Source organism: Indicator indicator, chromosome 7 (genome assembly GCF_027791375.1).
Source record: "Indicator indicator isolate 239-I01 chromosome 7, UM_Iind_1.1, whole genome shotgun sequence".
Lineage (NCBI taxonomy): Eukaryota > Metazoa > Chordata > Aves > Piciformes > Indicatoridae > Indicator > Indicator indicator.
The window spans coordinates 24134098-24252091 of NC_072016.1; the positions used below are offsets into that span (position 1 = coordinate 24134098).

At 39.3% G+C, this 117994-nt stretch overlaps 5 protein-coding genes across 5 annotated transcripts in view; 3 read left to right on the top strand and 2 right to left on the bottom strand.

Annotated features, from left to right (window-relative positions):
* LOC128968292 (DPY30 domain-containing protein 1-like) overlaps window positions 1-945 on the bottom strand; it is a 4599-nt gene extending 3654 nt beyond the window's left edge. Inside the window, exons 1-2 of the mRNA XM_054382703.1 lie at window positions 799-945; window positions 583-702 (exon numbers count right to left, since the gene is read on the bottom strand). Coding sequence (XP_054238678.1) covers window positions 583-702; window positions 799-945 — 267 coding nt within the window. The remainder of the gene's footprint in view (window positions 1-582; window positions 703-798) is intronic.
* Window positions 946-3305: 2360 nt separating this feature from the next.
* On the top strand, window positions 3306-6829 carry EXOSC3 (exosome component 3). The gene is made up of 4 exons (XM_054382482.1): window positions 3306-3581; window positions 3668-3817; window positions 4629-4780; window positions 6559-6829. The coding sequence occupies exons 1-4, from the start codon at window positions 3306-3308 to the stop codon at window positions 6758-6760; spliced, it is 780 nt and encodes a 259-aa protein (XP_054238457.1). The 3' UTR covers window positions 6761-6829.
* An 11855-nt stretch (window positions 6830-18684) lies between these two features.
* PRXL2A (peroxiredoxin like 2A) lies at window positions 18685-25207 on the top strand. The gene is made up of 5 exons (XM_054382396.1): window positions 18685-18868; window positions 19225-19316; window positions 23322-23462; window positions 24479-24643; window positions 24781-25207. The coding sequence occupies exons 1-5, from the start codon at window positions 18691-18693 to the stop codon at window positions 24877-24879; spliced, it is 675 nt and encodes a 224-aa protein (XP_054238371.1). The 5' UTR covers window positions 18685-18690; the 3' UTR covers window positions 24880-25207.
* Window positions 25208-31753: 6546 nt separating this feature from the next.
* TSPAN14 (tetraspanin 14) lies at window positions 31754-64174 on the top strand. Its single transcript, XM_054382281.1, has 9 exons — window positions 31754-31793; window positions 41700-41797; window positions 49186-49236; window positions 55195-55341; window positions 56227-56397; window positions 59704-59829; window positions 61715-61759; window positions 62245-62364; window positions 64103-64174. The coding sequence occupies exons 2-9, from the start codon at window positions 41717-41719 to the stop codon at window positions 64172-64174; spliced, it is 813 nt and encodes a 270-aa protein (XP_054238256.1). The 5' UTR covers window positions 31754-31793; window positions 41700-41716.
* Window positions 64175-70038: 5864 nt separating this feature from the next.
* LOC128968029 (rap1 GTPase-GDP dissociation stimulator 1-like) lies at window positions 70039-92552 on the bottom strand. Its single transcript, XM_054382350.1, has 12 exons — window positions 92441-92552; window positions 91463-91585; window positions 91174-91299; window positions 88820-88948; window positions 87768-87893; window positions 87015-87158; window positions 83230-83364; window positions 79851-79976; window positions 73534-73673; window positions 72512-72638; window positions 71420-71548; window positions 70039-70172 (listed from the first exon to the last, which is right to left on the bottom strand). The coding sequence occupies exons 3-12, from the start codon at window positions 91292-91294 to the stop codon at window positions 70039-70041; spliced, it is 1311 nt and encodes a 436-aa protein (XP_054238325.1). The 5' UTR covers window positions 91295-91299; window positions 91463-91585; window positions 92441-92552.
* Window positions 92553-117994: the final 25442 nt, after the last annotated feature.

Consider the following 117994-nt stretch of genomic DNA (forward strand, 5'->3'; position numbering starts at 1 on the left):
CTATTTCTCATACTTACATTCCATATAGTATGGGATTCAAATTGCTTTATGCCAACAGAATGTTCAGGTAGCAAAGCAAAGACTGTATGTACAGCTGTAATAAGCAACCCTCCTTCACTGATTCCCAAACAATTTCAGTATTCTGTAACTATGTATACGTTCTCATTACCTTTTTTCTTGTTACTGATATTACATTGAACTTGTTATTACTCCTAGGCCTCCTAAAAAGCCTGTCAAAAAGTGTTGCAGTTAACCTCTAGCTTTATTTGTATCAGCTCTTGTTCATAATTAACTACAGAAGCTAATCTGCTTAAGTTGGTTCTCACGTAAGTCTTAAATTGGTTGCTTTTTAGCCTAGGCTCTTCCATTTTTTTAATAGGATTTTACTACATAGGATGTAAGTGCTAGCTTCCCATGTGCTAGCTAATAATTTCAGTTATTATTTAGAAAATTAAGATTAAAATACTTAAAATGCAGAAGTATACAGAAATATATCAGAAGTATACAGCCAGCTACAAGATGCCACAGTACCATATATTATTTATAATTATCTATTATTAAGTATCATTAAGCATTATTAACCTGATATTGTTCTTCAAGTTTCTGCTGGATTAAGAGAGCTTCTTTATTTTTTCTCAACTTCTCAAGTTCCAGCAGGGCCACCTCCCGTTCTTGTTCCAGATCAACCCTCTCCAATATTCTCTATTTCAGGGGCAACATAGCATCAATTAAAAAAAAAAAAAAAAGTAATAGCATCAATTATATTGTCATGAATTTTTCTGCCCAGAAAGGATCCACCTTTTTTTCTTCATCTAAGATTCTTCTGTAGTTGTAAATCCAATGTGCCAGATACTCTATTGGATCTGCTGGCCGATGCTCTACAACCTCTGCCAGTCCCTTTTTCAAGCAGCTTCCCAGGCATCTCTTCAGATACTGAGACTCCATTCACATCTACTAACAACAGGCAAACATTAGCATCAATGTTTGATGAATTAAACTGCCTTAGACACCAAATACTGAATATTACATTACTCATTTTATGAACCTAGCAATTAATAGAAGATAGTTAATTGCATTAAATATTGGTTTAGTCGTTACAAGCTCCACTTACAGATCAGTTATACAAAGCACTGCAGACCAAAAAATATGCTCAAAATCTCCCATACTGTTTAATTCAGAAACTGCTTGGAAATACACTGGTAATTCTAGGTCATCATGATAGCAAAAAAAAAAAAATTAAAAAAAATTCAAAGCCATAGCAGGGCATAGAAAACTTCTGTGCAGATATATGAAGAACAGCAAAGTAGTTCTGTAAATGATTAATGATAGATTTTAGTTTGAACTAATAAAGCTATCTTTATAGTACGTATGCAAGACCAGGGCCTGAAGCAATCACGCTACACAGTTATGAAAGGTACAAATCTCTGCACACACAAGGTAAATACATAACACATCGGAAACTGCACTTCTGCAATGCTGACACGCCCTTCGGTGCTGCTAACAGAATTCAATCCGTCCTGCGAGGCCCTGGCCCAGCGGAGGCAGCGTATCCCTCTCAAGCAACGGCGCCCATTAGGCACCAGTTCCTCTCCGGAGACCATACAGCTTAGCGACGCAAGACCCACCAGCAGCGGAGAAACATAGAACAACTCCCACTCTTCGCTCTCACGCACGGTTCAGAGGGGGCGGGTCCGTAGCTAGCACTCTATTGATAGACCTCAGCTGTCCCGACCAATTTCACCAGGAGCCCCCACCCACGTTCTACGTTGCCGGAGTCCATTTAAGTGCAGCTTGGGGCCTTTACTGCTTTTTTAATCTACGCGCTAAGTGGGTTTGTTCCTTAGCTGTGGTCCTGTCATGCAGTTCGAATGGTGGGCCTGGTACATTACTTTACTTCGCCCAGTGCCCCACGTCCTATCGCTAGAGCTCGGCGCTGTCACGACCTTACCTCTGGTGCCGTGGGCCTGTGCTATCGCCGCCCTCACTTCTCTCCGCTTTGTCTTTCGCCAGAGAGCAGACCCGCTCCTGATGCTCGTTGGCTACTAGACCCCCAAACTCAGCCCCGGGACAGCAGTCCACAGGCACACACCCAGCTCGCTCCAATCAACCGTCTCTCTGTCCGAGGGGGTGCCGGGCACCTCTCCACCCGCTCCAACGCCGTGGTGGCCACCACGCTGCAGAGAAGCTACGGCGAAGCCCGTGCTGCTGCGTTACGCGCTGGGTTGCTAAAGCAACACCGGCCGCCAGCGCACGGAGTGTAAGGTAACGCCCGGGGCAGCTTCCCTCACAGAAGCCCAGAGCGGTGAACCACTGACGAGCGACATAGCCGAAATGAAGCATCCGTCACCGCTCCTTGGGGTCGCAGTGAGGGTCTTCTGAAGGACAAACCCATTTTAAACGCGTTTAATGCCAATTCTCCGTGAAGAGTTTCCTCTCGTAAAAGAAGGGGTTTCCACAGGGAAGCACCTTCAGTCGGTTCTGAACACAATCAGCTGGCAACACACAAGTCGTTCCTGCTTGATGTGGAGACTCAATCAGTCTTTCTCTCTCTGTGTATGTTTATATGCGTATGTATATATATGTATATGTACACAAAGGAAGACTAGAAAGCAATTTAGGGAAGAAACTATTCTTGAAAATTTCGTGTAGGGAACCTGAGGTAATGCTCAGTGAGCCTTTTGTAGCCAAGTACAAAGTATGTTTTAGATAAAGCAGTGATTTCCCATGCTTGAAGTTCGGCTTTCAGCGTGGAAGCAAAATAATCTTTCCTCTTCACTGACAAACTTCTTGGCTGACATTCATCTCAAATCTGACCAGCTGTTTGCTTTACCGGCAACTTCAAATCAGCTATTGAAACCCCCTATTGAATAATTGCAGCTGAAGTGATGGATTCAGCATCTTTAATAATTCTGAAACTTAATTGCATTATCTTTGTCCTTCCCTAGCAGAAGTGAAAGGCTGGAGAATGAACTCTTTCCAGAAGTGAAGACTGCATCGAGTAATGAAGCATACCCCCGATAAAACTGAGTTTTGAAAGGTAAGAAGATGGCTTCGGTATTTCATACGTAACGCGGAGCAGGTAGAAAGCGCACGCCGGGCCGGGAATTAATAGTCGGGCCAGATGATGTCGCCGGCACTCTGCTAACACGTTTTATGGGGCGGCCAAGGCGCAGACGCCTTTACCCTCGGCTGGTGGCCAGTCCACGCTCGGGTTGCGGTTGCGTTTTTCGCCGCGGCCGGCAGAGGCGCCTCGGCGCTCCTTGCGCCTGCGCGGCGCCCGGCGACGGCTGTGTGGCCGCGCGGCAATGGCGGCGGAGCCTGGAATGGCCGCCGAGGCCTGCGTGGGACAAGTGGTTCTGCCCGGGGACGTGCTGCTTCTCCCCGCCCACCCCGACGAGGACGGGGAGCGGCTGCGGCTGGGTGCCGGCGCGGCCCCGCGGGGCCGTCTGCTATGCGGGCCGGGCCTGCGGCGGTGCGGGGCCGGGCTGCTGGTGACTAAATGCGGCCTGCTGCGGCACCGGCAGGCGGGAGGCGGCGCTGCTGCGGGCGGTGTTTACTGGGTGGACTCGCAGCAGAAACGGGTAGGGACCGGGGATGCACCGGGGGAGAAGGAGGTCCCCGTCTTGTCCGCACTTGCTTGACCCCTGTCAAATACCCCCATTTGCAGTATGTTCCGGTCAAGGGCGACCATGTAATAGGAATAGTGACGGCCAAAGCGGGGGACCTGTTTAAGCTGGACGTCGGGGGGAGCGAGCAGGCGTCGCTGTCCTACTTGGCTTTTGAAGGCGCCACGAAGAGGAACAGGCCGAATGTGCAGGTTAATGCTCTCGTTTATTGGCGCTAACGCTTTAGCGATGTCGTTAGGTGGTGTTTTTATGCTTTCTTTTTAATAGTAAAAGTATTTTTATAAGCCACATATAAAAAGAGGAGTGCAGGTTTATTTGTGCTGATTTTGCCTTGGCTCTTCTCAGAGGTTTTTTGCACGATTTGACTGTGAGCACTCAGACGTTTTTGAAGAGAATATGTAACTAGGGAGATTTGCTATCTGTCATATAATAGGCATTTTTAGTCCTTACATTTGAACTGTCCCGTAATGCTATCTGTAAGTAAATGCAATTCATTAGTAAGGTGGATCCAAGGGGCACTCTGAAGCCTGTTTTTTAAGACGGGCTTTTACATCACTTTGTATTCTTTTTTTCTGTGGCACTTGAACGCCACAGTTTCTGCATTTAACTGTGAAATACATCACTGAAATGTAAAAATGGACTGTCAAAAAATGAGTTAGTGTCGTTTGGTTTTTCGTTGTTCTGATAAAGGATTACAAGGGTAGCTTGCTTAGACTTTTAATACCCTTATAGTCTGAAGAAAGAGGAATTCGTGTTTGGCACTTCTTTTAAAAAATAGGATCACTCTATGAAATATAACTCTAAGTTTTATCTTTCAAATTCCAGTAGTGATACAAGGTAATTGTTCCTATCTTTAGTAGGAGAGGAGAAAAAGCAAATTCCTATTCTACAAACATTTCAAAACTATTTTGTGTCCTCAAGAGAGAATCTTCTTCAGCCAAGTACTACTTAGAAATGTACAATATGATTTACTATTTTTCTTTTTGACAATTCTTTGTTTAGGTGGGAGATCTTATTTATGGGCAGTTCCTTGTAGCAAATAAAGACATGGAACCAGAGATGGTCTGTATAGATAGCAGTGGAAGATCAACTGGGATGGGAATAATTGGACAAGATGGTTTCCTCTTTAAAGTTTCCTTAGGTCTAATAAGAAAGTAAGTACTAAGAAAAGTAAGTAGACACTCTAACATGTAATATGGTGTGTAGGATTTGCACAACAATTTCCTCTAAGCAATTTGGGAATTTGTGTAATTGTTTTACTGTATTTATAGAATAATAGAATCTGGAATGGTTTAGTTTGGAAAAGACTTCTAAGATCATTGAGGCCAGCCATGGACCTAACACCACTATGGCCTTTAAATCACGTCCTGAAGTGCCATGTCTACACATTTTTTTTAACACCTCCTGGGACAGTGACTCCAGCTCCCTGGGCTACCTCTTCCAATGCCTGACCATCCTTTCAGTAAAGAAATTTTTCCTAATACCCACGCTAAATCTGCCCAAGCTCAATTTAAAGCCATTTCCTCTCATTCTATCACTTGACACTAGGCAAAAGAGGCAGACCTTCCACCTCATACAAGCTCCTTTTAGGTAGTTGTGAAGAGCGGTGAGGTCTCCTCTCAGCCTCCTCCAGACTAAACAATCCCAGTTGTACTAGTTTTGCTGAATAGATGATGGATATTGACCTAGAAGGAACATCTGCTTTCCCTTTTAAGAGATGTAGATGTTGTTCTGTGATCGCCAAGGCAGTATGGAAAATAAAACTAAGTATCAGGGGCAATCAGACATTTAAGCTAGGGTTTCAGGTATATACCTGGTATCTCGGAGTTTAAAAATTGGAAATGTTTACTGTCACTGTTCTGCTTAATTTGACATTGAGCTATGCTTATTTAGCTACCAACTAATTAAAGAGGTCTTTCCACATCAATACACATTATCCTTCCTTGGAAGTCAGATAATAAATTTTGTTGAAATAAGGATACAGATAAAATATGTGTGGGATTTTATTTTAAAATTGAGATTAATCCAGGAACCATTTCATAAGCTTTTAAATAGATTGTGAACTTTGGAGTTAATACTGATGTAAATACAAGATTTTTGTGACTATCAAAGAATAGAAGATTATATGGACAAATGATAGTCAGGCTTTGTTTTTGCTTTTGGGAGGGTTTGATGTTTGTTTTTCTTTGGAAAAGCAATTTAGAGATGCAAAGAAGCTGTTTCATACCTATGATTTTTAAGTAATGATTTGTCTGGTGTACATGTCTCATCAAAAGTCAGCGTGGACTGATCCAAGCATTTCTGCAGCCGTTTTGCTTGGGTTTTTTTAAATTTTGTATGTATGCAAAAACAGTATATTACAAATAAACTCCTAAATCCTGATATGTTTGTTTCCCATTTGAGAAAGCCTATGGAAGCTTAATTTTAATTCTAGATGTATTACAATACACTTTACACATTTTTTTGTCTCCTGTCACTTTATAAAAACGTAATACTCTGTATACTGCTGTTACTGTCTCCTGAAGGAGAAGGAAGGCTGTGTTTTGAAAAATACTCATTTGTGTCAAATTTATACATTGCAGCACTTTAGAACTACACTGACTGACATTTCTAGAATTTATTAAGTCAGGGAATTGTTACAAAAGTATCAATTAACTTTAAATTTGTCAGGTGTTACTTCTGAATCTAATCAGAAAACTAAATTCACAACTACTCCCATTTTTAGGTGCATATTTTTTTTTTGTGAGAGGAGAAGTAATAGTCTGATACTGCATTGCTATTTTGGATGTACATGCAATTTAATAATCTTACCTCTGGGTGTTGCTTTAATAATTTCCATTACACCATTACTGCAGTTTAGTTATTGGTTGTAATGGGATGTCTATCAAATGTGAGTATTTCTTCCTCTGACTTTTTAAAATCTTGTTTACAGACTCTTGGCTCCCAAATGTGAAATAATTCAAGAGTTGTCACAATTGTACCCATTTGAGCTGGTGCTGGGAATGAATGGAAGAATATGGGTAAAAGCAAAAACAGTTCAACAGACTTTAATTATAGTAAATATTTTGGAGGCCTGTGAGTATATGACTGCGGAACAGAGAAAACAAGCGCTTGCCAGATTGTCGGGGAGATAGAGAAAACCTTGAAGATTTGTTTGAGATGACCATAAAGTGTTTTGGCTATTTTTGTTATCAGATTTGTATTAAAAGCCATTTTTTAAATTAAGTACTAGACTTTCATTGTTCTTCAGTTTCCTTCTTTATCCCCTCAGCTTCTTTTTGTCTTATTTAGGAACTCTGGTTTTACTCCTGTGATAATGAAACTCTGTTTATGAATTTTGACTGATGTGGAAATGGTCTTTAAAAACTTCCATTAGCTGGAATATTTGAGGTGTAACTACTCAAGTCTTCCATAAGAAAAACAGTCAATTTGTAAACTGTATTTTATTTTTTAGTTATTAATATTAAAATTTTATGTGTTTACTTGGGGAAACTATCATACAGGTTATTTGTTCTGGTCAGGTGCTTTATCTATGTAGTGACAAGAAGTGATTATTAAACACTTTACAAAATTTGGTAATAGAAATGCAGGTGGAGAATACCAGAAAATAATTACAGGGTGTAGCATAAAATAATCATACGGTGGTTAAGGCAGGGCATCAGATAAGACTCAATATATGGTCACAGTGACCTTACCTCTTCCCTAAAAAATAACAGTATTAAAGAAAGTGATTAGGATATAAAGCTTTCAGAATGTTCATACTTAGGTTATGACTCACTGGAGGTAAAAAAATATACTTAACAGCAATAGTTCAATTCAGAGCCACTTCTCCTAAGTCCTCTTCAATATGCTTAACTAGGGCTTCCTCTGAATCAAACTAATACAATTCAAATGATAGCCATATGAGTCTAATGGCTACAATTCAGAATTCTTTATGGGTTTCACTAGCCTCCCTATTTAGCATTTGGAGTATTGCTCATCTGGCTTGGTGTAGATCTTTAGTCATCTTTTTATCTGTCTTCTCCCAGCTGAAGTGACTTTCATTCACATCCCATAAATCCCTTAGGCCTATAATCTGTAAATTACAAGTATTTTACTACTACAGTATTTTTTCAACTTTAGTTAGCTAGAGCCCCATCAGGTTGTCTGTTAGTAGAACATAGTTGGCATATGCAGGAAAGAACTTGCCAAATCATCTCAGGGTGCTGACTTTTTCTGTGAATGTTTGGATCATAATGGTAAAACCACAGGAATGGGGAGCAACATGGATCAATTCTTCAAGAGTTGTGGCTTGAAGTGCAATTAGCCTTACCACCACTCCCCTTTTTACCTGTTTAAGCAATCTTCATTCCTTCCCCAAAGTCTCAGTTTTAAGCGTAACCTACAAGATACATGAACAATTCCTAATCCTAAAATGCTGCTTTGGTAGTTCACTGTAACTGCTGACTTTGAAAATTTTCAGTGCATTGTCATACTGCCCATTATTCTGTCCCACTGTCACATGATTATCACTCAAATATAACCTTAGTTAAATCAAGAGCAGGAAACAATATAGTAAAATCATCTGTTTATAATTTACCAAAATGTCGTATCCATGAAGTGCTTGAGTTTTACCTCCTACAGAATAATTTTAAGCATGTACTGTGTTTGACAATTTATGCAGTGGCAAAAAGGCAGGAGATGCAAGCAAAATGAGTGGGGGAAAATACTTGAAAACAAATATGTTTTAACAGGTTACTGGAAGAAGGCAATATTGTTGTTTTGGTGGTTGTTTGTTGGGTTTTGTGTGGTTTTTTTTTTTTTTTTACTTAGAAAAATGTCTACATTCCTTAAATTAATTTCTGGCTTTGACAAACTTTATCTAATGAACCAGATATTCAGGCAACGTTTATGTGATGACTTTGAAGTTTTAATTTTGTCTCTGTGATGTAACCAGATGTTGCCAGAAACAGTGACAAAGAAAGTAACTTGGTTCTAGGAAGAAAGACTTGATCCTGAGTTAATTATGTATTCTGCTGGAAGTGTCACAGTGTCTTTCATATTCCCATTGAAGGCACATAAACACATCTCAGGAAATGGAAACTGCAGAAGTGATGCAGTGGACTTGAAATGTACCTTGCTTAGTAGAATGTCTTTCTGTTGCCTGTTTCTGCATGATACATGTCCTTGTCAGTTTAAGTCATTTAGAGTCCTTCATTTCAGATATTGGTGATTCTCCACTAGGCGTTTCGATACATTGCTTTTCTGTCAAGTTGTGAAAATTAAGAAGAAAGGATTTTAGATTTCAACATGGACACAGTCTGTATCACCATAGATGAGTGCAGCCCCTTAAAAAGGATGTTCATGAATTAAAGGGAAAGCATACACTGAAAATACAAAATGTGTAGTTTGTGAACCTTTCTACGTTGATTTGTTGTACAATGATCAAGAATAAGTGCTGAAACAAATGCAGTGTTGAAATAAGCATGATAGTAAAACGCTTTTATTTTGTTGCAGTAGAAGAAAGTTGCATAGGCAAGTAATTCAATGTAGTAAGAGGATTAAGATCTTAACTCTAAGGCTATAGTTAGAAGTTTACTGTGACCAACTACTCATTACCACCATACCACCAGAAGTTACAACTGTTTGCTGGCATATGTATTTGATTCCTAGCCAATTTCTATCAAAATGACCAGAACTAGCACTTTTAATAACAGGACTATTTTGTTTTTCTCATGCAGATAAATACTTGTAGCAGAAGAGGTTATGGAATTTTAAATACTAAAGGCAACTTAAATATGAAGAGCAGCTCATGTGCTACTGGGGAAACTTAACATTGTTAGAGAAAGACCAGTTTTCTTCCTTAGCACTTGAACAAGTAATTCTGAGTAATAGCAAAATTATCTACCTAATCAACAGGTGATTTTAAACCTTACAAATTAGTCACCTCCAAGTTTTACATACTTAAATACACCAGTTTTTCTAGCTACATAGAAACAATTTGGTGAGAATATATTACTTGACTATAGAAGCCAGCTGTCTTAAGGACAATGTAGCACACTTTATCAGTAACTTAAGCACCATTGTCTGTACTACTGTCTTGCGTAGATTGCAAGATGCGTAACTAGTACTGAAGTCGACAGGAATGAATTAGTGTGCTGGTTTTGCCCCAACAACTTGGATTAGCCTCGAAGCACACTAGGTGTCTGGGTTGTAGTAGGAACTATGTAGTAGTTGTGGGCAGTTAATCAGAACTGCTGCAAAATGACTTTGATGCTCCGATCTTGCAGAAGTGCAGTCACTGCCTTTTTGTTGCTGTCCATCTGGGTATTATAGGATGTTCAAGTCCGTGAAGCAAGCCTGAAGCTTGCTTGGTATTCTAGTGGCTTGAATAGTTGTTAAAAATAACTCCTTTTATCCATAGGCCTTAGTGTCCCACCTGATGTGAGAAAAGCTAAAACTTAGATACAATAACGGTATAGGTAGTACTGCAATAAATATGATGAAGGTTATGGAGATTCACTTTTATTACACTTACCTAATGTAAAGGTAGTAAAGACCGAAGGACAGTCAGAAGGACTAATGACCTCATCCACTCTTTACAAAAAGGCTTTGGCTATCTGTTGCATGGTTGGCTTTTCTGTGATTCAGTGTTTATTAGGCTATTGCCAAAACAGATTTGTACCGAGCATCTGTATACCCTTTAAAAAGCTTTACTAATTCTTTCTTCCTGTTCTTGTGGTGGTGGTTACCAATCTCTTGGTGTTGCACTGCGAACTGCTCTTGTGGGTGAAACTGATTTTGAAAGACCTGTAGGTCCTTTGGCTTCACATCAGTGGCCACCACACCATAATCTTAAAATAAATCTAGGATCTCGTGTCCAGGCAATCTATAGACAGACTGGTGCTTTTATTTCCAGAGAAGCAGGATGAGGTTGAAAACGCTACTACATGAGTACATAGAGCTGTACAGCCTCCAAATGAGATGGCTTTTTCCTGGTCTAGCTGAAACCTGTGTCAGGCTGCATCTGGGTGGATGTGCCTTTAGAAGCACATGAGTGAAAAGTTCAAACTACTTTTGTGTAGCTGCATCCAGTCTTATTTGCTCAATATTGATAATCCTAATTAATCTGGAAATCTTTCTACAGACACAGGGCCTGTGCCTTACCCACCATTGTCTTGTTTCTTTGTTGCTTTTTGGATCTCCTGTTTAAAGTCACTTTTCTAATGGCACCTTTTGTCTAAAGCTGATTTAGAGAAGCATGATCCAACAAGAAGTAGAAATAACTAACTTCTGAAATAACACACAGCTTTGTCATTCTGTATGTGAATTGAAAGTTTCGTAATGCAAGATCATGTTTTAGCATAGATACTGATACACTGCATGCTGGGTGACTTCTGCACAGGCATGCTACAGTTGTTTAATTAACTGGCACACAGGCAGTTTGCAGACTCTTAAACTGCCACAAAACTGAATTATGAAAGCAGGAAGAGAAGGGCTCAATGTCTTTTTTAAGAGCACTATTAAAAACCCAAGAACTAGATGAAGTGTCAGTGCCTGTTGCTCTGAAATATTCCTGTGCGTGTGTTAAGGACTTTGTAACAGAAAAAATGTGTGAGTAACATCTGAATAGGTGTATAGGAAGGGTAAATTATAGATCAATCATAATATGCTTTTATCAAGAGGGAAAACCATAAACCCAAAAAAGTTGAATTCTTGTTCAGCTTTACTGCCAAAATCTCAATACCTTTCTACAGCAATGATGGCAAAGGAGGTTTGATAAGGACAAAGTAGTTGTTGCAAATCCACTTACACAACACAGTAGCTTTTTATGGAAAGCAAGCCTTTCTGCAGATTTAGGCAGAGAAGGTTAAATTCCAGTGTTTCCATGACACCACTTTCAAATTCTGCATCTACTAACGCTGTCCATGCATTTAAGGGGTTTCACTGCTTTGTAAAGTAGGAAGATACTCTTGTGTGGAATACAGATATGGAGACCAATTTTGTTCTGTTATTTTGCTTTGTACAGTAGGGACATTTCTGTGATTAACTGTTTATTGTTCTTGCCTGATGTTGCCTCATCGTGGACTCCTATCTGAGCAAAGAATAAATAAAAAGATGGTTTTGTCTTATGATAGGTGGGTTTCCCCCCCACTCAGGAATCTGGCTACCTGTGAATCATGAAGGCCAGATGCCCGATTGTTAGAAGAATGTGCAGAAGTATTATTAAGAAAAAAAGTTTGGGATTTTGTTTTGTGTGCTTGCCACGGCAACAAAAATAATGAAATTGCAATTCTACTATTGCCAAATGTTGACAGCTGCAGCCACAACCATTCTGAAATTCAGAAGTAAGGAATGTTGATACCCTGCAGAAATTAGAGTTTTCATTATATGGTGATGGCTGACCCAATCTGTCAGTCATTTTTCTGAAGATTGCTGTGGCACAGCAATCTTTAGACACACACACACACACACACATATATATATATTCTAATGCTGATTGCATTTCAGAAACAGTGAGAAAGTCACTTCAGCGAATTGTTTGGTGTTGACTAAGAGCCTTCCCACACTAGTTAAAAAGTAGAAATGATACATGGCTTCATCTGTTTCCAAGAAAAAAAAGCAGCCTCAAACCCTACAGGTCCTGCCACATTCCCCAGCTCTTTCAGGTAGTCCAGTAATGCTGTTTCTGCCATAAAGTTTCCTTATCTTGTTTTTGCTTTGCTAGTAAGCCTGAGTGACTTTGGTGCTTTTTACAATCCTTCTCATTTCTAAAAGCATGTGTATTGATTAAAGCAAAGCTACCTCAAATTGGAGCAAAAAGCCACAAAATCTTTTCCCAACAACTGCCTAAACCCACGCCATTCTAACATTTACTGAGCAACACAACGCAACAGGGCTGTGTCTTGCCCAAACACTGTCCTGCATTCAAAAGGAGCTCTACTGGTGTGTTCAGGTGGTGTTTTCTAGTACCTCCCAGCATACACGGCATGTTGCCTCCAGTTTGATGTGTGCTAGGTCAGAACTTCCATGCTGCTGTCACTTCCAATTAGCAGAGACCTTCTTTTGTGGTGAGATTCCTTAAAGAACGCCAAACAAATTCTGCACTAAACAGCAACTGCAAATATGGGGTAAACGGAGCAGGTCTGACCAGAATGGCTGGCGAGTCCCAGTTATGAGACAGGTAAGAAAAGGCCATTTGATCTAGGTAAGTTTGGGACACGCTGAAAAACAGTGGCTCTTAGTAATTTGGAATGTAGAATCTTGGAACCGTCTAAGGTTATCTTCATTCTCCTGAGCTGCCGTTGTGTTACTGACCAGCCTGTTGTCGTTGCTGCTACCTTTTGTTTGGGTTTTGGTTATCTGAAGTGCCCGGTCAACAAGAAATCGCAGGAAATACACCGAAGGCTGCAAGGGTGAGTGTTCCCGAGAGCGCGTTCCTTAAATGATGTTGTGGCATGTTATTGGCTGTTTAAGCAAGTATAATCTTGAATGTAATATATACGTAAGCTCTTTAAGAGCCCCATTAGCCAGACTACTTGAATGCTAAACTCATTACATTCTCAGACTTCAAGTCTTTATGTTGCGTTGTTTTTTTGTTTACCTTAAATATACGCAAGCGCTGTATCTTGCCATACTTTTTGTTTCTTCCTTTTCTTAGCCAGAGGCTAGAAAAATCCTACTATGAGGAAAATGGGTCCCGGGAGTGAACAAGAGGGTTTTGTGCACTCCAGTTCTTAGCAGCTGCAATAAACAGCCTCAGCTAAACCGTTCTGCGCTGGGCGGCTAGACACGGTTTCTGCGCGGAGAGTGCCGGGGGCGGTGCCTGAGCACGGCACGTGGCCTGCGGCGGTTGCAGGGTCTACAGCGGCAGAGCGCCGGCGTGAGTGAGGGGGCTTGGGTCGGCGGGGCGGGTAGTGTGGGGGAGGCTGCCCCCGCAACGACGTCGGGCCTGGGGCACTGCCGCGGGCTGCTGCCCCGGTGGTCGGCTCTTCTAGCCGTACCTGCTCGTCTCCCGTGTGCGCGGTGGCCCTGCTAATGCAGCGGCGAAGAGGCGGCAGCGATTATTAACTTCGACACCTGAGGGTCCGGGGTGCCCGTATCTTCTGGTAGCGCAGGACGGTGTGAGGGGCGCCAACTGCCGTTCCCTCATCCCTCTGGACAACCGTGGTAGCCTTTTGTCCTGCACTCGCTATCAGGCCTCTGCTGCTTTTCCCGACGGACTGAGATGTGAAACCCTGCTTGTGTCTGTCCTTTGACTGATCCTTGCGTTCTTACATTACTTAACCTTGGTTTAAGTAGGTACAGAATCTACAGCAGTTATGGCTGATTTGGAGCTGGAGGAACCACTTACTGCAGTGTTCTTGGTGAATGCTAATTTACATTATTAGTGGGCCTGTTGATACTCCTTCCCCCAGGTTTGCAGACTACCACAGCGTGCAGCTTTGCCGCTTTTGATCCCCAGTAGACTAGCAATGAGTTCAGCCTGTATTATCATCCCAGTAGTACTTTATGCAGATCTGTGTTCCAAGAACATTCTCCCATCTCCGTGGTGTCACCGTTTTGCTGATGAAGCAGAGATTTGAATTTTCCCATACATGGTATCTAGCTGCCTGTTCCATCTGGAAATACCTAGAAAGTTGGAAGATTGATGCCAGGGCTCTTTGCTCTCCCTTGCTGAAGAGTGTTGATATGCTTAATTTTTTTAAAGCAGTATGAGAATGGGAGAGATTATTTGGTCTAACAGCTAACTTACTTTCAAAGGAAGGAGTATGGTTTGCTTACTTGACACAGCATCTTCTCAGTGCAATGTTCTACTGAATTTGGTAATGAAAAATGCACAGACTGGGAAGAAACCTAAAATGGTGTCTGTTACTCTTTGCACGTGTAATGGTTTGTTACAGGATCTTTACAATGGTGAAAAGAAAAAAATATCCCTGCATAGTGAAAATTACATATATTCATGCCATCAGAAATATTAGGAGGCTTCTTTGTGCATTGATTTTGGCATTTAATGGACAGTTCAAGTCAGAAGGGCCCTCTGGAGTTTATCCAGTCAAATTCCACTAAAAACAGATCTTATTTTGAGGCCAAATCAGGATGCTGTGTTTTGTAAACCTTAATGGTATTTAAAAACTCATGAAATCTTGATGAGCATGTTATCATGTAATTGTGAATTGTAAATTTAGGGGTTAGATTACAAAGATACTTGTAATCATATGACTCATTTTTGAGGGAATGTCTCATAAAAAATAATCAGTTCAACTTGTTTGGGATATGCAAGTTGTGACACAGCACTGAAAGATTTTTAGACTCAATGTGGAGTGTCTTGGGGTATTTGGGAGTGGAAAAGAAGAGAAGAATATGTTATGGTCAAAGCCATTTGAAACTAGGGTATAAGTGCTAGTGCAGTCCAGCTTGTCAGTGGAGGCGCAATGAGTGTTTCCACTTTTGATCAGCTTTGTAAGTAAATCCATGTGCTACCCTGAGTTTTATTGTCAACTTGAAAACAGACTTTACAGGTCTTTTTTTACGCAGCTGCAATGGGTCCTGTTTACACTGCTAAAATAAATGTTTTGAGGATAGCTATCCTTTTAATGACAATTTTTTCTCCAGTTGTGGGTGGGAGGGAAATGAGACATCTAGAAAACCATGTTTTAACTGGTCTTATCGACACAAATTGAAGACCATCAGCTTGCGCTTAAACCAGGATTATGACTAAACTGATTTCAATTCTGGTTAGCCAAACGCTGACAGATTATACAATATTTTGTTTTCTTGGAGATCTCTTGTGGCCAGCACAAAAACACACAAAAAGACAGTTTCCCTTTTTTCCTTTTGCCTCTGCTCTCTGTAAAGAGAAGTGCTTGTTCCATTCTGAAGATTTCAGCAGCACCGAGAGCTTGACGATCTCATAGTTCCAGTGAAAATGATGCTCTTCAGCAAAAGGATGTTGCCACTAAAGCAGATAACAGAGCATAGAAGCAGAGGTTGATTAATCAGTACTGCCTCTACATTGAAACTTTTTTCCTTAACATTGTGCGTCGTGATGGCTTTTTAATTGTTTCCAGCGTTGTTTGTATTGTTTTGATATGCAGAGTGTGTGTGTGGGGGGGGTTAGAAGTAAAATGAGCTGAAGCATAGGGAAAAATACTGTAAAAATGCACAGATCTTGAGCTTCAGTGCTGGGTTCCCAGCTTCAGAAAAGATTTCTGTAATTCCCATTCCTTCTACTCACCCACCCACCCACCCCACAACGAGGGTAACCATGTGTTCATGTTAAAAAAAAATAGTGAATGATTAAGATATCTTTAAACCAATCCTGTGGTGGATCGGACAACTGTTCTTTCGTAACCGCCCCAGGGTGACTGTGGCACTTACTGCTTAAAAGACGCTGAGAGCCAAGTCCTGGAGCAAAGGCTCCAGAGCTGGACTTGTGCCTAGTCCTGCCCACTGTGTGCTCTGTGGCAGTGCAGTTGGACAGCCCTCGTGCCTGCACTCGCATTTGCGGTGAGCTGGTGGTGGCTGATGCTCGAGCAGGCAGCATGGGTTCTGGTGAGTGCATGCACCTAAATGTTAAAGGTTTACAGACTGCTCTGCTGTAGTTTCTTCTGGATTATGGTTTATAGGATTATCTTCTTATTGTGGATTGTCATTAGGTGTTTTAAAAATCTTTTGATCATGGGGCAGTAGTGTTTGTATTATATGGAGCATGGAGGTCTTATTTTGAGATTGAGATTTCCTTAATAAACTGCAGCTAAACAGAAATGAAGCCGCTAGTTGCAGATGTTCAGCTGTTTCCTATTTAATCTCTTCCCTTGGGGTTCAGTGACATAGATCTGTCAGGGTTCCTCAGCCTGTCTTGTTAGTAAATGTTTTGATAATCCTGGCTGCTGTTTCCCATACATATTTTTCAGAGTTGCTCACAATGGTGTTTGGTTAGCAGCAGAGGAATTTCAGTATCAGTATATAGATTTGCTTTTTCCATTCTCCTATTTACTGAAATAGTAAAAAAACCTTGCATATTTGAATATTTTTTTTTTTTTGTGACTGAGTGGAGACCAAAGAGTTCAACTAAACTAAATAGGTGTGTTGACTAAGTTTAATGATCTCCTCTCTATCAATTACAAAGGAGTGAAAGCTGCCTTTTAACAATGCTAATATTGCTAACAACAATAATAACGCTAATAAAAATAAAAAGTTGTGAGAACTACACATTGACCAATGGCTACAATGTGTACAATGTTTTTGTACACAAGGGATTAATACTTGGGTTTTACCCGCTTCTCTTATAACTTAAAAATTACTTGCTAATCAGTTACTGACTAGAAAAGATTCAAATCCAAAAATAGTTGGATAATCACGCTCTGGATGGGAACAGGGCTATAGCATTTTGGATATGCCACAGAGATTTCAAGCCTTAACACAAGGATATTGCTGTGCTATATTTTGAGGTATGTTTTGGTAATTCTAAAGGCTGGGGTCAGGATGGGCTCTGATATGAGTCAGGCAGATATCAAAAAATGTCATTACAGTATGACTTTGAAAAATATATGTAGAGAATGCAGATACGGTCAAGGAAGGTTTCCTTTGTTCAGAAATAAGTGGTGAAATGCAGATAAGAGAACAGATTCTACCCTATTATGTTTCTGTAAACTGGCCTTGTTTCCTGCATGGGATCATGAATTAAATTTCTAGATACTGTGATACTGTCTTCCTTGAAACAAGGTATTCTGTTAAAAGAACAAGGCTGTCATTTTTTTTCAGAATGTTTTCTAGATATTTCTACAGGCAGACAGTTGATTGTGTTTGTTTGTCAGTGGTATTCTGGAGATAGTTTTAAGGATGCAAAGGGATTTTTCTCCCATAAAGTGCTGGGCACAAATTGAGGAGCTACTCTGAGTCCTTAATTTATGATTTCTGTCAAAAGCTGGCAATGGGGGTAAAGATTATGCATGTCTCTGCTTTATTGCCAGTCGCAGCTCAAAACAATAATATTTTCCTATGTTTATGAGGGGGGAGGGGGGGGGATGCTTCTATACAGAAGTATCTTTAGATGGCAATATTTGCCAAAACAGTCTTTCAGGGAATAATGTTTTGTGGTTGGCTCTGGAAAATACTTGATTCTCCATATTGTGTAATACTAAAGTTGGGTGACTGCAAACCTACAGCCCTTTGTAACAAATAGCTGTTGTGATGTAAGCATACAGCGACTTCTCACGCTGCCAAAACTCCAGTGACCCTTGTCTTGGTAACAAGAAGGAGTGTTTGCACTTTAAGACTTGAGCATCCATATGTTATGGCTTCCATTGCAACGTTCTAACTGAAGGGTGTGAGATTAAGTTGTTTGTTCCTGATGTTATTTCAGGTTTAGCAAGAATAGAAATTGGTTAGCATATAGAAGGTGCTGTCCAGGGCATGTTTGTGTAGTGTTCAATCACTGTGTCTAATAAAATGGTTGCAAGTCTGTGTATTTCTGTCTGACTGATGAGCTCTGATTTCGGCTTGGTGCCTGTTTTGGTTCTAGTGTGGAACTGTAAGGAATAGGAAAGGTGACCAGCTATGGCAAACCAGATAGGGATTTTTGGTATTTTAAAAAGTCTTCTGTTGTATATTTGTGAACTTCACTGTGTAATATAGATCAGGGTGGGGAAAATTACCTACACATACTTCTTTTTTTGCAAGAAACCACTCTCTTACTGTAGTAAGTTATTGGCCAATGTAGAGGTCATCTTGTGGGAGGGTCTTTACTGCACACATATACTTCTATAATCTTTCTCCCTATTGCATCTGAGCACTTTATTCTTGAATGCTTTTGTCTATCTGGTAGCAGGAAAACAGTTTTGTTTGTTAACAGTTTTGATACGGGTCAAGCATGGAACTGTGATGTTATCTAGATCTCCAAAAAATCAGTTCAGTGCATTAATAAATACACAGGTCATTTCCAGTCAGAAAAACCCAAACCAACCAACAACAAACACAACAAAAAAACCCATGAGCTTTTAGTTGTTTTAATCCAGTTTCTCCTTGTCTGGCATCATAGCTGTCCAGGGTTGGAGCTGCTTTCTTCTTTCTCTTTGCAGAAATGTCCTTCCTGCCTGACTTGGGGATCTTCACCATGGGCATGTGGTCTGTTGGTCTTGGAGCCGTTGGTGCAGCTGTGACAGGCATTGTCCTTGCTAACACTGACTTATTTTTGTCCAAACCAGAAAAAGCTACACTGGAGTTTTTAGAGGAAATAGAGCTGAAAACTTTGGGATCAGGTAAGATTACAGATGTTCCAGCCCACATTCTTCAATAATTGAGCTTTTAGAAGAACCTTTGAAAGGACAGAGTTCGAAGTTTTTTTTTTAGTCTTTCCTAGTTATAACACATAGCTTGTTGAGTCCTTGATGGCCTTCTGATGAAGGAAAAGGAAACAGAAATGCTATTTCTGGATGAAACATGACATACTTCTAAAAATCAGTAAAGCAATAATTGCCTGTTATGCATAAAGATTTTTTTCTGATAGAACTGTATTTGAATGTGGAATTCTCTGCTTTGTGTTGGTCCTTAAAGCATTAATTACTACAAAAAATGACTGATACTATTGTTGATGCTGTTTCTCCTGTATAAACAGAACAAAGAACATTCAAAGCAGGTGAGCTATGGAAGAAGAATGGTGCAGTGATCATGGCTGTGCGAAGACCTGGATGATTTTTGTGCAGAGAGGTACTTCTGGGCTTGGGGATTAATTAGGAAGAGCTGAGTTCTACATGCATAGGCTCCCTTTAAATGTAAAGAGGGGGGTGAATAGTACAGTCATCATATAATATTGGCAGTATCTGAAAGGTCTTGTTTCCTAGCCCACGCTAGTTGCCAGCTAACAACATACTTAGTTCTCTTGGGAACTGGTTTGTATAGTCTAGGTCCTGAACATTTTCCTTCTGAAAGTGATAGTTACATCGTTGTTACATCTGCCAGGGACCTAGCTCATCGTAATTAGAAAGGGAGATTACACAAAATATAATTGGAGATAGTTGTATTCCATATGCCCTCAATAAATCTTTGAGAAACTGTTAGTCTCTGGTTAAAAGCAGCCCAAGACTGAACTGACAGAAAGCCATCCGATAAAGCTCATCAGCAAAAAAGAGATGTGCGTGAAGGGGAGTCCCTTACTATTGTGGATACTAAACAGGAAGGTAAGGAGTCTGAAGCAAAGGGGATTTGGTTCCATAATGAGGTGGGTTGGGAAACAAAATATGATCCTTGTCATTAGACTCCTTGGTTGGAGGTGGGAGTAGACACTTAAAATAGAATTTGAATGTACCGTGTGCCTGGGAACGCCTTGGCCATTATTTTTCTCTTAGCTATGGGGAAAAATAGCTATTATGTTGTTACTCACTACCATATAATGTGGAGTAATTAATATTGCAACCACTTACTTAAGGGATCTACTCCCATCAGTAGTAACTGCTTAAGTATGTATAGAATTCATGGAAGGTTAATGATGAAAGTACTTCAATTTCTGAACACGTGTAGCATAGGCAGGAGAGTGTACTGCATGCCTGACTCTGTGCATTTCACATACAGTCAGACAGGAATTTGTTAATGACTTTTATTTTTTTAGGCTAACTTCCTAAGTAGACGTAAACTTCCCAGTTCAAAGAATTGTGATGTTCTTTTTCAAGAAAAAAATGTAGAGAGAAATGTAATATTCTAATTATTTTTGGTTGAAAACTTGAGCGTTTTAACAGAGGCAGCCATACTAACTGATCAGCTAATCAGGACAAAGAATTATTTTGTATTTTAACAGTGAAGGTATTTGAAAAAAATTAACTGTCTCAACCAATGTTATTTTTGATTGTCAAAGCATTTTTGTGAGCTGGCTCTTGCCTTTTTCCTAAGAACAGTTCAGTTGTCCTTTTCTTTGTGTCCACTACTGTTTCCCTGTAGTAAGAAAGCTGCTTCTTTCCCTACTGCCACTGACTTTGAGCTGGTGGAATGATTCAGTACAGGTGACTTGCCATATCTGTTAACCTGCAGGCAGTATCTTTTTATTTTTTTGCCAAAGACAAAATACACCTGGTGCCCACTATTGTGGTGGGTTGAAAATTACTCCCCAGCATTAAATTTACCAGACCAGCTCAACTGAAAGCAAATGAAAGCGGTATTTACAAGCAAAACTACAATCTACAATGGAATGCAATGAATATGTACAAATATACAATATTTACAGGTATTTACAAACAGCACAGGAACCCCCCTGGCCAAAGGCCAGGGGAGGCTAATAGCTTCTCCCTCCCTGCCCCTGCCTCACCCCCTTGTACACAAAAGGGACAAGAGAAAGGAGCAGAGAGATATTTTGTTAGACTTAGCCAAAACAATGCAACCAAGGTCAAGCAGAAGACAGTTAGTATCTCCCAGCCTGAGGAAGTGAGAAGAGAGAGAAATTATTTTGCATGCTAGTTTAAGTCCTTTATCTCTTCCAGTGGGATTGTTTAGAACTATCATTATTTTCCTTTTTACACCCAGTAGTGATTTATTTACATTTTACTCCTTTCTGTTCAAGATCTGTGAAAAATTTTTAAAGGCATAGCCTAAAACTACCACAACTCTTACACCTTGCAAAGGATGTTGAACTTGGTCCTCATTGACAGCACCAAGAAGATTGATGGCATTGAATGGCAGCCATTATAAATCAGATGACCAACCTGGTATCAGTGGTGAGGACATAACTGCTGTTACCCATTGCAAAGGATATCACAAATCCTACTGGAATGATGCCTTTGGATCCTTGAAAATTGAGGCCTGTAGACTTAAGAAATACGGAGTCTTTTATCTTCATTTTCTACATCCTAAATCATCAGATTCCTTATTTAACAGGACTGCACTTGTACATCTCATAGTCTGGAGCAGGCCAGTCACTGCGGGGAAGTGCCGTGGGCTTGCTAAATATTGTAGATACCAACATGTGTCTAAAGTAGAAGAAGAGCCATAGTTGAACTGTCCGAGGAGCAAACTGAGATAGGAATCGTTCTTTTGAGTTGTCCCTGCCTTGGAGAAGTATTCTGCTAGGGTGAACTTTTCTGCTTTTTACACAAATAAGAAAACAGTTTCACAGACTAGACAAAATGTTTGTAGCCCCATGGTAAGGCTGTACAGCTGTTATGTGCTACAGTTTGCCCACAAACATAGACTTCTTTGCTTTCTCTTATTTGTCTCGTATTTAAATAGCAATAATGAAAAACTTGGTCTGGTCCCAAGGTGCTGCTTGATGTCTAATCTCTTGAGAATTTTAAAACTTAGGTATGCTTTTAAAACGTTCCTGCTCTTTCCCCTCTCAAAAAACAAGCAAGAAGATATAAAATGAACACCACCAAACTACTGAAGTGCATTTCTCCAAAAGGCTAATCAGTTTCATGGCCTCGCTGGCTCTCCATACAGTGATTTCTGTCTTTACGGGTCACCCCACTGCACCAGCCTTAGAATGCCAGTTCTCAGACGCATTACATTGCAAGCCAAATCTTTTTTGTTTTGTATTGTTGGTTGTGAGAGTTTTTATCTATATAAAAACTTGTTATTAATGCCCCCTTTAGGGGGATCGTAAGACATTCTGTTGAGACAAACCAGAAAATAATTACCAGATCTTTAACAGTAGAAAAGATGGAAAAAAATCTAACAAGCATAGTCTTCTAACTCTCTCTACTCGGTGTTTGCTTGTGATGCTGATTCATCCTTCTTCATTTCCTCTGAATAAAGGCAGAGTAGTGTACTGGAGAGCTGGCCTTACCCTTTCATGGGCTGATGTCTTTCTCAATGTCTTAGCTCCTGTCTGTTCACCCCCATCTGTTTGCTACTTGATACTAGGTAAATTCTACATGTCCTGCAAGTCTTTTGAGTTAAGGCACTTCATTTAAGTGGCTGAGGGTGTTAATGTAAACTATGTTCATTTTTTTAAAACATGGAGTTGGTGGTGTGAGTTTTTTTCTAAGTAAAAGTAACCTATTTCCATTGCATATAGAAGAAACATATTTTCAGTATGCACTGTGATCTGTTGGAAACCTCAGAGGCCTTTGTACAAACGTGAGAGCTGCGATTCTACTGAAGGCAGAACAAAAAAGCCAGCAGATGAATGGTGACACTTAACACACCAGAAAAAGCAGTATTGCTTCTGGGATACTGAAGGCGTTTGAAGAAATTCCCTCACTATTTTCACTGGAGGATCTAGGAAAGAGAATGCATCTCCATTCCATTATTTATTCTGGTCTTGTTTAACCTGCTCCTTTACAGAGCCCTTCAAATACTTTGCAAAAGGTCTGACAGTGATGTGTTTCTCCTTGGAATAAAGGATTGGAAATTCTGGCCTGGGAAAGTTAAGTGGAGTGCAGACAGTATCTGCTTACTATTCTTTAAATACTTTAGAAGAAGCCTTATCAGAGGCAAGATATATCTACAGCTTTGAGTTAAATAATGTTTTCTCCATGATTTTAATATCCAGTAAATGCTTCAAAAGTCTCCTTTGTGCTTAATGAAGAAAAGAGTAGTAAATCTAATGAAGATCTGCTTTGGAGTAGATCTAGCTTAAACATCTGTTTTGCAGGTCTTAGTCTGCGTTGCTCTTTAGGCTGGAATTACATGTGTTTCTGACACTCTTGAAATTCAGGGTGAATTTCAGTCTCCATATACTGCCTGAAATGTTTGATTATTAATTTATTCATTTTTTTCCTTTCTTAGGAGGCTTCTGAGCTCTCCTCTCTGAAACCTCAGCTGTCCAAGCTGGGTGTCCCTCTCTATGCTGTTGTGAAAGAGAAGATAGGGAATGAAGTGGAGAATTTTCATCATTATTTCAAAGGAGAAATCTTTCTGGATGAAAAGGTATAGTGAAGTTGGTGTTCTCCTTTTATTTAAAACCGAGCTTATGAATGTCCTCTTTGAATAGCTTGTATAAATAGTATAGATAGAATGTGGTCTGGGTGAAGGATTTAGTAGTATTGCAGTTTAAGAAGTTAATTAGCTTTGCTTTTCTATATATGTATCTTCTGCTCAGCTTACAAACTGCTCTGTAGCTGTGCACTGATAACTTGCTGTTGCAGGATTATTCCTCCCCTTTCACAGGTAAACAATATGGCCTATTAATGTTTATTGTTTTCTTTTACTGACTATGTGACTTGCTGATGTTTATGATGTATGAATCAAAGTCTAAAGGTGACAGATAATTAAGACATGATGTACAGGCCAAATTGCAGCGACGTGGCTTGGAGACAAGCACATGCAGTATTTCCAGTCTCGTGTCCTACAAAACCATGGCCATGCTTACTCTTTAAACCAGAAGACATGTTTAGAAATAACTTGACTTCTGGAGAAAAAGAATATACAATACTCAAAATCAAAAATATACTATTAGTTTCCCTGCCCACTCTGCATGTGTGAAACAATCAGTCTGATTTAAAAGAAACAACAAACCACAAACAAAATGTCACTCCCCAGAAAAACCCAAAAAATCAACCATATAAAGAAAGTTTCAGGACTTGGTACCACTTCTATCTCTTTACCAACATTTTTCTTGTCATACTTCAAAAATAAGAAAAGAGATGTTTATCACAAAGTACACTTGTCAGTCTTAGGTGTGTTGATGTGACTTAAATACCTGCGGATCAGCTTAAAATTGAGATGACTGGTGGCAATACCACTAGTTGGCTCTGTGAAGGTAAGTGGTCATGTGGTGCACTGAACAGGTTAATTCAGGATACGATTTCTTTTCAGCTCTGCATGATTAGCTTTTGTGTGCTGTGACCCTTCTTGCATACAGGGTTGGCTGGTTTCCTGAATTTCATTTGGGCGGAAAAATTCTTTTCGCTTTGTTTGCTGAGATATTTTCTGTTTCTCTGCAGAAGGGCTTCTATGGTCCACGCAAACGAAGAATGATGTTGTCAGGCTTCTTGCGCTTTGGGGTCTGGCAAAATTTCTTCCGTGCTTGGAAAAATGGATATAGTGGTAACCTGGAAGGAGAAGGATTCACCCTGGGAGGAGTGTATGTTATTGGAGCAGGAAGACAGGTACTGCAGGCGATCTAAGAGGCTTTTATGTCTCCTGTGAGACCAAAAGCTTATTTTCTGGAATTGTTCAGTTGCTGGTAAATTCATGTGTAGTGGGGAGACTAGTGTATGAATTTCTCTCTTGTGTCTTTGATTAGGGTGTTTTACTGGAGCATCGTGAGAAAGAATTTGGAGACAAAGTCAGCCTTCCATCTGTCCTTGAAGCTGCTGAGAAGATAAAACCAGACGCTTCATAAGCAGAAAAATAGTTGTACATGCTTCTGATCACAGCTTGAAATGTAGAATGCATCTGTTTCTTGAATGTGCAGTTTAATTGCTTCATAGCTATTTAGTGATCAATGCAGAGGAAAGATTCTCTATTCAAACACAGAAAATAATGAAAATTCTCCAGGGTTTTTTCCTGCTTTGCAGCCTTTCAGGTGGTTAGGATTTCAACTGCTCTTTGGTGTTTGACTATTAATGAAAGGCTAGGTCTAAAGTCTGACCTAACCTTGATGTTCTCAGTCAGAGAAAGACGGTTGAAAACTTGTCTACCTAGGGGAGAAAAACTCTGCTAAGGCTAGAATAATGGGATTACCAGCTGAAGTTGAAGGATAATAAAACTTTATGTAAATGAAATGCCTTTGCTTTTTGCTTTTTCATTGACATGTAAACACATCTGTGTTTTAGAAGACTTAAATCCTGTTAGTTTAGATTTTTCTGAGATTCTGAATTCAAGACATGACATTACGTCTACCCAATAAGTTTCTTGTTAATGACTGGCTCTAGGTCTTCCAGCTCTTTGTGTGATTCTCTGCAAGGAAGTCTGAAGACATCCACTTCAGAAGAGAACTGTGGCATGAGGGCAAGTTCCATCTTGTTACATCTAAAAAAACCAAAACCAAAACCAAACCAAAACAAACCACACCAACAGAGAACAATACCAGAGAGCAGATTAGGTAATGTTTCCCTCCTGGCTTGTGTTCTGCAGTAGAATACCTGGGCTGTGACTCCTAAAAATAGATGTTCTGTTGCACAATATAATCAATGTGAGCCATTATCATACACGGCTAATACATACAGACTGAAGAATGAACAGGACATCATGGATTTGATGTTTCAAAGTCCAAACAAAATTTTAACATTGCACTTAGAATGATCAAGTGTAGTGCGTTCATCACTACCTGATAGCTAGGTAGTTTTGGAAGAAGACGCAGGCTAAAACATACTAGGCTGGCAGAAGAAATAAAGGGAAGGATTCTTTTGTCCTGGCAGCAGATCAGTCTGAACTGTCATCCTGCTTTCTTCTGACCTTAAAGAAAATAATTAAACTTATTTATTGTTGGTACTCAGGACAAGGATACTTTGCACCTCTGAAACTTTGGTAATACACCTATTTTTGCACTGTATGCCAGTGCCTATCCATCTGTCTTGAGCTGTGTGCAAAAAAAATGGTCATACATGATACTGACTGTATGAAACCAAATTCCACAAAATTCTAGAGCTTCACAAATACTGAGTCCTGGCCTTAGTCTGTGTTAAATCAGTTACAAAGGCTTTAAAATTGCATCATTATTAATGAAATCGTGACTAATTTTAATTCTATATCCAGGCAGAACTTACTTTAATTAAAGATATTTATGTGCTCTTCCGAGTCTGTTTGTTACAGTTCCATGAAGCAACACTAGCAGTGAAGATTTTGAGTGATTCATATGTTCACTAAGATGTTTCATTTGAAAAAATGGAAACTGAACTCACATATGCTAACAGCTGCAATTTGTGTTTGACTGTTCTGGAGAATAGAGAAAGGAACAGGTGTTTGGTGAGTAGAGCAGCAAAACCTACAGCAAACTGACTACATCATACAGACTTTCTCTACAAAGACTCTCCTAGGAGTCATGGAGAGGCGCAGAGAACTGTATCTCTGTTCCGTGCTGCACAGGTAAGCGTGCCCATAAGATGATGTTAAAAAACTGTTGAGTACTCAAAGACATAAAATGACTGGAGATGGACAAATCTGAATCGCGTCCTGAGCAGCCAGGCACTGCCAAGAGTTTGCTCCATGAGATAAAGCATTGTGCTTGAGGGCATTTTGTCCTGTGTTTTACCACTGCAAGGAAATGCCGTATCATGAATCCTTGCCTGACACGAGGCACCTAAACTGTCCTCTACAAACCCACATCAAAGTTCAAAGCATTGTGCAAGTGCCCACTTGTCTGCAGTCAGTGTGTTGTTACTTTGGAGTGCAAGTTGTAGGAAACAAAAGAAGCTAGAAGAAATAGGTGTGAGCTACTGTTTCTTACAGTTGCAAGATACAAGTAATAAAAAAGAGATTAGTTAAAATAGGAGAATTCTGGATCATAGCTCCTATAGAGTTTTGAGTTTTTGGTGGGAATTGGAAAGCTTTGCCATTTACAGAGAATGATCTTGCACAGACATGGGCAAAGAAGGTACTGATCCTAGACATGGAGTTCAGGCCTTGTGCCAAGGGCTGTTTATGCATTTCACATAAACATGAAATGTGAAAGCCATAAACAGTCCTTGGAGAATGGGATGGAAGCCAGATACATTCCGAGAAACGGAAGATAAAGTGAAGCGCCTTTAAGACCTACTAAATCTAGAGAGCATCTACTTAGAATTTTGTGTACGTGCAATTTACTGCCACCCACTCTGGCAGAGCTAGCTGCTGATTCTTTCAGTCAGGCTCACACAAGGTCATAAATGATGACAAGGATGCCACAACGTTGCAGCCCTGCTGTTAGCGCACCCAAATAGACTGTGTTTTGTGATCTTGGAATGGATGCAAGAAGCCATTGTGTCCAGCATTTAAAATGTTTATCTGAAGTAAAATGAATGTTGAACATACACATCACTAATGCTTCAACATAGTGAATTGTTCTTTCAGTGTAGAAGCATTTTAAGAAAGATCCATGAAGTTCTTTGAAGGGTGCTTATTAAAATACTCAAGGGGACTGAAAATTCTCTGCTGTGTTGGCTTCAGCAAAGTATAGGTACAGTAACCACATCATACCTAGATCTGGGAGGGTGTGTTTTCCTACTGTTAACAGTGATAGTTCCCATAAAGAGCTGGCAGGACAGACTATTTCTTGATTTAGAAGTTGTGTAAGCTTACTTCCATTTCAGAGTTTTCTAACCCTGTCTTTCAGAGAGAAGTCAAAATTTAGAGCCACAAAAGGTCCAATTGGTATTTGAAACTGTTCTCAAGAATTACTACTGAAAAATCGGGGAGGGGGGGAGGGTGTTGAGCCAACTTTGGGATTTGGAGTTGGCTCATCCTTTCTGAACTCCATGTGGACAAAATAAAAATGGAGAGGACAGAAAATATGCAGTGCCTAAGAGCTAGGAACAATTAATAAGAATTGGAAATGGGCAGTCATGAAGAAATAAAAATGAGAGCCAAATACTAAAACAGGAACAAGTTACTTCTAAGTGAATTTCCAATGCTGGAAGCTGCAAGGTGTGACTATCTGGTTTTAAAAAACATTTTGCTCCTAAATAAGGAATGTTCATTGGAAAAAAAAAAAAAAAAAAAAATCAGAGTTGTTGACTTTGTTGTACCAACAGCTACCTCTGCTGGCCCAGTTCCTTACATGCATTTAATGGTTTGGTTTTGTTTGTTGTTTTTTTTTCTTTTAACACAATATGTACACAAAATCTAAATAATTCCTCAGTGCATCACATATCACATCACAGCTCAACACTCAGCTAGTTACTGGAAACTCTAATAACCAAAAAATTGTTTCTTCTGGGCTTGGGAAAAGAAAAAACAAAACAAAACAAAACCAAACCCCAAGCCCTCCACTATAGTAATTTCTCTTCAATCAAATTTTCTTTGTCACCTTATTCATCCTTTTTTTACAGGACAAAAACAGAGTTAATAAAATTTAAGAGGGGAAAATGCTGTGAAGTCACTGAGGGTAAGTGTAATACAGGAGAATGCTTTTCATCCTGAACTTTAGAAAAATAGTAATTACATGTCCTATCTATTAGAAAGATGGTCTGCTTCACAGGGTGTTTTCTGTTTATTTCCTGATCTGCAATTTTTTCCCCCGTTTGGTTTATCCATTCCCATGGAGGTCAAGCCTACTGCAGGTGGTGCCATTTACAAATAGCAAACAGAATGGAATGCCAAGGGATCCCTGCCATTTTTTTTTATGTGTTCCCGTTGATGAACTGTAGTAAAAAGAAAATGAGCAGGTGTTTTTTTACCTTCTGAGCCGCTGAATGTCACTGCTACCTCAGCTGGCATGAAGGTCAGTGGTAATCCCGAGGATTCTTTCTGCAGTAAAAATTTGCATAACAAAGATGCCAAGGAGAGACCACTGTAGATTCCGATTAAGCCAGAAGAAAAGGCATACTACTGTGGTATTTTTACTTCTGTGAATATTTTTATTTTTTGTAAATAATGATATACTGTACAGAATGACATATTCTGTGCTATATAGATATTAATAAATGAGTGTGGAGGTAATAAATGGTTAACAAACTTCTGTAATCCTTGCTAATCTCTTATGTTTTAGAAATATTAAGTTTAGATACTGACAGTATGTGTGGGTGGCTTCTTTTATCCCACAGACTTCTGTCAGGCTGGTTTAGTGGAGCCAGAGTAGATAGGTGCAGTTGCCACTTGGGAACAGCAGAGTGAGCTGGGGAGTTGGAGAAAATATTGTCGGGACATGATGAACGTAGTTAGATGACTGATTCAGTCTAAACCACTCGGATTTTATCTGAATAGTTTCATCTTAATTTATTCTTCTTCTAACTGATCTCTAATATATCTAAAGGTTTTCCTTAAAATATTTCTATTTTTTCTTTTAGGTCCTGCTAGTGATATCTTTGTATTTGAAATTGTTTAAAGTCTCTCTGTAGCTTTTGTGGGCTTTTTTCCGTGCACATGCCTCTTTCTTTTAACCTCAGAATTATCAAAACCACACGGTAATTCCAACTTAACTCTAATTTGCAGAAATCTCCCTGCATCAATAGAAATTTCTTCCACTGAAAAGCTTTGTTTGACGATAGTGCTGAGCAGATACAGTGGAATTGGTGAATAGCTCTGGTCATGTCATTTTCCACTGGCTACTCCTCGTAACGGATCATTAATTTCAGGACATGTTTTGTAGTGGTCAGATGAAACAGCACTGACAAACATACACGAACATTTGCCTGCATGAGTTCATTAGTTCAATACTCTGGTAATACTATCTTTTTACAAGACTTCTAAATTGCAAGAGACCCTTATTTTACTGATGGATGCACTTCCTAATTCTAAGTTTTTCATTTCCCCTGCTGAATTCTAGCTGTTACTATTATACCATCCATCTAGAGATGCGACTCAGTACTCTGTGAGACGACTTAAGTACTTTTAAGTACTTCTGAGGAGAAAGAAACTCTTCTTTTGATCACCTAATAACCCAATGGCTTTTGTATCTCTCCCTCACACCTTCCCTAAAATTCAGGCAATTCTTTCTCTTTCAGATTTACCAGTAAATTCAATTTTTCTTGGCCTTCTTGAAGCTTCAAGCAAGCTTGAGGAGGCCCTATTTATTTTCTTTCTAAAAAAAAACCAGAACAAAACCAAGAACAAACAATTATTTTTTTAAAATTTGAATAACCACATGAAGGGGATGAGGAGAAAGCCTAATAACCTGCAGATGGGTGACACACTGGTGTCTATCCAGTTTCTCTGACTTCAGATGAGTGTATGTATTGGGAACTGTGCAGTTATGCCATATTAATTCTTGCATGGTTTTGGTTGTTGGCCTTGACCTAGTGGAGAAATATCACACAATGGAAGCACTAAGCTCACTTCATATAGTTGCTCAATGGTTCCTTTCACCCTTCAGCCAAGGACTGGGCATGATTGCCACTGTCTTTGTGAGCAGTGCTTGTTCGTGATCTGGAGGGAATGAGGAAATCCCCAAACTCCAAGCCCCAGAGCAGGTGAAAGAATTGTAGAGAATACAAGAAAGCCTGTGATATAGTCTGTGGTGTTCAACACCCTTCCTTAGCCTTGCCTGCCTGCACACAAATATATTTTGATAGTGAGGCACTGCAGAAAATAGTTTTGCTCTATATAAGAGAATGAAGGTGACAGAAATGTTTTCTTGTGTAAAGAGATAGCCTAAAGTATGGAAAAGAAGGGAACAGGAGCAGCGCATTCACCTTGGGAGCTAAACCAGTCATGGGAAGGGGACGGGACGGCATTTCTCCACCGGCCAGGCGATGACTATCTCTCCCGGCTCAGCCTCTCCTTCTCCCTTTTATTTCCCCAGCAGCTCAAAAGAGAGATGTTTAAGGGCCATAAGACACGTAAAGAATTAAAATACTCTTCAGGGTCAATTAATTTTTTTCTTTCACCTTTCAGCTTTCCAGGTAAAGCTTGATTGTATCTTCAACATTGCCCAGAAAGCGCTGCCACTGACACGCTGCTTCTCTCCTCAGCCCCAGACCGGGGAGGAAGGGCCAGCTGCGGGGCCCAGCCCGGGGGCGGGGCACGCTGCTTTTGCTGAGCCTCTTCCGCAGCAGGGCGCTGGGGGGGGGGGGGAGGAGGCATCTCAACCTGAAAAGTAGTCTGAAGTAAAACACCTGCTTCCCCAGCCTGAGCCGCCGAAGGGGGCTGCAGAGGGTCGCTCGCGAGGAAGGGGCGACGGGAACGCGAAGAACGGCCATTCCCGCTGCTCGTGCGGGAGCTGCTGGCGCTCCCAGCCGCTACCCGGACTTGAGCGTCCTCGTGGGGCGTCGGAGCTCTCATACTGACCTGTAAGGCACCCAGTAGGCGAAACCGCCCAGAGGCCCATGGGAGCCCGGAGGTCTGGTGGGAGAGCTGGGCCTCCTCCGCGTCCCCTTTGTGTGGAGCACGGCTGCGTGCGGGGAGCGGGCGTGGCCGGAGGGACGGGCGTGCATTTCCGTGCTGCCTGGGCCCTGGCAGGAACACGGCGGCGAGGCGGGGTTGCTCCGTACGGCGGTTCGGCACGGCGAAGAGGCACCCCTGGCGCCCGGCCGCGCTGACGTGGGGAAGGTCTGGGAGCGCCGCCGTGCCCTGCCGTGTCCATGGACTAGCCGAGGCAGTGGAGGGATCTCTGGTTACGCTGATCGTCTCCTCGTCCTCCGCCCAACTTGGCGAAACTTAGCGAGCAGGCTGCTGCTCCCGGTAAGTCCTGGGCCGGGCATCCCTTTCAGTCATCTTTCCAGGGGGTTGTACCGCGTCCCTGCTGTACGGAATGTCGCTTGCTTTCTTCTCCGTCTTACAAACACCATTATTTCGCCTTTTGCCAGAGCCAGAGTACGACTCTTCCCTGCAACATGCCCTGGGAGTTGGCAAGCATTGCACCATGTGGGGAGCAAGCGCTGCCGGCTTGCCCTCCGTCGGGGCAGCTCTCAGACTTACCAAGTTTTCCGACAACGCGAGGCTGAGGCGAGCTCCTGCCTTTGTCCTTGTCCATTAAAGGAAGCCGAAGAGGTCGGGCGAGGCTTCCTTTGGGATTGCACGCGAAGTTGTTTCGTGAGTGAGGTGCCACAAGGGAGAAAATGTTTATTTTATCGAAATAATACAAAAGCCTTTCGGGGTGCTGCAGCTTGCTGGGCGACATTTGCCTCGTCCTTACTCTGCCGTTGCACCGGCTGCTTCCAGCCCTCTGTCTAGGCAGCAGGAGCCACTGCTCCGGGCGTGAGAGGAACAAGGCCTGTGACTTTTTTTTTTTTTTTTTTTTTTTTTTTTTAATCTTTCATTACTTGTGAACTGTGTTAGTGAGGGATCTCTCTTGACAACCTTTCAGCGTCTCTCTGAAGGGGCCGTGCTTAAAGCCTTAACTGGGCCTGTTTCGGCTCCAGTGGGGTCCTAGGGTGAGCGTTTGGATAATTAACACATCACTGGTTCCTCTTTGGTCATTTGCCTTTTTCCTGGTTGTCTCTGTAGTTTCAGGTGAATGTTTTATTTCTGCTGTGTGACCGCTACAGAGCGCTGCCGGGAAGCTGCTGAATGCAGACTCTGAGTTCAAGTAAAATGCATTAGGCACGGAGGATATGGGGACAGTGGGCTTTTGCCTTTGTAGACTTTTAAAAGAGATTGTCTTTTTGCATTTCTAGAGAGAGAGTTTAAGCTAAACTGGAAAACGTTTGTTACTACGTTGGACCCGTGGTGTTACACCTGCCTAGCTCCAATACTGGTATCTTTTGTGCACAACAAATTACTATTTTTACACATTCAGAGTATTTGCATAATGCTGTTAAACCTACATCTGACTTTGTTTCGCATGTTCAGTGCAGTCTTAGTGGTTTCATTTTGAGTCTTTTTGAATAAAAAAAAAGTTGTTAAAACAAGATAAGTTAATTGTCGTGTTGGTTTTTCCTTTTCTTAGTCTTCAAAGGCAGTGGTGGAGGGAAGGATATTTTAAGATTACTGACAGGATAAGAGTTTTCTGGCACTGCCTTTTTTTTTTTTTTTTTTTTCAATAGGGACTTAAAGCTTATGACCTAGAACTCTGGATAAAATAGAAGGAAACCAACTCCTAGAGAAAAAAAGTACAGGGTATGGTTTGTTCCTAAGTGTCTTTCTTCCTTTTTAAGAGCAAAGCAACAGTGTTTTATCTCTTTCCTTGTAGTGAAGTTCATACATAATATGTGTGGGTGTCTGGCATTTGGCTAGGATTGGACTAATTTTCTTACTTTTTCACAAGAAGCTGGGAGAGGCCACAACCAAGACAACTAGTTGAAGCAGCCACTGGGATGTTCAATGCCATACTGACCTCATGCCCACTCTTTAAAAGGAAGGGCTAACCAGGCAAGTGCAGATGTTTTGAGCAGGTGGCTGTAGTACGGTGGGGCAGGATCAGGTAGATGGGCCGTTGCGGTTGCTGCTGTGTTTCCTATCACGTACTTTATATACCACCTCGTTAGTATTATTGTTATTCCTGATTATTTTTTCAGACTTTTTGCTGTTCTGTTAACATCTCTCTCTCTCAGCCCATGGGGTTTTTGCCTTTTTCTCCTGATTTTTCCTTCCCATCCTGCTGGGGATGTGGTGGGGGCAGGGGGCAATTGTGTGAGCAGCTGTATGGGGTTTGGCTGCCATCTGGGTCAGAATCCTGACAGTAAGGGGATGAATATCTGTTCTTTTCTAGAGTGTCTGCTTACATGGGTTTCTTCTGAGAGCTGTTCCTGTGTGCTGTCTTTAGAACTCTGAAAATCTGAAGGCTATCTTCATCCTTAATCTGAACCTGAATGTGAAAGGCAAGGGTATAAGAAACACATGATTTTGCTCTTGATCTTTGCAATAAGAGCAATTGAATGTTGTCCTGGTATTACAAAGGAGCTTCTCTTTGTTTTACACAGGAGAGTAGGCATTTATAACAAATTGATTAAGGTGGTCTTCTGAAGATGTTTACTGAAGCCCCATGATGTAGTTGGGGCAGCTGCTTTGACACTAATAGTCTCAGACGTGAGCTTTTGGCTTTTTTGTGGTTGCTTTATTTTGGGTTTTTCATTCTGCTTCAGGCAGGTTGCTAATGTACAAACCTAAATTTGTTCCTGTGGCTCAGTGGCCCTAACTGGATTTTTTTTTTTTTTTTTACTATTTTTTTCTTTTCGTAAAGATTTTTGTTACTGCTCAAAGACTAGATAATTGATACATGAGTCTCTATAGAAAGGTGTTTTCTCTAAATAATTGATAAATTTGAAGGTAACAAGACAGGTTTGAGTTGCTGCAGTTGCAGCTTCAGGAAGCTGAATGAAGCACAGTATTCAGAGGAAGCTCAATGCTGTAAATTTTAATAATTAAAAAGGAAAAAAGTGATTTGTCTGCTTGGCAAGAGCTGTCTACTCTTACTTTGGGGTATAAAATCAGTGCTGAAATGTACAGTGGCATATAGAAGGCCCTGAATAGAAAACAAAGGGAATGGCCTCAAGTAACTTGGATCTGAAGGAAGACACATGAGATGTTGGACTTTGGTCACTATGTGATGGCAGACTTCTGATTGCTGGGATAAGGAGCTCATGCTCTTGGTGCAAGTTTCTTTCCTCTCAACGATCTCCTATTAAGTGGTGTTCAGGGAAGCACTTAATGTTGTGTGGTATATGGATGCAGTGGTATAGCTGTATATGAGAGGCTGCAAAATGGCAAAGCTTTCTACCCTGCCCTGAGTGTTAAGTTACTTCAGTTTGCCTGTATGCCAGCCCATGGAGGAGGAAGATCTATCTAAAAAGTTGTCTGGCTTGAAACAAATGAATTGCCAATTAATGATGTGACTCTCAGGTGGCTTCCTTTGCAAAGTGGCACTGAAATTGCAAAGGGTATTTTTGACAAAGTGGTCATAGCAGGGGTCTGCTTTTGCAAAGCAGAAGCGAGTGGAGCTGAAAGACCTTGTCCAGATGGGACAAATGAGAAGGTTTGCTCAGCTCTGAGGTTTTTTGTATTTTTTTTTTCTGAGCTGTGCTGCTTGTGTAACCAGTGCTGTCTGCCTGTTAAAATGGCAGTTTCCTGTGTTCTCACTTTTTTTTTTTTTTTTTTGGTGTCTGGAGGTATTTGGTTTTTCTTTCAATGAAAAGGCACAGATTAAGAAGTGTTTATATCTAACTTCTGCATGTTCTAATTCTGCTGCTCCATTTGATGTTAGTTATTGCAGAGACTGGTGCCTGTATTGGAAGGAACACTGATGGTGTCACTTCATAGCCTTTGCTACCCTCAGCATTTACTGACACCATGTTGTTCTTGGCATAATCCTGAGATGTGGAAAGACTGTTTTTCCTTTTTCTCCTGGGGCACACACAGCATCTTCCAGTGAGACAGTCAGCAGTGGAGGTTTTCTCAAGACCTGCCTGAGCACTTGCTCTTGAGGGGAACACTAGAGCTGTTCAAGCATGGACTTGACCTGGATCAGCTTTGGCCTTTGTCATTTTAGTTCTTTCTCCTTGTGTTGTGGTAGCATGTGCAAGGTGCTCTGTGAACATACCTGCTACGTCTTTGGAAGTGTTAGCTTATTTCTGTGTCTTTGACCTGATAGTCTGAAGAGTTGGCAGTGGTTAGCGTTCTGAGGTGTTTGGTGAATACTCTTTTGTCACATCTCTAATGTTTGCTGGTGTTGTATTAGAGGTTTACCTCCTAGTTCCTTTTGAAATCTGCACAAGTGTGTTTCTTTAAGAGAAAGTTAGTTTTTAGGGGAAATAATTACCCAGTTGTTGAGCTGTCTGCATGGTCAGAAAGAACTGTTTTCTCTTGTGGCCTGTGAGCTGCTGATTGTCCTGCTCAGCTTGTAGAATAATGTTCTCCTAGGTGTGTTGTGAAGGGTGGAGGGCAGCAAAAGAAAGAAAACTTTGAAAGCATCATCCCCAAACCCAGTGTGCATTAACACCTCATCCTCCAATAAGTAATATGCCCTGATGCTGGGAAGATGCTTCATTTGGAATGAGTGTTTGTCTAGTTTTGGAAAGCATGGGTCCAGCCACTTGGAGTGGGAGGAGAAGGAAAAGAAGAGTTTTTGTAGTTTCAGTTCCTCATCATATATGCCTGAGATGAAGACAGCGTTGTTTAACCAGAACAAGTGGTGAATGTAACTACTATTGTACAGATACATGTATTCATTTCTTAGCATGCCCAATACAGATGCCCAGTGCTGGAATTATTTTCCTAACTTAGAGATACCTAGATTTGATTTTAAACTGTTAAAATGTAGAACAATAATTTTATTTTACATAATGTCTATTTATATAGCATTCAACATTCAATGTAAAGGCTAAGAAATATGTTGTGGATAGGCTGCAAGGAATATTTTAAAGGAAAAAATGCCCAACAAAAATCAAATTTATGTGCTTGTCATTTCTTTAGTATATATCACTATAATCACTTTCCTGGTTTTCCTCTCTTATGAAGGCATATCATTCTCAGCTGAAATGTAACTAGAGACTTAAACAACTGACATTTCTGAAAATGGAGGAAAAATGCAATATATGTAAAAGTTTAGGATGTTCTCTGAAGAAAGAGTGGATTTGTCAGCAAAGACAGTTGGTGGCTTCCTGTCTTTGCTGCTCTTACGTTGTGATTTTTTGATATATAAGTGGTATAGCAAATGGAGGAACCGTTTTGTTCTGTATGGAGGTATGGGAGGGAGCAGACAGCATGTATACAATAGGTTCTTTTACTGTTGGATTACTAAATGGAAATAAAATTATGTGCAACATGAATCTTTCAGGTTAAAAAAAGTCTCTTGCTTGAACAATCCTCAGGTTTCCACTGAGTGAATAAATATTTTTCTGTTCTTCTGGACTGCAGCAGAAGTAAATACACTATACTTCTATTCCTTAAGCTTATATTTTCTTTGTGAGGCCTCAGTCGGACTTGCTTGGAGACAAAAAAAACTTACACATGCTTTTAGTTCCTGAGTCATTGGCAGGGCTACTGTATCTGTTTCCAGGAACAGATTATCCTGTAAGATCTCCAGTTGATCAGTTTTTTTTTTTTTTTTCCTTTGTGTTTTACCAGCTCAGTCCTCAAACATGAAGATTTGATGCACAATTTTTGGACATTGTACTGAGCATTAAGACTCCCTCAGTGATCAGCTTTTCTGATGTGTAAAGAGCAGTCTATAGGCACTTCTTAGCTGCTTCATTTTCAGAAGGTCCTCTGAAAATCTCTGAACTGTGCCTGGTTAGAGATAAGTCTTTCTTTCAACTTCACAAGAAAATCCAAACTCTATTGACTGAGCACTTCCAGAAAATATGACAATTATTAGTGGCACCACATCTTGAATGAATGAACTGATGATGCTTTTTGGTACAAATTTTGTTTTTATGAAGTAACAGAATTAAGTAGCCTTACCCAAACAAATGGCAAAGTGCATCTCTTGCTGTATTTTAAAAAATTCTTCTTGCTCCCCAATGCTTTTTGTATGTTGAGTTTGTTGGTTTGCTTCACCAGCTTCATATATACTCAATGCAATGTAGTTGAGTCATGGTGAGAGCAGCCAAACACATGAAAAATGAAATTATTTTTTCCTTTTTCTTTTGCCTCAGTTCTACCCTGTCCTCCCAGCTTCATCCAGTTCACTGTTAGCATCAAGTAACTGGTGTAGACTGGTGTTGGGAGGGGTGCTGCATTTCCATGAGCATTCTAGAAGCTAGCACTACCATCCTTGTTCTCCTGCCACCTGCTGATGTGCACCTGCGCTGGCGTTTGTATGAGCTCTGGGGAGGTAGATTGGAAGGCTTAAAACTGTTTTCTTGGCATGTGGTACAAGATCACAGGATTGATCTGAAGATTTGCTATGTGATCTGGTGTATTATTGTTTGCTTCACTGAGTAATATGATAAATGGTTGCAGATTTTAGAAGTAGGTGGGGGGGAGGGGGTCAGGACTATGTATGGTGGCAGTACTTGTGATGTGACTTGTGAAGTTTAATGCCTCCTTAGGGTCAAAAGACTTTGTGGACCTAGGTCTAGAGAAGTGTATTGGTGTTGTTATTGTTCTAGATTTAGCATGTGAGGATTTTCCTGCATATTGAAATTGGGCTGTTAGTATATCACAGCCTCTGTTTTATGAAAGCTAAAATCTGTAGACTCTGAATATCACTCCTGCAGTATTCTGAAGGTAAGGGTGGAATCTGTGGGTGTAGAAATGCTTTGGAAATGGCAGTAGACTCTTGATGAATGACTAAATTTTTTTTCTCTCTAGTAAATCTATAAGCACCAACACAAAATTACATTATTCTACCAAAGCAGCAGTGCTTTGTATTTTTTAGAAATTCTTGTTATGAGTGGGTGTTAACTGTCAGCTGACACAATGTGACTTTGTCTGAAACACAGTACAGAAGGTTGCTTCTAGTCTGTGCTGCCCACATACTACTTCAATCTTCCAACTGTTTTGTAGTGTTGCCTAACCATAGTTATGTAGCCTGTAATGTAAATGAAATGAAATACTGATGTAGCAGGTTCTAGACCAGTAACAGATGCCTCCTTGTGGCTGTGTGATCTTGAGTGGTTTGCTTAGTCTGTTTATATGTAGGATTAGGGGAAAAAATCAGCTGCACCTATACATTAGATTTATTATGCCGGAATGTCACTCCCACACCAGTGTTGACTGTATCGCTCCATGTGGTGTTCAGTGGTCTGTCAAGAACCACCAAAAGCCTGCTGCTATGGATAAGCAAAGAGAGTAAGTCAAATCTGGTCATAATACAGGCATATGTTTCAGAAGGTAACATCTTTCTGGAGAAGCGTGTGCTCTTACAGGGCAGCTTCTTGCAACAAAGACTGAGTACTGGTACTTCAGAGCATTAAACCCCACCCCCAACGTATTAAAAAAAAATTGATTGATACTGACCAAGGCATCTTGCCAGTTTTATGAGGATGTGAAGAGAAATATTTTACAAGCTGTGGTCGGAATGATGAAGTAGGTGGGAAATGGTGCTAATCAGTAAGTATTTTTGTTGCTCTTATTTTTGTGAATAGTTTCACTGAAGTTGGGACTTGAACAGTCAGATGTGAGTCTCAATGCTAGTGAGGGCAACCTAACAAAAGCTAAGACTTCAGACTATGTTTGTATTTTAGGTTCTTACATGATATGCTTGCCTTTGTGCCTCAGATTATATTTTTGCATCTTTGTCTAGTAGAACACCATTGTAATGAAATCTAATTATGTGCTAGCTAAATGCCATCTGTTTTCTCTTCTGTAGTGATAGTATCAGGAAAAGTATAAGTGGCATGTGCATTTTACAGTTGCTGTTCCTGACAGGATCCAGATTTTCACAGGGAGGGAAACAAAACAGGAATATAGGCCTTAGTGTGCCTACATCTGAGGAAAGTGCTTGCACTGGTAGCCAGTGTATTGCTGTAATAGAGACACTGATGCAGTCTTGGACTCTGCTCAGATCAGTGGCTTTCTGATGTTGTCTCCTAGCATCCTCTTTTCCATCGCTTCCGTAGAGACTGAAGTTGGGAAAAACCAAGTGTTTGTTTCTTCTCTTGTATTCTCTCAGCTGCAGGTCTAGAAAATTGCATCAGAAGTGATGTTTAAGGAAGTTTTCTTTACTGCGTCTCACAATAGTAGGATTCTTGAATATTGTCTGTGAAGCTGTAGAGGTTGAAAAGGTCAAAAACTAAAGCACGAGGAAACAGAACTGTACTTCTTAAGCTGAGTTTTGTGATATACATTCCTATGTATATGACTGAGTCACATCTAGGACTTGCTAGTCACTGTCTGTACTGCCATACATTATTTTTTAAAAGTGCTTTTTGCTGTAAATATACTGTGAGCATTAGAACCTGGTTATAAGGTGATATTTTAGAAGGCAAAAAATTTTGGTTTCTGTATTTGATTAAAACCATGGAAATTCTTCTTACACTCATAGAGGCCATCTCAGCTTTAAAAAAAGCAGACATCTCTCTAAGTCTCGTAATCTTTTTCTGTATTCTAAGTCACATGATATCCCAGTTGTTTCTTGCTGGAGTATTCTACCAAAATGTACTTTCTTTAGATTTTCTATACTGTCTCTGTATTTCTGAGAACTACTTCCATTTGACTGGCTAGCAGAGAAACTTTCTGTCTGGGCTTAAAGAGGGATGAGGCATGTATCTGGAACAAGGAGACACTCTCAATTTGCTTCCATATGGAAGCCAAGCCTGGCATGGGGAAACTTCTGTGAGGAAAACCAGATTCTATTTTGGGAGCTCTGTCCTTAGTCTTGTGGACTAGAGATGCCTATTGTATGTCCTTGATCTCTGAGTGTGCGTGTGTGTGTGTGATTTTATCTTTAGGGAAAACCAGTTGAAGGCTTGAAGTGTTTGTGTTGAGATTTCAAAAAACGAGCTTGTCAAATAAGACAGTGACAGTTGTACTCCATAATTGTCCTGGAAAGTAATTGGTATTTCACTGAAAAGCTAAAGCCAGGTGTTTATTGAATAAAGTATTCAAAGCTGACAGGTGTTTGCTTCTTTCTTTCAGTGGGTGGGTTTTTTACAGCCAGGTGCAGTTTGCCTTCTTAAAGAGTAAAACAAAAAAATAACTTTCTCATAGCTGTGGATGTGGTAGAAATATTCAATAATGTGTTCCATGATGCTTAGTTTAGACTTTGTAGGCTTGGTTTTTTTCCACATGCTCTCTACGAATATCCAGGACATCATAGTCCTTGAAGTCTTCCCTCCCCCCCTGCAGTTATAAGGTGTTTGAAAATTCTCTATGCTTGATTCCCTGTTGCAAGCCTTTCACTGATGTCTTATGAGAGCAAAACATTTGCCTCAAGTGGGTGGAGGGTTGAAATGTGGGACTGTTTCTTGTCTGTCATAGGCAGTACTCTGTTGTCAGCTCTCTAGAATGCAAAGGCTGTGCAAGTGCTTTGTCTTCCCAGCTCTGTCTCTCAGTGTAACAGATTGTTCTCTCTTTTGTGGTTGGGTTGGTTTGTTTGTTTTTGGGTGGGTTTTTTTCCTATGCATGGTATTTCTGCAGAAGTTTAGTGGTGATACTCTGAAAAGCTGTAGCTCTCTGAAATATTTGAGCAACAGTTGCAGTTGAACCTTATGTCGAGTGTGTATGTAAGGAAGAAAGAGCTTCTGCAGAACAGATCAGCTGTTTAATAGTAGGGCTTTTGGGTTTGAGCTAAACTTGTTACTGTGTATTGGTTTGGTAAAGAAACATTCAATTATGGAAAAGACAGAGTACAACTACTTATTTACTTACCAGTCTGTAGACATTGAGGTTTTCCAGGTAATCACTTCCTTGCTAGCTGGATTGTACGATGTGCAATCCACAGGGTGTGTGTTTAGACTTCTGCGTAAGTCCAAGTAGCTGTCTAAGTAAAATTGTTTTGAAGGAGTAAGAGAACACCTGAATGCCTACTTGCTGAAGCAAACCTTTGTAGGCTAACTCTACAGCTAGTTTCCTTTTGGGATGTTTGTCTCTGTTACCACTTAAGGGTGCTTGAAGAAGATAAAATTATAAAGCAACAAATACTTACAGGGAGCTTAGGAAGAAGAGAATTTTATGAGCTGACTTTGGTCATACTATTCTCAACAGAACAAGAGAAGTGTAGAAAAACTTCTTTAAAACTTCTAATTCTTATTCTTTATTGTGCAGGCGCTCTGCTATAGAAGATGCACTATTATCGATACTCTAATGCAGAAGTCAGCTGTTGGTATAAATACCTTCTCTTCAGCTACAATATTGTCTTCTGGGTAAGTACGAAATTTAGAGACCAAAATAGTTTAGTCTACCTCAGTTTTATTAACTTCCTTCTTCTGTTTAAGAGAACAGGCTGAAATACCTTGAAGAGGGAAGCTGATATGTTTTGCAATTCAAGAAGCCTCTCCCATGTGAGAAAGTAATTATTGTGAGGAATCAATATTCATATGATTTTTAACATCCTTTCCTTGCCTCTTCTTCCTGACTTTCGAGTGAATCTAAAGAAATGAAGCATATTAAACTGGATTTGTGTAAAGAAAATAGTGTAGTGTCAACTGTTGCTGACTGCTTCTGTGTTTTGAATGGTGGAGGCTGTTACATGCCTGTTGTGTTTGGGTAAAGGTTAAAGCAACCTTTCTTAAATACATTTAAGTGCTATGTTAAATTGCTTCCCTGTTAAGAGGAAGTCTCTTCTAATATCTCAGATCATCATTGATGTCTGAGTTGGAGTGGCATAGCTGTAAATGCTGTAAATACACTATGCAGAAGAAAGAAACTGCCCGAGATGTGTCAACAGTTGGCATTGCAACACTGCCAAGATCTATGACCATGCTCTATGGGCAGCAAAATTTTCAAGATGGTATCAGACATACTTAAGTTATGGACTGGTGTCCAGTAGTGTTTGTTTAGAATTGTGAGTGTGAAAAGGGTGCAAAAACAGGCATGTGGATAGTTGCAAAGAGGTATGGGTACAGGGACTTGCCCAGTGCCAGTAGCTTGTATTAATGTTCTGATTCAGAGTTAAAATATTTCCTAGTATAGATAGCTTCTTTTTAGAGATGTTTAGATTTTTTTCAAAGCTGAAAGGGTCAGATAGTATTTAAGGTAGAAAATTATTTTTTTCTTGAAAGCTGCATATTTGATAGACAAAACTCTGAATTAGAGTCGTAGAAAAATCTAGGTTTGATGGAATTTCTGAAGATCATCTCACCCAGTATTCTGTTGAAAGCAAAACCTGTAGGGAAGAAAATCACTGCTCAAAGAGAACAGTTTGGAAAGCTTGTTACTCATCAATTTCCTGTTGCCTTCAGCCTAATAAAAATGTCAGAAGGCCAGATAATACTGAGACTGCCAAGTTTGGGTATCATTGTCAAAAAAACACAGAATGTTTTGCTATTGTCACTAGCTTATGTTTACTAGTGCAAAGCTTTAACATGGTACTGTAAGTTTAAGCTGCAGGGGATCTTCATGCTTGTATGGGTGACAGGGCAGAAAATATATTTTGGTTTGTTCAGAATCTTTTTTCCAGTAAGGGTTAGTTTGCCCCAGTATTGCCATAGTGCAAATGTTCATTAGTGATTTCCCCATTCCTCTTCCCTGCCGGCAACTGGGGATTCATGACCTCATGTGTCAGAGGGTATGTGCTCAAGTGCTACGATGTCCACTTATTTTTATTATTCTATGTAGCGCATCTCCCATGTACCTGAAGTGGACAGCTGTCAAGTAAGAAGTAATACTTGTCAGGATGTTCTGGTTTTTAGAAAAATTACTTGGTAGCTGAATGGATGCTCTTCAGATAGCATGGGGTTTGTGTGAAAAACAGACAGACTTGTTTATAAATATATTAGGATTCTTCTAGACTTCTCTTTTCTTTCTACTGAATGTCTCATGAAGTGGGGTTTATTACTGGTTTTGATGGGTAAACAACCTTTGAAAAACTGAAATATATTTGTCTTTATTGGTAAGGCTATCAAGAATTTGCTCTACTTTTTCATAAGCATTAATTTCATATTTTCTTTTTTATTCTTTACAAATTCCTTACAGTTCGTGTTTTTCAGATTTTTTTTTTTATTACATTCTCTTGAAATTAAATTGTGAAGATCCAAGGATTTTTTCCTCTTGGTTAACAAATCTTTTTTAAAGAAGAGATGAAGAAAATTTGAGAATTTTAAATGCAGCTTGTGTGCTTCAGCTGATCTGTTGTCTGGAGGAATTGGTCTGAATATACACTCATAGTCTTGGTAGCTTGCTCAGCGAATGGTCTGAAGCTTCTGCTGGGAAGTAATTACCAGACTGACCAAGTGAATCATGTGTATGTACAGCTCTTTTGATAAGAGTTCGGCACCTTTAGTTGTAGAACAAGCTATGTAAATGTGGAATGGGAGGGTAGACGCTCCTATAGGCAATGTATGAATCACTTTGCTGACACAGTGATTCAGGAGCCTATGACATGTCTGGGATGACGAGTCTAACAGTCTCTTTACTTGGACAAAACCGTCGTGTGTAGAACAAAGTGAATTTCCTATTCAAAGAACCAAAGGACTACAAAATCAAAAGGGAAATGTAACCATGACTCGGAAAAGCATTGCTTAGGGAGGGAACGTTAGTCTTGGTTCACTTTTCTTGGCTTGCAGGACAGGTGCTTGTGGGAGCTTGCTTTGTAAGTGTTGGTGTTAGTGAGGGTGGGCACTATGTAATGGGTATGAGGGATAGTATTTAGATAGATGTGCAGGCTGCCTTTTGCCTATTTAAGCTGTTACTAGAAGTATGATAACTCACCTGTGTCATAACAGTTTATTCACAAACCAGGTAATTTGCATGTAAATAGAGTTGCATTTATTTTTCTGTCACTGGTGAAAGGTGCATCTTGACTTCCCAGTTGTAGCTCTAAAGGTAGTATCAGTGACTGTATAGACTTTAAAGTATATGGTGACTTAGTAGTTTACAGAATATTTAAACTTTTTTGTAGTGGTTGCTTTACTTCAGTGTGTATCCCTTTTCAAGTATGGCTCAAGTATTGAACTCACGAGGACAAATGTAACTATTTTAACAATAGCAAGTTCACAGTTTAATCAGATATTAGAAATCTGAATCTTCATTCTTTAGAAGTTTTTTTTTTTCAGATGGGCAACTTGGCAAAAGAAATTCAGTTTTGATGGCTTTGAGTTAGTTGTGTACAATTGGCTTGCAGAATCACTTCTCTGTTCTTTGTGCTTTGCTTTCCCTAGTAATAAAGGGAATCATAAAATAGTGGGGGGTTCAAAGGAAGAGCTGAAGATCGTCTAATTCAGCTTCTCTGCTAAAGCAAGTTTGTCTTGATCAAGATGCACAGGAGCGTGTCCTGGCATGTTTTGAAAGTCTCCAATCTCATGAGCTCTCTGAGCAACATGTTCCCATGCTCTGTCACCCTCAAAGTAAAGATGTTTTTCCTTATGTTTAGGTGGAACTTCCTGTGTTCAGTTTGTGCCCAGTGCCCCTTTGTCCTGTCACTGGGCACTACAGAAAAGAGTCTGACCCTATCCTCTTGACACCTGCCTTTTAGATACTGATAAGCATTGATAAGATCCCCTCTGTCTTCTCTTTCCCAAGCTGAAGAGCCACATGTGTCTCACCCTTTCCTCCTAAGAGAGCTTGCCAGTCCCCTAGTGGCCCTCCCTTGAACTCTCTCCAGTCATTCCCTGTCCTTGTTGAACTGGGGAGTTCAGAATTGGACACAATACTCAAGGCATGGTCTCACGAGGGCAGAGTAGAGCGGCAGAAGAACCTTCCTCGTCCTGCTGGCCACACTCTTCTTAATGTAGCTCAGAATACCATTGGCCACAAGGGCACATTGCAGTCTCATGGTGAACTTGATGTCCACCAGGATTCCCCAGGTCCTTCTCTGTGGAGCTGCTTTCCAGCAGGTCAACCCCTTACCTGCACTGGTAAATGGTCGTCATAGGAAGGGTCTGTGTTCCCAGGTATGATGTTAATACAGGATTACTTTATTTTCATCTTACTTTTTTAAGCATGCTGATAAGGTTTAACTTCTGCAAGTACACTTTGTGTAATGAGTAGCGATGAGGCACTATTGCAGTCATTAAGATAGCCCTGCAAGGAATGCCTAGAGCTTTAAGTGAAATCACCATATTACAGTAAGGTGGGACCTCCTTTCAAGTTCTAAAGCTGGTTTGGTTTTGTTTGTGGGTTTTGTTTGTTTGGCTTCATTTGTTGTAATGAATTTAAAAGACTGCAGTAATACAAAGTGAAGAGTTTGGTTCTGACACCTTTCTATTCTGAGTCATATTGTAATGGAGTCCTGTGAAAGCCCCAGTGGAGGGAGGAGGCCAGGGGTAGACAGCTGACTCCAGGGGGAGTTCAGGGGTTCCCTGTCTTGAAGTACAGCACTATACTGTACTTGGGAAGGCCCAGGGAATAAAAGGTGATGCCTCAAATCGCCTGTGCCTGGCGCCTGCTTCTTCGTTTTCAGCAAAGGAGTTTTTGGGGTTGGCACCTCAGCCAGGACGTGGCTATTTCAGTGACAGGAAGCATGTTTTCTCTGACAAAGCCTCTTAAGTTGCATGTGAGCTCACTGTATCTCAATTGAATTGAGAAGAGAGGGTAAAATAGCTTTTAGCTGCTGTCATCTTGATTTATTTTCTAATGCTCTGTAGCTTTGTATGTGGCTCTTAAGGGGTTTTGGAGGAAAAAAAAAAAAAACAAAACAAAAAACTTTTCACTCATGCTATAGAAGATGTGGTGATTTTGCCCTGAACATCATGAAGGGCATAAATTCTCTTAAGCTCTGCAAAAGAATTCTGAGCTAATTTTTGAAATGTAAGAGAAGACCTAGGCTATCATAAGGTTTTCTTGGCTTTTGTAGCCTGTTGTTTTTCAGGAACATCTGAAACAGTAAGACTGTGCCAGGAAGAGGAAAGAATCCACCACCAGGTGGTTTCCTGACCCTGAGAGGAAAAATCTGGGAAGATACAAGGGTAGGAAGGAAGGGCTGGAGGCTGCTGATAGAATTGTCAAGAGGATGGAAAAAGTGCTCTCTGTAAGAGTAACATTTTGTGCTTACAAAAGCTGAACACAGTTGTAATGCATTCCTGTTGCTTCTAAACAGACCTCGGGGCCGGCTGGCCCAAAATCAGTTTGTGTGGAAGGATTGTATTGCAAGAATTGTTTAGCTGCAACCTCGATCAGAGAAACAAATTAGACTTTTTTTTCTCATCTAATAGGATGCTTCTGATATCATAATCAAAGGAATTCAGTGTGGCTGTGAAGAGATAATGCTTAAGCTAAGTCTTGTGCATGGTGTCCACGAGTTGGCATCAGAGTTATACAGCTCAGTTAGCAATGCAGGTTCTAAAGCAGAAAGTGCAGCAAATGCTGGTTACTAGATGTAGTTTCATGTTCAAAGGGATGCAGTTGAGCTGCTTTGTCTATGCTTTCACCTAAAGTTTTAGGCAATATATGGCATAAATGTGACTGTGTGACTGAAGTTTCTGCTTCCTTATGTATCATCCACATTCTGGTGAGAGGTGAATTTCAAAATGCCTCTCTTGGAAGTAGCTGGCTTGCTCACCCTTACCCTGGTAACACCTTCTCTTAGCATCTCTACTTCTGAGCTGCCTATTCTGCCACTCATGTGGCCAGTTAGTTCAGTGAGCTGATGAAGGCTAAAACTTCTTTCAGTTCAGGCTGGGATGATCAGTTACCTGATGTGCTTTATAGCAATCACTTGAATACTTCTGTGCAAGAATGGTAAATAGAGGGTATTTTCAGAGAATTGCAGAATGCATTGAGCAGGGACATATCTTGAATGTCTCCAAGAACGTGGCATCAACTCTATCTCTGGGCAACCTGTTGCAGTATTTTATCGCTCTCATTGTAAAGAACTTCTGCCTTATATCCAATCTAAATTTGCCCTGCTTCAGCTTAAAACCATTGCCTCTTGTCTTATCACAACAAGCCCTTCTAAACAGTCCTTCCCCAGCCTTCCCGTAGGTCTCCTTCAGATATTGAAATCCCTGAAGCCGTCTTTTCAGACTGAACAGCCCCAACTCTTACAGCCTCTTCTTGTAGGGGAGATGTTCAAATCCTCTGGTTATCTGTGGCTGCCTTCTGGAGCTGATGGAGCAGGTCCATGTCATTCTTGTGTTGGGGGGTCCAGAGCTGGACAGTGTTCCAGGTGAGGTCTACCAGAGCAGAGTAGAAAGGCAGAATGACCTCTCCCAATCTAATGGGTATGCTTCTTTTGATGCAGCCCAGGATGTGATATGCCTTCTGGGCTACAAGTGCCTATTGCTGGCTCATGTCTAGCTTCTTGTCCAGCAACACCTTTTCTGCAGGGCTGCTGTCAATTTTCCTGATGTTTCAATCTAAGTAGCATCTCCTGGCAGAACTTGAGGATGTTCCCTATTGTCCTATAGATTGCTGCTCAGGGGAAGAGACCAACACCTGCCTCATTATAACCTTCTTTCAGGTAGTTGTAGAGAGCAATAAGGTCTCCCCATGGCTTCCTTTTCTCCATGCTACACAATCCCAGTTCTTTCAGCCACTTCTCATAAGACTTGTTGTGACCTGGCTTCACAGGAAGGCTTCATGGGAGGCTCTTGAATGATACCTAAGGAGTGAGGCTAGGCAAACTGATAGTGAAATGGCTAGAATGGTTTGCAATTCATTAATTACAAGTTTGTGCAGTTCATTTTGATCATACACTGATTCTTGAGGCAGGCAAGGTGCTTGCCTAGGACATGCCGGAGAGACAGAGTGAGAGCATGAGAGAGAAGTGAGGTAAGATCAGAGGTAAGAGGAGAGAAGAATCAGCCCTCTGGGTTCCAGCAGTGTACAGCATGCTTGATGACCTGGTGGTGGGCTACATTGGCATAGCAGGGTAGAATGCCATTTTAAATTATGGGGGGTAGCTGCCCTCAGTTTGTAGGGAGGTAATTTTAGTTCGATTATTGAAGTTGGATATTGTGGGCAAACTACCTGAGAAGGGAATGAAAGACTGGAACAAAGATTTCTTGCTTAATTTAAATGACTAATTCAGAAATATTCATTATGTAATCATATGAACTGGTGAAGGGTTTGTATGTTGTGTTTGTATGTCAGTGTTAGATTTGTGGCTTGTTGAAAGTAAGTGGATGAATCATTACTTCATCTTAATTCAGAAGGGCTTAAACAAGGTAAGGATTCAGAAGACAAGCTGTATTTAATTAGGAGGGTGATACAGAGAATGAGAAATTAGGAACAGTCAAACATGGCTGCTGGTTGAAGGTGAGCTATAAAATGACAAAATAGGGAATAAACTCAAAATTGGTTATTCTATAGGCTTCATTAGTGTGCAGGCCAAAGGTTTAGAGCAAGTAATTGGAAGAAGGGTAAGTCCTGCTTGCACACTACTGTGTGGAATCATGAGTTCAGTAGTGTGCTTCTTGAGAATTTGTCAATAATAAAATTGGAATACATTTTAAAAGTAACTTAAAATGCAAGAATATTGTGAAATAAAAGCACTCTAAATCCTTTTGGCAAGAGTTAACCTGTGGACAGGAATGTCCCATTAATACTGTCTGAGATTACAGACTGTTTCACTTGAACAGCAGTGCTACTGGCTAAGTGTTTTGAGACTGTGTTGACTAGTATACCTAATTATTTTTTTTTCTTTTTGCTTTAGCTAGCTGGAGTGGCCTTCCTTGCAGCTGGTCTGTGGGCATGGAGTGAAAAGGTAAGAGTAGAAATGACTGGTCTTACTTTGACTGCCCCCTTCTGCCCCCCGCTCCAGTAAAACTGCTTCCTCAGAAAGCAGCAAAGGTTAAATGCAGCATCTGAGCTCAAGACCATGTTGAAGTGATCTAACCTGAGTTTATTTGGGTCTTCATTCTTGTCCTTGATAAGGTGTTAACCTATGGCCCTTGATGTTTAGGCCTTTGTTGTAAACCTGTAAGAGTAGAATGGTAGGTAGATTTTAATCTTCATGAGCAGTTTTTATGAACTGGGTCTTTTTTGAAAGCATGTTTTCAAAAATACACATCTCTACTCACCGCTTTATTAAAAATAAGAAGCATTTGGGAGGAATGTAAATATATAGCTCTTCTATATTAAAAATCCCTAACATGCGTCTTTGGAACCATTTTTCTGAAATATTTCAGTCTTTAGGCCATCTGCTGAGAGGCCTGGAGCACAAGCCCTATGAGGAGCAGCTGTGGAAGCTGGAGTTGTTTAGCCTGGAGGGTGAGGAGGCTCAGGGGAGACCTTATTGCTGTCTACAACTACCTGAGAGAGGTTGTAGGCAGGTGGGGGTTGGTCTCTTCTCCCAGGCAACCAGCAACAGAACAAGAGGACACAGTCTCAAGTTGTGTAGGGGGAACTTTAGGCTTTATCTTACAAATAAGTTCTTCACAGAAAGTGATTGCCCATTGGAGTGGGCCACCCAGGGAGGTGGTGGGGTCAATGTCCCTGGAGGTGTTTAAGAAAAGACTGGATGAGGCACTTAGTGCCATGGTCTAGTTGATTAGATAGGGTTGGGTGATCAGTTGGATTTGATAATCATGGAGGTCTCTTCCAACCTGTTTGATTCTGTGATTCTGTTGTCTTCCGCTTTAGCTTCTGTGGAATTGCTTAGGTTAATTCTGTCTCTATGTAGAGGAACAAATTTGGGGAATGTGATATAGCTGACTAACCTTATTTTCCACAAAGGTTTATTTTGACTGAAAACTTTCTCAGAGGAAGTCTGTGTGAGAATATACCTACAGAGTTCTTTTGCTACAGAAGAGATGGCATAGGTATAGAAATGAATGATCACCTTCTTGTTATGAATGTAAAAGTGTGGCTTTAATATGACTGCAAGCAGTAGGAAAAAGTGATATTAGCAGATTTACTGATCCTCATCTTAATAAGGGAGGGCAGGTGCTCTCACTATTCAATTGTGCTGCTGAGTAAGAACACTTTGGAACTGCTTCCTTAATCAGAGTTTTTATATACATAGCACCTCCCATATCTAGAGAGCTTCTGGGATTTTCACCTCCAAAAAGTGGAAGAAGAGTTTTATTATGATCTTAATGCTTAATCTCCTTCTCCCTGCTACTTCTGTCTGTGCACATTCTCACAACTAGGTTACCGATACCATTGATACGTTATAAGCAGCCTAACTCCATACAAAAATGCAGTTCTCTCCTATCCTGCTGTTAGGAAAGGATTTTCTTTCCAGCTCTTTACGGAGGGTGTTAAACTGTCTTGAATTTGCCTTCTCCATGCTCAGACATGATCTGCTGTTCTGTAAAAAAGCATACAGTATCTGTGGTGTTGGCAATGACTACCTCACAAATAACTCCATTTACCAAATGGTCTTGATGTTACACAATACACCAAAGTTACTAAAAGGCAAACCAGGCTTTATTTCTTAAAGTTTGTCTGAGCTATTTCTGCTCTTTTTCCTGTCTTGCACAGAAGTGCTTCAAAGCTTTTCCTGTGGCTTTGAACTTCTGAATGGCTTGTGAAATCTTGTACGTTATTTTTCATGGCTGTTCTGTGCTCCACGTACAGTCTTTCATACTAGTACTATTTTTCAGCCACAGAGCCTGTATGGATCTGTCTGTTTACAGATAAACATCTTAGTGAACAATAGATGGGAAGTATGAGAAAAACTCTCTAGAAGCAGTGCTTCAGTTGTAAACCCAGAGATAAACTACAGGTGGTGGAAGAGGTTTGAACATCCTGTCTCTTAGTGCCACATGAAGTACACGCAGTCCTTTTAACTTACATATATATTTTTTTTTTCTTTTTCCAGTAGGACTGTATTTCAGATTGATTCCTAAGCAGTTTTTTTTTTTTTTTTTTCCCTTCTGGATGTAATTCCTGTGCTTTTAGCTGATAATGAGCATGCTGCTTTGTGAGAAATGTTGGAAACACTATATGTAAAAATGTTAGTCATCCTGGTTTGCATTGCCTGCTTAAGCCAAATCCAGTCTTTTTTATCTGGTGTATCTAATTGGCCTATCCTAATGGTCTCATAACCGGTTTTTGTAGTTGTGAACAATCATGTAGAAGTTAAATTGCATAAAATTTTAAGTCACTAAGGAATATTGCAGAAATCACCAAGACAAAGTGAATTATGAACTGTTAATAGAATCAGGGTGAATAACAGTCAGCCCTCTGGTTGGGAAAGCAGTGCTTATTGGTAAATAATTTTAAAAATCGCACAAAGGAAGATGTGGTAAGCTAGAGACGAGTCAGCTTAACTTCATTCCAGCCAATAATAAATGGAAAGGGAGCCATCTGTTTACTTCAATGCAAAACTCTTATGTAGAGGGACTCCACGAGCATGAAGAAATGGGTTAAAAGGAACCATATGAAAGTTATTTAAAAATAACAATACAAGGCAATTGCAAAATCCTGTGACTGAGATGGAGTAACCCTATGCATTAGTATGGGCTGGGGGTTGACTGTCCAGAAAGCAGCTTTGTGAGGAAAGAAACCTTGACCTCCTGTCCCTGGAGATGTTTAAGATCAAACTCAACGTGGCCCTGGGCAGCCTGATCTGGTTGGAGGTGTCCCTGTTCACTGTAGAGGGGTTGGACAAGGTGACCCTTGAGGGTCCCTTCCAACCCAATGCCATCTGTGAATCAGTACGTTGAACATCAGGTGTAACCTCATGTCAAGCTCAACAGCATACTGGACTACATTAGCACAAATGTGGTCAGTGGTTGAGGGAGGAGCTTCTTCCAACAATGTACATCCCACTTAAGGCCACATCTGGAGTACCATATCCAATTTTGGACTTGCCTATGTCAGGCAGATCTTTGAGTCTTAAATTATTCTATGATTTAGCGTGTTTAGTCTGCTGATCTTTATATGCATTTGTACATGGAGATATGTAAACTTTCTAAAAGTTACTTGTTAGTAATCAGTGGCAATGTTACTGTAATAATCAATGTCCAGTTTTATGGAACTTCATTGTAAGAAATCAACTGTGTCCTTGTCAGAGTGTTTTTGTAGTATCTATACTCCTGTATCTCAGAACAGTAACTGATTTGGCATTTGCTAATGGGATGTATTGGATATTTATTTTTCTGTGTACTTATTTTAAAGCAAATCCATGTTTGTCCTCTATTGCCAACAGTTGAGATGGTGGCATAATGCTTACATGAATTAAAGTTGAAAACAAGCATGTGCAGTCAAACTTTTAATTCACTGTTCTGAGTGACTAAAAGGAAGACTTAAGGGCTGAATTTTATTTTTTGATTTTTTCACACTGATTTCAAGTATCAGACTTAATTTCTGTATACCTGTAAGAAATTTAGGTGCTGTTGTAAAGGGCAGTTTCTACTTCAAAGAGCTTTTATTGTCCTGCAGATGGCACAGGCAGAAGCATCCTTGGAGAGATGAGTGAGGTGGAATGAGATAGTCCCATAAAATAACTCTTATTTGCTTCTTCCCATCAGGACTTTTTGCTTAACATCTTTTGTTAGGCAGACCTCCTCTCCTTCACCTTCATTTTTTTTTTAAAGAGAACTTTGTAACCATCAATTGTGATCATGAAGAAACAGTTGTGAAACAACATTATCTGAGGGTGAATAATAAAGCCCAGTTCTTGCCAACTTTTCTTCATAACATGTTTTGATGAGAGGAAGTTTTCTTCTCGAAGGTGTTGCTTCAGCAAGATTTTTCTGGAGAAAAAGAAAAAAAAAAGTAAGCTTTTGTGGGGGGAGGATGTGACTGGAAGTAGTTGTGAAACTTTCAACATCCTTGTCAGTGTTTGGTCTTATAGTATTAGTTCTACAAAGACAGTGAATTAGCCTAGCTAATCGTGGTGTGTTTTCCTTGACTGTAGGATCTGAGCCAAGGGTTGATTAGGTGGGACTCTCATCACTAAACCAGTAGGCCAAATTCGATAGTTAGCTGCAAGGTGTTACAGTTTGTAAGAATGGAAATGCATCACTGATGATGCTAGAAAAGTCTTTGTTTCCCAAGATTTCGTGAACACTGGGAAATCTATAAACAGTGATCACTTTTTAATAAGCTGTTTCAGCTGGTAGTCACTAGCTGTCACATGACAATTCTTCAGTCTATGCTTCAGTTACTTTTTTTTTTTTTTTTAGCACTTCATCCCTTCACCCAGTTTTGGCAAAAACAATTATTATCTTGGTGTTGCCAAATTAACTACCCTAACAAGGTCTGTTATGAAACATAATGAAAGAAGCTGAACTCCTATAAGTGATTTTTTTTTTCATTAGCTGATGTTTGTCTGTGTGCACATTTTCTTCCAACACTGTATTTTGAAGATGCTATTTTAAAGTAAGTATTTAAATGCAAAATGATACAAATATTTCCAAGATCCTCTCTTAGGATATATATTCTTTGCACTTTACTCTAGCACAAATACCTGAGTAGCAAGATACACAAAAATTTGCCTTCCTTTAGCAGAATTAGACTACTTACATGAACGACTTTATGGGGGTCTTTAATATCTTATTATTACAGTAAACATATCTAGCTTCAAAATATAAAGAATATAGTAAACATTATTACAGGATATTGTACTGTATTAGTTATTGTTATTTCTGTATTTTAAAGGGAAAGTATTTCCTTGTTAAAATGCTCTCTTGCTGATGAGCGTATGATGAACACTCAGACTCTTTTAAGGCCACCTGGACATTCCTACAAATTATTCTCCACAGCTTTGTTTCATCTGTTTGTCCTTTCCATCCTCTATATGTTGCATATTGTTCTTGCACACTACACGAGAAGCTCTTGTTATATGTATTTGATGGTATTTTAATGGTAGATGGTGTATAAACTTAGTTTCTTTAAAACCGAAACTAAAAAAAAGGGCTTCTATTTACTAAATTTAGAAATTCTGTCCTAAGGTCAAGGCAACCAGGCTTAATAGGCAAGATTTTTGTCAAGGTAAGTGGTATGTCTGGATAGTTAACAAAAAAGAAAATGCTGATAAATTAGGTGATTTGCAAGTTTCTTACAGGGGATAGATAGCTTCTTTTGATGTAAGAATTTTATTTGGGGTGAAAGGGGAATATTTAGACTGTACTTCTGTATTCTTGCAAGATTTTGAGAAACGTTCCTAAGACTATTCAGCATTGAAGGGATATAACTGAGATGGTGAGAGGAAAAAAATCTTCCTTTGAAAACAAAACCAAAATTTTTATTCCCCTCCCTTAAAATGACATCCATAACCTGCTCTATAGTTAGGATGTCTCTCCCTTTCTGCCACCTAAATACTAGAACTGGGAAATTTTCATTTATTTAGTTTTCTAAAAAAAAAAACTGTGAAAGGGAGTGCCATTTAAATTGATACATTTCAAGATAATATAAAGCATTAATTCTTTTGTCTTTATCACTGAATATTCCTTTAGTTCCATATCGAGGTTTTGGCACCATCTTGTGGAAGCCTGTTAGGCAAATACACCTAGGAGAATGTCATCTGAGAAGTTGACTGCAGTGGATTTACTTACTAAAAGCATTACTAGCATTAATACTTCCTCTGCAAGGGTGAATTGTCATTAACCATTTTCTAACAAGACAGCATGGGCTGCTGTTGGCAAGCTCAAGGGTTTGCAACCAATTCATTTGGAATCATGTTGAAATTAGGAAATGTCCAGAAGGAAAGTTAAATGAAAAACATGCCTATAGTGGTCATGTTATTCTCTTATCCTGTTTTTCCTTGCAGGGTGTACTGTCTGATCTGACAAAAGTGACTGGTCTTCATGGTCTGGACCCAGTGGTGCTTGTCCTGGTGGTGGGAATAGTGATGTTTACTTTAGGATTTGCTGGTTGTGTTGGAGCACTGAGAGAGAATATCTGCCTTCTGAAGTTTGTAAGTAGCATCATCATAGGAATGACTTTTTATGCCATGGGAATGATGGGTAAAGAACTAATAGCAAACCCAGAGAATTCATTTGTAGCATTTGCTTTGTTAGTATATATGGTGAACTTCATCCCCTGATGGGCCTCTTAAGGAAAGATATTAAAAGCAGTGTAGGTTCAAACATTATGTGTATTTTCCCATTTCTGGGAAACATTTCTTGCCTTTTTCATTCTTTCTGCTGTACAGCAATGTTGCTTATAGTGTATATACCAGAATCTAACAGTGCGTATGTAATATCACAAAATATGATGGTCTGGAACACATTTAATCAGTTAGAAATTACTGAGGGGAGATAGGCAGTGGCTTAGGGAGAACAGAATCCCTTAAAAACTTCTAAAGGTTTAATGGGCAAAACTTGGGAATTTCAGTGACTGAAATTTTTATACTGAGGTTTCTTTGTTTTAGATCTGGAAATCTGGACCAAAAAAAAATAACCCAAATCAAACAAACAAACAAAAACCTAAAACCAACCAACCAAAGAAAAAAAAACCCAAACTGGAAACAACACAGGAAGTAACACCAAGATTACTTTAGCCCTGTGTTTTGTAAATTCTCATTTATTAAAATTTTTGCTGCTGTGTGTAATAGCTGTGTTACAGTTCTCATTTTGCTGTTGAGGTCAGGTGACCACAACAAAAAGGTAACTCTGCCTCTTGGGAGTGTCTGTGCATTGTATTCTCATTTAACAGGCTGTGTTCTCATGGTATATGTACCAAGGAAGAATTCCAAGATAATTCTCTGTGCCTTTCTGGTGGAGTCAGCATAAGATATGCAGTATGAATGGGTACTTTCTAATTTGGGATGACTTTTTTTTTTCTTTTTCTTTTTTTACAGTTCTGTGGAGCTATTGTGTTTATATTCCTGCTGGAGCTGGCAGTGGCAGTTCTGGCTTTCCTGTTCCAGGACTGGGTGAGGGATAGGGTCAAGGAATTCTTTGAGAATAACATTAAGTCCTACCGAGATGATATTGACCTCCAGAACCTCATTGATTCGCTACAGAAAATTGTAAGTTTATATCCTGTCACTTTTTTTCATGCATTCTAGGGGAAGATGCAAATCTGGAAGTTTTTTTGTTTTTTGTTTTTTTTTAACTTATCCTATTCTGTGGCTCATAGTGGCATGCTACAGATGTGCTGGCTTGCTCTTTCTGCATTGAATACATGAGGGAAGCAAGATATTCTGAGGTACAGTACTGTTCTAACTGCAAATGTAGAAGGTCTGCCAAGTATCCATCTGTCTTGGCTTTCTTGACTTGCTTTCCTGTTCTGATCAGTGTTGCACCAGTTCAAGTGAGAAATAAGGAGCAAAAAAAAAAAAATTCTTTATCTTGAAGTTGTGCAGTGGAACTGGTAGTCTGCAGTCTTGTATGCGGATGTATCACAGTATCTTTTATCTTCCAAGATGAACCTCATCTTTAAGCAAATGAGCATTTTTGTTAACTTGGAAAAACTGGTCTCTAGCCAGGCATTTGTCACAGAAGGCTGAAACAGCTCCTGTGGTCCTGTTTGGTCATGTGAAGACAGTGATGTCCACCAGCAAATGACAAGGCCTAGTAAGGACCTGGAGGCTTTCCTTCAATTAAATGCTTTTGTCGTCGTGCCTAGGCTGTACCCAGTGAGGATAGCTCTTCTGGTTTTATTTATTTGTGTGTGGCTAAAAGGAGAGGGACAGAGTATATATGTGAGTACTTCCTTGAAGAGGTAAAATGTTTGTGTGTTATGTAATATTTTCCTCTTTATGAAAGAAGGTTATTTTTCCTGTCTTCCATCTTCTAGAGGATCTTGTTTAGAAATCTCCTCGCAGCTCAGTTTGATGGAAAATCACTTTTTGCAGTGGATACCAGCCTGATTAGCTGTACACTACCAGCAACTTACCGGTCATGTTCATTCACTGTTATGTGCATTCATTATGGAAACATTCTCTGACTAAGCTGCCTGGGTGGATTTCAGTGGAGGTTTGCTTTAGGTTTTGGTGCTAAGGGAATGTTGTAAGGTAAGGATCCTCCTGACCACGATCAAAACCAGTAATTATTTCAATATTGTCAGCTCAGTTTTTTTATTCTTTCTGTTTATCTGGTTTCACTGCAGTCAGCCACTCTTAACATGTTAAGCTGATTTACAGGGTTTTTTTTCCAGCTAAATACTTTTGTAGGAAAACGAAAGACTTAGTAAGCTAAAAGGAGTTCACAAGCCATATTAACAAAATCAGAAACTTGAAAAAGGAAAGACCAGAAAAGTCTTTGAATTGCTCTGTTGATCCATTACTCAATGTCCTGAGAATGGAGGGGAAGTATGAAGTGTGTATTAGCAAGTGTACTTCTGCAAGGATTGAGCAACAAGGTGCAGCAGTGTGTTCAAATGCTTCACGGAAGTCAGTCTTCTAAGGAGCCATGCACCTTAGGCTGACTTGCTCTGTTCTCAGTGTATGCCTTGGGACCCTGAGAGTTTTTTTGCAGGCATCTCCTTACTCTGGATGATTTTATTACTTTCAGGTCTGTAAATGACCTCATAGCCTGTACATTACTGATGTACATTAACATGTTTAGTGTAGTTCAGTTGGTTTTGTTATTGGTTGTCTGGTTTTGTGGCTTTTTGATTTGTTCTTTGGGGTTTTTTTGGGGTTTTTTTTTTGTGTGGTTGTTTTTTTAGCTTTGTGATTTGGTGCGTTTGGTTTTTTTTTTGCTGTGGTGTTTTTTTGTTTTTGACAAATATGTATATGTTTGCGGGAAGGAAGGGCTAGAAGGAGCAGATGAATGTCATTTTCTTTTTTCACAGTAAAGGTATAGGTGACTTGACATAATTCTTTTCTATGTGGTTGTTTATTCTGACTATTCTGTGCAGGTCTGCTTAGTATTTCTTTTGCAAACTATATGTATATGTAAGCATCTGTCTGTCACAACTTGATAACTTACAAATCTATTTACTGACTTAAAGTTTTGTGAAGGCAGGCACTGACTAAAAGAGAGATGCTAGAGGTATTCCAAGAGGATGGAACTTCACTAGGTACAACATTTCAAGTACTAAAATTATAGATAAAGATTTGTGCCCTTAAATATTTAGGCCAGTAAGTTGTGTCGGTGTGAGCTGAAATTCCCCCCCCCACCGACAATAACCAGGCTAGCTCAGTCTGGAAGCAAATGAAAAGCTGTATTTACAAGCAGAGTCTAAAATCTACAATGAAATGCAATGAATATGTACAAATATACAAAATTCACAACATTCACAAATATATACAATCAACAGAAAAAGCACAATTGATCTCCCTTTGCTTCCCCCCAAGGGGACCCTCCCAAAGGGGCCTCCCTCTCCCAGGAGCTTCCCCCCCAGACCCCCCTGGACAGAGAAGCAGAGTTAGTTAAGCAGAAAGTTGTTAACTTAGCTGCCAAGGTCAGTGTGTTATCTTCAGCCAGAAGAGAAGAAGAAACAGCAGCCAGACAGCCCAGCAACTGCCCCCACTGCCGAACGCAGAATGTGCAGAGTGCCTACTTTGTTTTGGGTAATAGTTCTTAAACATTTCTATCTATCCAATGGAAGTGTTTAGAACAATCAGTATTTTGCTTTCTTACACCCAATAGTGACTTATTTACATTCTTTCACTTTCTCTGTTCTGAACTTTGCAAGGAAAAATTAAAAAGACAGTTTCAAACCATCACATAAGTGCAAAGTGTAACTTAAGAAACTAGCTTTCATTAGATGCAGGAACAATCCTTGAAATGCTGAGATTTTCCCAACCTGCAATTATGGTAGTTATGTTACACTGTTTAGGTCAAGAAACTTCTGTGAAATACTTCTAGATCTGACTGACCTTTGAGCTAGTAAGACTTCACCAGTCAATTCATTTAGATATGGAAATGTTATCCTTTAAAAGAAAGGATGTGTGTCCACAAATGTTTGGATCTACTTTTCAGAGTAAACAGGCAGAAGAAAACTTGTTGATTCCTGAATATTTAAGGATGGAGTCACAAATACAAAGAAGCTTTTTCCATAGGTTTTCTGGATTAGGTTGACTAGGAAATAATGTGGTACAAAGCATTTACATAAACTGTTTTGTTGCACCATTTACAGATACATACTGATTGCATCTAGAAATGATGTCTAAAACCATAATTTTTATGGGATTGCTTGTCTTGATGACACCCGTTTCCAGAATATTGTGCCCAATGCTGCAATATTGATTATTCATTTTGTACTCTGAATCAGTTTCAGCACGGCCAAGGAGAAAGTGAAGATGATGAATGGATTCCAGAGAGTTCATTCAGTGGATAAATTGTCTCTAAAATATCTCCATTTACTAAGTGTTTATCTGTTGCAGAACCATTGCTGTGGTGCCCAAGGTCCAGAAGACTGGGACTTCAACATATACTTTAATTGCAGCAGTGAAAGCAAAAGTCGTGAGAAGTGTGGCGTTCCTTTTTCCTGTTGTATACCTGATCCTGCTGTAAGTTGTTTTCCTGGCTTTGTGTTGTTCTGATGTTGTTGGGGAATTATGAAAAGAAGCACTTCCTGAATAAAGTGTGAGGACTAGGTCCCTAAAAGGTCTTCTAAATGATCAAAAATTACTTTTGACCAGGCAAATCCTTTTCATGTTTCTATTCCATCTTTTCTAGAGTCTAAGTGTGGCAACCTATTATGCACCTGAAAATATGCTGCCACCAGGCTGTTTTTATATGGCTTGAGTCTGCAGTGGCTGGTGGCTAAAATGTTTTTTTTTTTTTTTTCCCCACTGAATTGTTTCCCTGAATTTATGGCCTCTACTATCTAGTTTGTGAGGACCTGAGAGCACTGAGCAGTGTGTTTGTCCAAGTTAAGACTGGTTTTGGTGAGCTTTAGGTACTTACTGCTAAGATCTAATTACTAAATGTTAGGAATCTGACTCTTCTGGTGGAAGCCCAAATATGGAGACAAGACTTAGAATGTAATGCTTTATAATACTAGTGGGAATATTTACAAGGTTACAGCTCAAAATCAATCCAGCAATCCTTATGCAGACCAGATAGCCACTGCTAAGGCATATTAAGGCTTTTCATTGTCTTGGAAATCAGCCAAGAAAGTCTTTGTGAGGGAAATATTCCATGTTCAGAATATTACTTTTTTCCTACTTTAATTTGGAGCAGTAATATTCCACTGCATCTTTATTGTTGCTATATTTAATGAAGCATAAGTAAATTAAAAAAAAAATTGTATTTCATCTACTCCTAAGAGTTCATAGGGCACAAGCCCTGTGAGGAGAGGCTGAGGGAGCTGGGGCTGTTTAGCTTGGAGAAGAGGGGGAGGCTCAGGGGTGACCTTATTGCTCTCTAGAACTACCTGAAAGGAGGTTGTAGACAGGTGGGGGTTGGTCCCTTCTCCCAGGCAACCAGCACCAGGACAAGAGCACACAGTCTCAAGCTGCACTAGGGGAAGTTTAAGCTCGAGGTGAGGAGCAAGTTCTTCGCAGAGTGATTTGCCATGGGAATGTCCTGCCCAGGGAGGTGGTGGAGTCACCATCCCTGGAGATGTTCAAAAAAGGATTGGATGTGGCACTTGAAGCCATGGTTTAGTTAGTCATGAGGTGCTGGGTGATAGGTTGGACTGGGTGATCTCTAAGGTCTTTTCCAACCTTGTTGATTCTATGATTCTGATATAATGTGCAATGTAATTGTGTAAATTGTAGTATAACTCCATAATACACATATATGTTTTTGTAAGTCTCATACAGAGGTAAATACTGTCATTGGGTTGTATGTGGTTGTGATCTGGAAGGTCGTGATCTTCCTACTTGGGATTTGAAACTGGAGTGTTTTGTTTTCAAGACTGTGTATCTTGGAGCTGGGTTGTATATGAGAGTTTGAAATATCAACTGAGGGGGCTCGAGTAGTTCACAGATGTCAGTTGGTCTGATTGGGATAGCAAGTTGTATGTCACTTCAGATGATGGAGTTGTAAGGCATATTTTTCCATTGCAGTCAATAAATAAAAGTAATAAATAAGTCAACATGGTATATCAGTGTTTAGGTGTTATGTGAAACAGCTAGTGTGAAACTGATCTTGGAAACGTGGTTGTTTTACCTGTATGCTGGGAGTATAGTTGCTATGCTTTGTTAAAAAGGCCTTGCTAGTTGAAAGCCAAGCAATAGAAGAAGCTGGGATTTCTAGTTGGAAGATGTTTTCCTGCTAGTGTATACTGCTGCTTGGTCATTACTTTGTGTATGTGTGTGTGTTCTGTTAGTGCTTTGCTTAATTGTCAGTCCTGATTTGTTTGTGTATCTAAAAGACCGAAATTTCCATTGAACAGATGTGAGTAGAATTCAATTGATTGGTGTTAAATCTTTTTTTGCTTTGCAGCAAAAGGTTGTGAATACACAGTGTGGCTATGACATCAGAAAGAAGGTAAGGTGCTGTGATCTTCTTGTTTATCTTGTTCTGTGCTTGCATAGGCAAAAAGTGGTGGAATTGCTGATGGGTGTCAGCTTAATTATAGGAACTAACATTGTGCTACATCATACTGCAAGTAGAATGTGGTAAAGATTTTCCGTTGTTTAAGCTTGTACTGCAGTAGGATGGAAAAAACAGAGAAAGGGAAAGGTGTGTTTAAAGAAGGGGTAGGACATGCATTTCAAATGTACCTTTCAATGTTCAGGTTTAATAGCCTAAATTGTATTATCTGCTGATTCTAAAGTATTGTAGTAACAGGACTGGCAGAGGAGGATGCATTAGTGTCTGACCTGTCCTGATTTAATCTGGGCATACAGGTATTTCTGTGGTCTGATTGAAAACATTACTGCATAATTGACATTAATTTAGCTATATCAGGTGATTGATCTTATAATAAACTTAAACAAAAAAATAATATTATTTTTCCTTTTTACATTCAGAGCAAGAGTGAATGGGATGATCAGATTTTTGTCAAAGGATGTATTGTTGCTCTTGAAGCTTGGTTACCCAAAAATATCTACATTGTTGCAGGTGTCTTCATAGCTATCTCATTGCTACAGGTTAGTTGTTTTTGTTCTATTACTTTGAAAAACATTTCTGGTTTTCAGATACAGAACTGTTGGAAGAGTAGTTATAGAGAGAGGTGGATTATATTTAATTTTAGGGCTGGGGACTTGGAGTGAAAATATCAGATATAAACTAATTTGATTAGGCTGAAATTATGTTCCTCAGAGAAGTGAAGGTCATTATAAAAATCCAAAACAATTAAACATTCAGTATAGAATTACAATGATGAATTACTGTTGCAATATGCTAATATAAAGTAATATGATACAATAATATTACTTACAGCTCAATGTGCCATGAAGAAGATGATTTTCTGGTCATCTACTCCAGTAGATCTGACTTACAGCCAGAAGGCTGTACATCACATATATGTGAAATGACTAAAATTCTGTCTTTCGAGCTGAAGTTGCCAGTCAGCAGGCCTTGAGTGAAGTGTAGCATACTGCAGAAAAAAGGTTGAGAAGAGAAGAGCGGGGAAATCGATGAACAGGTTGCAAATGTGGTATTATCACAACCAGATGGAATTGCTATGGCTTCCAGTACCTTGTTGGTGCTTGGTACATCAAAGAATAAAAATTCTCAGTGAAACATGTTGAATTACTTTTTTCAAGGTGGATCCTGCTTTCATTGTGGCATGTGTTTAAGCTTACCTAAATTTCTTAGCTATGATACTTCTTCACTTTGGTGAGAAATAATAAATTGTAAATCTACTACAAAATGTATTTTCTGTTTAACTGAAAGTAGCTGAGCATGAAGTGCTGGCTATGACAGTACTGCCCTCTGCTTGGCTTTTTGATACTTTAGAACTACAAAGTTGTAGTGCTTTCATGGCTTCAAGTGGGAGTATCCTGAGAATATCATCAGTTAGCAAGATGGTAAACATATGAAGTCTGATCTTTTGGCAGTTTGTTGACTCAACAATTTGATGTTACTGTTCAGTCACTTGTATTTTCAAACTGGGTCTTTCTTCTGTGTTAAAGTATTTCATGGTGAGGCTGAGAGTTAGGCATAATCGGACTACTTCTAAAACAATTCTTCCATATTTTCCAAAAACTTCACCCCAGTCCTTTGTTGTTTTCCTAAGATGTTTCAGGAAATGTGTTGTTATCAATTTATCTTCCATTTGTAAAGGGGGATTTCCCCAAGAACTTGAGTGAACATTAACATTTCAAATTTAAATGTCTCAGAATAACCTGGAACTTCTCTCACTACTGTTTGTGATAAGGATTTAATTTTAGTACAGGTAGTTTTGCACATTCTGATCAGAAAATCGACTGCGTTATCCAGAGTTGTGGAATGAATGAAAATGTCTGATTTGAAACTTTAGCAATAGGTGTATTATAAGACTCGAACTTGGCTAAGTGGATTTCTTCCAGCTCTGTGCCATGTAGGAACTTATTATTTTGAATGCTCCTGAAATGTTACGTGAAAGTTTTATATTTCCTGTAAGATTTTGCTGCCTTTACTACTTTTTAGTAATAGGCATGCTTTGCCAGATGATCCTGGCTATGAAGTTATATCTGAACCTGCAGTCACTTTGTGAATGTGTGTCTTTATCCACAAAAGTAGTTGTGCTGACATCATTACAATGTGGTAAGAGCATACAAAAAATAGATTCCCTTTCTGCAATGATGACTAATGGTAATAGGTTTTAACTTTTAAAAATCTTCTGCAGACTGGTAAATTACAAGTGTTTCATCTCACAAATGGCTTGCTTTTTTCTCTTTTCAGATTTTTGGGATTTTCTTAGCCAGGACATTGATTTCTGATATTGAAGCTGTAAAGGCAGGTAATGCCTTCTGAACATAAAAGCAGACACATGCTGCAAGAAAGTATTGTACAGTTACTGATGGGACACCAAGATGGAAGAAACGTACAGACAGTCAAATACTCTGTTAGTGAAAGCCTGACCTGGATTTTACCTTCCTCATGCTTTTTGTTTAAAGCTGGTACAAAAGGAATAGCCACATGTGTGCACTCAGCCCCTAACCCACCCTCCACCACACGTCTACCTGTTGTCTTTTGAGACATCTCAGTGCACCAGTGCTGGTCTCTGAGGAAGAAATGGAACTTCAGAAGACATTGATAGAACAGATTTCAAAGAATGTAGCAAGGAGACATGAAACTGCTGTAAACCCTTTCCTTGAAGGATTACCATGAAGACTGTTCTATTTTTCACTCCCAACTGTCATGATTTTCAAAATGTAATCTTTACAGAAGGCATGTTGATTTTTTTTTTTTTTTTTTCCCCAGGATCTTCAAATTTGTTTTCATCTATGCTGTAGACTCAGTCATTTTTTTTTTTTTTAGCAAGATACCCAGCAACCATATCCATCATGGTATTGGAAGTTGTAAAAAAAAGAAGCCACAAATTGTCTATTTCTTCAGTTGATTTTCAGTTGTGCAGAAATTAAACGTATCTGTGTTTGACTGGGAGTAATGTGGATGTCTGAGGAGCAGGAACTTGTGCTCAGCATCAGAGCTTGAGTAGCCCAAGCTGTTTTGAAAGTGCAAGCCTTTTCTCAAGAGGGGAATAATCTGACTATCTGTAGCATTATATGTTAGAAATATCCAATTTCAGGCAAGAGGGTGTGAATCCCTGATGCTGTTTCCAGTCCAAAAAAAATCAGATATTCTTTATTTATAGAAAAAAAACCTTTAAAATGTTGAGCTTTTTATTGATCAGTAATATCTTTTAAAAGTGATGTCTGCAGGAATTTCAAAATGCAGCTTGTTTCAGTAGCTGGCAAGCATGCTCTGGTAGCCAGTGATGGTTTTTGCTTTTTTCCTAGTTGGTCATAACTGCTGTATTCACCATCTTCATAAACTGCTAATATCAGGACTGATGCTAAACATTTAAAATCAGCATTGATTTTTTACAGAAATCCTTTTTTTATGAGGAAATACACATTTAGTGAAAGAGTTGTTGAATTTTTAAATCTTCTGTAAAGCTATTAAATCATCAGATCTGTGTATATTCTGATGCATGGTTCAGATGCCAACACAAAAATACATTGAACCAGAATTTCTTTATAATTAACTGACCTACTGCTGCTGACTTGCATTTCTTTTTTTATCAGAAGAAAATTAAAATCTCATCTTCCTGTCCTCCCTTCTTGGAAGGTGCAGTAGACAGATCTGTACTTCAGTAAGAGTTACGGTGTTATCTTAAAGACTTTAGCATAGTAATTTTAGCTTTAAGATAGAAATGTGTGACTGAAAAGTTCATGGAAGTAGCTATAGCTGTCAGTTTTACTGTGGGCCATATAACTAACATTGTTTACTGCTTCCAGTGACACCAGTTTTTTTCAGGGAGAGCAGATTTATTTACAGTGCCTAACACCGTGTAAATTCTAGAAAACTATATATTTTTATAATGATATTTTACTACATGTAGTCTGCCTGAAGAATTTAATACTTCTATTTCCAAAGTATATGGCTTTCTTGGAGAGCCAAATTTTAAAATCTCTCTAATGTCCTTTTTTTTTTTTTTTTGGTTATGCATGTGTTAACCAACATTTCACTGACAAAAGCTGATCAACAATAAGAATTTTTGTGTGTATTGATTTAGCCAGACATCCTTCAAGCTTTTTATCTGTGAAACATTTCAGACAATGCAGTATTTCTCATGTGTACTTCAGTTCAGCTTTCATAGTTCTTTTTCTGGCCAATGGCTGAAACACAACAGGAAAAGGAAGCTTGTCTGAGTATGGCTGATTTCCTCACACTAGCAGAGAACAGTCTACTATTACTCATCTGAAAACCTGAAAGTAAAATCAGCGTGGCGCTTTTTTTTTTTTTTTTGGCCTTTTGAGCTTTGATGTATAAGGAAACAATAGCAGTAGGTGACTGAGGGAAGGGCAAGAGGCATTTCTTCTGTAGAGCCTTGATTTTTGAGGTCTGTATTCTGTTGAATCTAGTCCATTTGGAGCAACAAAAAACTTGCTACTGTTACTGCTTCTTTGCAAAGGGCAAAGCAGTGTCCAGCTAGCTTTGCTTTAAACTCTGGTGCTTGAAACTTTGTAACACTTCATCAAACAGCTCACTCTTGGGGTTATGTTTAACAGTCTGACATACGGAAAACTGGAAAAGGATGCTTTTCACTTGTAACTTTTTATTCATAAAACATAGCATTGAAAATTTGGTCTGGGGAGTGTGTTTCCGCTTTTTGACACACCTCCTAATGCTGGGAAGTAATTTCAGCAGTTGGCGGAAATCATAAGTGTCAAAGATTCCTATGGAGTTCATGCACTGACATCAGCTGCTGACAAGACCCAGCATCATGGATCACAATGCCAGTGTCTACAAGTTGCCTGAAGAAATTTAGAATACTTGGTTTCTTTGTGCAGTGGTGTTTATATGCAAAACAGTTTAATTGAAGTGGTGTTTTTCTACAGTTTGTTCTTACTGGCTTTGGCCATATTGACACCAGCTTTGTATCAATGCTTCAATTATTTGGAATTCAAGAGGATAAGTTCATCCTATGGAGTGATTTGTTTTCACTGTGGATAGACTTCTCTGTGCTTACCCAGTATCACTTTTAAAACCTTGGGGCTCTAGGCTTTTTAAAGTGCATCTCTGTTGGCGGTACACATGGCTAGTGTAATTTCAGACTTGGAATATATACTTAGTTATATCTAGCATCTTCTCTGTGGACCTGCCAGCGACTTCATGACTAAAGATTTAGGTTATGGTTTAAGTAAGTCTTGTCAGCAAAACAACAATTGGGTGTGAGCCTGCCTCTAAAGCTTTGAAGCAGAAGCTAGTTCATGATCTCACAAAGAGAGGTTTGATAAATTGCTGATGTTGAGATTTCAGGGGTTGCATCTGGATCAACTGAACAAACACTACAATGAAAACCAGGTTTTTAATGAGGATGTCAAATATAAGATCAGACTTGAATAACTAGATTGAAAGAAGGAAACTTCTTGGCATGATCACTTGTTCCTCAAAAAGCATTTGTCAGTGTGTTCAATAGTGCAACTGCCCTTTTGTTTCTCTTACTACACTTGCATTTGGACACAGTTTCCCTGTGCATGAAGATCGAATATAAGCATTGAAAAAAAAAAAAAGCATTGACCAAAGGAGCTTCAGTCACCTCCTGAAAATCTGAACATTTCTTCCAAAGGCATCTTTATTTTTGGTGCTCCTGATAAGAGTACCATGATGATGGACTTGTACCTACAGTCCACTGAGATTGATATGACAGTTGACTTACATGTAATATTGCCTTGGTTTTTGTCTCACTATTTTATCCTTTCTTCTTCTTTCCCTTTACCACATGTGGGTTGTCATTCAGCTTCAACATTGTCTATCCAGTGGAAGGGGAAGTTCTGTCTCTTCTTTTGAGATGGCTTTTTTGAGTGACTTTTAGTACTATTTTTTTCTTTTTTTTCCTCAAGTCTTAAATTTCATTAAATAAAATTTAATATTTTGTACTCCTGGAGTTTGGTTTTTAATATTTGTTGCTTTCAGTTACTAATCTTTCCCTCTCCAAAATTAAAATTGGCTACTGAGGCTGCAGTTCATGGATAACTACAGAAATGATAAAGGACTGCTAGTGGTCCTGTATGTTTTGCTGAAACCAATTCCTGATTTTTTTTTTTTTAATTTTATTTTTTTGTTTCAATCTGGGCTGCTGAAAATAAGTAACACTGCTTTTCTCTCTATTGTTAATGGAAAGTCATGAACAAGCCAAGAGCTGTAGAATGGTCTAGCTAACTTATTTACTCTGGACACCCAAAAAGTTAAAATCTCTGTTTGTCCTTTGCTGTTATCCACAGTTACTGCTCTTGTGATTTTCATAGTCTATGGTTTGTCATGTCTGAGCAATGTTCCTGAAACTACACAGTGCAGAAACTAAGAATACAGAAAGGAAGTGATTTCCAGATCTGAAGATGAGAGTTGCAGAAATAGGTTTGTTTCTGCTCCTTTGATTTTAATGTTTTTTGTATGCATCACAACATAATTTGAATAAGGTGAGAGAAACATTTAATCATTAGGCAATGGCTAAATTACAGTAATGCAATACCTAGAATTAGATATTCTAGAATGTTAAGGCTGGATCACTTCTGGTAAGAAATACTTAATTTGAATGTGGCTGTTTGATGTGTGTGTGTTTGTTTTGGTACAGCCCAAGATCCTATTCTGAAGTCAAGATTGTGTGAAGCTATTTCTTACTTTGATACTGGAGATGTGTAGGATGCTCATAGCACTGTGTGCTTTAAGTTGGAGGAACCTTCACACCATTTAGCTCTTGTTCGTTTCTTCTATGTGGCCAAAATCTTGTGCTAGTAGGTGACTTGTCTGAGATAACTTTATGAAGTTCCTTTTGTCAGGAGTACTTCTGAAAGTGGTATTTGATGGTGAGTATAGTTGACTAAACAGTGTTAACAAGTTTTGCCAGTTGGAAGGCTTTGCACAAACTAAGCTGTAATATTTGCCTGCAGATATAATTGTTTGTCAGCAGGAGGCCTTGTTAACTTCAAAATATTCCCTACTTTAAAACAATTTTGTGATGGTTAGCACTTTCTGGTTTTTTTTCCCTCAATAACTTTTACTGCTGGGTGAAGAAACAGTAATTGTTCCCTAGCTCTTCACTATGTACCACTACAAGGTTTTGAATCTGATCTCTTCTGTCTTGACTGTGTGACTCTGAAGTATACTTGAAACTGCTTCAAAATGTTCTCATAAAAACAAGTTGTGTGATAAATCCCATTACCTTTTTTTTATCCCATGGCCATTTTTTAATATGAAAGGATTCTGTGGAAATATTCAGAGACACTTCTCTTACTATGATTTTTCATTATCTAAAGTTAAACCCAGGTTCTCTTACTGGAGATAATGAAGTGGCAGCTTTCCCCAAATCTTCACACATGCCCACTTCTAATTTCTAGCCAGCTTTAAGTTAGGTCCAAGCATTATATGGATATTGATCGTGGTTCCTTGTAAACTTTGCTTCTGCTGAGTCTCTTCCCAGGTTACAGCAGCTACAAGTCTGAAATTAGGACAAGACCATGATCTCAGATACGTGAGGATATAACTTGTGAGGCTAGCAGATGAAGACTCTGAAATGAGCTTCAAAGTTGGAAATTGAAGGGGAAGTTTGTTTAAAGGTGCAGTTTTGTGGTGCTTCTAATCTCTTCAGGTAACAGCTGAGCTAACAGGTTGTTTCACAATGTGCAGAACTTGCCTTGGTTCCAGTTAGCCCTTGGCCATGTTTAAGCTACAGCTCTTGCCTAATCTAAACCCCCTTGTTTCAGGTTGCATGGTGTAAGTTTGAGATTTTTTTTTTAACGATATTAAAGTCCCATTGATATAAGACAGTTTCAAGTGCTATCCTAATAGGAGAAAACTAAGCAGTGAAAAAACATGTTACCTAAGTGGCAACTGCCTGGTGCTTCTCATGTGATACCTTAGAAGACCACTCACTTGACAAGCCTTACTCTTGGTAACGAAGTAGAGAGCAGCACTGATGCAAGTATCTGTAGGCCAAATAGGTTAAATTTTTTTTTTTTGTATGTACATTTTTGAAAGCAGGAGCTGTACATAAGCTTTAGAAGTGTTTATGTGGCAGCAAGACAAATGTAAGGTAGGGTTGGCAAAGCTGACATTTTATTGCATTTGCCTCAGCAGGAGTGCAGGGTTGCTGTGGGGAAGAAGGGAGGTTAATGGGGTGTCTCTCCTCTAAGAATCTGTAAGGTCATGACAGCTTCCTTGGCCACATTTGCATTGCTGTGACCAGAGAGTTCTTCAAGGGTTTCTTCAACCTTGTCCTCTTCTATTTCATGTCTCAGATGACCTAAAAAGGAGGTGAAATGCCGACTTTTAGTGACATGCCATAGCATAGTGGCTCTTAACAATTGCAAAAGTTAGGAATACTTGCTGTTGAAAATGAGCTGCTTGAATTTAAATAAATTTCTCTCAGTAGATACCTTTTAGCCATTGAAAGTAATGACCAGGTTAAGATTTTTTTTTTTTGCTTGACTTGCAAGAATTGAATGAACAAAAGAAAAGCACTTTGAAAACGTAATACAACATGTGAAGTCCAGCATTTTTACCTCTTTTTTTGTTAGCCTTTCATAGCAGTACAACTCCAATCTTGTAGTTGGTGTATGAAGTGCTAAGTATGTATAGCTCTGGAAAAAAGTATTATAGGTCATATCTGTTGTATCAGTACTCTGCAACAGCACTGAAGGATGCAACTGCTTTTCCTTATTCCAATATCTTTGTGGCTATGGGGAAGAACTAAGAGTATACTGCAGAATCCAGCTTCTCAGCCAATAAGGAATGGCTCCGGAATTTGAAAGTCTGCTACCTTTGTGGCAGATTCTTGCCAGATGTGGCAGTTTATTTTCACAGTTTATTAGCACAGTTATTTTCAATTTACATGATTGATACATTAAAATATGAGAAACTGTCATGAAATCTTTGGACTTCTGGTTTAAAGTGGTTGTTTATTAAGTGCTGCTTATACAGAGTAAGTCTGATCTTGCTCAAAGCATTTAAAGTCTTCCTCTATGCACAGAGTGAAACTGGAATTGTATTGTTCATGTTTTAGTGGAAGATACCCTGCAAAGGCAGCGCTGCTAAAATTGCTGGTTCATCTCAGCTTTCTGGTTTACTTACAGCATAGGCAGAAGAAATATACATCTGCCTCTGGAATATGATACAAACTTCATTTCTCTGAACACAAAATGCTGTGGTACAAACAGGACCTGAGACTGCCAGACATTTGTTTGTGGTGATTTTGGACAAAAGATGCCTTTATTCCAAAGCTCCAATTTTGCTATTTCAGAATTTGATTATGCCATTCACTCACTAAAATAAAACCTTTTTTTTTAAATAATTTATTCATTTGATGGTTTAGTCAACTTTTTCATGAAGAAGCTACTGGCTGAGATTTTTGGTGATAAATAAGAATGGACCTCTTTAGTGTCCTTTCCTACTCACTGGCTGCATTGTCACAAATATCACATGTCAGTAACAGAAAAACTGTATTTTCATCATAAATACAGAGTCATCACAGACAACTTAAAAGGAAGTTACCTGAATTAAGAAGACAGCACAAAAGACTCATTGAGTTACATTTCACCTCAGGACTTGTATTATCATCTCTTAGAAGCTTGTGTAAGCTTTGAACTAGCTGTGATTCCTTGAAAGTTTCTTCCAGGGCTTCTGAAAAATAAATACATACCCAAATTGTTACCTGAAAAGAAGCTAGAAAGAGAACATGCTTGCTTTTTTAAAATAAAATGCCTAACTATCTTCATTTCAAAGTGGTTAAGGACATCTTGGGCATTGTTTTCTCTGCTGGAGGGTTTCAGTATTTTCTGTATAATGTTTCTTCATTGGCCTCATTCTAGAAGACAGAGCCTACATGTTATAGAACATACAAAATAATCTTATACCATGTTGAAATGATCAGTACTAGAAATTTCGTCTGCGTTAGTTGCCCAGTCAAGTTTGGGAGCCTTAATGGTGGACCAAACAGTAAAACAGATTCTTTACTCTTTTGCTTTTAGGTGAGGGAAATTCCAAATTTGATGACTACTAGTTTTCAGTTTATTTTTTGATGTATTTAGATTTCTCTTATGGCTGTATTCATTGTGATAAATTGTGTGCTCAGTCATACAGGAGAAATCTCATAATCTGTCTGAAACTAAGCTCAGTGAAAGTAGTTACAATTCTTACCTTTGTTTCATTTGCATTGTCTTTTCTATGCTACTTTATTGTATCTGACATTCAGATATCTGTATTCTGAAGATTACTTCCTCTGTAATCTTCATTGATCAAGTAAGTCCATAATTTGTCCTTAATTTTGCCTTCATTCAGATTTTTTCATCTTTTTCTCTACTCATCTTCACCTTTCCTGTTTTCCTAGATACACCTTTTTGTGTAGGTTTCTTGTCCACACAACCTGATCATTTGACTCTACCATAAACAAAAAAATCTCCAGGCAATTCCTGAAATCTATTGCTTTTGTGATCTGGGTTGCTGACTGCCTTTATTTCATGATGAAGAGGTAAATCTAGGCAAGAAACACAAATTTTCTTGCATGTTATATAGAATTAACAGCATGAGAGTGTTTCTTAATAATTGAGGATCTTGCACAGAGAAATACTTTTAGGAGGAAAATACCTAAATCAATTGCAGATGCTATTGCCAAGGCATTCAGAGCCTCATTCTGCATGGCAGTGTGCTCACTTGTTGCCATAGAAACCAGATGCCTCACTCCTTGTGCCTCCTGGACGGCTTTGACTACTTCCTGTTAAAGCAAAGGTAAGTTATCACAGATAAGAAATTTGAATTATGAATAAAGTAGAATGAAGACAGAAATGAGATGTACTCTTCAGCATCTGAATGGATGGGAAACTATTTACCTGCTGCAATGTAAACTGATAGTTGAAGACTAGAAATAGTGTTGCTTTTCACACTGACCATACATGTCTCCTTAGGACTGGTCTAGTTTACTTGGAATATCAATACTTATGTATATGCATATCTATATTTGTCTCAAGGTTTTACTTTGACCTTATTCCAATTTTTCATTTCAAACCTTTAATAGAGCAAAGATCAGTTTTACTTAATTGAAGCCTGTGCAGATGATACGTACTTTATTTTAATCTCTACCTCAAAGCAAGATATGATTGAGATGCCTGGGTATCATAGTATGATTTACAAAAAACAGAAGCTTGTTCTAATATGCCAGCAGATACATCATGGCAGCATCATCCACCACTGGGTTTAGATAAGTGAGCTTTTTAGAGCTCCTGGTGGACTGATACTGGGATGTGTCTGGGTTGTCTTTGCCATTTTAATTTGAAATTTGAAACTAATATTTATGGAAATAGAAAAGCTTTACCTGCTTAGTGTTTGTCAAGCCTCACTGAAGGAGGGTAAGAGTTGACAAGTAATAATAGGTGAGAGTGCTGCTCATTCCTTTGCCCTATGTGTGGCAGTGGAGAGCACTGCTTTCCTGCTTACCTCCTCCTTACTGGTACTGAGGCAGACTAGAGGGGGGTTTACTCTTAACTTTCGTGTTTTTAATAGCAGAGCTGTGTGTGCTGGTTTGCATTTATCTCCTATAGTTACATTAACAAGCTTTAAAAAAGGTGAGAGAAGGATAAAGCAGAAATGTACCAGAGTAACAGTTCTCGTACTTGGGATCTGTTGTGACGCAAGATCGATGCTAGCAGCCGATTTGCTTCTCCATGGACGCTACTGTGGTCCTTAGCAGTGCACCACTGCACAAGTCTGTTGAGCAGCATGGGGTCTTGGCCCAAAATTTCAGCCGCATCAGCTGAAGACAAAAGCATCAGCAGGAAACGTGAAAAATCGGATCTCTTAGACTTTCTGTTACAGCAATATAAATGTAGAAGTAGCCAGGACCCTAGCCCTGGGCTTACATCCTTTAAGAACTGTATGTAAACCCTCAGTCTTTTAAGGGATCTTGAAGGTACTTACCTGAGGAATGCCAGTTGTGTTTGGGCAACTCTTGGAGGTAAAGGTCAAAATAGGCTGTTCCAATAGACCTGTACTTTTAAGAGGCTGTTGAAGCAGGGCTTAAAATGAGCAGCTTCATGTCTTTGAAAGAAAATATTCTGTTGCTGTGCTGAAGTCTTCATGAAGATTATCCCTTTCCTGTTTCATTTCTTGCACTTGCTCTCACCCTGCACAGCTGTAATCATGGGCTCTTCAGAGCCTGTTCTTCCTTTTTCCTTGCTCTCAGTAATGGTGAGAATTGCTGTTGATAGCATGTGGAAAGCCAAGTCTTCTCAAGCCTTAGCACTGTGTGTTTAAGTGTGTATTAGGCATTGTTAAAGCTCCCCCAGAGTTTGGAGGAGCCTTTTGTGTTCCTCTGTGTCTCAGGAATCCTATCTCTAGACTTGCTAGAAGTACTAATCTTTGGCTGACATCTAGGGGAAAAAAAACCTTACTAGATAATATTTCTGAAGTGGAACTCCAACAATATGCTGTGGTTTAAGACTTGTTGCAGCTAATGGACAATACTCCTGAAGCCCTTAAAAGTTCAGCAGCCAAAGGACCTTTTTTCATGCTCAGTATTGCATGTCTAACACATGGTTCCATGTGAGTTTTCTTGCACTTCAACAGTAGATCTCTAAAGTGCTGTGGATCAAAAGTGACTAACTGGTAGAAAGTAGTTACCTAAGCAAAAGAAAAATGCAGGTGTAAGGATGCTGAAGACTCCAAAGTAATCCAGCTATCTTACGCAAGGGTGAGGCCTGAGAACATCCTTGTACATGCTGCTTCAGTAATTTCAGTTAGTTGATTCTGTTCAGTGCTTAAATCTTTGAATTTTTTTATCTTAGGTAAACTGGAATTTCCCTCTAAGTGAAGGGTACCATGAGAAGGATAAAGTAAGATTATGCACAGCTTACACTGCCTCTTTTGTAGGAATTGAGTGCTCCCTGATTTGGCTTTGAGCACAAAAGAGCTGTTCTGTAAAATGTTTCCGTGTATTCCAGCTGATGATGAACTAAGAGCATAAATGCACAGCACTTCCATCTGGGCACCAGATGTAGCAGTTGAGAGGCAAGAGTGCTCCAAAGACAGGTGCTCACTTTAGATGTGGAGCTACTCTATTTGTGAAATATACACTACAGTCATTTAATTCAAATTTAGTAGTCTCATGTAGTTATTTGTGATTAAGTGGTTTTCTTGTTGACTTCATTTTGGTCGTTTTGAGTTGTGTTCTGTGCCTGTCCCCCACTCCTTGATGCTGGAGGACCAGAGCAGATGAGCATTGTGCATTGAGTGCTCAGAAGAGGGAATAAAAGCCTTCATGAGAAGTGTACATTCCCCAAGAAGGGCTGTAAAGGGGCTGTGAGTTTTTCCTGATATTTCTCTGCTTTTACAGTCTTAAAATAGTTCCAGGCCTGAAAGAAGGTAACCAGGGAGATCCTTGCTCCTTTGGAAGCAAATGAGAAAGGGAAATATGAGGAGAGTCTGTGTGGTGTTAAGGTATTGTGAAGTTTGCCTCTTGGAGCTTTGTTGTAGCAAAGACTTGAGGAAGAGACAACATTCATCTCTAGATCAGAGAGGATAGTTTTGGCTGATAGGAGCCTCACCTTGCTCCTTTTTCTTTACCTATCTTTTTCTGTATGTGTTGAAAGGGTCAAAGAGATCATGACTGTCAATAAGTCACATGATGACTCTGGATATTTTGCAGAAACTGTAAGTCAACCTATACCCTTTCTATTTTAGGGAAAGACATGAGGATGGATGGATGTTTCGTATTTTTTGTTTGTCTGGTATGCTAAGAACAATCCACAGGTCAAAATCCCACAAAGAATCTGGGAGTTTGTGGCCTAGGTGAACATGAATGTTTTGAGATGAGAGTTACTTGCCATTGCACAACCACTTGTGTATTGGCTCCTTTAACAGAAAGGCTTTTGTTTCTACATCAGCTGTTATGTGTTAGTCTGAGGAGATCATGATAATCCAGGTTAGTACAGAAAGCCCAAGAGGTAAGAGGATGGTGAACGGAAGCAGTGTAAGAGGTTTATTCCAAGGGGGTATCTTGAAGCTGTTTGACAGAGACTTCCTGATGCCTACCAGCAATAGACCTCTGCGCCAAACCCCAATTAGTTAACAGAAATGGGGACCTTTTAACTTGCAAACCATCAAATTTGACTAAGTTGTGTGTTTAATTGACTGTTGAAGTTTAAGAACAGGAGTTAGTATCTCCTTGAACTAATGAAGTTGATGGATCTGCCTGCAGTTTATTTAGAAACCTGCCTCTTCTAGTCTGTAGGCCTCAGCATGCCCAGTGATAGTCATAGTCATAGTAATGAATTTATAATAGATAATGCAATTAACTAATTTAGTGTGGAGTTCTTGGTAGATGTGTACTCATAAATGTTTCAGTCTGAGTTAATTAAGGTCAATGTTAGTTTGTGTGTAAACAGAATAGCAAGTAATTAAAACTGGGAGAGTTCTGTACTCACAGGCAGGAATGGGTAAGCGCTGAATAATCTTTTACTACTCCACTCTTCAATATCTGCAGTTCCAGATTGAGAAGGGGTTGTTTCTGTTTTGGTTTGGGGTTTTTTTGTGTGTGTGCACCAGATTCTGAATTCATGCTAAGGCTAGTAAATAACATTGAGGGGAGGAGGTGAAAACCCCATAATTTTAGTGTTTGGTAATTTACATCAGTGTCAATATGATGTCTCAAATTTAAAAGCTAAATAATCTAACCTATTAATTCAGATACAGTTTCAGAGAAATGACCCTTTAATGACTTCCTTCAAAGCTTGAGAGGAAGAAGAGGCTAGTTTCTATATGTCTTGTAATATCCATTTTCTGCTGTGGTGAAATATAAGTGAAAGCAGCTTTTTTTTCTAGATGGCAACCAGTGCAAATTAATGAGTGTTAGGTGTAAATTTTATTTTGTGTGTAGTAATTTGAAAAAGAATGCAAGTAACTGCCATATGAAGATGGTGACTGCAGTGGTGTGGATAAGTGCAGTATGGAATATAGGAGAGTGTGACATTTTCTCCTTCCATGAATTTGTGCTTGCAGTTGTTTCATATTAGCTGTTGTTTCCCAATGCAAAATTGTCATAGCTTTCCTGATTCTGTTTTTTCACCTATTTCTTGTTATTCCTGCACATCAAGGTGGTCTGTACTGGTTAGTGTTCTAGAGCAGCTTATGCTGGTCATACAAAATAATTAGAACACTTAGTAAAAAAACCAGACCCCACAACACTTATTTTTGTGCTATCTTGGTGTATAGAAGCCAGAGAAATCTAGAGATAAATTAGGATATTGTAGTAGATGTTAATGTTACTTTGACTTGGTGTATATTTCTCATAATCAACCTAATGCACAGAGTATTTTTGCCTTTGCACACCCATCTCTGTGTAAAACTGAATAATGTGCTTTCCTGCTTGGAAATATCCAGTGGACTAGGGCTCTGGAAGGAAGGGGGACCCAAGAGAGCTGATTGATGTTCAAACATTACCTTCTGAAAGCTCAAGAGAAATGTATTCCCTTGGAAAAAAAAAATCAAATAAGGCAAGCAGAAGACCTGCATGGATAAGCAAGGGACTCTTAGTAAAACTCAAAAAGGAGTTTTACAATATGTGGGAAAAAGGACTGTTTAATTGGGAGGATTATAGAGATGTAGCCAGAGATTGTAGAGATGCAACAAGGAAAGCCAAGGCCCTCCTGGAACTGAATCTCACCAGAGGGGTGAAGGAGAACAAGAGTAGTTTTTTCAAATATATCAATGGTAAAAGGAAGAGCAGGCAAAAGGTGGGCCCACTGCTGAATGAGATGGGAGATACAGTAACTGATGATGCAGAGATGGCAGAGTTGCTGAACGCCTTCTTTGCCTCAGTCTTTACTCCTAAGACCAGCCCTCAGGCACCTCAGTCTCTAGAAGCCAGGGAGCAGAACTGGAGAGATGTGGACATTCTGCTGGTCAGTCAGGACAGGGTTAGAGATCTCTTACACCATTTGAAGACACACAAAGCCATGGGCCCTGATGGGATGCATCCACGAGTGCTGAGAGAGTTGGCAGATACTGTTGCTGAACCTCTCATCTTTGAGAAGTCATGGAGAATAGGAGAGGTGCCTGATGACTGGAAGAAAGCAAATGTCACTCCAGTCTTCAGAAAAGGCAAGAAGGAGGACCCAGGCAGCTACAGACCAGTCAGCCTCACCTCCATCCCTGGAAAGATGATAGAGCAGCTCATCCTGGAGGTTATCTCTAACCACATGGAAGACAAGAAGGTTATTAGGAGTAGCCAACATGGATTTACCAAGGGGAAATCTTGTCTAACTAATCTGATAGCCTTCTACGAAGTTATGACCAAGTGGGTAGATGAGGGAAGAGCAGTGGATGTCATATATCTTGACTTCAGTAAAGCTTTTGATACTGTCTCCCATAACATCCTCATAGAAAAGCTGAGGAGATGTGGCATAGATGGTTGGTCAGTGAGGTGGATTGAAAACTGGCTCCACAACAGGGTTCAGAGGGTCGTCATCAGTGGCACAGAGTCAACTTGGAGGCCTGTGGCCAGTGGTGTCTCCCAGGGATCAGTACTGAGTCCAGTTTTGTTCAATATCAACGACCTGGATGGGAGGGATTGAGAGTACCCTCAGCAAGTTCACTGATGATACAAAGCTTGGGGGTTGGCTGACACCTGGCAGGCTGTGCAGCATCCAACGTGACCTGGAGAGCTGGGTGCAGGCAAACCACCTGAAGTTTAATAAGGACAAGTGCAGGGTCTACATCTGGGGAGGAATAACAACAGGCACCAGGACAGGTTAGAGGCTGCCCTGCTGGAAAGCAGCTCCACAGAGAGACCTGGGAGTGCTGGTGGACAGCAAGTTCTCCATGGAACAACAATGTGCCCTTGTGGCCAAGAGAGCCAATGGGATCCTGGGATGTATCAAGAAAGGTGTGTCCAGCAGGTCTAGGGAAGTTCTTCTATCTCTCTACTCTGCCCTGGTGAGACCACGCCTGGAATACTGCATCCAGTTTTGGGCTCACCAGTTCAAGAGAGACAGAGACCTGCTGGAGAGAATCCAACAAAGCCACGAGGATGATTAGGGGAGTTGAGCATCTCCCCTATGAAGAGAGACTGAGATCCCTGGGGCTGTTTACTCTTGAGAAGATTGAGAGGGGATCTAATTGATGTCTATAAATATGTGAGGGGTGGATGTTGAGTGGAGGGGGCCAGGCTCTTTTCAGTGGCTCACAGTGATAAGGCAAGGAACAAAGGGTTCAAACTAGAACACAGAAGATTTCACCTCAACATGAGGAGAAACTTCTTGACAGTGAGGGTGATGGAGCACCGGAACAGGCTGCCCAGGGGGTTGTGGAGTCTGCTGCTTTGGAGACTTTCAAAACCCACCTGGATGCGTTCTTGTGCAGACTATGCTAAGTGATCCTGCTCTGGCAGGGGGGTTGGACTCAACGATCTCTTGAGGTCCCTTCCAACCTCTGATATACTGTGGTACTGTGATGTACAAGTAGATATTCCCATATTTCAACTTGCAATGTAAATCCAACAGCGTAAATCAAAAACCGCATCAGCAAGATAAACCTGGTAACACGTATAGAGTGAAATGTGGCTGGTAGAAACTCCTCTCCACCCCAGCTCTCTTTTAATCCTTTTATATCCTGCAGTTCTATTGATTTGCTTGCTTGCAAGTTGACACTCTAAATCTGTAGCTTGGCTCTTTAATATCATACTCATGTATGTTTATGGTAGAAAACACCTTTGTTTTAGGCCTTTGCCATTTCTCAGTGACTGCTGTGGATTATTCCTTTAGGTTTGAGCTGACTGGGTAAGTATGGAAGGCTGGCAGCCTCAGGCAATCATCTCTCCAGATTAAATGGAATTAGGTTAGCAGGACACTTAGCCTGTAGCCTCCTTGCTAGATCCATTATCTTGGAGGGGGAGGAGAAGGGTGTGAGACATCAGTGATCATTGTCCTTTCCCTACCTTGACCATCTGCTAACATCCGTAGTGTTCCAAGAAGCTTAAACTGCACAGGAGGAATCTCTGACCTTAGAAGCGCCTGGATCCGTTCTGTCACACCTTCTTCCAGCATCTGTACCTTGTTAATGACTAGGAAATGGGAAAAAAGATGTATGGCTCAGTAAATGCACAAGCATCTGAAAATGTAGATAGGACATACCAGATATTCTGAATTTTCTCTATTGTGCTTTTAGCAAAATATCCAACTTGTTACAGTGCTCAGAAATGAAATCAGGACTACTTGCCTAGGCTTCTCTTCTGAGCTAAAAGCTTACTAGGAATTGCTGTTACAATATTTTGGTTAGTGTTGATCTTAGTCCTGCTTGGAATGAAGTGCATGAAAGAGGATAAACACAGAACTCTTGCTTCTCTACTTTCTTCTTGAGGATTATCCATCCACTCACCCAATCACATGAGCAAGCCTTTCCTATGCTTGCTCATCTCAACTGGACTGGGCTCAAATGGCCGCAGGGGAGGTTTAGGTTGGATATTATACGAAATTTCTTCACTGAAAGGGCTCTCAGACCCTGGAACAGGCTCCCCAGGGAGGTGGTTGAATCACCATCCCTGGAGGTGCTTCAAAGAAGCAGAGATATGGTGCTGACTGACATGTTTTAGCACCAGCCTTGGTAAAGTTATGTCATAATTGGACACGATTTTAAAGGTCTTTTCAAACAGAAACATTCTGTGGTCGGGTGGCAGAAGTGATTTACATAGTCATATTTCTTGAGAGTAGATTTTTCTTTCCGTATCGGAGCTCACGGATGCCCAGTCATTCATGCCTTTGTTTCTATACTTTCTTATGTCTGTGCTCCAGTTGTGTTGGTGCAGTAATCCCTAGTAAGACTCTGAAGCTTCTCTGGAAAGAGGCCTAATGCTTCTTAACTGTGTTACAGAAAGCTGTTTCATCAGAGCAATTTTCTTGCCATCTTCTACATTCCCATTTTTGAGGGGAGGGGGAATGACAGGACAGTGACATTAGGAAGACAACCATTCTGTCTCTTCCTCTTTCTTTTGGGAAAATTGAGAAGCAGGCACAAGTAGCTTCCTCTTTAATATAATTTTTTTTCATTGACAGAGACTGACTATTTGGTAAAGCATAATGGGTTTTGGTGGGTTCTGATTTGTTTTTGTTTTGGTTTTTTTCTTTTATAAGCACCTGTCCTCTTTTATGATCATTTGCAAGTGTTGGCCCATAATCAATTGTTATTTTACAATTTATTTGGGTTTACACTCATGTTTGTTTTGTTTTGTTCTGCAGGGCTTATAGGTAAAACCTACCTTTTCATTCTAATAGATAGTTACATGTTTGTCTACTACATGATTTTCCCAATTGGAGCTGGATGGCCCACCAGGATTTTTCCTGATTGTATGATTATTGTGTAGCTCCTTATTAGAGTGTAACTGTTGTAAGGTAGCTGGCCCACATGGTCGAAATACTCTTAGCACCAAAAAGCAATTGGCACAAACCTGTGCTAATGTAAACAGTGGTAGGAAATCTCTTCACGGATAAATAAAACAGAAGTGGTAAGGGGCTTATGGTCTGAAATATATTTGAGGATACTGAACAGTCGTGACTGGTGACTATGATCCAGTGTGTGGTAACACTATAAACCAAACTAAATTACTTGAGAGCATATCAAAAGTTAAATAGGTGAAGTTCTGAAGAGACACATCTACAAGAAGAAATGAGTGTATCAGGCTTTGACAAGAAGCAGTAGAGGCCAAGTAGCAACTAGTATATTCTGTGGTTCTTACTTGTTCAAAGCCATGATTGTGTCTAGAACTGGTAAATCAAGAATGCTGGCTAGCTTACATATTAAAATTGGCAAACAATTTAGTTCTTTTATTTTCAGAAAACAGTGCTGTGCTCTAGTTTCATCTCAGATTGAGTTTATTTTCTTCCTAGTAGATAGTACAATGCTGTGTTTTGGATTTAGTGTGAGAATGTTGATAACACACTGATGTTTTAGTTGTTGCTAAGTACTGCTTATTCTAAGTTAAGGGTTTTTCAGTTTCCCATGTTCAGCCAGTGAGCATGTGCAGAAGTTGGGAGAGAGTGTTGCCAGGACAGCTGATCCAAACTAGTCAAAGGGATATTTTATACCGTATGATATCATTTTCCATATACAAACTGTGGGAACTGGCCAGGAGTAGGGATTACTGTTCTGGCATCAGTCAGCCAAAGATGAACAATTGCATAGTGCATTACTTGTCTGATCTTGGGTTTTGTTTTTCCTCTCTTTTTGGTGTATTTATTACAACAATAATAATAATAACTAATTATTGTTACTATATTTTATTTCATTTTAGTCATTAAACTGATTTTTTTTCTCAACCCATGAAGGTTTTTTTTTTCCAGTTCTACTCCCATTTTACTGAGATTTGGGAGGGGTGAAGAAGTAGTTGCATGGAGTTTAGTTGCTGGCCAGAGCTAGAACATGAGGCATTGGTGTCATGCTCTTCTGGAGTACTGTGGAACAGTGTAATGACTTTTGCTGTACTGTTAAGTGTCTAGCAAAATATTTTGAGCCTGTATTGCACTTTCACTTGGAAGCAGTAAATATGAGATGAGAAGCAGCACAATTTTCTGAAGTGTATTAAAATATCACAAAAATGTAGAACTTTGAGTTTTAAGTGACCTTTAAACATCATCTAGTCCAATTGGTTTGCAGTGCACAGGGACATCTTCAACAGGTTGTTCAGAGCCCCATGCAGCCTGACCTTGAATTTTTCCAGGGGTGGGGCTTCTAGACCTCTCTGGGCAACCTGTTCCAGTGTTTCACCACCCTCATTGTAAAAAAATTTCTTCTTTCTAGCTAGTCTAAATCTCCTGTCTTTTAGTTTAAAACTGTTATCCTTTGTCCTGTCTCAACAAGCCAAACTAGTTTGCTCCTATCTTTCTTATAGGTCTTATTTAAGTATTCTAGTTACAAAAGTGTGTTACAAAGGCCAAATTTGCAAGGAATATTTGCTTTAGAGAACAGCAGCAGATTTCTGAAATCCATACCATCTGTGATGTGATAGCTCTTCCCCATACTCTGTTTTAAGCTATAAACCCTGTTCTGCATTTTTGTCTTGAACTGCTGTATGCTATTTATATGAAGGCATTTCAGCAGCTGGCAATGAGATCACACTTCATTATCTTTAAACTTTTGTGTAGATGAGAAGTCCTGATGAATTGTTCAAATATATATATGTCTCTGCAGGAGGAAAAAAGTCAATTGCCCCTCAAAATACAAGGGACTGAAATTGATGACTTGGAGAGAGCTGCACAGACCTCCATTAAATGAACCATCTTTACAAAGAGTCACAGTAAGTCAACTGCCTTCAAATTCTGTACCTGGTATAGCAAGGTTGCGAAGTGCACTGAGTGCAGCATGTTGAACAGAGATGTCCCCACTCTCCACATGTTTCTCCAGTAGGTCCAGAAGCTGGTCTATGACTCCCAGCTGTACCATTCGTACACAGTTGCCATCTGAAGAAGGAGGCGAAACCAAGCAGGTGAGAGAAGAAACACAACACAAATTAATAATTCAAATTTGAGAATTCAGGGAGTCTTTGCCTTGACTGTTTTCATGTCTTGACAAGATTGAGACTGTAGTTTTTACATTGTTTTTACAGCCTTCAGCTCTCTAGAGATGAGTGGGTATCAGCCACCCCTGAACTAATGCTGAGACACCTTCAAGTAAAGCTTAGCTCAAAAGCTTTGTAGGAACAATCACTGTCAAATTCAAACCCATACGTTTTTCAGTCAATTCCTTCCCCAGTGGTGCCTTATTTTTCTATTATGTGATGGAGTACTGGTGGCATTTTCCATTTCTCCACAGGATAGCTTTAATATTCCAGTGTTGCTATTTTACTGGCTTGACTATTGTAAGACCAGGGATCTTAGCCAGCAATGGTGAGTTTGATAACTAGTTTTGTACTGCTGTTTCTCTGTGTCCCCAATCAGATAATCTACAATTAACTAGTCATCTGAAGAAGTAGGCCTACGTTTTTCTGAACTTTTTTGAGAAACCCACTTTCAAAATGAGAAATGTAGTTGTACTGCACTCATATAATGCTAGGAAAATGAGTTGACCTAGAGAGTTCTGCTGGTGAAAAAGCAGAGCTGTACATTCCAAAGAACTACCATTTTACCCAGTACATGCTCTGCAATATTTTGTCTGTGGAAGTTTGTATGCCTCTTAGTTGAAAACCATTACCCTTGTCCTGTCTCAACAGACACAAATAGAAAGTCTGCCCTCATCTTTCTTACAGGCCTCATTTAAGTGTTCTGATTACAAAAATGTTACAAACGTAGTTACAAAAATGTCTCTTTTAGAGAACTTTGCAGACCTGACCGCCATTTTGTTATCAGAAGCTGCTTAGCTCACCTTGATAGGAAATGAGAGAGCCTGCGCTCTCCTTGAAGGAGACCTTTTAAAGATGCCATTGTGCAAATATTTTTCTGTATTTTATTTTCTGCGGTTTATTATAGCTCAAGAGAAGCGTATTCCTGGCACCAGCCAACATTTCCTTACTGCAGTGCTGTTACTGTGTGAATGCTGTTTGTTAAAATGTGGCAAACCAGTGTGAATGCTGTATCAAAAGACCACGTCTTTTTATCTCAATTTATGCATACATTCTCCAAAGCTGATGTTTTTCCTCATGATAATTCAAATGTTTTCTTGTCTGATCCTCGCATTTGGAGATCACAGTATGTGAGGTAAGTCACCCAGTCCTCTTTGGGAACAGGTTCTCGAGGAATAGACCATCTCTTTTGATCTGACAAAATTCTATGGACAAAATACTTTCATCTTCCTATAGACTAACCTTAATGGAATTTAATTTCTCTCTTCCCCCCACCTTTCAAATCAGAGATGGCAGAGCATTTTTTATTCTTGTAGTAAAGTGCAAATAGGCAGAACCCATTAGTGGTTGCCTTGCTTTGATTGTCAGAGATCCAAATTGGTTCTCCCTCTCCTGTGGGTTTTTGCTTGGATAGTAGCAGAACCATCGATTTAATGGCTCATAGTTGGTCTGTTAAGAACAGCCACTTTCATAGTTCCTAAAGCTGTCTGTCATCTTTTCATTGCCTCAGAAGTCATTTGATGCTGAAAACAGATTTCCATAGGACCTTTTTTTTTTTCCTTAGATTAAAGGCTGTGCATACATCAGTGGCATATACTGGGGCCTGAGAGGGATTGTTCAGTTTTTCCACATAAATTTAATGGGTCATGGGGAAGTTGGAGGAGAAAAAAAGCAAGTAACAAAGCAAGCCATTCAGCTGTATGAATTGAAGAGAGCTACTTTAAAGGCACCGAGTGGCCTTTGTAGAGCTGTGATGGACAATGGCTGACTCAGAGCAAGGTATAAGACAAGAAAGACAGGGAGTCTGGAAAGGATGTGGAGGGGAAGTGTAGAGATGTCTGTATGATAGCTGGCTTTAAATGAAAAAGTAGATGAGTGCGACTAGCTAAACAGGCAGATGTGAGGAACTATTTTATGATAATTAATTACATATTGGTGCTGAAAGTTGAGCGATGCTGAAAATAGCTCCTTTCTGTTAATTGAGTTTGAACCCAGTACAGTAGCTGTCAGTGAGAAAGGACAGAAAACCAGTGGGGTATCTCCTGCTGACTGATTCAGCACAGTATGCCTTCCAGGAGTCTGTTTATAAGAGTCTCTCTACATAATATTAAGGCTCATTGCTTTCTGTAATAGAATAGTGTGAAAGATGAAATGGTTTATCCTGAGATTTCTTTTTTTGCCCTAGGTGTTTCTGAGTAACTTTCCTTTCCTCAAAGTGATTTAAAACCTTAACCATCAATAGCTTTGTGAGTTCATTTCTTACTTCTAACAAATGTATTTTCCATGAAATATTTTCAGAGTTTTCTCTCTAATAATGTGAGGTTTTAGGGAGGAGGGGTGAACACTGCGTACCTGACCACCTTAATTTTTTACAGTTCTGTCCCTCAAACTTTTTCAGTATATTAGTATCTGTAAGTTAAGGATCTGCAGTCTGCAGAAATGCAAGAATGTTACTGTCTCAGAGACAGACAGCAGTGAAATCAAACAGTGTTGCTTTTCTCTCCAGGCACAAACAGTATCTTTCCCTTTTTGAAAGGCAGAATAACCAACCTTACTGTTTTTTTGTAAAATTAGTAATGGCTGTTGCTTCTGTCTCTGTAGCTGCATGTGTTTGGGTGTGATACAAATACCAGCATTCTGGGAGATGATGCCATATCCCTTAGCAAAAAAAAGAAACAAAACCAAACTTCTGCATGTACGTATCTATGGTGTGATAAAGAAAACATCTGATGTCTGTTTATAATTATACCCAATGTGAACTGTGCTATTTCTACATGGGGAAATTTGAATCATTGGTGATTTAATGATTGTTGTTATAGTTAATAATTTAAGACCTTTAAATTGTTGGTGGCTTTGGGACTGGGGTGCTGAGAGGCAGTAGAAGTGTCTGGTTCTTAATGTTTTATTCTTTAATCTGTATTGCCCAAAATACAACAAATCAGGGCCACCTAACCCAAAGTGCTGTTATGTCTTCAGCCTTTTTGTGTTGTTCCTAAAATCAGCTTAAAGACTTAATGACAAATTTAAGTCACCAGTATGAGCAGTCTGCTCCGAACAGACAGATGCAGAAATTGCATTACAAGAAAGTCTTTGTGTTTCATTTGTTAACGGAAGTGTTTGAAGCACATATGCAGATTTAGAATAGTGAATGAGGAAATGTGACTAATACCAAGTGAATTTAATCTGATGATTACTTTAAATTTAAAATTGGTTCTTAGACCAGCTTTATAAGTTAAGTTGTAGAAGCAGGCTGTGAATTGACGACCACAGATACAGCTACAGTGGCCTGAAGTTCTTGTGCTTTGTGCATGGGAGTGGTCACAGTGGTATTAGATGACTGGAGGCAATATATGCTTGAAGGGGACCATGGCAATGTGAGCAGTAGGCTCCTATCAAAGTGAAAGAGCATGGTGTCTGAAAAGAATTGCCCTGAGGATTATAAAAAGATGGCAGATGTGTCCCTGTTAAGGAAGTGAAAGTGGCAGTGTGAATGGTAACTCCTCTGCAAAGGGGACTTTTTGATGTAGTTTCGTTATGTATTCCTTTTTTTACCTCCAAGCAGCAGAGAGACAATAAGATCTGATGCAGCCTTCAGAATGCATGTGTCTTCAGCTCGTGAACTGCCCTTGAGCCTCAGCAGGATCTCAGACAGCGCCTCTTGCACGCCTGCCTCCACCAACTGCACTTTCAGAGCATCTGTAGAGATCACAGTAAAAGCACACTAAAAGCTTCTTGGGTATTTTGAAGTGTTTCAGACTAGGAAGCTAAGTCTGTGAAATTTAGCCAGTCTTTTTTCAGGTGCAGCCACTGTTTTGATTTTGTTTGTAAGAGACATTCAGGTGCTAGGATGACACCAAGACAGAATGAGCAAAGCTTCTGCGTTGATCTTGTACATTTCTTGTATTGGTAGTCATGAGTTTTCATTTCTTTAAAATCTCTATTGGTTATCTAGATATTTTTAGTAGATTCTTCTCAGTGCTTGTCAGACCGCTTAGACAACTTTTATGATATTTGGTTGTAATTTTTTTTATTAAAAAAAATCTGTAGTCTGCTTTCCTATTACACACCATGAAGAATACGACTTTGAATCTGCTATATTATGGATCCACTGAAATAGAGTGGAATGCTACTCTCTCCTTCCTTTCTTTGTTTCCTTCAGAGTCTTTCTTAGGCCAGGATTTCATATGTTCTGAAGTGATTGCTAGTTCCATATGTAGGATCCTATGGCAAACTCAGAACCCAGAGCCTAAGCTAAGTGGTAGTACTTTGTATCCCTTAATTCCTCTAAGCTGAAAGGAGCCTTACCATTTTCTGCAAGTGCCTGCAGGATCTCAAAGACAATTTCTAACTTCTCATGGCTTTCTGCTCGTCTCAGTTGTTTCACCAGCTGTTCAGCAACCTTCGTCTTGCTTAGAGCTTCCTTGGCAGTATCTGTGTATATAAAGTCAGGATTTTGAATTTTTCCATCTGTAGTATAATATATCAAGTTGGCATATACGAGTTGGCTGTATTAGTATATTTTCTGCCTTAATTAGATGGTTCTAGTCTTGTTGGGATCCTAAATATCTGTAGTCTATGTTAACAAGGATTTTTTTTTTTAAAGCTTCCTGCTGCTTGATACAACACATTTGAATGGAATGTGGTATTTAGTAATTTAAGAGATATATAAAGGACACAGCTCATTAGGTGTGACAGTGTGATGCCATGCCCTCTTCTTTGCTTTTCCTCCCTAAGTGCAGGAAGCAGTACATCAAATTGTAGTCAGACTATGTACAAGGTGTATTAATTTTCTACTTGGTCTTTTTCTTCTGTTGCTGTTTACAACTTAAATCATGCAACTATATTTTAAATCAGTGGAGCTGTCTTTGTTTTGAAAGTTGTGTAAATGAAAAAGGAAGCTGTTTCATTGAATTTTATATAAACTCACATATACATACAATTTCAATAAGTATTTAATGTACAGTATCCGAAGGAGTTAAAAGTGTCATTTTGCCCAGTGAAGGTATGACACTCTGTACTTTGTTCTTGGTCAAAAGCTGTCTGTTAAATATTGTTTTAATGTAGTACTAGCAGGTTGTGGTACTCCAGGAGAGAGTAGATGCTTCTCCAATACAGATGCTGTGGTCAGTGTTATTAAAAAAAAAAAAAAAACAAACCCCAAACAAAACACAACAAACCAAATAAAGAAACACCACCACCATCTCCTGCCCCAAATAACCCACTGAAAAAAGCCTCACAGCAAACCCAGAAAGCAACCCAAATCAAAACCCACAAACCTGGGAGTACTCCACATGTACATGGAAGTGATAGTGTGAATGTGATATTTTCCTCCCAAGATAACAAGAACATTTACTTACCAAGGTCTGCAAGATTGTATAGGGCCAGTAGATCAACATGGACAAGTGGTTCACTCTCTGCATAATCAGTTAATATTCTGACGAGTGATGTGATTACTCCTACCTTCACCAGCTCTTCCTGAAGATCCCCTGGTAATAGTAAGCATGGAAATGAAAGGTCATTAAATAGGAACAAATTAAACCAGTGAAAAGGACCCAACCAATATAGTCTTTTTTTTTTTTTTTTTTTTGTCACTCTCTCACAGTTTGTACAGCCTTTATGCTGTGGGTTCAGAGTAATGCATGTGTGTGGGAAATGCAAGTTCAAGACAGTTTTATGACAACTCCTTGTTCTGCTTTGACTTGAGGAATTAAGCCAATGTGAAAATATGTAAGGACAATTGCATGAGCATCTACCTGCAGTACTGCTGAGGAAAACACTGATAACTGTTTTCTTTCTTTTTGTAATTTGTCTTGTAATGAATGAAAACTTAATATCTGACATGATTTTTGGAATGCCAGGAACTATGAAATAGAGTTGAACGGTGACGATTGCTTAACAGTACGATGACTGTGCAGCAGTGTTTTGTTGAGATCTAGACTGCAACTTGGGTGATAACATGTGACAGACACCAGAAAGTGTCTGGATGCTATTATTACATGTACAATTGTAATTCAGTCAGGGAATTGCTGAAGCAGTTTGTTGCTTTTTGTTTTGCTTTGTTTTTTTTTGGTGGTTTTGGTTTTTTGGTTGGTTGGTTGGGTTTTGGTGGTGTTTTTTTCTGTTCTGTGATGTATTTATCGCTGTGTTAGTAATAGAAATTACTAGAGCATGTATCTTACAGTCAGTCGTGTTGTCAGATCTCTGCTGGGCCTGTGTTCTGGCAGAAGTGGAGCAGATTTGCTGGGTGTCTCTATGCTGTACTAATGCTGGTGTACAGTAAGTGCATGAGCCTTTCATGTAATCATATTGGGAAGGTTCTTTTAAACTCTTAAGTGGCATTCCTTGGCAAATACATGTAATTTGCAGAGGGCTAGTGAAATTTATTACTAGGTGCCTATCATGCTTGGATTTCATGGGATCAGTGCAGGGAGACAAACCCATAGCTTTTTAGATAAACCTACAATGGTCTACGCTAGAAAAATAAGAAGAGGTTGGCTGAAGGTAGAGGAAAAAGGGTAGAAGATACTGGTTGAAAAGTTCTGTATTACCTCCAGTAGGCAATAAATATTTTCAGTCAATCTGGGAATTAAAGGTTAAAGAAAGATCTTCAACTCTGGGTACAAGTAAATTCAAAGGACTTAATGTGACAGACCAACAGACAAGCTAGTGTTCTGGCTTTGTGGAAAAATACAGAGCACAAAGATCTCCTGTATGCAAGCAATGATTCCCAAAGAATTGCACAGAATCACTGAATGTTAGGTGTTGGAAGGGACCTCTAGAGATTGAGTTCAACCCTCTGCCAAAGCAGTATCACCTAGGGTAGACCACACAGGAATGCATCCAGTTGGGTTTTGAAAGCCTCTAGAGAAGGAGATTCCACAAACCTTCTGGGCAGCCTGTTCCAGTGCTGTGTCATCCTCACTATAAAAAACTGTCTCCTCACATTGAGGTGGAACCTCCTGTGTTCTAGCTTATATCCATTGCTCCTTGTCCTGTCACTGGGCACCACTGAAAAGAGACTGTCACCTTCATCTTGACACCCACCCCTCAGGTACTTACACATATTGATCCCCTCTCAACCTTCTCAAGACTAAACAGCCTCAGGTCTCTTTGTCTTTCTTCATAGGAGAGATATTCAAGCCCTTTTATCATCCTTGTAGCTCTCCATTGGACTCCCTGCAGTAGATCCCTCTCTTGAAATGGGGAGCCCAAAACTGGACCCTGTATTCCAGGGGTGGTCTCACCAGGGCAGAGTAGAGGTGGAAGAAAACCTCCCTAGACCTGCTGGACACACCATTCCTTGCTTAGTTAACAATCTCAGTGTTTTTTAGAGTGTGTTTTTAATGATGCACTCTTTAAACAAGTGCCTTTCTTTATAAGATGCTGTTATTACTTTAGAGGAAGACATAACCGTTCAGCATTTGAGCCCAAGACAGTTCTGTAAAATTAAGAATTGCATGAAGCTCTGCTGCTCTAGTTGCAGAGTAGTTCTGACAAAGATGTGTCACCTTGAAGGTGAAAATATAGGAGGAAACCCCAGAGTTTAGGTGGTGTTTGGGATACATTCAGCTTGGTGTCTAAGAGCTTTGTGGATTATGTATCTAACTGGAGGCTGAAGTGTGTTGTTTCCTCAGGTCTCTATTGAGTTACAAATTACAAAGCCTTACAAAATAGCTGGGGAAAAATGGCACTGTTTCAAGTCAGTACTTACGATTATCGTAGCAGATGCGGCCAATAGCTCTCCCGGCATGAAGCAACATTTCTTCATCTGTGCTCTCCAGAAAAGGTATCAAAGTTAGAACCAAATCTGCTTCAATGCATGGTTTCTTCATTTCCTCTGTGTAGGTAAAGGAGAGGAACTTGCAGGTTTTTGCCGTGTTTGAATGAGATGATTGCAATTGCAAGACCAATAGCTGATAGCCATAAAACAAAACTCAAGAAAGCACACATACAGCTGTGTGCTGTAATATCATTTGTAGTAACACTTTAGTGCAACATACCATTCTTGGCTATCTCTGAAAGCACCTGGGCTGCTTTCACTGCACATCGTAGATTGCCCTTCAGGATTTTTGCTAAAGTTAGGAAGATCCCACTCTCTCTGAGTAGGCTGAAGGATCTCTGCTCTGTAATGATAAGAGCATTAATAATACCTGCAGTAGGTTTGCAACTGTTTTATTTACGTATTGCTTTGTTTCATGGAGCTCTGAATGGATGTCTGTGGGATCCAAGGTTCTATTTAACAAGGTATTCAAAGGCTGTCTCAGTCCAAATATATGGGAACAGTTGTCTACTTGAGTTGCAGCAAGTGTAGTTCCAGCTGATTATTCTGCTTCGTGCTGAATCGAATCACAGGTGGCAAAGCAAAAGGAGAAAGCAGTTTCATCTTCTATGACTATAAAAGGATGCTTGCATAAGGCACAGGAAGTCAGGGATAAAGATTCTATTTCTGAGGTATAGCCTAACAATTAATTTCCTGAGTAGGCACAACATCTTTTTATTAGACTAGTAATTAGAATAATCAAATCCTTTAGGCTTTTTTCATCTAAAATATAGCTAATTGTCTTTAGGGTAGTAAATCACCATCTGCCAGGAGATCAAATAAATAGTGGTTTGTGTCAGTTCAGAAGAATGTACAGAGACTTTAAAGGCTTTCTTTTACAAGGAAACCACAAATTACTTAAAAAATTCCTGACACTCCAATTTACTCCTGGGAGTTGGTAGTAAATAAGATAATAAATCTGGACTTCTTCTGCAGTTTCAGGTGTTTAGTGACCAGTAGCTTTATCTGGTCACAGGTAGATTTGTGAGTATACAAAGAGGAAAAAAACCAAACCGAAACAACAGAACGAGCTGAGGACAGCTATAGTTCCAGCAGCAATCATTTATTGCAATGTAGTTTATCACAGTAGATGAAAACCTCCAGTGAATGTTCTTGGATTGTGCAAATGATTAAATAGTGATCTGAAGTGATACTTAGCTGTCTTCATTAAGAGCCAGGAGAATCCCATTCAGACTTTCAAGGATCTGATCTTCAGCTTCTGTGTCATCTCCACAGAGCCCAAGGTACTCCAGATTCTGACTCAGGGTTTCTAAAAAGAATGGGATAGAGAACTGTGGTGAGCCGGTGTGGAATGTATTTGAATTCTTACTAGTATTTTTTTTCAATGACACGAACAGACCATAAGATCATTTCCTGAGAAGTCCACATCTAACTGTGCATATTAAATAATTCATTTTAATCCAAGAGCATGAGGATAAAGGCTTGCCCCACTTCTCAGCTGGCATTAACATGCAGAGATAAATTTGATCTAGAAAAAGAAACTATCATATAAAACTGTCGGAGTTTGAGGTGGGAAGGAGAGAGGAATAATTAGACAACCCAAATCAAGCCTGTAATTTCTAAATACCCCATCATAAAGACAGCACTTGCAGTTCAACTAGTTGTGTATCTACTCTTGATAGTGTCCAATAGCAGGCAATGAAAAAACAGAAGGATGAAACTGATACAGTAACTTGTCCTTTGGTTTCTGTGAAGCTTGTCCTTTAAAGATATCCCTAGTATTTACATCAATGTATTTAATACATTTTGATGGACTTTTATTCCCTAAATGTGTTTAATTACCTATTTAAGAGAAATCAAACTTTTGACCTCCACAACACACAGTAACATTAAGTTGCACAGTTTTGCAGTTGTAAGAGGAAGATGCTTTTCTTTTTAAAATTATCTACCGAAAAGCTCAAAGCTAATGGCCTTTTGAGTTTCTGTAGTAAAAGAAAGGAATGATCCTTCACTATTTGCCCTTGTCATGATTAAATTAATTTTTATAATATTCCTCCTTTGTAATTTTTCTTCCAATTAATTTAATATTTTCTTTACCAAAGCTTCAATACCTTGCCTCAATTTTTTTTCCAGTTCACTTTTTTTAAAATATATATAAAGAGTTAGAATTTAAGTGTTTTCAGGTTACAGAGTGTAACATGTTGTTTTCTAAGCTTTTAATCCTTTATCTATTTGAGAATGTGTTTTGTGCAGCTATTCAAAATTACTCAATCTCTTAGGGGCAGAGTGGGTTAATTTAGACCACACCATTATTCAGTCAGCCCATGTTTTCCCCATCTATATTGTCTTGCTTTTACAAACGCTAAACTTCATGTGCCTCTTTGTCTCAGGTTGTACAGGATGTTAAGATTTTTCTGCAACTCTCTACAGTCAGTTTTAGTGTTGAGTACTCCAAGTAATCCAAAACCTCTCACCACTCTACTACTTTGAGATTATTTACAGATATATACACAGGTTCCAGCAAAGATAACCTCTAATTATTGTGACTCTCTATTGTGAAAGCAGTCTTTATTTTGCCCGTTCATCAGATAACCTTCTTTCATATCCCAAGATAGTTTAGGTGATAAACCGTATCAGGTTTGTAGAAATTGAAATGTTGTTAACAGTATTTCCTGTATTTACATTCTTGCCAGCTTAAAAACATGCTTAAAGAGAGAGAAGTTGAGCATTGCTTGCCTCCAAAAGACATATAAGCTCTCTGCTTTTTTTATCGTATCTGTTTAGTAACTCTGCACCTTAATGTAATCCTGCAATTTGCTGTGCAAATATCACATTCTTGTACTTTTGTATCCCCCACTCCTTGCAACCGTTTGTTTTTATAAACTCATGTCATTCTTTCCACTCTGTTAATCCTGTAGTGGATTTAAGTGACATTCTGTATGTTACAATTAATGATTTGATAATTAATTTTAAAATTCCTTATAGACTCAGGGGAGCAATATACAGTATTGGCATTTAGTTACCATTTATTTATCAATTTGTTTTAAATCTTCGGCTCTTTCAATCTCAAGATTCTTCCATCTACTTCCAGAAAACAAAAAACCCTGAAGTGGTTGTAACAATATATGAAATCATGCTGGAAAACTGATGTCTGAAGCAGTTAATGTCTATTAGAATATAAAGTAAGATGTTACCAACAGCAGTAAAATAACATTTCTACTTCACAATGTATTTAATTGAAAAAAGATGAGTCATGAGTCTTGGCCTAGAAATTTGTCAGCTGAAGATTAATCACTTATTTTTGTCGTTTTATGGATCCATTCTTTTCTATTTCCTTAACGCATCTATTAACATGATTGTTTTTTAATTTACTTTTTTTTAATGAGAAAATACATTCATTTGGTGCATACAGAAATTTATTTCAGAGGAACCAGAGGTGTCTTGATCCATTTTGAAGAAAGGATGAATCACAGAGGGGGGAAGTAGAACATAATTAATGTCTGTTACTGTCTTTTGAGAAGGAAATTTAGTTGGCTTAAAAATATTGAAGCCAGTTATCTAAGAACAATGAATATTTTCATTTTCTGCTTTAAACAAGATGTCATCTTTAAATAATGACTGGATTCATCAGGTGAAAACTTTGTGTGGGGAAACCTCAGTATTTCTGATGTGGAGTAGGAAACTGAGGCTGTATGTATTGATGTCTTTTAGAAAGGCTTTGTAGTTGAAAGTAGCTCTGTGTTCAGCTTTTTGTGGCCTCTTCAAAATCGTCTGCTACGGACAGCAGAGGCATAAAATTGGTAGGAGATAAATGTTGGGTTTGTGTTTTGTTTTGTTGCTTGTGTGGGTTTTTTTTTTAAACTTAAACATGATGATTTCCTTTGGCCTGCTTTAAAACAAACAAACCACAAAAAAAACCACCAAACAAAAAACCAACCAACCAAAAAAACCCAACAAAAAACCCGTTTCCATTTCTGTCCAGTTTTCCCATCACAATTTGCTGAATAAATGATTTTGTATGAATAAAATTTGTGTAGAATGCAATTTTCTTACAAAAGAAAAATCACCTGAGCATCCTGATAGCTGAATCAACTTTGATCTTAAATTTGACCTAGTAAGAGTGGGTGGAAAGCTGTAGCAGCTGAGTGCAGCATGAAATAAATTAGGGGACTGAATTCTGATTATCATCCTTATCAACACCCAAAAATGCATTGGCATAAGGTAATGCTTTTGAATTCTAATATTCTGTCTTCTAATTAGGGCAATAGTGATATTTGCAAGTCTATTTCTAATCCATTTAAGATATAATATATGAAAGGATGAGCAGATCTCTTAAGCTGGGGGAGGTTGTTTTACAAATAACATGCACCAGTCTACATTACTTGTTACTTTAGGTTGTTATTGGTGGTTATTAGAAACCAGGTGCTTTGTTATTTCTGCAGGGAGTAGATCAGTAGAATAAGACCACATGCATGATCACAGAATCACTGAAACATTCAGGTTGGAAATGACCCTCAGGATCCCTAAGTTCAACAGATAACCCTACTCTACAAGTTTCAGCCCTAAACCATATCCTGAACCACCACATCCAAATAACCTTTAAACACATCCAGGATTGGTGATTCAATCACCTCCCTGGGCAGCCCATTCCAATGCCTGAGTACTATTTCCATGAAAAAAGTTTTCCTAATGTCCAGTCTAAACCTACCCAGTTGCAGCTTGAGGCCATTCCCTCTTGTCCTATCACTAACTACCTGGGAGAAGAGACCAGCACCAGCCTCTCCATAATGTCCTTTCAGGTAGTTGTAAACATCAATGAGGTCTCCCCTCAGTCTCCTCTGTTTCAAGCCAAACAGCCCCAGCTCCCTCAGTTGCTCTTAAGATTTATTCTCAAGTCCCTTCACCAGCTTCATTGCCCTCCTCTGCACTCACTTCAGCATCTTAACATCAGTCTTGTACTGAGGTGCCCAAAACTAAGCACAATACTTGAGATGTGGCCTCACCAGAGCTGAGTACAAAGGGACAATCACCTCTTTACTCCGGCTGAGCACAGCATTTCTGATACAAGCCAGGATGCTGTTGGCTGTCTTGGCCACCTGCGCACGCTGCTTGCTCATATTCAATTGCCTGTTGATTAGAACCCCAAAGTCCCTTTCTGCCAGCCAGTTTTCCAGCCACAGTTCCCCAAACCTGTAGCATTGCTTGGGGTTGTTGTGACCCAAGTGCAGAACCTGGCATTTGACCTTGTTGAATGATGACTAAGTCCTTGTAAAATATCCCTTTGGTTACAGTATGTAGTGTTGTGAAATTAGTACTTTAAGCAGCAGAATTAACCAAGTTGCTGATGAAAGAGTTATAAACATCTTGCAGAAGGTAGTGTTTAGCTGTAGCACTCTTAAAATACTGAATTCTCTTTGCAGATATGTAGAATTTTATTGCATTGTATGTTAGTTATAAAAGCTTGGTTAAATTAATCAGCCTGGACTTGTCTTTAAGTCTTCCAGTCCTGCTTCTGAAGAGGAATTGAAGCAGATGCTGTAAGACACAGTTATTTTTTTGTTGAAAGGCAATAATAGCAGCACATATACAGATTGTGACTAAAATTGGCCAGAAAAGGGTGTGTCATGGAAAATTCTGAATTGTTGACATTTTGTTTCATCCCATGATGGAACAGAATGTTGACATGGTGGAACTTCAGCAAAACAGGACAACTTGTTTCAGTGGGTTGTATTTTTGTTTTTTGAAATGTCATTCTTGCTCATCCAGGGGCTGCCTGGCGTACTGGCCTGCTGCCCAACTGGCTGGTAGGCAAGTGGAAAGAAGCAGTCAGGCGAGCCAGCTGGTCATGCAACGGGAGTGCCTGCCTGGCTTCAGAGGGGGGTTTTAGCAGAATAAACATGATCTCTAGGAATATTTTCCATTCTCGTGAATCATCGTTTTTATCAGAATATTGTTGATCAGATTTAGTAATTCACTGTAGAATCAAGGGAAATGCACTTGGGCTCTGGTTTGGAGAGCTCCAATTTGACTTTCTTACTGATAACCTGCAGAGTCTGAATGAAAAAATACCTGGATATTGAATTACAAAAGGCTTTATTCCTGAGCTGAAGAGCCAGATTATTAATTCACATATAAATCTGTGCATAAACTACTGAGCAGAGGCACAGGAACCAGACATTTGCTGTGGGAGCTTTTTGATCATCCTAATGAGAGCAGAAATGACAATGCAGCAGTCTCATCTGTTTCTGCAGCAGGGACAGAGCCATGAGGTGTGAACACTTGCGAATTTTTGGACCATTATTGTGTCAGTTCCCAGCACAAGCTTTGACTGATGAAGTCTTCAGGGAGCGATAAGGAATCCCACACATCTTTGTTGTAGCGTCAGATTATGCCCCCTCTAAAAGTGCATGCCATATCTCTGGGTTTTTCTTCCCCTTGTTGTATAGCTTTTCATGTGTGGGTGGATTTTTTTTTTTTTCAATGCATTTAGTATTGTTTATTACCATCTGGATCCTGAACAGTGTGAAGTTGGCATGATCCAATTTGTTTGAGGTTACTCCAGGCAAATGCATAGCTTTGTGTGTCTGCTGCTGCCACCTCTTACTTCAGTAGTTTCACGTGCTAAATATGTTTTTCTGTGACATATCTTTAGTATACTTTAGAAGATTCTTCTGGGTATTTATATTATTATTATTCAGCACTGGAAAACAAGTTAATGTAATTTTCTAGAACATAAATATGTGGTAGCTGTTTTACAATAGGCGTTCATTTAGCTCAGTGTAGTGAAGAGTATGAGAAGACAGTACATACAATTTCCCTGGTATACTTTCTCAGCTTGTAGTGATCAGCTCTGTAGGGTTTTGCTTTGCTGGAAGTTTCATCTTATTTAATTACATTTTGAAGTATTTATTTTTGAACTTGTCTGTAATTAGCTTCCAGAACATAGACTGGTGATGAGTTCCACAAAGTAATTTTGGGCTGTGAGAGAAAATAACTCATTCATGTTTTCTCCTGTTGAAATCATCACCTGGCCAATCTTTGAGTGTGTCCTGAGTTACAGCTGAGGTATAAGAGTCCATGTTAATAAACTGCTACTAGAGTTCTGCCCGTCAGGAGTAGCTGGAAGGCATAAGAAGAGTGGTGAAGAAACTGTAATTTCAAATCATAATACTGGAAAACAGTTGTTGGGTCTGTGCAGTGATTTAATAATACTAGAAAAGGTTGACCTGCATTCTTATTTGTGTGGCTCCTTGCAAAATCATGTAGCTATAAGCCTCTGTTTTCTCATAGTATTTTTAATGCTCTTCTCTGAAATAAGACAAAAAAAGATTTCCAGTCCACACATCTCCCATATAAACCAATTATAATAAATGTACCTCTTTTAAAATTAGCAGTAGTGGTGAAGTAAGTCTCCAATTTGCCTTGTCCAGGAATGCGAGATTATATTTACTTCATAATGAAACAATAAGTTGTAAATTGGAGTGGAGACATCTGGAAAGGCTGCTAAGTATATGTGTTAGGAGCAAATAATATTTACTCCTGACTGTGAATGGTGCAGCTGTATGATTATAGAATGATTATAGCAAGGGAAGCAAAAGCTGCTTCTTTTGACTTCAGTGGCCCTACTAGGGAAGGGAGGAGAAATTCAATTTGAGGAAAAGTTGGTTTTAATGTCTCCAGTGGTGAATTACTATATTCCATCGCTAAACAAGCATGCAACTATTTTGAGACTGGGGTCATTTGTTCTTTCCAATATAACTATCTTATCTGGGTGTGCGAAGAAAGTATTGGAGGGACAAATTCTCCATGTCTTCAGACTTTCAAAACCATGTCAAGAGAATTGTCCTATAAATCAGATAAACTATAATCTGTCTTCATGAAAAGCCATTTATGGCCATGTTAAAAGATATGTTTTGTGTCTCTGTCATTGCACTCAAAGATGATGAGATGTAGGGGAAAATTTGTTAGATTAAAAAGAAGCTGGGGAGTGAATTTAAAACCAGTATCTTAAGGATGACACAGATATAATTATGAACAGCATCTCACTTGACTTTTTCTCTTTAGATTACTCATGTCTATTCTGTAGCCACAAAGAAGTCACAGTAAAAGTGGATTTTTAAGGATTCTTTTGACTGAAGTTTTGTAACATCTTCTTTGTGGAAGTTACTTGATGGTAAACATCTATGGATGAAAAATGAATTCTAGTTTGTGGACACTTTTGCTTTATTAAAATTGGAAAAGAGCTAAGAAATATTTTGAAAACTTTTTGAATTCTTGAGACAGCTGTTTTATTTGCAGTTTTCTTGGATATTCACTGAAATGTCCTTGGTTTAATTAAGCTGAACTGAGCGTAAGGCTTGATCCAATGTGTACAGCAGCATGGGGCTGAAATCTAAAATGTTATTGGAATGGCACTTGACATTAATTCAGCCTAGGCTGTCCAGTAGTTTACAATCATGTGGGCTGTTACAGGTTGAGGACCAGCTGTCCTACCATAGAGATAAAAAGTTCTCTAAGGACTAGGCAGTCTAGGGGAAGGCACAGGATATTGTGATTATTGTTATTCCATCCTATCATCCTGCAATTTCTGTATAACCAGACATCACAGCCTGCTCGTTCTCCTTTTTTCTCCCTTCTCTGCCAGTGTGTGTGGCTCCTGTTACCTCTGGTTTGTGGGGGAGTGTGGGCTTACTGCAGCCTTCTGCAGCCTTCACAGCAAGCTAATTTCTAGCTATGCCTTTACATCGTTTGTAATTTTGGTGGTTGTTTTTTGGTTGGTGTTTGGGGGGGAGGGGGATTGTTTGTTTTGGTTTAGGTATTTTTGGTTGGGTTGGTTTTTTTTGTTTGTTTTTTGTAAGTAGTATTTTTCCTGTAACCTCTGTGTGAGTGTTTTTATTTATTCCTTTGGGGTAAAATATTTTCTGTCCTTTTGCCCCATGCAGCTCGTGGCTCAAACTGGGACATGGGCATATACAGCTTTTGTATCTTTCTTGCCCCTGTGTCCCTCGGCAACCCTCTTCAAGGAGGAAAAGAGCAGAAAAGAATGGCTTGTGCAGGTTGTCCTAGAAGGCTGGAGCTCATGTCATTATCTGGGAATTGAAATCTCTCCTTTTTCCCACTCACAGTCTGAAAAGGACCATATTCTTCCCAATATTATTTTCTCCTGGTCTAGACTATCAGTAAATATTATCAATCTAAATGGTCAAATAGGTATAGTTTTCAAGCGTATTTGAAAAATAGCCTGTTATGAGAAGCGGAACATAGTGGAAATCCCACTGTGTTGTCTGCAAAAATTAGCCTTTGCCCATTGCTTTTTCAGCCTTTTTTGATTGCCTTGACCCATACTGATCACTTTAGAGCATTGTTCAATACCTAAGATCCTGTGGGATGGACCTTTAAACGTTTTAGTCCTCAAGGAACATGAGAATGTAATGGATTTTTAAGGAGAGTTTTACTGTTTAGGATGAGTTGCAGGTTGAAAGGATGATGAAAACAGGAATTTAAGCCTGACAGGGTCACTACATTAGTGTTCTCTATTAATTGCAAGGATTTGAGGAAGCTTTCTATAGTCCAAGTCTAAAATTCTCTTAATTGTCATAAACCAGCCAGGACACCCATACTTTCTTCCCTGTGGAGTCACTTAGGGCATTTTTTTCAAAAATGGTCACAAATGAAGTAAAGAATAATAGGAACCATGTAACAGTGAAAAGAAAGGAAGGGGGGAGGGATGGGGAAGAAGAAAACAAATGGATCAGTATCAGGTTGCCAAGGCTGCATACAGCCTGTTGAATTTTTAATGCCTGAACACCAGCCATTAGACATAGTGCATTGCAAGGGAATGGGCAGCAGAAAGTGTTAGAGGGAGTTCCCTAATCTTTCAGATGTTGATCACCACCACTCACCTTTTCCTTCTGAGGGGTTTCCTACCATTTTTATCTGCTCATTGGCCTGCAGTTTGTACATAAAGCTTAGCTCGCTTTGGCCTTTGCTGCCAGATTTGTTTCCAGACATATTCAGATCAAGTATTGGAAAACAGATGGGTGGACAGAGTGGTTCACTTCTGAACAAGAGTTTTCATAACAATATGACTACTCTGAGTGCTGAAAGACAAGCCGAGTGCCTGGCTGACAGATTTAAAAAGAGTAGAGTGAGCTGATGCAAGAAGGGATTTTATTGATAATGTTTATCATTTGGGAACATGTGCACATAGTTTTAATTTGAGCAAAGTATCAGTGAGTAAAGAACTTGAAAATGAAAGCAGCTAAAGGAGATGTAGAAATATTGCATTATTTGGGTGGGAATTACATTGTTGAAGCTTAGTTTCACAGCGCAATGATTGAAGTACAAAGCTGTAATGCAGTAACAAAGGCATTTTCTTTGTTAATCTAAAGAGGAAGCTATGCTTCACCCAAGATATTTGCAGGCTCAGAAGAAGAAGCCTTCATGAAAGGTAATGCTGGTGTTCCTTGTGGTAACACAAATTGGTACTTCTGGCAAGGAAAAATGGTGAACGATGGGAAGGGGGATAGCAATGGTGTTTGGTTGTGTGGTTTTTGGTTGGGTTTTTTTGGTTTTGTTTGTTTTTTTTTTCAAGAGGAGGCAAATTTATTCTTGGATAACTTAATTCCACCAGGGAGGGACTGCAGGAAAGAATATGTATGTAGGAAAAACTAGTAGTAGAAACTACATCATACTGGCTTGTGGCTAATGCTGAGCCCTGTGGAGTCAACAAGAAAAACAGCTGCAGAACTCTGAAAACACATAAGAAGGAAAATGTGGTTAACTTAGGATAACCTAAAACAGGTCAGTGAGATAAGTTAGAAGAAAGCCTGACTGATTTCATTGATGGAAATGAAAGAAATCCCTCTGTCTTGCTTGCTCACTGGAGATGTAGTTTTCTGCATTTCTTGTAAGAGAGGTTGGTCTCCAAAGGTACCTTTTATCACTCAGTTAATGTACATCTTCAGTAGATTATCTTTTATATGATGAGCTTGCTATTTGCTCACATTCTGTAGTTTTGCAGCACAAAGTGAATTAAAGAAACCTTCCCTTTGGTCATTATGTGTTTATTGGAAGTAGGCCATAGTCCCAGCCAAATGTCATTCAGAATAATTTCCCTGGCTCCTCTAATGTAGCTTGAAGAGCTGTCAGTGGAGGAAAAGCAAATTAGGCTCTATAGCAGAGAAAACACTAATTTCCTTTGGCTGACAACTCCTGCAAGGGTTTTTTTTCCCAGCCAAGTATAAGAATAGCTGTGAAAAAATACACCTTTGCACTGATACCAAAGCTTCAGCCCAGTCCTCAGCTATCCTTGGTCTGTTGGGAGTGTAGGTGAACGTTAGGGGACTATACACAGTCACAATAAAGCTAGTGGTGTCCAGAACCCAGCATGTCTCATCCTCTACAAGAAAGGAGGATCCAGGAAAATATAGACCCGTCAGTCTGACCTCAGTACCAGGGAAGGTTATGGAACAGATCATCTCAAGCACCATTACACAACATACAACAAAGAGAGGATCAGGCCCAGTCAACATGGGTTTATTAAGGGCAGGTCCTGCCTGACCAACATGATCTCCTTCTATGGCAGGATGACCTGACTATTGGATGAGGGAAAGGCTATGGATATTGTCTACCTAGACTTTTGAAAAGTCTATGACACCATTTCCCACGGAATTCTGGTGGACAAATTGGCTACTCGTGGCTTGGATGAGCACACAGTCTGCTGGATAAAGCACTGGCTGAGTGAACAGGCCCAAAGAGTGGTGATCAATGGAGTTAAATCCCAATGGCGGCTGTTCACAATTGGTGTTCCTCAGGGCTCAATGTTGGGACCACCTCTTTTTAACATCTTTATTGATGACCTTGAGGGTGATGGAGCACTGGAACAGGCTCCCCAGGGGGGTTGTGGAGTCTCCTCTGGAGAGTTTCAAAACCCACCTGCATGCGTTCCTGTGTGGGCTATTCTAGGTGATCCTGCTTTGGCAGGGGGGTTGGACCTGATGATCTCTTGAGGTCTCTTCCAACCTCTGCATAGGAAGAAGGGTCAGATTTCAAAGGTATGTAGACAAGCCCTGGTGTCTTAACACTTTTGAAAATTCTGTTTGGTTAACTTTTGTTTGTTTTATCCTAATTGTGTTGACTTAGTGTTTTGTTACATATGCTGTATGAATAGGTTTGAGCTCTGCTCCAGAAGTGGGTTTGTGTTATCTGGGCATTGGGGCCATACAGGGAGTTTATGTAGCTTAAGTTCTGCTGAAGACCTGCTTCTGGGACTTTCCAATAGCTTTTGCTGCTGCCCAGTGTAAGAGGGTGGTTATTTCAAACAGTGCTGTTTGAAAGGCAGCAGGCTTATATAGACTGACATCTTGAGAAAACCCTGATGGTATTAATGAAATATATTCAATAAAGCAGTTAACATGCATTCAGTTTGAAAGTATTTTAGTTTTCATGTCTGCAGTAGCTCTGGCCTGCACAAGACAACATGAATAACTTCAGGCTTGAGTGTCTTTTCCTGGTCTGAATATTGCAGTAAGGTCGTTTTTGAGACTACCTACAACTATCAAGTTCTAAAGTCTTGGCATATTCTCTCACTTTTATTTGCCTGGAAGAAACACTTAGAATCATTAGAAATTGCCTAATTTCTTTTTAATATCAAGTTATATCAAAGTGTATGGGAGGGGATTTGGATAAAGTGGGGGGGGAGGGAAGAAATAAAGGGAAAATGGAAGTGTCTGTAAACAAGTCTTAAGTTTGGTTTGTTTGTTTCTTTTTTCTGTTGTGAGATTGTTCATTTTGATCTATGTGCTTTGTGAATGATTTCTTTCTATTCTACTTTCCTTGCATAGATAAGATAAATAATGATAAAATGCTTTTGATGAAATAGTTTTGAGGTGCTAGTTGTTTGGGTTGAGCAGTGCAGTTTCAAAATACTTTTGGTATTTCTTATTTGTGGTGCAAACAAATGTTTAGAAACAAAGAAAAGAAACAAATAGAGAGTGCTACTGAATATGAACCTTCAGCTGTTTTTCCTCATATGCAAGAGCTTTGTTTCACAAAGAACATATAGTTGAAATGATGCTGAGAGACAATGAGTTAACTCAAAACCATGCTGTTTGGAATCTTGTCTCCCATTTTTCAGCCTGTGTAGGATAACTTTTTTGACTTTGCAGTCTAGATTCTAATTCTACAGAACCATTAGGTACAGGAAAGTAATAATCTTTGTTGTGTCCAATTTATTTAAGTGCAGATTGAATTAAAAACAGCAGCTGTGGGATTTCTGTTATGGTATTGATGTATTAAGGATATAATGCTGTTGAAGCCAATGGCAAGAAGCTGGGGGATGCTGAGAACTTCACACACAAAGAATTTATAATGTTGTCCAGGCTGGCTTTAATTTTTTTTTTTGCTTGGAAGGTTTACATAGTTCACAACTAAAAATTGCCAGAATTCTTATTTGTTTATTACACAAATGAATGTCTCCTTTGAAAATGAAAGCTTGACAGATCTGTACTGAGAAGTGTATGGGTTTCTGTTTGCCATTCATTATTCTCTCGTCTGCAATTTCATACAAGGGGAGCCAGAAACGGTGCTGTGTGACCAGATGCATGCAGTAAAGAGTCCGAACAGAAGTGAGAATAAAAACTGAGCTGCAGTCATCAAATATCTCAAAATAATGAGCCTCCTAACAGGGCATTTGGAAAGTAGTACAGGTACACATGAACTATGTAGGAACAGAAGAAACAAGTTGAGTTATCTCCACCTGAACTACAGTAGAAAGTCCTATGGAAATAATTCTGCACAAATAGAGCTGGTTTAGCCAGAAGTGAGACCTGTCTAATATTGGTTTAGTCCATCTATGTTTCGTGCCCATCTCTCTGTTTAAGGTGCTTTTAAATTAAATTTTGACCTGATTTTTTTTTATCGGTGTTCTAAAACTACTGAGGTGCTTAACTTCACTTGAATAATCACCTAATTGACTAAGAAGGTAGTTACTCTAAATGGCTGCTAAGTTGTCATACTGCACTTAAAGACACATCATTTCACTTTTAAACATGTGGAGAAATACTAAGATTAGTTCCACTGATGTCATGAGGTCTAATCGTGGAATCTATTACCATCATGTAAATGAAGGTGGAAGGCTGAACCCTTTGATCCAGTTACCTAATGCCTTTGAATGGTCTGGAGAATAATGAAAATTGAAGTCTCAGAGGTGTATTTGAAATCCATCATACGAATGTCATTTCTTTCCAGTATGAATGTCATTCCTTTTACATAGAAAGCTAAGGGCTTAGACTCCATCTTTTCCTAGGCCAAGATTGGAGTCATAGAGAAGTACATTCAAAGGCCAGACTTCTGAAATGCAGTTTCAATATTTTCAATAGCACTTGACAAAGTAGAATAGGTATGCAAAGGCATACATGAGCAGCTTTGCTTTGACGTATGTTGTACTGTTGATAGTGTGATGAATTTAGTTCCCTTCAAAATACTTGCATTTGTAAGAATTAATAACTTTCCAATACTTTAAGTTTATTTTTCATTGACATTCTGTTAATTATTTAGTGTTCTTGAAACACATTGTAATTTTCATGTGACTTTCAGTGTCAAGTATTTTAAGTGGGACACAGAAGAACTTCTCCTCACATGTGGTAATGCATTTATCATAGAACTACACGTCTATATTTAAATAATCCTAAATCAGTTTTCTCTTTCTGTTGCATACATTTACGATTCTTATATGAGAGAAAATTAATTGGATACTAGAAACCATATCTATCGATAGTTAAGAACAACTTTACTTACCCATAAAAGCTCTCCAGAAGGGGACGATAAAGAGTAGCTGATCTGTACTGTGAGCTGCTGTCCTTTATAGCTAACAAGCTGTGAGTAAGGGGAGATATTTTATATCTTTCAAGCTGATGATCAGCTCTCAGTGTGCTCACTTGCATGTCTCCTTCTGTCTTTTTCTGTGACCCTGCTCTTCAAATGCATCTAATGCTCCATAATTACTTAATCCTCTGCCACTGTTTCTGTTTCCAGTTCTAGAGATGTCATTAACAGAAAAGGAAACACAGTAATTACCATGCTGGGAGAGAATCTTTCAGATCTTCAAAATAATTTATATTGAATTTCCCTCTCCTGTCATTTAGAGGAATGATTATTGAATCTAATGAAGGATAGATTTCCAAGCAAAACCAGATCTCTCATTGGCATCTAGATACAGCAGCCAGGTTTAAAAAGTATTTGGCTCCTAGAACCTACTTCCGAAGCCTAACCAAATTATATATGTGCCTGAATCTTACTTGGTGGGTGCTAATAGCTTGAGAAAGCCTAATTCAAACTCATCTTACTCTGTTTCATATTCACTATTCAGGTTTGTGTAGCTGAAACATGGGAATATTCTTTTCTCTTCCATAAAGATTACCTTAGAGTCTGAAGCTGCCATCTCTGCCTTACTATTTTTGACCAAGAATGTTTTTAAATATTCTCAATTTTTTTGGGTAATGGTTATGGGGGGGGGGGGGGGGGAAAGGGGGTGGAAGGCTATTTTTCAAGCAATATCTCTAAAAATGTACATTGTTTTCTTTTACTTTTCTGCTGTCTTTTTCATTCCTCTAACAAATAAGACAATTATAGGATGGCTTATGAAGTTCTGTTGAGGATGTGTTACAAACCCCTAGCATTGCTGCAGTATGAGTTAGAGGAAATGCTGTCTGCCAGCTAATGCTATTTAAAGATTGTTCCAGTAAGCGGATTGAGCTTCCCAGGGTGGTGCTGCCTGGCAGTGGCTGTGTATTGTGGTGTTTGTGGTGGTAGCAGTGGGCTCCAAGTCTGTAGCATTCTAAAACTTTGCTGCACCGTGGAGCTATAATTGCTGTGGTGATTACAACACTGGAGGGAGTTTAAATTGCTGACACTTAAAGATAAAAAGCTATCTGATAATGAGTTTGGAGCCTGAGGATCCTGTTAAGGAGATTGGGATGTTTTACTAACTCTCTTGCTAGATAATTAAAAAGCTGGGCTTATGGAGAGGGAGGGTGAGTTGAATGCTTTCTGGAATTCTGCTTTTTGTTTTTTTGTTTTTTTTTTTCCGTTATAATGACATGTTTTGCAAAGTTGCAAATGAATTGGGAAATAGAAGTCCTAAGGTGATGATTGCTATATTACATCTTGTAATGGGGAAAATTGTTTGTGTGTGTCACTTTTTTTGCATTGTCACATTCAGAAAAACATGTTCTACAGATACTACAGAAATGTAGTATGCATATTTAGCTGCTTAAAAGAGGTCAGGGCCAGTCATGAGTTAAGCTGTGTGTCACAAAATGTTGAGACCTTGCTGGCAGTTCAGAGATTGACAAGAATGAATTGGTTCTTGAATGCTTCTCGGTATCAAACGTACTGATGTTTATTGAGGTCAGAGTGCAGATCGAACCTTAAGCAGGATTGCCATGTGCTGCCAGCATGGACAGAGGCTGTGACATTTCTGAAAAGCAAACAAGAGGAGCAAACATTAGTAAACGGTGAAGCCCCAAAATATACAAAATACAAAGTACAGAGGGGACCAGTTAGGTCTCCAGCAGTATTAGATATGCTGGAAGCATTTAACCTTCACAGGAGCCAGTTCCAGTAGCTTTTGAAGTCAATGGAATATTTTCAAAGGAACACTGGATCAGGCTCATGGATATGTAGAAAATTGTGATAATGAAAAAAATAGTTAACAACTTTCCTTTTTGTCATCAGTCTTTTATAAATGAAACAAGGTGAGGTATACAGTGAACAGGTAAAGACAAGTAAGAAATCATATCAGATAAACTCATCTTCAGTGTCATTCATCATCTTGCTGCGGTGAATACTAATAGGAAAACAGAGATTGATAATATTGGCCAAAGCACTGACAAACATCCAGGCATGGAGATCTTGTGCCAGATGAACTGTGATTTTAATACGCAAACTAATCAGTTCCAAAGATTAGCAAAATAAGATGGTACGGGAATCCAAATTTATAGAAGAGCATTGTCAAGCTAAAATACTCTCTTCTGTTTGAATATAACCCTGCAAACCTGTTGCAAGAGGCACTGCAGAAACTTCTTGTCAACATCAGGTGTTGATTATGCTAGGTGCTGTATAAATGCACAGTGAGCAATTTTTGTGCTGAGCAAGCTTATAATCAAGCCCCAAATCAGAAAATATCTTGTCAGTAGCAGAGGTGGTGAGAGGACCTGTCTGTATTCCTCATGTGAGGGGGAGGCCCTTTGGGACCTGAGGTGTGGTTATGCCTTCTCTTCTAGGCATATCCGAGGGCTGACAGACATGGAAAACTATTTGCTCTACAGATGTTGACGAAAAAACTTCCTTTCAGCAAAAGAAATTATCCAAAATAAATGGAGGAGCTCTTTGTTCTTTCTAAATTGATGGATGGCTTTGAATTAAGTTAATCTGATATTCTGCTTTGTAATGTATTTCTCATCTAAAGGTTAATTTACTGCTTTAACTTTTTTACTAGGTAAAAATTTGATTATTTTATTGTGGCTTCTAGTACACTGGCCACTGCTTAGAAAAGAGGTGGGCAGTGCATCCCTTTGTTGAAATGAGCAGTACTGTACCAGAAAAAGGCTTACGGAAAGGGCTTTTTATACTGGGCAATATACAGTGCTTCTATATATGGTATTGTTGTTCTTCTCTGCCTTTGAATGCCAGTGAGGGGATATTTTAGTCTGGTTCACAGGTCTAGTAGATGCACTTATTTTGGGAGAATCAGAAGATTTTTAGAAAAGGAACTCTCATCAGCTTACTTGCTCAGCATAAATTTCTGTAACTATGTTGAAAATAAACCTTACAGAACAGAAGGGAAAGTGGAGGAGTTAGAGCAGGGGGTGAGTATATCAGCGAGTAGAGCTAGGGCCTGTGGCCATGCTTCAGCAAAGTTTTTCGGAAATAATTGTGGATAAGATGATCTCCAACATCTCATTAAAATCCACAGTGTCCCATTCTTTTCCTGGGGGCATGTCATCACACAGGGAGCAGTACACAACATCGCAGTGCTGTGAGACGTGGCGGCAGATCTCCCAGCATACTGCAGTGCTGCTTTAGCTGTGAAGAAGGCATTAAAGATTTATTACTCTGCAGTTCAGAATAATCTGAAGTACTTTGATGGGGAATCTGTTTTAGCAAATATAATTACTGGGCCTAGAGGTACAGTTTTGATTTATTATGAAAATAATTATTTATTCTTATTTCTAAAAACAACAAGTAACCACAGTTACTGGAGCTCTGTCTAAGATTTCCTGGAAAGAAGCACACACATCTACTGTGCTCTGGATTTAGGGTACATGCTCCTGAGTGTGTTGGACATGACTTGAGCACGTTGTTTGTCTTGAATTTTTTGATGGTTTACAATTCTCTTGTAACTCCAGCCCTAATTTGGCTACAGATATCCCCAAATCCAGGATAAGTTGCCATTATGTATCTGGAGCACTCTGGTGCTAGTGCACATCCTGAAGACCAGATCTGTGCACATTTAGGGGCCATGTTTGGAGTTCAATGTTGTGCTGGGATGTACCTAATGTGTAGGTTTTTTCCTAATGGCAAAAAAAGGACTTGTCAATGAACATGGGAATTGCTGCTGTCACTAACTTTTCAAGCAGTATTTACCCAATACACATTCAGTATTATGATAGGAATTTGACCAGCAAAAGCTTGTCCACCTATTAAAAAGTCATGGCTTTATGAAACTGAGGCAAAGCTAAAGAAATGTGGTCTATGAATATTTCTATAGAATCATATAATAGAGAAGGTTGAAATAGGAAGAAAATGAAATAAATGACAGTCTTGAGGATGCAGTCTTCAATTTAGCTGAGCTGATTTCTTTGTATAGCCTTGGGGTCTAATGGAAGGGCCAAAGTTCACCTTCCTGTGTAGCCTTGAGAAGTCTCAAGGCTGTTATATTGCTCTGCCAGCATTTTCTTGGCCCAAGGGGACCTGAATATATGCATCTTTTCTCTAAATAAACTACCTTTAGCATCCTGGCCGGTGCCGAGTACCTTGTCCTTCAGTTGGTATGTTTGCTTGGTTTTGTGAGCTGCCTACACTGTATGGAGCAACACAACTTGTGGCTTGGGGAGTTCTTTGGGAGCTAGCTATGGTGGTGTTACGGTCCCTAGGGCTTCCAAAGAGCTATATTGAAGATAAGAATTTGTCTTGTATTTCCCTATCCTTCTACATATGGCATAATACTCCCTTGTACTTAATGTGCTTTTTTCATGGAAGATGAAGTGTCTGATCCCATTTCTTCAGTGACCTACAAAGCTTTTTAATATTTCACACACCAGCTAATCCTATTGATTTTACTAGAGCTGACTATACAGCATAAAGTTAAGTGCTTGCTTCAGTCTGTATTTTCATTAACAGCTGGGCCAGCAAAGAAAAGAGACTTTGCTGGTGACAAATCTGCAAGCAAATCCAATAAATGTTAGAGAGGTAACAAAAGCTGTTTTGTTTTTGTTTTTATAAGAGTTATAAGGATTATTACTTTATATGATGAGAGTAAAGACTAAATAAAATCATCAGCACAAGTACCGCACTACTCCAGTTGCCTTCTGGCAGTTACCATGTTTAAGGGATAACTTCTTTGTGTTGTGTGATGCCAGCTCCACTTGGGAACAGTCTGTCTCACTCATGGGTGAGTGTATAGATGCATAGTAAATACGCCAGAAGGGGCTAATAGATCATCTTGTTCATCACAGGCCAGTGAAACTTCATCCAGTTATCCATGTTCTTAAGACTGGATATAAAAGTTTTATGACCTTTCTGAGTTCCATAGGAGAAAACAGAGTAACTTTATGGGAATTCCTGGAGTACTCTAGCACTCAGAATTCATGGTTAATTTAGTTTACAAAGAACTGTTTTAGGCCCAGTAGAGAAAAATAAGACTTGCTTCTGACCTTGGCCTTCAGCTTCATGTTAGTGACTAAATTCAGTTGATGTCTTGCCTTTAATTCCATAAACTGATCTGGTCTACTTGCTCTCATGAGGAATAAACCTGTTCTGCCTAACAAGTTTAGTGGGAAGTAGCAACATACTCAAAAGCAATGTTAGCCCAGCTTTTGTAGACAGCCTTGTGGTTAGTATGAAGAGCTGGGCTGCCAGCTGCACCAATGGTGGTCATAAGGGTGTGCCAGCCTGGCCAGGACATTGGAGCTGTAAGGAGAGGACTGAAGAGGAGGATGAAATAGTTTCTTTGTAGTTTGGAGCAGAAGAGCAGAACAGTTAGTTAAGGCTTCTGGAGTTCATGGCAGTGTGGATAAAGGAGACCTCTGAGCTAGTTGGTTGTGTTGTCTGTGGAAAAGACAGGACCTATTAGGATGGCAACTACTACTGTGGAGTATGGTGAGTAAGCCTCTGTAGGAGACATCAGAATCCTGATAATATCACAGGAGTTGGACTTCAAGGAGCTCTAGTTATTCCAGGTGTAATGGAAATGGACCTATAGGCAGTTGCAGTCACCTGTGAGTGACTTTCCACTGGATGCTAACCATTACAGGCATGACTGTGCACATGATTGGAACACATTCTGATGACTGAAGTGCAGCAGCTAACAGCTCTACTCCACATTTCTGAGGACAGCTGACAGCAGTTTTTGTCATACGATACTTTGCAAAGAATGAGAGAGATCTAAACTGATCCATACAGGGAGCAGTGAGAGCAGAAAAATATGTAACAACAGCAGTACACTGTCTAGTGCCTGGACAAGAACACTCACTGCCAAATGGTAAGACACAGAGCTACTTAAAGAATTCTAGGATGAGTACATCAAACTAGTTTCATTTGGCAATTGGAGAAAATCTTCTGTTTTGAAATCTCAGGCATCTTGAGGGCATGTATGTATCTTGAGGTGACTTAGAAGGAAGGAAGGACCTGGAGCAATAGCTATAACCTGCTCGAATCCGTTATAAGTCAAGAACAGCTTGCCATCTTAGGAGGTGGGCAGCAAGTGAAGCTGAAAATTAAAGTGCTTTAAAGAACAATATGATACTAAAAGTGTTTGTGTATTTTTCTGACTCTTGAAAAAAAAGTCTTGATTCTTATGGTAAGTGAAATATTAAAAAAGAGAAAAACACCCTGAAAGCAACCACAAAACAAACAAAAAAGACCTACCAACCAAAAACCCCCAAAATGAAATAATCAAAAGTTTGTTTATGCAATTTGAAGTGCCAATTACATTTGTCTAGCTGGATCAGGTCTTGCAGACAAGAGTCTGTGAGTTAAAATTAAAAAAAAAAAAAAGAAGAGGCAATATAGGCTGCGTGCAGAATATGCTCTGCCTTTTGGAAATCTGTAGAATTTTATTGCCAGGAAAGATGACAAGACGTGCCTTAAATGGGCAAAATTTTATGCCCTGAAAGAAAATAACTTGCATGATGGCACTAAAGAAAAATATTTTGTATATAAAGCTGAGGAGTTATTTAAACGATTTAAAACATTCCAATTGGTGGCCTTCAATTACAGAAGTAATGCAGTGTCTATTATGGTATGAAGTTGGTATGATATGACTGCTGCATTATACATAATGCAGCTAAATTGTACCAGGGAGTATATTAAAGAAAATTAGCTCTCACATGATATATTTTGATGCACTTAAAGTTAGATGGAGAAAGGTGAACTTACTGAGCATCTTCATAAGTTAATTTATACTGGAGAGAGGAAACTTGCATAATGTAGAATCTGATATCTCTTGGATAACTTATTGTAATGAATTTCATTGAAAATATACCAAAGGCTGGAATAATTTCATGTATCAATTAGGTCATGGAAGCCAGAGGTCTTTTGGGATTTGCAGATACACAAAGCAAGCAATTCATGTAACAGACAATATTGAATTCCTGCTTAAAGATCCATATCATGTTGTGCAGAGGGATGGGTCTTGGAAAGGTGTGTGCTCAGGGGCAGGGGAAGAAAAGCAGACTACCAGTATTCCTTAGGTAGCTGTCTGTCCTTGGAGTCCTGTCCTAGGTTAAGTCTGAACTTGAAGTTGACAAACTTGTATTAACCTCAGACCTGTGTAACGTAGGTCAGAATTTCAAATATCTACTATCAACTTGAAAATTTGAAGTGGTGCCCTTTCTACCCAGCTTCCCAAATCTCCGATAAATTGTTCTTGAACTATGAAGGCATTTCAGGCTCCAGTGTAGTCATGTGTACAGTAGCTGTAGCACAGAACACAAAGGGATAGGCCTAAAGTAATCTTGCTGTGTAGGGTTGCCATGCTGTCAGGGAAAAGTAATCTCTGATGTGACTTCTTCTGAAGGGCAACTAGTGTTGCAGAGTACAGAATTAACCTTGGGAGAGTACAGTAATGACAGGTTTCTTTATTGTCTGCAGCCCTGGACTTCATATACTACTTTCTCTGGGTTAGTTCCAATCCCTGGTCCTTCCTGACTGCCAGTGCTATCTATACTTGAGATCGGCTGATTTCTGCCAAGGGGCTGAGGAGTAACAGATTTGAATTTTGAAAAAAATTCCAGTGATCTGATGAGACTTCTGCCACTGTAAATCATCTCTGCACCATTACAATCCCAATCACTTCAATTAAAGTTATGTGACTGACAGTAAAAGACATCTTTTCTCATTAATTGCTTTGTAGCTCATCTGCATTTCATTTTTCAGATAAGATTTTAACCTATTTAATTTCTATATTGCTATACAGACCTCAAGTTCCTTCTCTCTCACTCTTTTTAAAAACAAATATTATTATGGTAATGCCTTGTAGAAAAACCGGTCTTGAGCCAGTGCAGAGAAAACAAAGCCAGACCCCACTCTAGAACACTTCGTAGTCGGATTTACGGATACTAGCCCCTTATGGAAAATGAGGTCAATAAAAACATACCCTCATTCTTGCTCTATGTGGTGCTATGTAATGGAATAGCAGCTTCAGGGAAATTATCATTCTGATCCAGCTGCAGATTGTGATGTTGAGGAGCTCGTTTTAGCCCTTAGGGGGAGCCATAGACTTGACTATGGAAATGGAGGCAAAACCAGGAAGGTTTTGTTATGTTCATCTGTAATAGAAGAGGTGGGGACAGCATGGTTCTCAAATTGTTTGGTGTTTGTGGGGTTTTTTTTCCTATTTTTTGATTTGACAGCAGTGTGTAAATCGGACACAAGACTGGCTTGTTGTGGTGAGTGCTCTAATTTATTTCCTTTTCTAGTAGTAGATTTGTACAGTTTAGAAAGCCTCGAACAAATGTTAATTTTACCTTTCCCCCTTCACATTTTCAGCTCCCTGCTGTACTATTCAATTCCGGATTCCACTGTTCTTTTGATGCTGACACAGCAGGACTTGAAAAATTCAGTTTCTGTACACTGCTTCCTCATAAAAAATGAAAAATATAAAAATAAACACAAACCACAAAAAATTGGTTAAGGTGATGGAGTTCATAGTCTGGAACACATACCATTGCCACATTTTCTATTCATTTATTTTTGATTGTATTCCTTTCTTTAAGGAGAGAGGTAGATTCCACTTCTCTCTTTCCCTGTAGGATGTAGATTATAGCAGAATATATTTATGTAAATTATATGGCTAAAGTAGGTTATATGGCTGTGTAGTAAAATTCAAATGAACATGCTGTTCTGCTGGCTCAGCACTGCCAGAGCTATTCAGTTCAGGGAATGGAGAATGCACATGCTTGCAGGAAAATGGATGAGGAGATTTGCAGGCCTTGGCCAATTAAGCACTTCCCCTTTTCTTAAAAATTAAATAAAAATGTTCTTCTGTGCCTTTTCCTCTCCCTCCTTCCCCAACAGATGAATTCTAGTGGCAGCTCTGAGGACTGCTTAGCCAGAAAGATGCTATACCAAAGATGGGACAGAGTGTGTCTTGTCCCAGAAGATACTCTTAGAGATCAGAAGAAACTCCACACTTACTTTAAACAGCTCTGAGCTCCTTGCAGAGACAGCTACTAATTACAGCATCAAATTCTTTAGCAGTTATAAAGTCATGACTGCCAACAAAGAGCTGCATTAATAGTAATCTTTTATGTATAAGCTGTGGAGATGTGATGTCTTTCTGTAAAAATGTTACTTTAGATTGGACTGTTGAACTATGGATAGCCCAGATGAGCAACGGAGAGGTCATTATCCTTCTGCTCAAAATACTTCCCAGAAAGGCAAGATGATGAATGAGCACAATCAGAAATGGGGCAGCCTTTCTTCAAATTTCCCTGTTCTTCTGAGTCATTAATTCATCAATTCATCCATATCTTAATCAGGTGTGGGGAAAGAAAATGAAGAGAGGGAATTTTTATTTTGCAACAGAAGGCTTTATTTTGTGTTTTGTCTGACTTCTGTTCATCTGCCTTCTGACTGGCTGGAACTCCCAAGCTCATCCATCAAAAATATCAACTAATCCTAGAAGCGGCAGGAGGTTTTAAAGTAAGTTTGGTGTTTCTTCATGGTTGCTTCATAGGTTTTTCCAAATTTTCTGAGAAATCAAACTATTCATCTGGAATATTTATGGAAAGGTGTCTCCTAGGTTAAAAATGCAGTCTTGAATTTGCATAGGATACTGCTGGGAACATTGTACAGACAGACAACAGGTTCACGGAGGTAGCCAAGGGAGAAGCAGCCCTTTTATCTCTGTCTTCAATGAATTACTTACATGACTGAGGTTCTTTATACCATATATTAATTATTAAGGGAAAGGAAGGACTGATAAAAATGCTTGATTCTTTTCCCCACTGGTCCTCTTGGATTTTCCACCCCATAAGGAAACAAAAGTCTTAAACTTAGCTACCAGTGAAAGCAGAGAGGGAACTGATGAAGAACTGCCACCCAGGTGAGAGTCTGAAGACCATATATTCTGAGGCAGGTTATTTTTATCTTAAATGAGAAACTAATGGCAGACTTTGTTATATCTTTCTCCTTCTATTGGATGTTGCCCTTTTTTCAGAGTATTTCTGTATCTTCCTATTTCCTCTTTACGTTTCCATGATTTTTTTATTTTGGGCTTGCTGCAACCCAAAGAAGGAAAAGCTATAACAGAGGAAGTTGATTGCATTTATTGCTGTGATTAGATGATAACAATTCCACATGTGAATTTAAAAATTCCCACACAGATTAATTCCACTTGATTATTTGATTACCATCTTAAATATTTTTTGGTGAATAATCTTCAGGCAATTGATTTTGAAGTATTAAATTAATCTTCTTACTTTTTGTTGTATGGTTGCTTGTTGCCTGAAAATTTCTTGGTATACTGTCTTTTATCTTGTATCTCCATCCTGAGCTACTTCAGCAGCTAAATGCAGTTCAGAAATTATTTTTATCATGCTTAAATGCACATAAGCCTTGATGAAGAGTTTGTTCTTTGCACTGTGATAGCTTCTGATCAGGATTTGATTTCAATTCTGTGAAGTCAAGTGAAATAAAATAAGAAAGATGATAAATGGGTAGAATAGCAGACCTACTTGCCCTGAAGCCTTTGCAAAGGTGAGTCTTTTTCAATTAGTGCCAAAATGTGCGGCCACAGCTCTAGTATAACTGAATAAAAGCAGAGAAACAAAACCCAAGCCCCCTAGGCTCTCCCTGTTCTATACCTGACCAAGTAAAAAACACAAATAAAGAAGCAGTGACAAAGTCTTTCTTACCCTAAGGTTTTTCTTGCCAAACTGTATTTTTTATAAAAATACGCTTCTATGTGATACGGCATCTTCCCTTGAATTTTAGTTTAGATCAGATGTATTTTCTGCCTAAATTGACAGTTTTTTGCATACCTCGAAAGAATATTACATTAATAGATGCATTAGCAGTATAAGGTTTTGAATATGAGGACCATGGACCATCAGTCTTCTCTTAAACACCTCCAGGGATGTCGACCCCACCACCTCCCTGGGCAGCCCATTCCATTGTTATGACTCCTTGGTTCTCCTTAGAAGATAGCCCCCTTACAACAAAGTGCTACTGCTCCCTGCAGAAGCTGAGCCCCTGCCCAGATAAAGGTGGCTGTGGAATCCAGAGTGTTTGTTTTCTTAGTTTGTTTTTTTTTTTTGTGTAGGTTGTTTTGTCCTTTTTTATAGACATAATTAAGTGGCTGTTGGTCCTGGTGCTGAAATAATACTATTTTACTGATTTTTTGCTGTAAAACACTTGCAGAGTGAAAAGCCACAGTTTGCTTAAAGAGCAACATTGTAACTTTCTCCAATCACAAAGTGAAAAATTAACAGCAGAACTTGCGTAGTCCATATGAACTACTGAGAACTTAATATTGTTTAATTAATATTAATTTGCCATTCATAAAGTTAACTAGAATCTTGTGGCTTTTATTACATTTGCTTTTAATTTTAGAGGCATTTTAATCAGTTTGTCTGCATGACAATATTTGTCAACACCAGGTAAATAGAACCTCTAATATGATCTACCCTGTTGAGACTGGTTAACAGGCTAGACTGGGAAATAATATGCAAACTCCTTTCTCCTCTCTTATCAGAAGAGATCGGTTCCCAAAGTGACATAGATATTGTTGGTGTAGGTGATACCTTTAGCCATGACATCACTTTAAACCCCTGGGCAACACTTACACCCTTGGGAGTGCATTGCTGCTGAAAGGAACTACTTGAGCTGAAAGCCTAAGACTTTCTCAACATTGAATTTCCTTCTGCTCAAGAGAGCAAAGCTGATGGGTTTATTTGAGAATACCTTATTTTTACCAGCTTGCAGTTAGGAGCACTGAAGTGGATTTTTTTCTTCGTCCTTTTTTTTT

Coding starts and splice junctions, on each gene's coding strand:
- EXOSC3 (XM_054382482.1), top strand. CDS start 3,306: ATGGCGGCGGAGCCTGGAATGGCCGCCGAGGCCTGCGTGGGACAAGTG. Junction 3,582..3,667: donor TGGACTCGCAGCAGAAACGG/GTAGGGACCGGG, acceptor CCCCATTTGCAG/TATGTTCCGGTCAAGGGCGA. Junction 4,781..6,558: donor TCCTTAGGTCTAATAAGAAA/GTAAGTACTAAG, acceptor TCTTGTTTACAG/ACTCTTGGCTCCCAAATGTG.
- LOC128968029 (XM_054382350.1), bottom strand. CDS start 91,294: ATGAAGAAACCATGCATTGAAGCAGATTTGGTTCTAACTTTGATACCT. Junction 87,159..87,767: donor GCAGGCACTTGCAGAAAATG/GTAAGGCTCCTT, acceptor TGATCTCTACAG/ATGCTCTGAAAGTGCAGTTG. Junction 71,549..72,511: donor AGCATCTGCAATTGATTTAG/GTATTTTCCTCC, acceptor TTTATTTTTCAG/AAGCCCTGGAAGAAACTTTC.
- TSPAN14 (XM_054382281.1), top strand. CDS start 41,717: ATGCACTATTATCGATACTCTAATGCAGAAGTCAGCTGTTGGTATAAA. Junction 41,798..49,185: donor GCTACAATATTGTCTTCTGG/GTAAGTACGAAA, acceptor TTTTTGCTTTAG/CTAGCTGGAGTGGCCTTCCT. Junction 62,365..64,102: donor TAGCTATCTCATTGCTACAG/GTTAGTTGTTTT, acceptor TTCTCTTTTCAG/ATTTTTGGGATTTTCTTAGC.